A 119,622-nucleotide genomic window follows, 5' to 3' on the forward strand; every position below is an offset into this window, starting at 1 on the left:
GAAAAGGTTAAGCTCTAAAGGATGGAGGATGTAAATGCAGGGCAGGCCATTCATCAGTTCATCATGATGTGTCTGATTGCCTTTAATATGGGGAAGTAGAAAAAAACAACTGGCAGCTGAATTCTATCACTGCTAGCTAGCACTGAGCCCAATACTGAACTCCAAATAGTGTATACTGGAAAATAGCGTACACTGGAATACCATGGCATTTATCCTGTGCAGCAGAATAAATGAGGTCAAAATTGTAACAATTCTAGCCACATGATCACCAGGGAGAGAGTTCATATTCTGAAATTCCAGTTGCTTTAAAAAGGGAAAGTGGGGGGAGGGATTGAGTTTCTTCTGTCTAATAAGGACAGTAGAACTTGAGGGTGAAATTTAAAGTTCTTTCAAGCTTCATCAAGCAGATGGAAATCTTTTCAGCATGTATATGAGAAATTAAGGATCACTTTTGATTTTTGCTGTAAAGAAAGATGGGATGCGTTGGTTTTAGTAATACAAATGGTATCATTGTATCCTGGTTTGAATTAAAACTCTTATAGAGGAAAGAGCAGGATGTAATTTTTTTGTAAAGGCTACTCTTCAAAGAACCCCTGTGATTTATGCCATCTGCCGAAGGCATCATGTGTATGATACAGTGAATGCACAAAAGTTTGGTGAGTGTCAACAATCACATCTAAATGTTCTAGCCATTTTTGTGTATGTGCCTTAAAAAAAAACTTCAGTTATGTACCAATGATTTTAACAGTTAGCTGTTGTCAGCATTCACAGATGTGTTTCTGAAAAGTAGAGGAAATCTTTTTCTTTTCAGCCATTAAAAACAAAAATGGTCTGCATTTTTTGGGGGGGGAGGGGACAGGCATTATATAAAAGCAATTAACTGAAATTCTGTCAATTCATTTCAGTGGGATAAAACTTTAGTCTGGCTAACATTTCCTCGATTTTGCCTGATATGTGATATGCACAAAAAAATATTATGTGGCCATGGCCACTAATGCTACCAAAAGACATTATAGGTGAATTGCCAGAGTTTTCTTCCTGTGTAGGATTGTTTTAATGTTTTCTCCTTAATTTTCATCTGACAGAAATTCAGACTGACTTTGTTCCCTAGACAAGTCTATTTGTCTTACAAAGCCGCAACAGCATCTACAAAAATCCAAAAGGACAGAATTGTTAACACAATATATTAACTACTTTCTGTGATCACTGAATAATGACTGGACATTTGGTTCAAAACATATAATAAAAATAACTTGGATAGGTTTCCCCCCCGCCCCCACTTCAGTCTAGTATATCCAAATGCATATCTTTGCAAAGTTATTTAACCGGTTTCTTCCCACCAAGGCTACCAAGACAGATCTGAAAAGTGGTATATGGTGTATGAGAACTCCACTGTAGTATTGGGGCACCTTTCCAAAATGAAGTGAGTAGCCCAGTTCTTCCAGATGCTACAGGTGATCTGTACTTACGGCTATGATCGCATGGGACTGAAAACATAGTGTCATGGTTGTGCTGCTGAGATGTTACTGAAGGTTTTGAAAGTAAGTTCGCCAAACTAAATATTCAGTATTTACCACCTCTCAGCTGTTCTCTTATGCCAACACAATGTGAGCATAGCAAAAGATAGCAAGCAATTCTCTGTTAAAAGGACTGAAAACACTTTTTAAAAATAATATTTGGGTCAATTGACCAATGTTTGCTCTGAAATATGTACAAATGTTGCAGATTGTTACTTTTTAAAAAATATGATCTATAATTCAAATAACTGATTTTATTCATTGGTACTAATAATGCCAAGGGGATCGAAAAACAATTCTCTTAAAAGTGCTATATCATACCTACCATAGGCCGTAATACTATAGAAAAACTAATGAAGTTTCGTATCAGTTAATTTAAATACTGCATAAGTCAATGACCTTATATTCTCCCCATATAAAGTTGTTCTTCTTTCCATTAAAATGCAGGGTTTATCTTGATTATTACAGAAGTACAAACCCTCAATAGAAAATGGGGATGTTAATGATGCAAATGTTCAGTATATTTTAAATGCATATAAAGGCAATGCCAAAGGCAAATGTATTATCCTACATCTATTCAATAAATGCTTCAGAGTTGCATTAACTGTGTGTGTCTCTTTGACTGTGTCTTCAGACCAAAGCTAAGGTGGAATTGGTCTTTAGAAGCTGGCAAAGTGGTGGAATAGCAGGGGTACAACTTGGCGCTGAAACATTTGTGCACAGACATCTGTGAATGGAAGTGGGGTTCCACACATGCATTGGCGCCCCATTTCCTTTTCTGTATTGATGATCACAGGTGCAGATTAGACACACATTTGAATACATCCCCATTGGCAATACCCAGTGAGGAGGTGGATTCACATCCTCATCTGTTATCTCATCTCATGACACACCTGAAGGGCCCTGTTCTAAAATCCTGGTAAAAAGGTAAAGGTAGTCCCCTGTGCAAGCACCAGTCGTTTCCAACTCTGGGGTAACATCGCATCACAACATTTTCGCGGCAGTCTTTTTATGGGCGGTTTGCCATTGCCTTCCCCAGTCATCTACACTTTCCCCCCAGCAAGCTGGGTACTCATTTTACCGACCTCAGGAGGATGGAAGGCTGAGTCAACCCTGCTACCTGAACCCAGCTTCTGCCGGGATTGAACTCAGGTCGTGAGTAGAGAGCTCACACTGCAGTACTGCAGCTTTACCACTCTGCGTCATGGGGCTGCTTCTAAAATCCTGGTACCAGTAAGCAAATAGTATCTATGCTTCTAGTGGTGGTACTGGAGCCTCATGAATGTAACAATCTTCTTTTATAAGTGTATGTCGTATGGGCCTGGAGGAGGAAGATGGGTTTGTTCCAGTTTTTGGAATGTTGAAGGTGGTACTCTAGACCCAGTGTTGCCTGTGAGGGGCATTTGTCTCACTGTTGTGGTCCCTGGTAAATATGATATAGGTTGTTGTTTTGTAGGACTTCGAAACCTATTTGATCCAAGTAGATCGTTTTGTTAAAAGATTTTGTGTTTATAATGACTTCAAAATTGTGAGTCTATATTGGCTTGATCCTCCCTAACTCCCCCCTCCCAAATAAACCTGTTCTTTGGCCTGCTGACCACTAAGCAATGTTAACATCAAGGGTCTGTTCCATCCCATGAAATATGTGTGGAAGGCATGGTTTGTTTTTCTCCCTAGAAGGAATGCAAGATGTACTCTGAAAGGAGGCTATAAGTGAGTTATGTTTAAGGACAGAATTGGTGAACTTTCTTTTGGAATCCTAGACCCTGACCTTTTGTCTGTTTTATTGTATAAAAGAAGATCTTTGAATCTTGTTCAATATGCCTGCTTGATTTTTTTTTCTTGCTTGCATCAGGATAATCATCTTATTAAAAATGCATGCTCTGGAAGCCTAAAGCCTTGGATGAATCTTTTCCTCTCCTAGATAGGACTCAGGAAAAGGGGGAGTTATATTAGGATTTTGAAAACTCCCCTAACATTTGTGTGTGTGTGTGTATGTGTGCGTGTGTTGTGGGAAACAAAGCCTCTTATTCCACTTTCAGCTCTGTGGAAATGTTATCTCCAGTCAAGTATTAGAGATATTTTTCAAAAATGAATGATCCTTTATGCAGAACTTAAATCTGTTGAAATTGGTTTTCCCTTAAACACCAGGCAAAAATGCTACCGTGCTGTAGATTTCTGAAATAAACCATTTAAATGCATGGTTTGAGGGGGAAACAACACATTGCTATTATGACAGTATTAGGCTATGTACTGAGATGGTTATTCCTTAGAAAATTTAGGACTGGACAGTCTATGTTCACTGCAGGAATGTGCCTCGGAGGCAGTTGAAGATTGACAACAACCCAGTGAGGAAGTTCATGCACAGCTGGGTGAATTATCGTGTGCCCTAACACAACCAAAGTAAATGTGCCTGTGTCAATCTAATTTTAACACCCCACATTAAGTGGATGGCTTTGTGTTGATGAGTGTCAACAATTCAGGAATCTCAGCTAGGAAAGCCAAAGGGTGAACTGCACTGAGCCAAAAGATATCAGAGGTGTTGGAACAGGCAGTGTCTCATATACAAAGAAGAGAAGAGGACCCTGCAGGGGTCAGCAAGAAGACAATTAGATAGGATAGTGAGGTCAGCACCTTCACTCCTGGTAAATGTCATTGCTACTCTTAGGGCAATGCCCTGTTTCTTCTTGGAAGTTCCACTCAGTATTTCTCTCCCCACCACCTCTCTCTTTTGCAAATAGTGATGTAGCTAGGACCTATCTCTATCACTACTCTTCACTATCAAGTACGTTAATTCCCAGATAAAGCTGTATCTACCCTGTAATCAGGTTGTGCACCTTTGCTGTGTTAATTACTCTGCAAATGAGAGTTATACCAACGAATGCAATCTGCAGTCTGCATATCTGAACCTTTGGCTGTATCATGGCTGTGACAATATTTATGAAATCCAACACCATGTGCAAAACAAATTGAGACTTTCATTCAGAACTTATCTGTGACCGATTCCACACGAGCAGTTGCTCCACCCCTGGACTTCTGCTTTCTTTGCATCAAGCGATCAGTTCCCTGCTGCGAGGGAACTTGGAAGGAGCCATAAATCAAAATGTGCCCGTGCAGCAACTGGTGGGGAATTGATCGCTTGATCTGAAGAAAGCAGAAGCCTGGGGGGCAGAGTGACTGCTAGTGAAGAATCGATGTCAGTCTTTATTCTATTTTATGGCCACTCCTCCATGCCAAATTTAACAGCAACTTCTTGTTGTCAAGTCACAGCTGACCATGTGGGGTTTCGAAGGAAAGAGATGTTCAGAGGTTGTTTGCCATTGCCTGTCTCTGCCAAGGGGCTCTGGTGTTTGATGGTGGTCGCCCATTCACATACTAACCAGGGCTGCCCTCGCTTAGCTTCTGAGATTTGGTGAGATCAGGCTAGCCTGAGCTACCCAACTATAGCTGGATGTTATTTCCAGAACATCTGCTAATGTGGCAGAGGCAGAACCACCCACACAGAGAAAAATGGTGGGCATGGCACCCATTCCATTATCCCCGCTTCAGCAGATGGCCCAGAAACACAGCCACCCAGTGTTATTTTTGCCATCTTCGCTGCCACCCTAGAAGCTGTAAGAGCACACCACAAGTCACGTAGCAATGAGGGTCTCTATTTGTTCTCCTGTGATGCCTCCTGACCAAACTGAGTCCTCCACAAAGGCTCAGAATTCACTGCACATGGGGGCAGCAGTGTCCCAGATTGGTAGGAGATCATCCCTAATTGAAATACAGAAATCAATTAAACAATCAAATGCTGACAAGTATGCCATATGAAGACAAGGGTGCATTTACATTTATTGTTATAAACAGCTTTGGCATTGTGCTAAGGTCGTATTTCAAAACTCCAGTGGTATGATCTAGATTTACATGATTTTATTCCTTGTATAGTGTACCATGTTAACCCAAAAGGAGGATAACCTTGAATGTAAAACAGCTGCAGGGCGCTTCATTTGTAAAGGCAACTCTGTCCAATTTGATTTACAATATATGTTTGTAACTTCTTGACTTCCGTAAGGTGTGGCATGATCAAGCCAGGGCCAGCCTGGCTGCTAGGCAAACTAGGTGATTGCCTAGGGTGCAGGCCTTCTGGGGGTGCCAAATTCGGTGCCCCATCTGACTCGGTGACATTATCAGTGCAGGGGGGCAATGGAAGTTAGCCTCGCCTAGGGTGCCAGACGGCCTAGGGCCAGCCCTGGATCCAGCCAAAGTTAAACACTTTTGAAAACCGCTGATATCAAAAAGAAACATTTAGGTATGAGTTGTACTCTCCGTCATGTTTAGTGGGAAGCAAAATTACTTATTGTCGATTAGATTGTGCTCATTAAAAAAAACAAAAACATGGCTTTCCGTTATCCAGCCACTTTTGGGGAATGTGATTTGAAAGCTTCTGACCTGTTTGTGTGCTTATCTCTTTAGATATTTGCCAATGGTGCACTATGACATTATGCCAATTGCTGCTATATCTAAAGCCATCTGCTACAGAATAATGGAAAACTAATATTAACAATGGCCAAATGACAGAAAATGTTTTCAGAATACCATTTACACCTGTTGACTTACATATATTCGCTATATTGCAGGCTCTGTTTCTGTATTGTATAAAACGATTGCCCTGAACCAGAGCTATATAAAAAAGCAGATTTCTGTGCCCAGATCTTCTTCACCATCAGTCCAAAAGGCTTCTGCAGTGCAATGTTAGACAGAGTTACCATTCACTTCAGTGGACATTAAAAGGGTATAAATAACTCTGTTTAGGACTGTACTGTAAGTATGCCAGCAGGGTAGAAGAGGAACACTCTGTGAGCGCCTCTCAGAACTTACATCTTCCTTCTGTGCTCCTGGATTAGGTTCTGTGGCTTCTGTTCCAAACTGTAAATGATTGGGGTGCCTGTTCCTGACAGATGGAACATGGTAAGAATCTCTCTGCCATGAGTGAGAAACGTGGGGAGTTTCTCTTGCAAAACTGAAACATATCTTTGTGCTGCGTTCTTTTTGCAGAAGGTTCAATGGTAAATGAACATCATTTTACCCACAGATTTTATTATTAGTTTTGTTGTTTCTAGGTTCCAGAGTAACCTTCTGAAGCTTGTACACATTATAATATTACCCCCTTATTTATGCTTGCATATGGCCTAGCAATCTGTTAGAAATGAGATGTTCTGCAGTCCTGTTTCAGTGAAATGCACGTCACTGAAGGTGTTTTTCCCCATACATTTAAATAACCTATGGTTACCTGTCAGCCTATTTGTCCACACATTTTGGATGCCTCCACAAATAATATTTGATTGATGAAGTCATCTGTTGCCTTAAAACTGATGTCCCATTGTTTTAAGTACTATGCAATGCATACACCTAAGAAGGCAGGTCCTCTGTCACATGATCTCCTAGAACTAACCTGTGTCAATTAGAACTGGATGCGATCAAGTCTGATTAGAAGGATTTATGTCTGTGACTCTGATGTGCATCTGTATGTTTTTTTAGTGCAGGGCTATAGCAGCCCTAGGGGAGGTGATCCTGGGGAAGATTAAGCCCCCCGATATCCATGCCTGTGCCAGTCCGAATATGTGCTCCCAGCAGCCACTATTAATGACTGGGAGATCCACTCATAGATCTCCTGTCTAGTTTGGCCGTCCCTCTAGGGAAAAACACTCTGACTTAAGTTCTTATGAAGAACACTCATAAAAGTATACTGCAGTAGGTGATACTCTGCAACCGAGTCTTGACCAGAAAACAAATCTGCCTTAGCATTTGCCTCTTTCATTTTATTTTCTACCTTCTTACCTTAATTTCAGGACAGGATTTGGAAAATATTCTATACATTGTCAGGCAGAATATAAGCACCCACAACCCACTAGCAAATGTCTGATTTCTGCCAGCCAGCTACTGAGTCTGACAAAGACATATTTCAGGAGCCAAGAAACAATCACAAATTATCTGTGGCCTCTTTTCTTTGCTTCTGGTTCAACATCATTGTATATTTGGATTGTACGTTATATGAACAAAAAAAATCTCAGAATGAAATAAGTTAAATGACTGTTTCTTGTGAGGAATATGAGGAAGCAAATGGCCATAGGGAATAAAATTAGTGTTTTACTAAGAAATGTTTTTGTGTTAACATTTATTATCCCAGCAGCCACACTACAACAGCATCTTTCATTCCCACTATAGGATACCGATTATTGTTTTAAAAATAACATTTTGTATAAGAAAAACAATTTATTCATAGTTTACAAATGTCTTATAGCTTCAAGGAAACAGAAGAAAAGTAAAACAAAAATCAAAACAAAAAACCCTGCTACAATCTGTAAATAATAAAGATTAGCTCTTGATATTCATGCAATTATTTTATCATTTACATCACAAAGAAATCTGCTTTTACACTCAACATTGATAATATATATACATTCCATATACACTATTTGAAAGTAGCTCTATTCCGAGCATACACCAGAGTAACTGTAAATTGTAGACAAGTAAACCTATATAGTTGGGTCTGGAAGAACCCGTTACAGCAAACTTACAAAGTTTAAGAAAGTTACTTCTTTGAGGACTAAAGAGTACATTTCTGTTTTCTATTTTATGATACAGAATTAATCAGAAATTAAAAAAAAGTGTCCTCAAAGGCAGGATCGATAAAGAAATGGGATTATAGTTATCCCTCTTACATTAACTTCAGTGAATTAGCAGCCTATATACAAATTTGGCTTCTTAGATGAGAGTTTCTTTGACACATCGTGGTAAAAACATACAGTGCAATGAGTGAGTCATGAAAATTCTAAAAAAAAATAATCCAGCATTTCAGAAAACAATACAAAATATGTCATGCACATTTTATAGGTAATGATGATCTGTGACAAGACATAGGCATTTGGCAAAATGTTCAAGATCAACTTATTCTAAAGAGTATCATCATATCATATTACAGGCAGAGAACAAGAATAACAACCGGATTACCTTAAGCAGCTTGCTTAGTTCGTGTTTCCAGGTTTTTAAACAGAATGATCACTCTGTCCTCCTGCCAAGGTCACAAGGATCTCAGGAGCCTGCTGTTTAGTAGCTGTCAGGCTGGAAGCCGAAAAGTCTCTGCGCGTACGGGTCAGCTTCCGCAGCCATCTTCTGCCCCGTGTAAGCATGGCAATTTTCCTGGTGGAAGTGCTCACAGTGGAAGTTAATCCAGTCTTTCTCAGCGTTGTACCTCTCTGCTTCAGCGAGGATCCTGGTCAGGGCCATGATGTAACTCAGGGCCATCTGCAGGGTCTCGTACTTGGAGAGCTTCTTGTCCTGTCCCCACTGGGGGACCACTTTGCGCAGGCGGTCGAAGGCGGTGTTGAGCCCTTGCATCCTCTTCCGTTCCCTGGCATTAGCTGCCAGTCTCCTCTTGGCAGCGTTCTCCAGACGTTCAGAGCCACACTTGGCTGTGCAGGTTGTCCCACTTCTGCACTGCGAGCCAGCTTCCAAGCCAGACTCCATATTATTATTCAGTTTGCAGGGCTTCATGCAGGAAATTGCAGGCAGGGGAGAGTTGTAGACAAGGGATGTATGTGAGAAGCCAGAGAGCTCTTTGCTAACCCCAATTCAGCTTTTTTAAAGAGCAAAAACCTGCTTTCCCCAGGGTTCAAGGCGATGCACTTCTTTTCAAAAACAGCATCTCCCTGGAACTTCAGAACAGCACTGAGGTGTGAGGTTTGTCCCTTGTTCTCAGATCATAGCCTAAATACAAAACAGCAATTCACAGTTTGACATTTTTTTGGTCTTCTTAAAATTCTCTATTTGGCAAAAGGAAAAACAAACAGCCCTGGCTATTCTCAAAAATTCAGGTTATCAATTGATGGGGGTAAAAACATGGCAAATCTATATAATCCTAAAGGGATTCTGTGAATAGCAAAGGAAAAAATCCTAAATCTATTCCCCACCGATAGCTCTTTCAACCAGAAAAAGGGGGAAATCCTATAGTTTTATGCTGTGTTAACCTGATGCAAAGAGCAGGAAAAGTCTCGCTGCTTCCTAAGCCGCTACTGCTGGTCAGTGAGCCGAAGTTTCAAGGCAGGGAAGTCTTTATAAGAGCAATGGCGAAGGCAGAACAGGTGGCAGCAGGTGGGTGGGCGGCCCTGTGTCTCCGTCCCAGCACCTTCCCACCCTGGGAACGAGTGGAAAAAAACGCTTCCAACAAAATCCTGACATTGCAGACTTTGTCTGTTGAAAAGTCTCCCAAAGCCATGTCTGTCCAGCACTAACAACTTGCCATCTGGAGCAGTGTCTGGCTGGCCCCACAAGAATCGCGACAGCTAAGCAAAGGTCTTTGCTCTGAATACCCTTCCACAGATCAGCAAAAACCTTTCCTGACACATGGGCAGTCTGCATATGCTTGCTCGGAATGGCTTGGCTGGAGGGGGCATCGAAACCTAAGAGGAAGGGGATTTGCTAGGCCAATGTTGGTCTAAGTGCAGAAAGAGACTTTGGGACTATATTTGGCAGAGATGTTCTCGCAATGGCCACAATAGGAGAACATATTGCTGACATATATTTGAATATTAGCAAAACACAGCTTTGCAATATTCCAGATGTCAAAATGGATGGTAACCAAAGAATGTCTGATGTAAATGCTTTTGCAACATATGTACGTCGTTACCTTCTCCGGCAAAATTCTAAATCGTGAGAATAGCACCAAACATTTACATCAAGAAAATTTTATATTAGTAGATATATTTTAAAATGCAAGGCAAATTCGAATGAAGAAGAAAACAGAGAAACCTTTAATTATTTTCTATTAATGTTTGTTAAAGATTGGTAAAAACATTTCTCCTTTATGTTGTATCTATGAGACCTATTTCAATTTTCTTGCACAGAAGTTTCGAGCATTTTCAGTGCTTTCATTCCTCTCAAAAACTTGTCATAGGTCACAAAGCAAAATGAGAAGGTTTTATTTGATTTCATCCCTAATTAAATTGTTACCAAGTATTTATGAACAAGTCATGTTTTACTTCAGACCCATAGCATGGCATTTTGGTATAAAACTGTAGAACAATTGTTCCCGTCCTGACTTGGAAACATAATGGGATTGCAAACAGTCAATTAGCCCTTCACAGAGGCAGTGACAATGAAGGAGGCTGAATAATCTGGAAACAATAGGACACAATTGAACATTAGCAGACTCCAGCATGACAGATGTTAAATGCAAGCTGGTCAGCTTCGTTGCTTTGCTTTTAATATTCTGCGTCATGAATGGCCTTGTTAATGGGGGGTATGCATTAGTTGATTAGCAAACAGTCTACTAGGTTCTCATTGCTTTATTGACTAGATTACATTTTGGTTGCCCTATTTGTTCTTTTTATTAAGGGATGCCTCCTCCTGCTCCATCCACTATTTAGAAACGATCATCTGTCCTTGATACGTTTCAGCATTATTTTCCTAACAAACTTTGGAGATTAATGCCATTTGATAATGTTGGTAACACGTAATAACAGCAGCTTCAGGACAGACATAAAACTATTTGTATTCTCTCAGCATCCATACCCGCTTTAAATTCCAGTGAACTTTCTCCTTCCATATCTGTGTTTCGACATGAACTGCACATGCAGTTTTAACAGAGATTTATGCATACAGCCTAAGCAATCCCCCTATTATCACGATTCGCACCTGAAGTATAAACCTCCTTTGGATGGTGCTATTACAGCTAAGCAAACTGCAGTTGGGTCTTATTAACCCCTTTGTGGCTTGCTTTGTCGGCATCAGCTTCCAAAGGGCTTTTGTCCATGCTGGGCTGTGAGATCAGGTGAGCATTTATTGAACGAAAGAAGTCTTGAAAAGATGGGCTGCAAATCAGTCTGCACATTAAGATGAATGATGGGCTAGAACTAGGGTTGCCAGGTCTGGGCTGGGAAACTCCAGGGTGTGATTTGGGGAGGGGAGGGACCTCAGCAGACTATAATGCCATATAACCCACTTCCCCAAGTAGCCATTTTTGCCAGGGGAACTGATTTCTGTTGTCTGGAGACCAATTGTAATTCTGGGAGGTCTCCAGGCACTACCTGGAGGTTGGCACCCCTAGATGGAGCTTACCCCTTTATTACACCCCCCTCCCCCTGGTCCGATGACATGCTGGCTTTCTACAAGCAAGAGCATATTAAAACCCAAAATCCAGCAGTCCGAAGCATTCTTCCTACACATTCCCATCCTATAGGAGAAAATGCTCTGTTTTATTTAAGGAATAGCATAAATAATCCATATAATAATAATGGCTGTGTAAATTAGGCTGAAGAGCCCCACAGCACAGAGTAGTAAAGCTGCAGTCCAGGCTCTCTGCTCATGACCTGAGTTTGATCTCGGCGGAAGCTGGGTTCAGCTAGCTGGCTCAAGGTTGATTCAGCCTTCCATCTTTCCGAGGTCAGTAAAATTAGTACTCAGCTTGCTGGGGGTAAAGCATAGATGACTGGGGAAGGCAATGGCAAACCACCCCATTAAAAGTCTGCCGTGAAAACGTGATGCGACATCACCCCAGAGTTGGAAACAACCAGTGCTTGCACATGGGACTACCTTTACCTTTTTAAAAATTAGCCTGGGGCCCCGTCTGAATCCCAGTAAAGTATACCTTTTACCCTTTGTTTCTGAAGAAATACACTCCAAGAATTCTACCACATTAGTTTGTTGAACATGTAGATAAGTTTTGACTTTCCTGGGTGTCAGCCTGAGAACCTGGGTCATTTGGTTCACTAACCAGAAACTTGGTGGACAATCAAGAATCAGGGCTATCTGCAGATGTCTAGACACTTCATAAGAATATTTCCTGTCAACCCTTGACCCAACAAGCACTGCCCTTTCACAGAGTTCAGCTAGGAGGCATTGATGGATTTTACTTGCCTATATTATATCTCAAAAGATTAGGATGCTCATAGATAAAATGGAAATGAGTCAGGAGGAGTAAGAAATGCTGAAGCCAAATGCATAATAATACTGTGAAGTGTGGATATGTGTTTAGGTTAAAGAAAATCACTACTGGAACAACTAGTGATTTATAAATTGTCAATTAATGATTTTTAAAAAATATTAGAAATCTCATCCCATTGTACCCTATGGTCCATAATGCCCACCGTATTATACTATGTAAAATGCTTTTGACAGAATTTCTGCGCTACTGTTCTAATTCATCTAATCTATCTAATCTAATAATCATTTACTTCTGTAGTTCTGTTGTTATCTATTTGTAAATTTTTCTAATAAAGTTATTGGGGGGGGGGAATATTAGAAATCTCAGATTCAGGAATGGTATCCCTAGAATTTACATGTGAAAAATGTAAGAGTAATTATTTGATTTCAAAACCGGTGGGGTAGATTTAGGATTCAACTGTAGCATTACTTGAGTAAAGGGATGTAATCTGGAGGTACACTTGCTGCCTTTTGTTCAAAGTAATCATTTAATCTCCAAGGATAAACTCAGGGAAAAAAACTGGTTCAGCATGTTTGAAGTAGAAGCACACAATGCTGATTGACTGGCATGTGACATCATAGATCCTCCCCCTAATAGCTGGCAGGTGACATCATGGATTATCCCTCCCACCAACCTCTGGAGCAGTTCTGCAATTCTTTATAAACTGTTTATGCCAATAAAGGACTGAACTGATAAACTGACTGAGTTTGCTAAAAAGAAAACAACATGGCACTTTACAAAAATTAAAAAGTCAGATGGCCTGCCTGAAACATGACGGGGATGGGTGAATATAAATGGTGTGTACATTAACATTTCTTTAGCAAAGATGGGCAAAAGTTGAATTTATTGGGAGAGAAGAAAATGTGCCATAAGTTCTGTCTCGGTGTATGTTTGCACAATGCCTATAAAAGAAATATATGGAAAATATCCATTAGTAATGTGTTGCACAAATTGTGATCCTCTAGGATCAACCCAGGTTGTTTATTCTTCCTCTAGGGTCTGACAACTGGATATGCTTAGAAGGTCAAAGAACTCCTTTGGGTCTGAAATGATCACAATAATAAGTGAAGCCAAAAAGGACTGTTATCCCAGCTCAAAGTTAGGATGTAGAAGCATGCAAAATGAAACCCTTGACTCCGGTACTCCTGTTAATCCAAGATCCAATTTGTTATAAGGAACAATAAATATGAACTCCTTGAGACTGAAACAACAAGCCTATCCAATTTCTGATAAGTAATAAGAACAGACTCAGCTATATTAATCTCACATAGCCAATGGTACTTGAGGGAGAAGCTTCTTCATTAGTAGAAAGGAACAGAGAAGACAAGTGCTGAGCCTAACTCAGAATTCAGTTCTTGTAGTAACAGGATATTTCATACCGTTGTGCAGTGTTTTGATTTTTTGAACCATGTCCCTTTTGCATAGTGCTTGTCTTCCAGCCCTTCTGATTCAAGGACCAGGGATCTGCATAGTGACCCTGGAATTGCTTGCTAATCTCCCATCCAAATGCTAACCAGGGCTGTGGACATGAAATCCAGGGGTCTATGATACCCTGTCTTACATTTGAGGGGGCTGTTACCCTTTCTGTGTCCCTTAATTTTTGCAGATGCATGCTCCAATTATTCTTACCAGTTGGAGATTAGTACAGGACATCTTACCAAGTGGTTACATGCTCACTGCAACAGATCACCCTTTGGGAAACGGTACTCAACTAAGGTTTAGCATCATAAACAACGGTGTGGTGTGCATCGCTTGGGCTGTCAACTGATCGACCAGCAACAATGCATTTACCATGACAGCACTGTGGCACCAGACAACGCAGACTTATTATTTTTTAATTCAAAGTGATTTTCTCGTGCAAATAGGCATAAAATTACAACCTATAGTCCATCGTTTCTCATTGATTTCCACTAGGCACAGTTTGCCAGATGCTGTTTGGTCTAAGAGCTACTTTGGCTTCCACTAATGACAGTTCTATGTTGTTTTCCCAGTAGGGAGGCCCCCTGTACCTTGTGCTGAAGGCTTAGAGGTTACCCATATGTTCTACTGGAGTGGCTGGTCTGATTTAGAATTAACTCACAAGCGGCGTCCGACATTATGGCTGGAGCTGGCCCACAAGAGATTATAAATGCCCCCAAACCTAATTAAATATTTTGCCCCCTGCTGAGAAAACAACTAAGAACGAAGGCAAAAATATATATTCAGTGCCCAATTTCCCTAGGATGTTTAAGTAGCCAGACGAAAGCAACCCAGAAATCAGTAATGCATGCATTAAAAGTCTCTAATGGGTCGAACCAGTTACATACATTATTTTTTTGGTAGACTCACAATCAACAGAGAACTCCAGTGAGTTGCTGGGCAATGGGATTTAAGCTGTTTCCATGTGCTTTAAAAATCACTTTCTGAGAAAGGAGCCAAGAAAGAGAAAAAAGAACAGCATCTTGAAAGGAAGCCACTGCAGCCAATGGTATGTTTCTGGCTGCTGCAAGAAACATAATCTTCAACATCATTTTCAGTGTCTTTCTTTGAGTTTAAAAATTCTGGGAATAATCCAAAATTCAGCAGGTTTATGTCACAGACTTAACTCTCACTTAAATCAGCAGAACTCTCAAAAAAATGAACTGCCTAGTTTTTAATGTACAGGAACAGCCTGGCAAGGGGAACTAATGTATGTACAGAGAAACTATTTAATTTAAATTTATTATGTGTTTGCCTGCCTCTTACTGAGGCTTTTCCTTGTTGTTCTTTATGTCTGTTTAGCAAATAAAAGAGAAATAATATATATCATTTAATTATTTCTTTAAGGAAATCAGACCAAAGCAACTTAAAAAAATGCCTGCAGTGGGTTCAATGTAAAAATATTTGGTGAATGGAAGGGGGGAGGTACAACCCTGAGCCTTTTTTCTGGCAAAAGAGGTGCCTGCCGAAACTTTCAAGAGGGAAATGAAGGAGAAATACATGGATGCCCCTTGTGAATGTTTAAACATCCTAGAATATTGTTTCCACAAAGGGGTTCCAGAATTCCATTCCGCCATGTTCCCCCGGAAAAAAAATCCCTGGTACGATCTAAAAACCATTTATTTTGAAGTCAGGCAATCTAAAATCATTGTAATTTAAAAAGATGCTTCACAATACTCCGCGATAAAAATACAATATTAAAATTCTATCTAAGGCTGCAATTCTAAGGACTTACTGGCGAGTCAGATATCAGATGGTAAGTAAGGTCAGCCCTGGGTAGTACTTGAATGGGAGGTCCAGAATCACTGTGCAGGGGCAGGCAGAAGCAAATCACCCCAGTTCGTCTCTTGCTTTGAAAACCCTATGGGGGAAGTCACTGTAAGTCTGCTGTGACTTGATTACACCTTCCACCACCACTAAGCCAGAAAACATTGACCAATTCGGAATCGGCAATTCCCCACTAGGCAATTCCCCCCCCCCCCCCGCTTCCATTAGATTTTGCACAAACTGCCCGCAGCTGCAACTTGGCCTGCCTCTTTCCCACAGTAAGCAGAAACTGGTTTTCAGAGGATCTTGCTTGCTGCGGGAAAGAGGTGAGCCAAATCGCTGCAGCGCAGCAGCTTGTGCAAAATCAGATGGAGGCCGGAACAAGCCTAGTGGGGAATTGGTCATTTATTATTTTATCTTTTAAAAAACAGATCTTTCTATGCTGCCTTTACACCCAGTTCAAGGTTCCCAAGGCAGCAAATATGCATTAACCTTATGCGATTAAAGGGAAAAACATGCTGTCCCATTATGCATGGTTAGTGAGTCAAATGTGGAATGCCTGAAAAGGGGGTACTGCAAATCATGATGTTCCCTTGGCATTTCAGACATGCAAGTGCTAGAATGAAACTAGTGGGAACTACTGATGGTCTTTTCCAGAGCAAGCTTATGACTACTGAATTAAACACTGGGCACTTTCTGCACTCCAGTGCAGCTGTACTCCTCATCTGTAGTAGGTTTGGGCATGATGGTCTGCAGTAGGTGGTAGTTGGAGATCTCCGGGGATTACAACTGATTTCCAGGCAACAAAGACCAGTTCCCCTGGAGAAAATGGCTGCTTGGGCAGGTGGACTCTATGGAGTTATGCCCCTGTTAAGTCCCTCTCTTCCCAAACCTTGCCCTCCCCAAGCTCCCTCCCCACCCCCAAATCTCCAGGTATTTCCCAACCCACAGCATAAGAACATAAGAGAAGTCATCTTAGATCAGGCCAATGCCCCATCAAGTCCAACACCCTGTGTCACACAGTGGCCAAAAAAATGTGGTGCCATCAGGCGGTCCATCGGTGAGGCCAGGACACCAGAAATCCTCCCACTGTGCCCCACCTCCACAAGCACCAAGAATACAAAGCATCACTGCCCCAGAGGTGGAGCCCATAGTTTGCAGGGAAAATGCGAAATACTCCCACTCCCAGTTACAATTAGGTGCAAGTGATTGTCATTTATATGTTTTAACGTTTATTTAGAGAATTTATATGCTGCCTCTCCAGAGTCCTGCCTAAGGTGGCTTACAAGTGAAAAACAAAACAAAATCATGACATCAAGGAAAGCATACACAGACACCCCCCCCCCCAAGTAATGTGTAGGAAATGATGCTAGCTGCCTGAACTTCTCATGCACTAGAACCAATTACCCGTCGATCAAGCCTATTCCTGAATGGTACCTTTTGAACATTTTATAAGAGCTAAAAATAGACAAAATGTTTAAAAAAAAGGAAAAGTCCCCAATTAATTAGTCATGTAGTTAGCCGCCATGCCAAGCCTTCAAGCACCCTGGAATATCATGTGCAATGCTTCCTGGAGCATCACTTGGCTGGAGATTGATGAAGGGCTGCTGAGGTCAGGCTTGTAAAGACGAAACCATCTGCAAACCCTCCTGGGCTGGGACCTGCCGCAGAGCGATTGTGCCGGAGCAGGTGCTCTTTTTGGAATGTCCTTTTTTTTTCTGCTGAAATGGTTACTTTATCAAGGAAGTTCCTAGCTAATTATCAAAAGTACTGCTTGTCTGCTCTCGTTAGTATTTTAATTGTCACTTTTATCTCAAAAGTGCTAACTGTGCGGAGTCTTGTAAATGTTTTTTAAACCATAGATAGGGTCTTAGGAGTGGGGAGCTAGCATGGGAGGGAGGATGAGACTCTCATTGCAGCCCTGGGTGCTCTTAATGGGGAGGAAGTCTAGTTGAATTTAGTGAGGCCTGCGCAGTAAAGGTATGGTTGCAAGCCTCCAGTTGGGACCTGGGGATCTCCCGGCATTACAACTGATCTGCAGACAGCAGAGATCCGTTCCCCTGCAGAAAACAGACCCTTGGGTGGGTAGGATCTATGGCACCATACAGCACTCTCTTCAGGCTCTACCCCAAATCTCCAGGAATTTCCCAACCTGGAGTTGGCAACCCTAAGTGAAGATCAGGCTTGCAGTATTCCCCAGTAGCCCTTTTGAACCAGGAGAATACAGAAAAGAGGAGAGGAGTTCCTCCAAGTCACCCCCCCCCCACCTCCAAATATAGAGTTGCAACTCCACTGTGGGAATAGTTGCTTGTAGAGGATTTGAAGCAAGCAAACAATGGAGGGAAGGGGGACACATCACTCTGGTTCTCTGATTCACTTTCCTTAACTACCAGGGCTGCTCCCACGCAGTAAGGATTCTCTGCATTGCTTCCAACACTGCTACAAGCCTCCCTTCCTCTACTGGTAGCCCCTGGAAATACAAAGCCTGGAGGGAATGTCTAGTGCAGGGGTGACCAAACTGTGGCTCAAGAGCCACATATGGCTCTTCCACACATATGGTGTGGCTCTTGAAACCCCCACTGCCCCCATCAGCCATCTTGAAGAACGCATTTCTCTCTTTAAATCACTCATCCAAGCCAAGCTAACCATGGCTTGGAGAATGCATTTAAAGTTGCTTTCTTTCTGCTTCTCCCTCCCCCCATCTATTCACCTGCCTTCCTTGCAGCTCTCAGACATCTAAGGTTCATGTCTTGTGGTTCTCAAACATCTGACATTTGTTCTATGTGGCTCTTAGGCTAAGCAAGTTTGGCCACCCCTGGTCTAGTGCATTTTTATCCCACACTTCGTCCAAGGAGCTCAGTGCATTCTCCAGGTCCTTCTTTTTGCCCTGCATGGTAGTTTAAGCAGAAACACCGTCCTCATGTCAGACTAGTGATTTGAACCCAGGTCCCCTAGTTCCTTGCCTACACTACACTGTATTGGGTCTCCACTGCCAACATTTCCTCTAACAGAAAGGTACCATTCTTTAGTTTTAATATATTTGAGCAATTAGGAAACTTGACCAGTAGGGCTTGATTCACACATACAGGAAAATGGAATGGATTGTACCACTCCAGAGGCTCCAGGTGCTGAATTCCATTTTCTTCACATAAAAAAACCTTCCATGCCAAGAGAAACAAGCACAGTAGGAAGAAAAGTTCTACTCCTCTTTTTTGATTGCAGTTCTGATTTTCTATTTGCATGGAGTTTTTAACTCAAGGGAAGATTGAAAAATTGAATCCTCTGAGACCTCCCCCCCCTCAAATTTTGGGGCTGAAGTGGATCGGTCCATTATCCCACCTCCATTCTCCTGCAGGTGAGAACAAGGCTTTAGTTTAGCCTGATAAAATTATTTACTTTATTCCTATCCTTTCTCCCCAGTGGGGACCCACAATAGCTGACATCATTCACTTCTCCTTTGTTTTAGCCTCACTTCTCCTCTGTTTTAGGTAGGCTAGGCTGAGAGTGTGTGACTGGACCAAGGTCACCCAGCAAGCTTTCATGGCAGGGGAGTGATTTGAACTGGGATCTCCCTGGTTCCAGTTTTGACACGTTAACTGCTATGCTCATGCTGGCTCTTATTTTGCTTTCCTCACCACATAATCTGCAAGGCCAGGGTTTCCACATGACTGCTTTCATATTTAAACTTAAACAACAACAAAAAATCCTTGGCAACCTGTCCATATCAGCAAGTGGTAAGACTTAGCATCTGTCATGGCAAAGTGTTTCCAGGTTTGGTCATGGACCTTTCTAAGAGCTAAATGTAATTGCTTCCATTTTGCTTCCATTCTAATACCAAAATAACTTAAGTAGGACAACTATTGAGGGAATGTGTGGATTATTTTTATGAGGAAAAAAGATGGATTTGTTATTTGGAATGTCTTCTGTGTTCCTGATTTTCTCACTTGTGTTCCTGTCAGGAGATCCTGGGAAAATGCTGTTTGTGGTGTAAGTTTCTCTGTCACTCCACAGTGAACGCTGAGAGAATGAAATCAGATTGTTTCTCAACAATATTTGCCCAGGCTGTCGCTAAGCGTTCCCCTTTGTCCTGTCTGAAGACTAAGGCCAGCAGTGACCTCTTGCTGTGCAGAGATCAGTCGTTTCTTCTACTTTTTTCCCTCTCCATCACTGACAATTACAGTTACTAATTTAGATGTGACTTTTCTTCCATTCATTTTTCTCCCCTCCTAATTTTGCTTAAGTAGGAATATTTCCACAGGCATATAAATAAGTATACAGTGCTATATGCAAAATAGATCTCTCTCATGAGTTTGTTTTATTACTTCTCCTGTATTTGATGTCCTTCTAACTAAGGGAGAGCTCCGTTGTTTCCAAGGCAAAAAGGGCTCCCAGCCCTGGATTTTCCCATGTAAAATACCCCATGGGCTGCTTGTGCTTAGTTTTCCCAGCTGAGGGGAAGTGGGCAATGTGGGGGGGGGGGGAGCAATTGGAAGGCAAAACTGTGAGCACTGAAGGGTTAAAAACCTTAAGGGTTAAAGGAGCCTCTTCTTATCTACCAAGGGGACTTCAACCCAGCAAGAATTCTCAGCATTGCTTCCATCAATACTACAAAATCAGAAACATGCATGTTGGTAATGGAGCTTCCGCACATCGTTTTCTGGGTACTTTTCTCCAGGGCTTTTATTGTAGCAGGAACTCCTTTGCATATTTGGCCACCCACCCCTGATGTAGCCAATCCTTCAAGAGCTTACAGGGCTCTTAGTACAGGGCCTATTGTAAACTCCAGGAGGCTACCTCAGGGGTGTGTGGCCTAATATGCAAAGGAGTTCCTGCTACAAAAAAAGCCCTTTCTCTCACTTTTTTCCTTCCACATCTACTCCATCAGAGTAATCACAAAGGCCATGGTGACCTATTGACCCTTTTTTTGTTCTTTTCTTCACACGTGATATAATGGTTCCATAAAAATTTTATGTGAGTGGCACTAGATTGTTATAGGGCTACAGAGCACTATCAGTCTACAAATGGCACCCCCCACACACACCTTCTAGCAGCATCTTTCCTTTCCTATACACACACACGCTCTCCATGTTTATTTTGTTTTGGCAAACACAGGCTTGGAAGGACTCGCTCGCCAAGCTCACCTGCACGTTTTGCCTCAGACTCTTTGTTTTGCATCTTCTTTAGCACTGTATATACTTTCTTGTGCCAGCTGTTTTGTCTGCAGCTCTGAACTGTACATTATGGAATGGAACAATATTGCACTGGAAAGTTAATCCTCTTTTTTCGGTGTAATTTGCTCCACAGATACAAGGATTACCACAGGGTTTGTACTGGGCCAAGACTCACCGCTTCCAAATCTATTTCCAATATACTCTGTGAAGAGGAATGTTAACATATTTGAAGAGGTATCCTCTCCAACTAGCCTGTTTGCAGTAACTTTGTTAGTATTCAAAGCTTGAGGGCTAACTTTTGTGATGATCTGTCTTTTTGCATATTATGTAGCGTTCGGTTGGCTGGACTTCACAAAACTTTAAATGTTGAACATATGAAATTATCTCTGAATTTTCTACACATATATTAAGCATTCTATTGTTTTTTCTCTCTCTAGAATCCCCAGCTTTGGAACTTTGTTGTTGCTCTTGTTTCAAAGCGGTTTTCATGAGATGTGACATTGTGAACTGCCCTGTCACCAGTACACCTAATTGCAGATCCACTGGCATCATTCACACGTTGAACAAACCACAAACACAGTTAATTTTTCATGTTTAGGGTCACCAGCTCTGGGTAGGAAAAATACCTGGAGGTTTTGAGGGTGGAGCCTGAAGAAAGCAGGGTTTGGAGAGGGGAGGAACCTCAGCAGACCTAATGCCACAGAGTGTCCCCCCTCCAAAGCAGCCATTTTCTTCAGGGGAACTAATATGGGTTGTCTGGGGATCAACTAATAGCGGGAGATCTCCAGGGGCTACCTGGTGGTTGGCAGCCCTGAATCACGTTAGGGATTGTGACTGCCACATCTTGGCTTCCACGCCACCAAAATTAAACAGTACACATGCACCACCTGGGCCTGTGATTGAATTTATTAAAGGATATTATTTTGCTGACAAAAACACCCAGTAATGTATTGAAACAGCACATGGCAACTAATTAGCACAGTGGGGTCAACACTGTAATATTTCATAGGGAATAAAGCTTTGTGGCTCAGGAAATGAGGGCTTCTATTTCTTGCCACTCTCAGCAGCCAAGGCCTGGTTCTGCACACGGTTGCAAGTTTAATTAGCAGTCCTTCTGTAAGTGTCTGCAATTAGCACCATGATGATTAATAAAATAACCCTCTTTAAAGCGCCATTTAGCCAGCAGAAATGCAAAATCAGGGATAATTAATTCATCATTAATAAATCATGGCTGATTAACTAATCTGTAGATTACAAACACGTTCAGACCGCAGGCTCCCCACCTGAGCTCTACCTCGTTTTTTTCTGCACTAAACAGAAATGGAGACAAGGGAGGGGGGGGAGGGGATAAACTAGACAAAAACTGTTTTAAGCAAGGCAGAAAGAAATCTGCCTCAAGCAGCAAGTATATTGGTTTAGTCAGGAAGTTTTAGATAGGAGGTGCTTTAAGAAGTTATTAGGCGAGGTTGATTTTTTTTTTTTTTATTCCCCTGAGAGAGAAAACCACATTGTCTATTTGTTAACTCTGGACTGGAGAGCTGTAATTGCTTCCTGAATGCCATTACAGGTTTAAGGAGCCCTACAAGCATTTCACACAGGTCAATTATTGCTGGTATTCAACCCCACAGGCCAAGCCTCCCTAGCGGGAAGCACGCAGTCCAGATCTGTGCATGGTAACTAATGTTCTGCCAGGGATCTGAAACTAGAAATGGTCTCCTGGGCCAGCTGACCAGCATTAACCAAAAGATCCTGAAGATGGCTGCTACCCCTTTGGGTGCTGCTTAGGGTTGCCCATCCCCAGTTGGGTGCACAAATTCCAGAAATGAATTTCCTTATTAAAAATACTTATTTACTCAGAGAATGATTAAAATTTGGAATTCATTACCAGCGATGTAGTGAGGGCCACAGGAATAAACAGCTTTAAAAGGGGATTAGATAGGTTCATGGAGCAGAGGTCTATCAAAGGCTACTAGCCATGGTGACTACGGGGAACCTCCACATTCAGAGGCAGTCAACCTCTGAATCCCAGAGCTAGGAGGTAACATCGGGAGAAGCTCTTGGCCTCTATACCCTGTTGTTGGCCAGTCAGAGGAAACAGGATGCTGGACTAGATGGACGAGTGGTCTGATCCAGGAGGGCTCTTCTTATGTTGTTACTGCAAGACTTTATGTAGCTTGGCTTTGGGGGAGGTAAAATAATATGAGAAGAGGGTCCAGTGGATCTGCCTTGTTATGTATTTAGCAGTATGAATTTAGAACTCCCAGCCCCGCAAATTCCAAACACATACAGTGTAAAACTTTCCTGTTTGTGCTAGAATTGAGCAGCACTTAATTGGCTACTTTTTTTATTAGGTGTGGTTGCTTTTATTTTTTAAACTGTTCTGAGTAGTACCAAGAATAAAAACTGCGCTTAAAGAAATGTGCTTCTTAATCGGTGCTCTGAATCTGCTTGAAGCAATCAGCCAGACTGATGCAGGGGTTAGATTAGGATCTAGGAGACTCAGGTTTAGATTCCCATTCTGCCATAAACTTTGTGAAGTGAACCTGGGGTGGTCACTCTCTCCCTCTCAGCTTAATCTACCTCACAAGATTGTTGTTAGGGTACAATGGAGGAGAGGAAAAACTACCGTACTTATTTATTTATTTTATTTACTTAGATTTATATCCCGCCCTCTCCATGAGTGGACTCAGGGTGGCTAACAGTCATGTTAAAAGTAACAATTTCCAATTACAATTTAAAACAACAAAACTTAAACAATTAAACAATTTAAAACTACATATTTGATGCTATTCAAGCATTTTGTTATAGGCAAGTCAGATTATGATGGTGACATAGTTCTTGTATACTACGCTGAGCTCCTTGGAGGACGGGCACTATAAAACTATAGTGCATGAAAACAGGATGGGATTGGCTATAAACATAAGTAAATGCATATATAACAGGGAAGTTGCCATATTCTTTGTGTTTTCCGTTAAAAATTAAGTAGGTTGCATTCTTCTCAGTGAAATACCCTTCAACCTCTGTGCGATCAGAGGACCAACAGAAAGTTGTACAGGTGGAGAGCCTGGATTCATTTTATTCAAATAGTCAGAGAACCTTCCAACACCAAAACTGCTTGCCCGCCAATGTCTACTCTTCCATCATCCCGAAGCAAAATCTTCAGCTCTCCTCCACGAGTAGAACATTGAAAGGCTGAAGAAGAAAAAGAAAGAGGAAGAGGAAGGAAGAGCCACTGGGGTTGGATCCAGCGGAAGGAATTTCCACCAGCAGAGTGGGACTCTCCCACCTCCTCCCTCATGCTGCAGCCCAAAGATGTCTCTGCAATGCTGCTCCTAAGGGACAGCAGACACCCAGGAACAGCTTGAGGGGTGAATCTGCAGTGGAAGGAGGACATTCAGTGAAACCCCCTCTGGTTCTATTAGTGGAAATCTGCCAGTGGATTGAACCCTGGATCTGTATTTCCTAACTGTGTTTCCTACCAACACTGTAAAATGGCCAATTCATAGCATGGTAATTGACTGCCATATTGGACTGTCCTTGCTGAGAAGCAGATGAGAGAAGGAGAAAGACTGTTTTGGGCCTCCATGACAGTCAACTAGCAGTGCAGTCCTAGGCAGAGTTCTACCCTTCCATTGGCTTTGCTTTGTCACAGTGCTTAGGATGGCACTGTCAATGCCTTCCAAAGAAACAAGACCCTTCAGTACAGAAGACGAGTCTGCTCAAAAAATACAACCCGCACAAGCTTGCCAGAGAAGAATTTCCTACCCTCTTCCCATTCTGGCCCCTATCTTTCCCTCGCCAGCTCCACACCTCCACTACCCTTCCTTTCCTCCACTGGGGCTTGCTCCCCACTATGACTTAGGGTGTTTTTAAATTCAGTTTGATCCAGAGTTTTAGAGTCTTCAAATTGCCTGCCACTGTTACGCTTTAATTATTTTCCTTTTACATTTAAGCGTTTCAATTGGGGGGGTCTCTGATCAGAGGGCAGCCAGAATACCAGTGCTTAGTTAAATGTATACAATTGCTTAGAAATCGTGTCAACACTGCAAAAACAATACAAATTTAAATTACTAGATGAGGCAAGCAATGATATGTAAAGATTTCAAGTGCTGTCAAGTGCTCATGCAAATTACTGCACCTTGTGGTGGCTTTTGGAGGAGTCTTTTAAAATGCATGAAAACTTCTACAATACAAATTTGAAACGCCTGTAGAGAAAAGACCTGATCAAAACTAGTGTCGAGAAAAACGTTGCAGGAGCAGCTCCAAAACGCATCTCACTGAAATAAATGTAGATGCTTCGGGCAGCAACGATGCAAAACAGTTGTGAGAACATTAGGTAATGTAAAAGGTGAGTTTCCAATGCGGTGATAGAGAGTCACAAACTGTCAGTGTAAAAACACCCTTACTCTTTGCTCTGTGGCCCATCTGTGCCCTCTCACACCTGCTGGCTCCAGCTGCTGATTTTCTCCACCACCCAATTTGGCTCATACTTCTCATGGTCCCTGTTCTCTTCCCCTTCCCTGCTGCACCTGCAGTTGCTCCATTCAGCCACTCCTCACCCACTCCTGCTTCCCCCTCACCACTTTCCATACTTCATTGTCATTTGAGGTTATTTCACCCAGTGTTCTTTCTTTTATTTGCACAATAACTGTACATACACAGAGATCACTGTTCCGGTTTGGGGGACTTTTTTTTTTTTAAGTCCCCCAAGTTTATTTTTCCCCCTGTAAAACCTGTGGGCTTCCCTAAGTTTGCAGAGATCTCTTCCATATCCCAACATGGACTCATCTTGCAAGTTTTTAATCTACTCGGAGGTGTTACTCAGGGCCATTAGATGTATGATATTGGCATTGATTTTAAGTAGTCACAGAATTTGTAATCTACTTGTAATACTTATTTTCAAGGGGGGAAAGAGGTAGTAATTGAACCCCAGGTACAACCTGTGTCAGTCATGTTTAAATTGATTTTTCACCACATCTGCGAGAAAGAGGAGAAAGCCAGTAAACCGAAAAAACTTGTCCAGCATGGTGGCTACGAAGACGGCAGCAAAGATATACATCTACCTAACTTTCTCATGATTCTATTTTCTCATTTGTTGTATTAGGTATGGCTGGGATTGGAGGGCCGGGTGATGCGGAACCACCAGAATCACACCAAGGAGCTGGGGAGATGGGCAGTAAATGCAGAGGATCTTGCACAATAATTTAGGCATGCCAATTAAAAAAAAAAAAAGTCCTGTATCCTTGCTCGATCTCAGCCCTTTGATTAATCAAGAAGAAATTCTCAGTCATTAAAATTTGCAGCCCCAAAAAGGTGCTCTTACCACACATTTCTTTCTTCCCCAGTTGCTGTGACCAGTAGCTACTTAAAACAGCATGAGCAGATCCTTTAAAAAAAAAAAAGGGAAGGAGGTTGTAATACTAACTACTGCTACAACTAACTTAATTCATTTTCTCAGTGTCCAGGGCATTTTGCAAACTGTATTTCAGTAACCTTTTCAACAACACTGCAAGACAAGTCGGTATTATTTTCTCTCCCTAGGGAACGACCCATCATTATAGTAGGCAGAGCATGTGCAGAGTTTACTCCAGTGCTGGGATGGGCTGCAGAGCATTCCCACACATGCTATTATGCCCCTCATTATGGGATCCTCATCAGTGATGAGCACTAAACCACCCAGTTCTATCAGCAGAGATCAGGTCTTCCCCACCCCAGCGCTGCATCCTTCCTCTGGTGCTCAATGTAAGGCTAAACTACACAGAGTGCTTTTCACAAGTTGCCAACAGGGAATGGCAGCTCTACTACACCTGTGAGTTCCTTGTGGGAATTCCTCTGTGCAAGTGCACCAGGGTTCCCCCCACCACCACCAAATGCTGGTTTTGGGACCCGGAACAGCCTCTGGGTTGTAGGGGGAATTGTTCTTTGCCCCAGCAAAAGGCTGCATGTGCAAGATGTACAATTGTTATAGTCTCTGAAAGGCATTTACTGACCATTTCATTAAGTCTTTTAGAAGTCATTAGCATCCACCCTCTGCAGCACACAAAAGCTCTGCAGAGTGTTAAAAAACCAGAGTTTGCTCTGGGTGTTTTTGCGGGGCAGGCATGCATAGGAGTGGAGCTAAGCCTGGGCTGGCCAGGGCTCCGGCTGGCACGTTGGGGAAGGTGTGGGGAGGCAACTTTAAATGCCTCCCCAATGGCTTTAGCCTCCCCCAGTGTGCCCACTGTGACAGGCATGCTGGGGAAGGCACAAGGGAGCTCCTGCTGGGCCTTTTCTACAAAAAAAGCCCTGTTTAAAACTAAGGCGCACATTGAACACCAGAGAGCCCTGTGGCATCTAAAATGGCATGTGTGACATGAGCTTTTATTCATCATCAATAGATGCCAATAAATGCTTGCGTGGCAATAAAGGGGTTAGATTTTAAGGCACCATAAGATCCTCGGTAGAGGATGCCCATTGGAGATGAACCCGGCTATTCAGCTATGTAGTAAAGCATCGTGCTGGAGTGATTCATTCACACTGAATAAAAATGAAACCAAATCCCTTCATGCATGTGCAAACAAACCTGTGACAGGATCTTCTGAAACTCCATTCCAGGGTGAGAAGTAGCGGGAATAAAAGTCGTAGCGTTCTCTCCCAGCTTTTCCCTTAAGTGTGATTATTAATCCTTCCACTTTTCTAGCCGTTTCGATCTGCAAAAGCTCTTGGGCGTTCAGGTTTAGTTTCTCCAAATCAGACCTTCAGTGTTAAAGAATAAGACACATATTTTCAATCTGAAAGCTACTGCAGAGTAGTGTGAGGAAGGGCTGGGAGCCTGGAATGTTGATGGGTCACAGTAAAAAAAAACACCACGGAGAGAGGGTCTCAGGAAAGCAGGTGGAATGTCAAGGGAAAGGAGGGACTGGCCTTTTCATTGCAGAGATATAAGAGGAAAGGCAAAAGTGGCTTTAAAAAAAAGGACACTGGTAATTCATAGAACCTATAGTGCTAGTCTACTACTGAATAAAAAACAAAAACAATAAAGCCTGCTGATATGGGGAAGGGGGCGTAATGACTGCCATAGGAGGACTGGGGTAGGGATACTGAACCAATGTGGGTGAGAGTGGGAAGACGAACACACATGAAACTGCCTTAGATTGGATCAGACCTTTTGGTCCATCAAGGTCAGTATCATCCTCTCAGAGGGTCTCAGGTGGAGGTTTTTCATGTCACCTGCTTCCTGATCCCTTTAATCGGGGATGCTGGGGATGGAACATGGGGCCTTCTGCATACCAAGCAGATGCTCTGCCACTGAGCCATGGCCCCTCCCCAAGGTGAGGACTTTCCCACTCACATGAATGCCCCTCCAGGCTTAGTTGAGTTCTTCCCCAAAATATTACAGCAAAGCAGAGTCAGGAAAGATCTCAGAAAAGACAGGAAAAGCCCTCTTATACAGAAGCCCCACAATGGTGTGGGGAAATGGTGGGGGGGGGGGGGGAACTACCCTGTTTCCCAACAGCATCCTAACAATGGCAGACAACCTGTGTGTAAGTGACCAAAATGTGGGATATCATTTTTGATTCCTCTCTCATATATATATTTTAAAAACCCTCCCTGCAATATAGAAAACTAGCACATCACTGAGAAAGCTTTATTTTTATCTTCTAACAAGGAGATAGTGACTCTTACAAAGAGATCTTTTTAAACTTTAAAGTTACAACAAGCAACAAATGAAAGGAAAAGGACTATTCTCACACTCTATATTCAGGAAACATGAAAAAGCTAAATGAAGCGAGAAGCAGAATCCAGTGGCAGAAACATTTATGCATACTGTGGATTCTTCAATGACACAAACAGAAGACCACACAAAAGCAGAGGAGATGGGGTGCCACAACCATATGAAGAAATTAGAATTTAAGGTACATGGGGCCATTTGCAGGTTCTGGGAGCCTCTGGGCAGATGTTGCCCAGGGGTTCCCACCTCCTCACCTCCAGGGCCTCGCTTGTGCCCTCCTGCCAACTCCACACCTCCCCGCCTTCCACCTACTTGTGTATCCTTCTCCCACTTGCAAGCTCTTCCCATCACCATGCGTGGTGGCCTGCACCACCTGCACACCTTTGGCATTGCCATCACCTGCACACCTTTGGCATTACCATCACCTGCACACCTTTGCAGGCATTGCCACCAGGAATAACACCACTGTGTACCATCCATGTGCCCTTCCTTAATGATGCTGGGCAGTAGGAAGCCTGGGTACAGACAGACAACAGGGAGGTGTATGGGTGGCAGGGTCAGTGGGCCCCAAGAGATGTCCTGAGCCCTGGCTGCTGCTCCACCACACAGTGTGCTTGCTGACTCCAGCCTTGTAAGGATGCGTACCTTTCATAAGCATCACTGAGACGAACGAGGAGCTTCTTCGTGTCAGGAGAATAGCGAACATCTTGAACATTCATATTACCGACAGCTGCCTGGTGGAAAAAAAAAATAAACCCAAAAGACCATTCGTTCATAACACTTCTGTACACCGTATCATCATCGGTTTTAGTCAACATGACACTTTGAATTAAGGGGCATGTACTGCAAGACAGTATGCGGCCACAGGGGAAAGCGCTGCAGACTCAGTAGGCAAAGACAGGTTCTTCTGCACAGGCAGGGTTAAAAAGGCCATGTGTTTAAAAGCGGGCTGCTGCTCATCGCAATCAAGATAAAGAGAGAATCAAATAAAAATTGCATGCATTTAACTTCCACTGAAATTAATGGGGCTCAAGGATGGCTCCAGGAATTCAAAGACAGGAGAAGGGGAGCTGGTAGCCCCAGAGCAGAGCATCAAGATGTACTCTGGTTAAACCTGGGATGTAATGTTGACCTTTCCTTCATGGATTTTTTGTTGATATTTCATTTGATTGTGTAATTGTTTTATGGGTTTTATAGTTAAAATTTACCATATTCCAGAATTTTTTTAAAAATCCTTCTTTTGTATGTATGGAGTGATACGTATATGAATTTGCTCTGACCCTTTTCTTTCCCCCCTGAGTTTGTATGTGAACCTGGAGCTTTCCCCCCTTTGTTGGCAGATCTCAGGTACCTCAGGGAAAGAGGGAGTAGTACAGTCCTTCCCCTGTGGTACGGGGTAGACTCCAAAACATTCCGTAGCCGGAGGGGAAATCTTTTGATCAAACTTGAGATGTAATGTTGACCTTCCCTACCAATACTCCCTCTAAGCTGTGGACTCTTGTGAGCAAAAATTCTACCTCATGAGCTGCTGGCATTAAAGCTGTTAACTACTGCATAAATTAGTTTGCTCTGGGGCCATTTTTCCTGAGCGAAGACAAAAATGTATGAGTTGGTGGCTAAAGAACTGTGAGCTAGCTCAAATTAACTCAGCTTAAAGAGAACACTGCTCCCTACCTTGATTCTTTGTTGTCAACGGCAAGTTTTTGTTTTTAAGAATTTTACTGTTAAAATTTACTTCACAAAATACTTTGACTTTTCCCTCTTCCTCCCCTTTTTGTGGAGCAATATATATGTGATACATTCTAAATAAACTTTATAATAATAATAATAACATAGACCATGCTGTAGGCTCAGCAAACAGTTGGCTGCATACTGGGAATGCAGTCCTTCCTGACCCCTTGGAGGGGGAAAAAGAAGCACGGAGGAGAGGAAATGCCAGCGGCTTGTTCTGTTGAGATAATGCATCTCCTTCTGTAGGAAGATGTGTGTGCTCCAGAGTCACAAAAAGCTCATACATGAAGGCAAAGATTGGGCACTTTCTCCAGGTGGTCCCAACAAAACATGGGAAGAGGAAATGGAATCCAGTGGGGTGTCCTGTCTCCTTCCTGGGACTCCCCTTGGTTTGTCTAGAAAACATGAAGCAACTGAATTGCATGGATCATTGCTCAGGTCAATCTGAGAGAGGCTTTCAGTGGCCAAGGGAGGGCCTTCTTCACTGGCCATTTTCTTTTGGCCTCCTCCTCCTCACCCTAGCCTGGCCCTACTCATGGACCTCAGTTTCCACTCCCCTGTCCCCAATCCCTGTAAAACCTCCATTTTCTATGAAATGTTCTTAGAACTGGATATCACATTTGTATCCAACTTTTTGTTTAAAGCACTGAGGGTGGTGAGGCAGAGAACAATTCTATCAAGTCACAGTTGACTTACCCTGGACTTCTTGGGTGGTCTCCCACCCATGCACAAACCAGAGCTGATCCTGCTTAGCTTCCGAGACCTGATGGGATTGGGCTAGCCGGGACCATCGCGGTCAAGCCCAGGGCAGCATATATGGAGACTATTACATTTCCTCTTTACAACAACTCTGGGACGTAAGTCAGGTGGAGAGAGTGTGATTGGCCCACAGTCACTTGGTGAGCTTCATCCTCAAGTGAAGTTTCAGTCTAGTTTCAGCACTCTACCTATCAAACCACGCTGGCAGTTCCTACTCTGGTATTTAGACAAATATGCTATTAAGAAAGAGTAGCTGTGGTCCTGATCTGGATATCCCTGGCAAGCCCAATCTTGTCAGCTCTTGGAAGCTAAGCAGGGCCAACTCTGGCAAGTACTTGGATGGGAAACCTCCTTGGAATACCAGGAGCAGGAGGCAAAGGAAGGCTGCATCAAGGCACTTCTCTGAATGTCCTCCATGCCCCAGTAGTGGTCACCAGAAGTTGACATGACTTCCAAGCACACACACACACACACAAATACAAATAATTTTCTTTCTTAAAAAAAAAAGAAAGAGTAGCTATGTGACCGTTGGCAGGGGAGGCATCGCCTTAAATGAAAATGTTTATACCCATTTCATTCATTTAGCAAATCCAGAATTGTGTTTTTAAATATTAAGCAGACAGAGCATGGTAGCATACTTGTTATATACAGGCTGATATGACAAATGGAAAGTTAACTTTGCATGCATGAAGCAAGTATTCTGTCCAGAATTTATATCTAACTTGGTAGTATGCACAGTTATAAGGACAATGTAATGTTAGGAATGCAAAATTACCTTTACTAATTTTTCCACTTCCCGCAAATCCTAGTAGGGGGAAAAATATGTAAATGATGGTTTTGTTTTTCTTATTTGGAAGAAACACTGACAATTGAGTAATGTCCCATTTAAATCTAACCTGTGGGTAGGCCGAGTAAAGGGGTAAGTCCAGGACAATTTGACCCCCTGCTTGTCTGGCATTTAATTCTCCACTCAGAGTTATGAAAGTGAGGGATGAATTCACATTTTCTGTTGTGAAAAATCAAAAACATATATCTAAAATTTAAGACAAAAGAAGCTTATAATATCAAATTTATAGCTAAAATTTCATTACTCTTGTTATGAAATAACACTGCAGCTGATGCCAGGGTAGCGTGACCACAGAGACGGACCTCATTGGTTGGGGTGAACCATCTTAATCCAAAACGAGAACCTAAAGAGGAAGGGTGGGGGAGGGGAGAGATGTTAGTCTTGCATGAAATCAGTGGCTCAGCTGAATTGTTTAATCAAACTGACTATAGTTAGTGCAGTAGCTTGACTGCAGGGCACTCCACTTAGTATGATTAATTAGGACACATCAAGCCAGGATCTTATGCAAGGAACTGAAGTTGCCTTATTAACCACGGTTAGTCTTAACGAGGGTCGCCAGGTCCCTCCCAGCAACTGGCGGTGGATGGAGGGGGGGAAAGGGGTGCGTCACTTCCAGCATGTGATAATGTGGTGATACGCTAGCACTTTGACAAAAACTCTATGGTAAAAATGGCTTTTACCATACTGGTTTTGCCCAACTACCAGAGGGTCGCCATGATGGTGCCGACATGATGACATCACTTCCAGAAGTGAAGCTGCCACATCACTGGCAACATAGCCCTCCCTTTCCTGGTAAGTTTCCTCATCAGCTAGCTGGTGAGTGACAGGAGGTGGCATCTGGCAGTGGGGGAGCCACTGCCTGTACTGGGGGGCTAATAACTCTAGTCAATCATGGTATTAAATGATTTGTGATTGAGAAGGAACTGGTTGGTCATTGTGTGAGACAGGATGCTGGCCTAGAGGGACCAATAGTCTGATCCCAAAAAGTTCCTGTTTAGTTCTTATGCTCTATTTTAACTATGCTTAGTTTGTGAAAACTGTGATTCAGTTTACAGACCACCACCCATACTAGTTAACTTCCTTCACTCTGTTGCTTGGGAAGGCATTGGCAGAGAAAACGTCAGGATTAAACAAGGCTCTGCACAGGATGTCTGCATTCACAGAAATCACAGTTTAATTAAATAATGCTGTCATGTTACATCTGAACTGTGCTTCTGTAAGATGAATCATAGCTTCACAAACTAACAATAGTTTACCCTAACAGAATATATTTCACTGGCATGTTCTTGTTGGGAAAAGTCTCAGCCGGTTATCCAAACAAGGCACATCCATGGGCACTCTAGCACCTACCAACAACCCTGTGAAGTAGGTTTGGCTGAGAGCATGTGACAGGCCCAAGGTTACTCAAGAAGCCTCCATGGCAGAGTGGGAATTCGAACCCAAGTCTCCCAGATCCTTGTCTGACACTTATGCCCTAAGAAGTTATTGCTTCATCTAGTCTGCTAACGTATCATTGTTCCTCAATATCAATAAACAGAAAATATGATCTACTTTCCACGAAATCCATTAGCAAAACTGTCACTTTACTCAATAGAGTTAAAAGGGTCTTACTTTTGGTAAAGTTGTCAGTTGGATGCAATTTTCGGATGAATGCTGTTTCCGAAAGTTTCATTTCCATTGCGATTTTTTGATGCCAACATTCTTCCAGTTCCTAAAAGAAAAATGAAGTAGAAACAGCAAAGATGGAATGGTTCATATGTCTAGAAATGTTTCCTGACAAATATGTCTGACAAACAAAAAGCCCATCATGAGTCACAAGGCTAAAAGTGGTTTCTGGTTCCCAGTTCCTTAAGAATAAGAATCAGAAACGTGCACAGTTCTGTTCAGCAAAGTAATATTTGTGCCATCCCAAATCATATCCAGTGTATCCCCTTAAGGATACCCTAGTATGGTGCCCAATCCACAACCACATTTTTCAAAACAAGGCACTCAAAACATGACAAAATGGTGTTAATTGTTATCCCAAAATTAGACTTGGGCTACCAAAATCAAAATCTCTGTCACCAGGAAGCTATTGTGACTAGACCAAAGTTGTTGGGGGTTTTTTTGTCAACAGAGCTAACATAGTGTGGTGGGAAATGTTGGACTAGGATCTGGGAAGACCCAGGTTTGAATCCAAAGTCTGCAATGGAAGCTCACTGGGCCAGTCATTCTCTCAGTCAACCTACTTCACAGGGTTCCTGAAAGGATAAAATGGGAAAAGAAGAACTACACATAGTCCCTTGGGTGTCTTGGAAAACGGACAGGACAAAAATGTACTAGAGAAATACCTGACTAGTCTTAACATATCCCAATAATGCAATATTTGTTTTGTAAATTGAAAAGACAGTCATGGATCATAGGAGAAAGAAAGAAAGAAAGAAAGAAAGAAAGAAAGAAAGAAAGAAAGAAAGAAAGAAAGAAAGAAAGAAAGAAAGAAAGAAAGAAAGAAAGAAAGAAAGAAAGAAAGAAAGAAAGAAAGAAAGAAAGAAAGAAAGAAAGAAAGAAAGAAAGAAAGAAAGAAAGAAAGAAAGAAAGAAAGAAAGAAAGAACCAGTCAACTTATTCAAGGCCAAGCTAAGCAAAACAGAAACACAAAAACTACCAGCAATTGGATGGTATGCATTTAAATACTGCCACCATGTGGTAGGTTTTAAACAGCACGATCTCGGATTTCTCATTTTTGGCATAAATGATCAATCATTTATGGATGAAGGAACTACTTGACCCTGGTTTTCTCTAATGTTCTTATATGCATGGGATTCCGTGGAAACATCAGGTGTTTCTCCATAAGATGATATGTATAAAAGCTTTCCAGAAAGACAGCTTGTCTTAAGCTATGGGTCTGCTGTCACAATGCAAAGCTATAGGAGACTACTGAATGGCCACCTTCTCAAAGGAAAGCCCTCCAGTCTCGTCTAACACCACTAATAATAAACTGAGGGCTTCCCTTAGAATGCAACTCATAATCCTCTGCAACAAACAGACAGACAAACAAATGTGGAAAGAGTCCCTTGGAGCTGAATATTTGTAAACAGCCCAGTTCTATGTAGCCTCAGAAAAGTTCATCCTGTATCTGCAGAAGTGAGCAGTGACTCATAAAACCTCACGTAGAAATAAATGCTCTTAGTTAGGGTTTCCAGCCTCCAGGCAGGACCTAGGGATCACCTGCTTTTACAACTGATCTCCAGCTGGTAGAGAACAGCTCGACTGGAGAAAATGGCTGCTTTGCAGGGTGGACTCTATGGCATTGTACCATGTTGAGGCCCCTCCCCTCACCCCTCCCCCAAAGTCTCCAGGTGTTTTCCAACACAGACTTGGCAACCCCTGAACTTTTCTTTCCCAATGATCAAGAAATCTCACTGAAATGAATAGAAATGTCACCAGTCTCACACAACAAAAGTTAAGATAAAGACAAAATACAAAAACTTACATCTTCAAGAAGACAAACAGCTGCAGGATTGCCACAGAATGGTTCATTTGTAAATGCATCAACAGTGAAAAGAGGAATCTGCATTCTTCTTAATTTCTTTTGACCAAGGCTGATTGTTAAAGCGGCCTACTGCGAAGAGCGGATTCTCTGTCCCAACTGTTTCACAAAGTCCTAGTTAATATTAAACCAAATGTGAAGAAAGTCCAGTTACTCTTAGCTACAGCCACTTAATAGTTTTCTTATAACTTTATCGTAATACCACATAGAATTTCATCTCATGTTTAAATGGAAGTTCTTACCTTTAAATGTTAATAAGCAGTAACACCTAATGCATGGTGTCCATTATATTAATTAACTGCAAGAATTTAAAAGAGCTTTTTCCATCTACTGCTCAGTGTAGAAATATAAGAGTTATGTAACATCTAGGCCAAGGATCTCCAACCATGTCTTTCATGAGTACAGCTGAGATCAGGGCCCCAGGGGTCATTTTGTAGGGGGGAAAGGTGCAGGAGCTCAGTAGCATATCTCATTTGCATATGCCCCAGGATCTTTGTGCAGCGGGGAGAGAACTCCCCACTGCATGCAGACTCGGGCTGGAGGTTCAAGAGCTGTGCTCCTGCTGAATTCGAGCCCTGGCTGAGGTACTCCCCAACCCCAGTAAACTACCATGTTTTGTTGTGTCCTTCTAGAAACAGACCATGGGACAACAACAACACCAGAAGTGAGGCTATCAGCTGTGCAGCACAGAGAAAATTCCAGTGAAGCGAAAGCTTATCGGGATCTTTTGTGATGTTTTCCTGGTTCTTCCAGCAGATGCATGAATTGGTCTGATGAGCTGGCAAGCTATTGGTAGCTCACAGTCTATTTGCTGATGACAGATCAAGGTCATGGATGTTTTAAAGATTACACATTAGAGGGAAATTGTTTCATAATGCAAAAACAACATGGTTGCATTTAAATTTGTCTTTTGAAAGCAGCATAGCTGCTTATAAAGTAGGTTTGCCAGCTCTGGATTGGGGAATTCCTGGAGATTTGAGGGTGGAGTAGGATTGCCAGCCTCCAGGTAGGGCCTAGGGATCTCCCAGAATTACACCTGATCTCCTTGGACTTTACCTTAGAATTTTAAGTGCATGGCAGAGTAGAAGAATTGCAGATTTATACCCCGCCCTTCTCTCTGAATCAGAGACTCAGAGCAGCTTACAATCTCCCTTATCTTCTCCCCCTACAACAGACACCCTGTGTGGTGGGTGGGGCTGAGAGGGCTCTCACAGCAGCTGCCCTTTCAAGGACAACCTCTGTGAGAGCTATGGCTGACCCAAGGCCATCCCAGCAGGTGCAAGTGGAGGAGTGGGGAATCAAACCCAGTTCTCCCAGATAAGAGTCCGCACACTTAACCACTACACCAAACTGGCTCTCTGTATTGCCATAACACAATGAAATCACTTTCTGTTTGTGCCAGAAGTGATGCTATGACATTAAATGGGTAGCTCTCTGCCCCCACAACCAGCAACCCGAGGGAAGAGTGGGGTTTGGAACAGGTGGGACCTCATCAGGGTCTAATGGAGGGTTGTCAGGTCCTCCCAGGTCACTGGTGGGGAATGGGAAGTTAGGGCTGCCAGATCCAGGCTGGGAGACTCCTGGAGATTTGGGGGTGGAGCCTGGGGAGGGCAGGGATTCCCTAGAGTCCACCCTGCAAAGCATCCATTTTCTCCAGGGGAACTGATCTCTGTAGTCTGAAGATGACCTGGAATTCCAGGGGATCCCCATATCCCACCAGGAGGCTGGCATCCCTAGCATAGAGTCTACCCTCCAAAGTAGCCGTTTTCCTCAGAGGAACTGATCTCTGCTGTCTGAAGCTCACTTGTAACACCAGATCTCCAGCTCCCACCTGCAGGCTGAAACCCCTAAATCCCTTTGGTATCAAATAGAATTTCCATACAAAGTATGTACATTTGGGTTTAGTACCTGAGCAATCCAAACTTTGTTTTAATATTCCTAGGCTATCTAAAACACTTGACTGTCCTTTCTTTCTCTGAGTGGCATTTTTCAAAGTGGAGCCCAAGCATGCGTTGTAAGATTTCACAATAAATGTTCAACCGTTTGTCCACTCCTTGGCAAAATAATGCGTCAATTCAAGCATTATGGTGTAGCACCTGACAACAAGATGTGTTCTCAGTTTTGCAAACAGAAGCGCTATTTACTTTCTTCTTACTATTATTTAAGCTCCTACACAGGACCTCCCCTTTTTTTAAAACTTATGCATTACAGTTTGTTAACTTTTATGTGAGACAGTGTCGTTTCTTATCAGGGTAGAGAGCAAGTGCTTCATTTTGTTTGGGTGACTAACACATAGTGCTAAAGAATTTTTAAAACCTGGATACCAAAAATATGTTTTTGCAGTATCCTGGATTGACCTGGCTCCTACAGGTTACAGATCAAACTTTTAAAAACTCTATTATACAATTTGGCACCAAACCTGGTGTTCTTCCAGGCAAATAAGTATATTTGCTAGACCTAAACTAATATTGGGTACACTGCCAATGGACAGTTGGTACAGCACAGTGCCTAAGCGCTGTGAAAACCCAGGTTCAAATCAGTGCAGCCACACAGAAATTTCATTTATGGCCTCAGGGCGGCACCAGGGTTTCTGGCACCTTAGGCCCCTGCTCCCCACCACCCTATGGAAGCAAGGGCAAGCATAGCGGTAGGCAGTGCAGCACTAAGTATACCTGCTCCATTTAGCCTTCCCGGGTCTGTGCTTCTGCTATAAGTTTGATGTAGTGGTTAAGAGCCAGTTTGGTGTAGTGGTTAAGTGTGCGGACTCTTATCTGGGAGAACCGGGTTTGATTCCCCACTCCTCCACTTGCACCTGCTAGCATGGCCTTGGGTCAGCCATAGCTTTGGCAGAGGTGGTCCTTGAAAGGGCAGCTGTTGTGAGAGCCCTCTCAGCTCCGCCCATCTCACAGGTTGTCTGTTGTGGGGGAGGAAGGTAAAGGAGATTGTGAGCCGCTCTGAGACTCTTCAGAGTGGAGGGTGGGATATAAATCCAATATCTTCTTCTTCTATAAGCACAGACTCAGGAAGGCTAAGTGGGATCGGCAAGGCAGCACGTGCGCTTGGACCCTGGCTCTGAGCGCCTCTGAGCACCCACCGCCACATCACCCCACATGCCCCTCCCCTGTCCCCACCCACAGGTAGACAGCAAGGCAGAGGGGCAAGGCCATCTGTATACCTATTTAAGATTAAGTAGCAGAGATAAACTTTACAAAGGACACAGACAAGCACAATTTTTTTAAAAAAAACTTAAAACATGCTTAAAACATTAGCACTCATTGGTCTTTCTTTATATTTCTCCCATGGGATCCAGGAAACCGGGCAAGGGAAGTTGTGGGGGAGGAGCCTCAGCCAATAGAAGGAACTTGGCTCAGCTCTGCAATTGAGAGAGGATGGAAAAACAAGCTCTGCCTTTCCCCCTTCCTACCCCAGGGAGGAGCCTCAGCCAATGGAGAAAATAGAGGTTTTTCTCTGTAGCTCCTGTGTGATTGAAGAAGCCTTGCAAAGCAAGCTGTTATGCAGAAGGAAGCAAGAGATAGGCAGAAGGAAGCAGATGACAGCCAGTCGCACGGGGCCTGATTCAGCCCTGGGCCACATTTGACATCCGTGTTAAAACATTGCCATTGTGTTGTGTGCTGATTTGCTGTTCACTCTCTACATACACTAATGAACTGTTACCTTCAGTTTCAATGTATCTGAGGAAGTGTGCACACACATAAAATCTCATACCTTGAATAAAACTCTGTCAGGCTGAGGTCAGACACACATAAACTGACGAGATGGGCATGGATGAAAGCCAGATGCATGTCGGATTTTATGCAGTTGTCCAAACATCAGCATCTGGCAATGGTCGTTGGCTCGTTCGTGTCCCGAACTGCCACAACTGAGACGCGGACTTTTTTGATAGTACATTAAATCCGGAATAAGAATGCTTCTGACAACTTCCACGCGTACTTTCTATGTTTGAACGCTCCATTGTAGCCGACTCGTCGCAAGCGCACATCACTTCCCTGCGAGAGCCCACTCCAAATGATATCATTGCGCCAGCAATTGTTGACTCAGCCTTCCAACCTTCCAAGGTCGGTAAAATATGTACCCAGCTTGCTGGGGGGGAAATTATAGATGACTGGGGAAGGCAATGGCAAACCACCCTGTAAAAGATCTGCCATGAAAACTTTGTGAAAGCAGCATCACCCCAGAGTCGAAAACGACTGGTGCTTGCACAGGGGACCTTTCCTAAATGGGGGGGGAGAGGCAGATCGCCCACCTTTGCCGTCTCCCCGCCAGGCGGAAAGACAGCAAAGAGAGTTGCTGTGAAAGCAGCGTCACCCCAGAGTCGAAAACGACTGGTGCTTGCACAGGGGACCTTTCCTAAATGGGAGAAGCGAGGCAGATTGCCCACCTTTGCTGTCTCCCTGCCAGGGGAGGAAGATCACCCACCTTTGCTTTCTCCCCGCCAGGCGGAGAGACAGCAAAAATTGCTCCTGGGGCTTCCCCTTCCTTTCTGGGTATTTAAATGGGGGGGGGGGGGCAGATCGCCCACCTTTAAAAAAAAAAAGCCAAGCACAATACCCACGTACTGTGCTTGCACAAGTGGAATGCCATCTCAAAAAACGAGGTCCGGTTGAGACCTATGATCAACCAGCAACAAGACCAACGCTGCTTAGAACCAAAAAATGGAGGGATGTCTGATCAGGAAATTCATTGTAAAAAAGCTGCGGGGTATAATAGCGACCGGTTAGGGATGGATTTAATGGTGAGTGTGACCGCGGCCTCAGTCTTAAAGCTACCACTGGACTCAAACTTTATTCCACTACTCCATGTTCATATGAGCTGGGGCATATTATACATCCAGTCAGCATCCATTTCTATAGTCCTAATGGCTAAGGGACAAAAATGTACAGTGAATGAGCTTATGCTTTGCATGCAGAAAATCCCATATTCAGCTCCTAGTCCAGAGGTGGCCAAACTTGCTTAACATAATAGCCTCATAGGACAAACATTAGATGTTTGAAAACCACAAGACACAAATATCAGGTGTATGAGAGCTGCAAGACAAGGAAGGAAGGAAGGAAATAGATGGAGAAGGGAAGAAGAGGTGGGAATAAATTAACTTTAACTTTAAATGCCTTCTCTAAGCCTCTGGCTGGCTTGGTTTGGCGAAAGAATTTAAAGAGACAAATGCCTTCTCCAAGCTGGCCAACAAGGTGGTGGAGGCTTTGAGAGCCACATAATATGTGTGGAAGAGCCACATGTGGCTCCCAAGCCAGTTTGGCCACCCCTGACCTAGCCTCTCACAGCTGGTGTGGTGTAATGCTTAAGAGTGTCAGACTAGAATTAGCAGAAAATGGCTCCGTTTCAAAGCTGCCCTCCTCTGGGGCCACCAAGGCTGGTGAATGCCCATAGCACCGTGCAACCATGAAGCTTGCTGGGAGGCCCAGACTCAAATCCCTGCTTCTTCATGGAAGCTCACCTGGGGCCCCGAGTGGGGCCAATCACACAGGCTCAGCCAAATTCTTTGCTTGACACTAGTGAAGCAGATGGAGCAGCAGTCTGTTTTCACAAGCTGGCATCTCACCCACTCCACGGATGACGCCGCAGGAACATTAGCACCCTGGGCTAACATTTCATTTTTTAATTATTATTTTTAAAAGTCAAAGGGCCCTCTCAGCGTGTACTCTCATTAATTCCTTCCCTTCACAGCGAGAGACAGAAGCTTTCCAATAACCTTTTTCCTCTTTATTATCAACAACAGATGCCAGAGATTTCACCTTTTACAAATTTTCCTTCCGGAAACCAGGGCTGTTCTGTGCCTTTCAAACTAAACTGGCCTAGCAGCACAGCACCCAATCGCGCGCCTCTCGAAATCTCTCCAGTAACGCGTCTTCATTGGGATTGGTTTGACTTCAAGGCGCCAACGCTCGCTCGCGTCACCTAAGCTTTCTGCCACCTACGCATGCGCTCCGCCATCTTAAACCCTTGACTTAAACCCGCGTTTCCGTGACGAGTCACGTTTTTCCTATTCCGCATGCGCCCTCCCTGCACCTGGACTACGTGAACGAGATTCCCGTCAAAAAACCCAGCAGTGTTCTCGCGATACGTGAGCCTCCGACGCCATCCTGTCTGCTTCAGCTGCGTAGCTTGTTAGTTCGTCGCCCGTTAAGCGCTTCCTTGTTCTTTGTGAGGGGAGTTCAGCGCTGTCGTTTGCGCCGATCGGCTGGGGAAGTGGGTGAGGTGTTGCCGGTGAGTGGGGAGGGGGGAAGCGGCTGGGCAAACCTGGTCGCTGAGGTGCTGGGGAAGCGTGAGGTGAGGTGGGCGGACCCGCCTTTTCGCTGCCAGAGAGATTAGCGGGCGCTGAGGGGGGGGGAAGGAAAGGGTTAAGCGGTGGCTTCGCGCGCGCGAGAGGGAGACAGGCTTTTAGTCTCTCCGCCGCCATTTTGAATGTGGCCGTGAGGTGAGGAAGTGGGGAGGCGGCTTCGGAACAAAGTGGCTCTCTTCAGGGCAACTAACAGTGGCGCATTCTCCAACGGACCGCTAAGGGAAGGGCTTCCCGGGAGCGAATTTTATTTTGAAAACCACAGGCGTTGGACGACAGGAAGAGGCAGCGCGTGCGCCTCTGCCATTGTATTCCGGCCTAACTTGGCTCGCTGACGTAGATCTCCCCCTCAGTTCCCCTCCCCTCTCGCAGAGAGCACGATAACGTTTTGAATTGTACCACACCCCCTCAGATGGAGGACTTTTGCGCCTGCGTTGTGGGGTTTGTGTTGTGTTTGAGCATCGACGCCTGGCTCCTAGTTGCTATTTACACTGCTATAAGCTTGGTTTGAAGAAGGGGGGGGGGGATTGGACTCCGCGGGCTGGGGCTCTTTAAGAAACAAGAACCCTTGGTCATAATCGGAATTATTTACTACAACAGTCTCCAAGAGCCTTGTGGCAACTTTAAAGCCGAACGGGGTTTTTTTTGGGGGGGGGGTGGTATAAGTAGACAAAAGTGAGGTCTGTTCCTTTAGAACTGTAATGAATTGACCATGCATCTTTTCGTTCAGAAGGTTACAGTGGATTTCTCCTTTGTAGCAGCAAGCTCTGGGATTTTTAAATGACCCTGCGTAGTATCGTCCTGCTAAATCCTGTTGTTCATGCAAATTACAGAAGCAGAACCTTTGTGAAATTTACACCGTATTTCCACTTACTGCAGTATTCTGTAAATTGTATAATTGTACAATTTATAAATTGTAGAATACTACAATAAGTGGAAATATGGCTCATAGGTAGTAGGTGGGAATAAGAGATTCCAAATGTGGAGGAATTTTATGCATGCTCATCAACAAGAGACTAGCCTAGTAAAAGATCTTACCTACTTTGTAGAATTGGCTAGAAAGTATCCTTGCTGGTTGTAAATGGATCACTTGACAGAGTGAGCAAAAATAAGAAAATAAAATTATAGTACTTTCCTTGAAACACATAGCTGCTAAAGCTAGACAAACTTTGATCATGTTCCAAAAATGGCAGTACTAAATCTGTTTCTACCTGGAAATTATAATGCCATTGTATTGATGGATCTACAAGACTGTATAGTTTAAGCAAACATGAGCCCAGCAGCATTTTAGAATTCACTCAATTAAATATAACAATTTTTTACCAGTAATATATCTGTACAGTACAATTGTATTTCCCAAGAGATTTCTATTTCTTATACTATTAATATTATTATAATAAAGATTTGTTAAATACAGTACTAATATATACTCTGTTCTTAGATTACTATAATTGTTCAAGGAAAACAAGGCTATTTATCCTGTTGTTTTACTTGGAAGTCGACAAACAGAAAGTTTAGCTTTTTCTTTTGAAGTTGAAAATTTTTCAATATCTGACCTGCAACCCTTATATTCTGTATGAGATATGTTGCATACCATTCTTTGTGTCTCATTGTCTGGGATATCTGACAGTATATCAGTATATGCTCTGCTGTACTTGTGATCACGTTTCTGTGGTGGTGTGATATATTTTTTGTCTGGGACACCTTCACCAAAATGTGTTCCCAGAAATGACCAGGGAGAAGAAATGGAAATTATTTTCTATAGACAATCCAGTTTTTGTTTTTAATAGTAGTTGTAACCCATCTGAGATTAATAATCTTCAAATTCAGTTTGTCAGTAAGATTTATTACATTACATATGACTGGTTTTTGTTTAGCGACTTTAGGCTGGATGTAAATTTTTGTTCCGGAGACCTTGTCCTTATGGTAGCAGATAAAAATGGAAAAGAGAAGTGGTGGGGGAGGAATAAAGCACATACTCATTGTTTCTGTTCTTTCTTTATTCTGTATGTAAAATCTAGCATAGTTAACCTGTTACATCCAGGCACGAAATTATCTTATGATGAGCCTTTCCCTTTTCAGTCCCTGAGATAATAATTGCAGTAAGCTTTCTTCGAGCAGTGGAAGCTTCAGATTAGATTGGCATTGCCTTTCATGCAATGATTAGCATGCAGCAGTTGAAGTGATGTTTGAGATTAGGCTATTAGACACTTTTCTTTTTTTTAAAAAAAGTTGAACATAACTGAAGTTTTGTATTTTGTAGAGGTGAGATAACAGTTTATTTTGGGATGAAGCTCCTAGTGCTGCAGGCAGAACTGGAATATTTTTCACACAAGCGGAGCAATGATTGCTTTTTCTTTCCAGAATAGGTAAAATTGCTTCCTGGTGAACTGAGCAATCACCAACAAAAAAGGATATAAAAGCACAACTATTAGTAAAAATTAGTAAAACAGGTGGGGGGACTCCTTTGTTGTATATGCCTTTCACAATGTTCGCTGAAGTATATTAGGACACCTTTTCTCCCATGAAAGAATATTCAAATGAAATAATAGGGGCATGCAAGTAATATGCCAATACAGGATGCTTAATTTGAGGTACTTTTTCTGTCTGGGATATGGTGGTTTTGAACATACAAGGTTGGACGGTGCCTTGAAAATTGAGTTGACTTTAGGAATAATGTGAATGTCCTAATTGCTAATTTGTTCTAAGGATTCAAATATTTTTGATATTCTGTGATCTAAGGACACTGCCACTAAAAATACAATCTTAAGCAAAAGTTTCCCTAGGAGAACCTTCGTCATTGGTTTGAATGGAAGTCCCACAATAACTTGTATTAATGGGTTGTATTCAGTGGCTCAGTATGTTTGCTGCATTCCTTGACAGTCTCTTCTGACCCTGGGAAAGTTTATTCCTGGGTTTATGGGACTCTGGTTGACAGATCAATGCAGTAAGGAGGGTAGAGTGCTGATAGAAGGAGGAGTCTGTATCACTCACTCTCTCTGTGCAGTCCTCTTGGTTGAGGATGGATCCATGAGGATCCTGCAGCATTGGCAGTCAACTTTCCTGTGGTGGAAGAGAGCGCTGGACGGAAGCATTGCAGAGATTTGCAACTGCTAGTGTTTACAGATTGTTGGGTACAATCCAATATACTTAGCTTTCACATTGAGAAGCTAAACTGGAAAGACTGATTGGTATAGTCCATCTAATAGGAAGCAAAAGACTATAAGCACTGCCAAGTAAGTTCACCAGTGTGATACGGGTATTTTCAAGGTTCTGATTCTAAGGCCTTTTTCTAGACTTGGCTGAAATGAAGCCATCTTGGAACAGCCGCATGTAGTCCTATAAATTCCCTGGGTGGATTGTGTGTCTGAGTATATGAGATAAGTGCCTTGTTAGGCTAGTGAGAATATTCCATTTATCTTCTGCGCTGTCATGAGGAGCTATGGTGACGTATGGTGGAATGTTGCCCTAAGATAAAAGTCTTTGGCCAAAGCTGTCATGATTTTATGATTGATTTACCAAGATAATTTTGTGTATTATGGCTAGTATGGAACTATGAGAGTAGATCTGTACAATCTTTCTTTAGCTCTCTGTTTGGATGTGAAATTAAAAAAAAATTTAAAAAGAAAAGGGGAAAAAAAGCCGTTTCATTGGCCACCTTACAATGAGAGCACTAGTATAATCTTCTGTAGAGGGAAACCTGGTGAAAATTGGCTTTGTGGTTCAGTTGAGATGTGGTTCAGAATCATTTGATCCTTTGTGTCTGTAATCTGTCAGAATTTACTTCTACTTTGCTTGGTCCATCTGCCTGACTTGTTTGGTCCATTTCTGTGTTTGGAGTGCCTTGATAATGCTCTGCTTTCAGGAAGAGAGAATAAGACTTTCCACTGGAGTTGCTGTGTTGTCTTTTGGGGAAAGTTTGAAATACAGTTTAACCTTGATTTACTAATATGTTCACTATGATGATGTCTGTCATTACTGCTACTTAATAACCTGGTTTTTCTGGAAGAAATGTCTAGAAAACAAGATGTGAAGTGAATTCCTGCTAGTCCACTGAATTTCTCCTTCAGTCCAGTGACCCTAAGCAATTTTCTGAACACATTGGGCTCCCAAGCCTGTGACTGTGATGTCAGTTTTGTAGCTTCAATATCAGCTGGCCCTTAGATACATTGAAAACATTGTATGCTTGGATGGAAAAGATTTACATTGTTTAGAGGAGTGTGGCAGTGTGGTCCTGATAGTCCAGTAGGAATCACTGCATAGTTATTACATAATTTCTGACTTCCTTCAGTAACTGAAGTCCATTAGTGGTGCCTATCAATGACAGTATTTCTACATCATCTGGCTTCATAGTGCTGGAAATACTACTTTGTCCTTTATCAAGATGGAAATAACTTAATTTAGGATATGCTGTGACAGGTAGCAGAGGAGCTGAGGTGTATTCAGAGCTCAATTTCCAGTTCTCTAGGAACACATAGGATGCTAGACAAGATAACTGTTGCTTGGATATCCTAAAGGACTCTGCTGTAGAAGAATACAGATATTGTTTCTACATATAGGTTATGGAGATAAAGATTAGGTACTCAGGATAACTGGGTCTTGATAAAGATTCTGGGTGCTGATGCAAGACTGAATTTCAAGTAGAACTTTGTGCTGGTACTCCTTAATCCTATATAAAAATTATAGAACTCTGTAGTGTTATGTTTGGGTTAATATGCATGCTTCTTGCAAATTACCTACCATAGTGGTATTATGGCAAGATTGGGGAATGAATTTGAGGTCCATGTTTCATTAATGTAGCCTTATGACTCTTGCACAGGGGGAAGGCATAGAGTCTGAGCAGATAACCACAGTGAGAGTAGCTATAAAGAGTAATTTGTGAATGCTGATCCTAAGGGTCTTATTACCCAAGAGAGGGTACCAGATCTGCCAAGTCTCTTGTTCATAAGATGACTGCATTTGAGAACACCAGAGTTGTGGTGGAAGCTCAGATTGCCAAGACATATCTTGTGGGTCTTGTATGTAGTGCCTAAGTATCTCTTCTGTCTGCTGACTTCTTTGGTAAGTCTGGATTTGACCTCCTATGGAATGACTCCATTTATCTCTCATTATTACTTTAAATGTTTGGAGAAAAGGATTGCAGCCTGACTTCTTTGCCCAGAGGAACTCACATGCAGCTTTTAGTGGTCTACGGTTTGAGGTTTCTCCTGACTCCTGTCTAAATTGGAGAGTTTTAGCTTGTGTTAGACTTTTGAGGAAAACATCTTGTTTAAAATTTTTTACCTGGACTCAACCACATTATTCCCTTCTTCTGTCTTTCAAATGCTCCTGGTGCCTTAGACTGGCTTATGGCTGGGTGGGGGGGAGTTTTCCCCCTGCTGCCCTGTAGTTCTGGAGTCTGGGAGGGATACAGGGTTTAAGGTAAGGAAAAACAGGAAGTAACTTGCTTAGCTGCAGCATCTGCTCCCTTTGCTCTTCAGAGGAAGTAGTAAGAATCAGGGGGACAAAACATTGTTACAGTTGTATGTACAGTATTCTTGTTTGCCTTTGGTTGTTCCCCTGTGGGGGGATCTCAGACAATGAGGCTCTGACTTGCCATTGATGGCAAACTCCTTGGCCTGTTATGCCTTAATTTTGAAGAAGGGGCTTCTCATATATAATCCATAGCCATCCATATGGAAGAGGTAGAAATCTGAGCTGAGGTTTCTCTCTTTGCTTTTTCTGAGGTGAGCTTCCCAGAACTGTTAGTGGGAATGGCATCATTTATTTTAGATTTCTTTTATCTCACTGTACATAACATCTGGTAGGAAGGGAAAACTAGTTTCTAATTATTATATTGATGAGATTGCATTCTAGGGTTCTGAAGCCCTGCTGCTATTATGGGAAGAATATGGAGATTTCTCCTTCTTGACCCGTTTTGGCAAAACAAATTCTTGCTTTACTAGTCCAGTAGGAGGAGCTTAATCCCAAAGTAAACTACTCTCCCCCACCAAATTAGCTAATCAGTAGTATAGAAGAAAAACATTAGAACAGTGTCTTAGTGAATTTAACTCTTTCTCTTTTGAGGTTTTATCTAAAAGGGGGGAATCTCATAAAGCACATCTCCAAGTCAAGTCTAAATAGATTTCAGTCTTCTCGGAGAATAACTAGAGTAAGGTAAAATAAAATTGAAGGATTCCACTGTGTGCTGCAGTTGACAGGTATGTGTGCAGGTGTGTGGCCCTCACTACAGAAATGCTTCCTTTCATAGACTTTCTCTAAACAATTGCATGTGATTTCCCTTCTTAATATATAGCGTGTCTTGACATTTGGCTTGCCTCTCTCCATTTGGCTGGTGAAGCACAGTAGACTCTGTGCTCGCTAATTTGCTGAATTTTGTCTCATGCCCATCAGTCCCTGTGCCTGTACTCTGGACCCTTGCTTCTTAACCACTGCTTTACTCTCTTGTTAGAGCTCCAGTTCTGTGGGCCTTTTCAGGAATATTGCCTTGGCTCTCCTAGCTGGCAGTGGAGAGAAGCATGCACGTGGCTTGTGTACCGAGCGGTGGAGGGAAGCGTGCATGTGGGTTGTTCGTGTTTTAGAAAATAGTTCAGGATGTCTTCACTGGCCCATAGCAATAGGAAATCAAAAGTAGTACCCATTGCGGTGATTGGATATATGTAGTGAATGGGTCAGAGCATGGCTTGGCTAATGTTAAGAGGAGTTGGGGAGGCATTCTCTCTTCCTGGAGTAGTAGAATTTGGTTTTGTGGATGGATGTATCTTAATTAGAGGACCAGACATCTTGAGGGAAGCTGTGTGGCAGGCAGCATGAGCAGGTCATGCTAGTTGTTCCATATGTTATGAGTTAAAGACAGTGTCAGTTGTCACTATCAAAGCGTTATGCTTCAAGCGACAACTAATAGCTTTTTCTTTTAATATTTCAAGGTATTGCTAATGTATACAGTCCTACTTAGGAAGGGGTGGGGGTGAATCTTGATTCTTAAATGCTAAATTTGCTGTTTATGTTTTTTATGGTGTTTGATTTTAAACAGCAAAATGGACTGGGCTGGGAAACATAATGGTCCAAATGATTCATCTAGTGATGGAACAGTACGATTGCGTGGTCTGCCATTTGGCTGCAGCAAGGAGGAGATCGTTCAGTTCTTTCAAGGTAGCTCTAGTGTTACTGTCAAGTGACTTTCAGTGTTTCTATGTCTGCAAGATTGATAACTGAAATAGTTTAATTTTTATTAGCAATTTGTGGGGGGAGGGAGGGGGTGGGATTGGTGTGTTTAAAATTTAGATTGCTAAATTTGGTATTTGTTAAAATACTACTAAACAGTTAAGAGATTGCATTGGCAGTGTAGGATATCAGTTTTACACAGCTAGACTTTTTTGCTATGAAATCAGAATTTGGAGTATTTAGTTATTACATCATGTAATATAGGTGGGCCTTTGTGATGTAGCTGTTGCTTTGTAGTTTGAACAAGACAGTTTTAGAATGTCTAAACCCATACAGTTTAATGCAAGTTCTTTAGTGTGTGTATTTGGGTTAGGTTGGGGGTGGGGGAAGCTAAGCTATTTTTTTTTGCATTGTGTAGATTTGCTTTAAGTATTTTCTACAGATGGGAATGTTTCAGCCTTTAACACTCTTCCCCTTGATGGGGTTATTTGTCCTTGGGTTAAAGGGTTGGAAATCGTGCCAAATGGGATAACATTGACGCTGGACTACCAGGGGAGAAGCACAGGGGAGGCCTTCGTGCAGTTTGCTTCAAAGGAGATAGCAGAAAAAGCTCTGGGGAAACACAAGGAAAGAATAGGGCACAGGTGGGGATGGAGAGTTTGGGATGGCATTAAATATTTTTTCGGGGGGTTGGGGGTCAGTAATGGTTTTTGGGGGGTTGGGGAGCATAAATGGACTGGCTATTCTTAAAAAAAAATTATATCACCCTAAATTTAATTTGGGGAGTACAGTAGATCTGGTGGGAGGGGGAAATGGTTATACTATGTAGCTTGCTAAAATTGGGCTGTTGCAGTTTTATGGAGGGTGTTCTACAATAGCCAGACATTTTTCAAAAAAATTCTTCTTGGGGTAGGGGGGAGTGTGGTTTAGAGATTTGTTGTATTTAATGTGCAGTTAGAATTCTAGACAGTAAAATAAATTGCAGAAATGCTTGCTTTTGCATTTTAAAATTTCTAAAGATTAAGTGACACTTGAAAAAATAGTGTACACTTCTATTGAACACTGTGTCTAGATATAGAATTTGAAACATTTGTGCAACATGTTGCTGTAATTCATCCATCATGTATATGTATTCTTACATTTGTACATTGAAAATCTTTTTTTACTCAGATATATTGAGATCTTCAAAAGTAGTAAAAGTGAAATCCGAGGATTCTATGACCCACCACGAAGAATGATGGGACAGCGACCTGGACCATATGATAGACCAATGGGAGGAAGAGGGGGTTATTATGGAGCTGGGCGTGGAAGTATGTATGACAGAATGCGTCGAGGAGGTGGTGGATATGACGGTGGTATGTGTATCTAATGACCGCAGGCTCTTGTCATTTTCACGTTCCTGACGTTTTTGTCAAGAAATACAGAAATGACAGTAATTATAATACATACCGAGTCTGAAATCTGGATACCTGTCAGTTTTTTTTACCAGCCGTGTGACTAAAGATTGAAAAGGTATGGTGAGGCATCTGAAAGTAGTTTTTGAATTATAGTCTTTGAATGTGGATTAAACTTGGCCTGCATGTTTTTGAGCCTGATTACTTTGATAAAGAAAAATCTGTGTTTTATACATGATAATAAAGAAATGCTGTATATGCATAGTGTTAACAAACTGCCATTTTCTTTAAGACCATTTCATAGTATGTTCACCTTAAATCTCACAGGGTATGGTGGCTTTGATGACTATGGTGGCTATAACAATTACGGATATGGAAATGACGGCTATGATGACAGAATGAGAGATGGAAGAGGTAAGTATTCTTATCTGACCATCAAGCTGCTTCACGTGAGTTTTGAGGCACAAAGACCACCATGTTTGGGTTTCAGAGATTCTTTTTAGGGGTGTTTATCTCTGATTTCTGCAGATCCCTTGTTGGCATCTCATGTGCTGCTTCCCCATATCTTTTGAGAAAGTTCCCCAACCCTCAGAAGTTGTGGACAGGGACCTGTACTGTGTAGGAAGAGACATGGAAGTCCTTTTGTGATTTTGTGGAGTTAGCCTTTGTTTTATTTTTGCATTGCTTGAAGAAATAACAATTCCCAACAAGGGAAGCAATTAGTAGGCTGTAAGGGGTTTGTTTAATTTCTTAATTGTCCTGGTGGTATTCAAGTAAGTTACAGGAAGTGTTATGTACTGGTTTTAGTTGGCAGCTCCACCATGTAAATGGATCCAAAACCATCACTTTATAATAATTTTAAAACCTTTTGGAATGAGAGACTTATTCAGTGTAGAATAAACCAAATGCAAGAGAAAGTTAATCTGGGTGGACTGTTTTGCAAGTGGGCTGAATTTTAAGGAAAAATTTCAAGTGGAATTTGGTGGTGTGTACTTAAGTTTTTCTTTTTTAAGGAATGGGAGGCCATGGCTATGGTGGAGCAGGAGATGCAAGCTCAGGTTTTCATGGTGGTCACTTCGTTCACATGAGAGGACTGCCATTTCGAGCAACAGAAAATGATATTGCTAATGTAAGTGTTGCGAGCAAATGTTTCTAGTTGAAACCAAAATCATATGTAGCTTTTCTGTTAGCAGGTTGTCTGTTTCCCCTTTCGAAGTCATGCATGTAACTAGTTTGAAATAAGATGTAATTCAGCAGCTGTAGTGTTCTAAATACTTCCTTGAATTTTTTTTTTGAAAATTTTGCTTATGCAGAACATTACAAACCCCGAGTTTTTTAACCATCTTTCATATGCACACTGAGCCCCGTGGCACAGAGTGGTAAAGCTGCAGAACTGCAGTCTGAACTCTGCTCACAACCTGAGTTCGATCCCATTGGAAGCTGGTTTCAGGTAGCCGGCTCAGGTTGACTCAGCCTTTCATCCTTCAGAGGTTGGTAAAATGAGTACCCAGTGGGGTGAAAGTGTAGATGACTGGGGAAGGCTGTGGCAGACCACCCCATAAAAAAGTCTACCGTGAAAGCGACGTCTCCCCAGAGTCGGAAACGACTGGTGCTTGCACAGGGGGACTACCTTTACCTTTTTTTGTTTTCATATGCACACATTGACGATTAACTGGCTATTAGTATTTAAAGGCTATGAATTGGTTTATTTCCCATTTGAACAGCCAGTGGCAGTTCTTATTTTAGCTGTTGTCATTCTTGTTAAAAGGTTGTCATATTTTAGTCATAAATGAGATTTCTAGCAACTAAGCTAAAACTAGAAAGCGGCTTTCTGTACTTCAAATTATGATAGTAAGTCTAGCAGATGCAACTGTATTATTTCTGTAACAGGTAACATTATTGTATTTTAAATTTTTCTCTCTTTTAGCTCTTGGGTGTTGTTTTTTTCTTTGCTAAGCTTTGCTACTAATATTCTTGCCCCTGGTATTTGGATCTTGAAATTCCCAAACAGGAAAACTAAAGTGCTTATCTTTATATGTTATTTTCTGTGTTAAAGAGGAAAAAAACCCACAAGTTTTAAAAGGCTGCTGCAGTGTTTATGTGGAGTAAAAAAAAAAAACTAGACATCAAAATTGGCATGCAGAGACCAGTTTAACCAGGCCATTTATTTTAATATATTCGAGAATCGAGGTGATGTTCTCTGTCTAGCAAGTAAAGTGCACCATTAATTTTATTAGCTTTGAAACACTGTGTTGAAATATGAGTGGGTTCTCACCAATTATTGTTTGTGTCTTTTTTTAGTTTTTCTCACCCTTAACTCCTATAAGAGTACACATTGATATCGGAGCAGATGGAAGAGCAACAGGAGAAGCGGATGTGGAATTTGTGACACATGAAGATGCAGTGGCTGCCATGTCTAAAGATAAAAATCATATGCGTAAGTCTCAACAAATACTGGCATCATCAGGTATTTCAGTAGCTATCCAAAGTGTGTGTGTGGTTATACTATACCTCAGATCTGCACATTTAGTCATACCATTTACAAGTTATTTAAAATTTGCTGCTGGGAAGTAAAACTTGTGCATGCTATGATTAAGATTTATTGATTGGTTTATAAGCACAATAACACAACAACTAAACCTCAATAATTAAGCAGAAGCATGTATCTCAAGTTGAATTGCCACCTCCTCTCCATCTTGATTGTTTGTAGTGAGTAGTTTTTCTTTGATCAGTTCAGTACTTACAGGTGTTCTTTCCCCACTTCCCCATAGAGCTCTAGTGAGAGAGACAGACCTTGATACTGCTAATGTGGTGTGTCTTGGCTAATTAAAACCACAAATAGTGTATCTTACCTCCACCTCTAAGGTAGTATGCCAGGCATAGCATATGGGCTACTGTGCACCTGGAAGCTCTTCTAAAGTTTTCAGGTGTAAGTTTTGAACTCTTAGTTTTCTAGCCAAGTTCTAACTGAATGTAAGGGGTGTGATGAAATGTTCTCGGGTTCATGGGCAGTGTGTATATATAAATAACTTTAGGAAAAACTGTTAATAGTCTCATATCCATTTGAGATCTGGTTTTCAGAATACCTTGTAGGACTTTATTCTATGTTAACCCAGCTGCAACAACCATAACTTTATCAGGGTTAAAATCTATGAATACTTGGAGCTTTACATCTTTTTAGAGTGGTTGGATGGGAGACCTGTTGGGAACCTTTTGCACACCACTTGAAATTCCATGATGGAAGAAGGGCAGAATACAACAAGAAAGAAGTAGTTGTGCAGTTGATTTCCTGATCTGTCAACCCCACACGAAGCAGCCATTTTATAAGGGGGAAAAGGCTATAAATCTGTTTGGAAACGGACTGTTGAATAGCTGGTTGCAGTGGGTATGACTGAATGATTATAAATGTTTCCCTGGCTTCACATAAGATGATAATTACAGAACTACCTGAGTTGACTTGTCACTTAAGTGTGTGTCCTTTTTCTATTCTTTTAAAAGAACATCGATACATTGAACTGTTCCTGAATTCTACTGCTGGAGGCGGTTCTGGAATGGGAGGCTATGGCCGAGAGGGAATGGGTATGCTTGGTTCCAGATTCTTAATTCAGAATTAAATATACACAGATTCTTCAGTTACTAATGGTATACATTACTTTCCAGATCAAGGCGGTTATGGGTCTGTTGGAAGAATGGGGATGGGTAGCAGTTACAGTGGAGGATATGGCGCTCCTGATGGCTTGGGTGGATATGGTGAGTTTACTGAAGTAGGTAGCCACACACCTATACACATCAAAACTTTTTATCCCAGATCATTAGCATTAAATAGTCTGTGTTGCTTCACATGAGGGAGTTTGAGAATTCTGTGAGAAGCAGTGATACTAGCTTATGTTCAAGAGGATTAATCATAGGACTATAACTTGTTATTTTATAGGCCGTGGCAGTGGAAATAGTGGTGGATACTATGGACAAGGCAACATGGGCGGAGGTGGATGGCGTGGAATGTATTGAAGAGTGACGTTGGGTCTACAAAGCATATTGGAAGGAAACAGTACCTGGTCTACTAGGCTTTCTTACAAAACTTAATTTCTTTTGTATTGAAAACTTTATAATGACTGAAGGAATGTGTTTTCCCATTATTTGGTAAGCAGCAGATTGCAATGGGGAAATCTGTTTTCTGTAGGTTTTATTTGTTGCATACTCTGACTTTAAATAAATTTTTTATATTCAAACCACTGATGTTGATACTTTTTATACTAGCTGTTCCTAAAGATATGTTGCATATTCCAGGATTCTTGTTTGTTTGAGAGATTCGGTTCATTAAAGCAGTTGTATGGTAGGGTCTCATTATCAATGCAACATTATGTAAAATGAAACAGCCATTACGTTCATAGTACACCTGATGAGATTTCGAGGGTAGTTTCTTTTGGGTAACCTAATATAAACTGCTCATCAGTGAAGACAAATTCCCATAGCAGAATGTTGAAAAACTGTGCTGGGCATGAAGGCCGTGAGTTAAAGTTCTGGAATGACCTAATGCACAACTGCTATATTAAAAAAAACCTGGTTGATGTCTGAACTGTATGCATGCTAGAAATCTCCTAACCTTTGAAATGTATGTTAAGTATTGGTACAAATCTGCGTATCAATCTTCATACTCGTATCCTTGGCAATCAGATTTTCAGATAAGTTGTGAATATTATTGTATGAGCAATATCAGGGAGGGGAAGAGTCAAGATTATTATTGTAGTGGGACTATTGCAACATCCATAAAGAAGTCAGTCATTGTTTAGATTCCTAGAAATAAAATTTAATTTAGGAACACTGCTCTTATTCCTGAATTCAGCTGTGTGTTGGGAAAGCTACTTGACAGGTGTTTCCAGCAGAGAGCTAGGCTTGTGGCAAATAATTTAAATAACACAATTTATGTGGTCCTCTTGCTGTGCATTTAACATGTAAGATGTTTGGGTGAAATATTGTTTAGACACTTAAGCATTCACTGTATATTGAAGAAAGGGTACTGAATATTCTACAGTTTTCTTCATTTCAGTTGCTTGTCCTCTAAATTCTTCCCAATTAACTTGTCAAATGTGATCAACTATTGAAAGTTTGTTGCCTGTTTTTTTGCTAGTAATGTTATGTATGTAATAAACGTCTTATTGTGGGAGATAGCAAAATAGACTTGATTCTAGGAAGTGTGTGTTGTGTCAATTTATCTACAGGATCTATACATTTCAAAGATTGTTTGATTTCTGGTGTGCTTTGGAAAGGAAAGGGCCCAGGAAGTCACTATTTGGAATAGGTGAATCATCAGGGTAAGGATGAAGAACTTAATGAGTGAATTGGCCCCAGTACTGCAAGATTCAAACTGGTTTTATTTGATGGGTGCTGGGATTAGGGCAGACTCTGTTCCTACATGTATTCCTAAGGAAGCTGAGTAGAGAGACCCTGAAGTGGGTAAGGGTGTTGAAAGGAAGGAGCTATGGGGGAGCTTCAGATCAAATACATATGGCAAGATAAGCAGCCATTTAAATAAGATGCCATGGTCTTAAGGTAGCAGTGACTATTTGCATCCAAAATTTGGATTTAGAACGCATCAGAAGAGTTAATATAGGCTGTATCTGGAGTTGTAGGAGCAGGCATTCATCCCAGGGTAGCCCACTGAACCATTAAATATGCATGCACTGCAACAGCTGGAGCCTTTCTGCATTAGTGCTTTGATTATGTGCTTAGAACCAGAGAGCAATTCCTTTCTTCCAAACATAGGGAGTAACTAGTGTTTTTAAAAATAGAAGCCAGATTGGAAGAGTACATCCTTGCTTTGCCAAACATCTAGAGACTGGATTGCAATACGTTACACTATTACCTTTGTATTTCCATGCATTGAGCATACCATTGAACTTTTACCCTTCCTTTCAGGACAGGCATAAGTTGCAATCCCCCTGATCCTCTCCCCCTAGGAATCACTCAGGGTTGGTACAGGCCTAGGACTTCCAGGCAGGCTTTACAACACTGCATTAAGGGAGCGGACAGGGTAGAGACAACAATATACTGAACAATTTTGCTTCCTAAGCCAGGGTTGTTTCCTCCATGACCATTAAATTCATGGCCAGGGAAGATGCATTTTCATTGATTTTGTTGCATCTGTAAAACAAAGGCTACATATAGGCAGATCTTCCTACAGAGCTTCAGTTTCAAGTCTGTTTCCTTACGATTCAGCTGAAACTCTGAATACTGCACTCTTAACTGCAGCAGTGGGATATTAAGCAGTAAAAGTGGTAAGTAGGAGAGTGAATCGAATTGCTTCTACAGTAAGACCTGACCATGACTCTCTTCTAATTTATCAGCAGAGGGTTGTTTTTCCCCTGACTATACTACCTAGATAGTCATCTACTACACTAGCAATGTTGGAAATTACTTCCAGCAAGGTGTGGGACTGGCCTGGCATCTGCTGTGGGGATGTGCTCGGTAAATAGATCCAAGTGGGTAGCCGTGTTGGTCTGAAGTAATAGAATAAAGTTGGAGTCCAGTAGACCAACAAAGTTTTAGGATTGCTAATTCCATTCCATACTATTGTCTGAGGAAGTGTGCTTCTAGTGCACAAAAGCTTATATTCTTAGTAAAACTTCGTTGGTCTTAAAGGTGTTATTGGACTTCAACATTGCTCTGTTGCTTGGTAAATATTACTGATGTGTAAGCTGCTTCCACTCCGAAGACACAAACATAAAATAAGTTACCTAAGAATGAACCATAATTTGTTGAAATAAGAATCTTATGAAGAGAGTGCAGTGCAAATATACATTACTATAATGATGGCTATAGTTGGTGTTTTGTATAACAACTGCTTGAAGTAAGGCTAAAAACAAGTTTAACCGGACTGGAAAAAAACAGCATTACCAAGATGAATTGAAAGTTGTCAGATTTATTTTTTCAAACCACAAGATTACAAATGTCTGTATTTAAAATTACAAAAATCTATGTTAAAACATTACAAAAAGCTGAATTAGCAGTTAATTTAAAATTTTGGCATTCTCTGAAGTAGTATAGTACACTTCTTGATACATGGTGTGGCTGTCTTGAAAGATACAGTTCCAAACCCCTTTTACCTCTTGAGTAAGTTAAGTGCCTGAGATTGGAGTATGACTTCAGAGAAACTCAGTCAGCTCTCCAGCTGAGTTTCCTTTCCACATTTCATTTTTTTTGTAGGTTGTAGAGAAGAGTATGCTTCATTGTGATGTGTGAGAAATTCTTGGAATGTTAATCACAATGGAGGTGGAATAATGAGATGGTTCATGTCCTAATTATAGCGCAAAAAGTGCCAAATACTGATAGAAGTTGATAGTAACAATTGAAGTGTTTAAAACTTGATGTTATGAAGGACTTATAGTCCCACAAATCTTAGGGCTGGTAGAACCAAAGCTCTTCCTTCTCCACTACGAACTCTGGAATCACTGTACCTTAGAAGTCAAGCAGTGATGGGCACATTCCGCTCAAACAGCAGCTACTGTGGACTATTTTAGGTTTTATACATAGTTTTCCAGACACTTTCTAGTAGCAAAAGGACCGTATTTTTTGGACCATGCTCTGGGTTTGCGGTGGGGGCCGCATGGAGCGATCCCAGCGCTTGCTGGAAGCAGAACTGGAGCCAGGCAGGCGCAGCGGAAGCGCCAGGATCGGAGGCGGAGGCAGCGGATCGCCCCCCCAGGAGGAAGGTGCGTCCTATGGTCCGGAGTGTCTTATGGACCGAAAAATACGGTACATGGGTATGCCACTGCCGCTCAACCCCCTTGCTCCTCATATGGTCAGGACACAATAAGTGAGAATGAACACACTTCATTTCTTAAATATATGAGCAAAAGGCCACAACAATTATCAGGCTTTTCTTCAAAAGAAATTAGGATTATTGTATAGAATATCTCAGAATAAACAACCAGAAGTTTCTGTGTCTGCAACAATATGGCATAAGGTTGTTGGCTGGCGGAGTATCCCTTTTGAATTTTTATCTGTTGATGGCCAAAACAAACGGTCCACAACGATGTGGAGCTTGAAGTTTAGGCACTCCTCCATAGGAGTAGGTCTGCTTTGAAAAATGCTGTCAATGTAAGGAGCAATTTAGGGCGCAAGAAAAAATACTGTCCATATACCTTCTATGTGACAATCAGAAATTCAGCTGGTGAAGCTTTGGGCCATGCTGAGAAAAAAACTTCAGTTACTTGAACTTTTTTCTGATTGTGTTCTTGAAAGTGCAGGAGCCTATTGGGAGAAATATGCAACACTCATCCCCTGTATTTCTCCTGAGCTGCAGTGCTTCCTGTGTTAAACAAAGGGTCTTCCTGTCATACCCACCCACACTGCTGACCCATGAGAAATATTAGAAAACTGTCCTGAGGCTGGTCTCGCCATTTATTCTAGTCTCCCTTTTCAGGCAACGCCTACAGTAATCTCACGAAGCACTGTAGGGTTGTTGCTTTTTGGTAGGAACTTGGAAGTTAAATCAAAATAATGTAAATTGGATTAAATTAAATCTTTTTTATCAAGGATAATTGTTTCCACAATGAAATACTACAAGATAGCTCGTCGTTCCATTTGATAAGCTTCACATTCTGACAAACAACTCCTGTTTTAGTAATGAGACAAAAATCTGAAATATTCATACCAGTATGAAAATGGGTGGATTGCTTATAAACTGCTATTAATAAAGGCATTAGCACAACATGGACATACTGGTCTTGTGGATAATGATACTTTCACATATCCCAGTCTTTTAAAAATTACTTCCATAAAAACAGAGAATGTTACACTGCCTCTGTAAAGTGTTGAAGTACCTTCATTTTCAAATTAGAATTTTTTTCCCTTGTGCTAGACATCTTAAGAATTCGTATGCTTTAGAAATTTTGCTGTACACATAAATAATTGAAACAATTATCTAATCTTTCCTGTGTCTTGATTACCCGCATTTTCCTATATGCCTCCCTTTTGCTGTTCAACCTGATAGCAATGGGTGCAGAACTCTTAACTGACAGTACAAGCTACTTCCCAGTTACATATCTGCTAGCAATAGTCTAAGTCAATCAACCTCAATAAATTCATCTAGTGTCCTTTAGCTAACCTTCCGCAGTATATAACTGATTCATTATTGGGGGAAGATACTAGGGACTAGATCCCAACTAGGTACAAAAAGTTCCCAACATTCTTACCCCTTAGCTTCAAAGCTGAGGGGAAATTGTTAAATAATTATGGATCTTTCTGTGTTCCCTTAGCTGAGCTCCTAGTCAGTGCAGGGATTTCAGTCCAGGCCTTCTCCAAACTTTGTTCCCTTTTTCCCCTTTACACTCAGTGCATTGTGCAGGCTGGGGAGTTATCTTCCCCCACACAAATTGTCACCCAGGGATGTTGGCAGGCCTCTTTTTAAGGTGGGCCCCCCAGGTACCTGGAGCCTCCATGTCAAGCACAGTTCCCATCCTATGTCAGATATGTCTCCCCTTTATCTGTACAGAAATAGATGCAATCAAAAACTGCAATCCTGAGAGTCAAAATTTGCTAGATTATTAATTGAAGGTCTACATGCCAAATTCTACACCACAGAAAACCAAGTACTGCCAACAAATATTAGGTCAGCTAGATTCATTTGCTTATATTTAATTTGCAAAATTACTTGTGTCCACAGTGAAGCATTTCAGATAATCTTAGATAGAAAGCTGTACACCGGATACTGAATCTCAGTGCAAAATACTTGAACCCTTATCGAGCTCCTCTGGTTTCTGAGCTCCAGCCACTGCCAGCTTACTCTCAAGCTAGGAATTTTTTAAAAGCAAAGGCCAAGGAAGCACAGTTCTGCACTAAATGGTCCGCTTGAACAGCAAAAACAGCAGCTGTATGGAATATATAAAGTCATGCCTATATCCTTGAGGACCAACCATAAAATGTGTTGCACTGGCCAATACATTCTTAAGATGAGTCATGCCAATTACTCTGTTGGCACAGCATTACAAACTGACCTCATGCTGGCACTGCAGGACTATCACAATGGTTTCAGACTGGGTGGTTAGATGATTTGGAATATGCAAGAGCGTTAGCCAGTGTTGCACAACTCTACAGCCACACTTGTGGTATCTACCATTGTAGTGGAAGTACAATGTTTTGTAAATCTGCAAATGACACTCATGGCACATTAGAAGAGCACCTCTGTATGAGCAACGCATGACAGGAATCACAGACCCGTACAGGCTTTGGCGAAGATGGTAAAGGCAGTTCGTTGTCTGAGCAGGCATTACAAAAAATTTCACCACAGTTCCTACAATGATGCTAAAAGGAAGATGGGAAAAAGTGTTGAAATCAATGCAGCGTTGTGAGTTAAACAATGGAGAATCCTTTATAACAATGCAGATAAGATTTCATATGTACTGCCAACTCCTTGGACATCTATATCTTATGTTCTATGAGAAGGAAAGTGTCAATGCTAACTGAAAGCCACTTTGGAGGTTTATTCTATACATGGTGACCTTATCTCACATAAGACAACATGAGAAGCCACACTGGATCAGGCCATTGGCCCATCCAGTCCAGCACTCCTTGTCACAGTGGCCAAAATCCAGGTGCCATCAGCAGGGCCAGAAGTCCACCTACTGTTGCCCCCCTGAACACCAACAATACAGAGCATCACTACCCCAGACTTGCTATGGATGAAAGATGCAAACATTGGGTTATATCCCATGATTCATCAGCAGAACATGCTAATGGATGCAGGTCTTCCCAGTTCTCCCCAGCAACCATTTTTGATTCCAGGGAAATTTATTCCCAGTGTCATGGAACAGCCATTTGAGCTAGGAAACTGAAGTGGGACCCAAGAAGGCAGCAAAATTGTTCCTTCCTGCCTCGAGTGAGCTATGCTGAAAGAAGAAGGGAGCATTTTGGCCTGTTCTGTTTCCCTGCTGCTAGCCTTTTGACCTGTGTGGCTGTTACTCCACATGGGTCTTGTGACCTAAGAACTAAACTCCTGGGGTCAGAAATGGCAGCTGGAGGGAGGGAGAGCCAGTAAGATGGGGTCCTTGAGGGACCTCACAAAGTACTTGTGCTGGCTGGATCTAATCCAGTATTGGAATACTCTTCAGTAATCAAATTAGTTTTTGTTCCTGGGAATAACGCAGCATAATTTACACTGATTTGTCAATACACTTGCATAAAAGGTGACCTGGCTTGAGCAAAATCATTTTGTAAAACTTCTGATTTATGGGGCTGCCAGTATGAAAGTAAGAACAGTGTTTGAACTGGTAGCAGCTGATGATTCACTGCATGTGCTTAAACAAAAATGTAGATCAGGGGTGTCAAACATGCGGCCCAGGGGCTGAATCAGGCCCCCAGAGGGCTCCTATCGGGCCCCCAAGCAACTGGCTGTCATCTGTTTCCTTTTCTCTCTTCCTTCATCACAGCTTGCTTTGCCAGGCTTGCTCAATCACACTGCAGCTACAGAGCAAAACCTCTATTTTCTCCATTGGCTGAGGCTCTTTTTCCTTGGTGAGGGATAGCTTGCTTTGCGAGGCTCTCTCAACTGCACAGCAGAGATACTGAGCCAAGCTTCCTTCTATTGGCTGAGGCTCCTCCCGCTCCTGGTCCCCTGAGAAAGGATGGAAAGAGCCAGAGCTTCCTTTGCCCAGTTCCCTGGATCCCATGGGAAAGATACAAAGAAAGCACTTTTAAGACCAATGAGTGCTAATGTTTTTGTCATGTTTTATTTTATGTTTTCTAAAAATCCTGAATTGTGTTTTTCAGTGTCCTTTATAAAGTTTATATCTCTGCTATCTGGCATTACATTTTATGACCGATAGGCTCTCATTTATGTCAGATCTGGCCCTCATAACATATGAGTTTTGACACCCCTTAGTAGATAATCATCATATGCACAGCAAATGTTATTTTTTGTACTGGCTTTTATCCATGCTCACCTTTCTTTTGGATAGAGAAAACTCCGTTTCACATAATTTGCAGTGAGTAGCTTCTTTGTCCTTTAGCCAGACCTGCCCCTAGTAGGAAAAAAACATGTTCTCTGAACAGACCAATTACAGGAGCATATTTATCTAAACAAATGCTAATCACCTTTCATGCAATGGCAACATGATGGATTCTGTGCTACAGGCCTTCTGTACAAGAGACAACTCAGGCTCTAGATTAAAGTTAAATTTCCAAGTCTCAACCGGTCTTCCCCAAATTTGTCTGCTGCCCAGTCCTTGTGCATTGCAAAGCACTGCCATAATAACTGGCATGTTTGATGCCAATATTCCATGGCAGCATATACAGCACAACTAGTAATGGCAGATAACCTATCATACAATTTATCTGTCCTCAGAGATTTGCCATAGAATCCTTATTTTTATTAGTGTTATTTTAACGGTACCAATTACCAAAATAGCACAAGTAAATGCAAGTATATGCTAATTAAACCATGCAAATCAATAAATCATAAGCTTCATGCCTCTACTTGTACTTCATTTGGTGTGCTGAATCACAGGTTTCCTTAAGTTTTCTTTGCACTGATTTCTGAAAAGCCATCAGCCTAATTAATTTTTCAAGCCATTCACACAAGTACCTTTATTTCTGAAATTCTGCAAATATTAATATCCCAGCCATTAAAATATCTAAAGCCATTTCCTGTTTGGCATCTTTACAAGGTACGTGAACCATAACAGTTCTAGAGACCTCTGTCAAACCCTGCACTTGAATCCATTCTCCAGCACCTTTGTGCACAAGTGTATATCCCTGACATTTTTAAAAAAGTTTTATCAGAATTAGTGTTCCCATTTAAATTTTTATAAACTCTAGCCAGTCTGCAAGAAGGATTCCATTAAAGTGAAAAGCCTCATAACATCTGGATAGACATAACCAAGATCTTGCCACCCTTAAAGAACATTTTAAGCTGAAGCCAGAGGGGCTGTGTGCGGGGAAAGGATACCGTACTCTCCTGTGTTCCCCAAATTTCTCACATATGATTAATAAGGTACTTATCCTGAACATAACTATCCCATTCGGATCTCTTTACTCACAACCATACTCCCAATGGAAGTTCACCTAAAAACTGTTCAACCAAAGTTAATAATAAAACCCTCATCCATTTCACAATTCCAAAGAAATCTGGCAGCTGGATAATATACCTTCAGATTTGGTATTACAAAGTATTTACTATTCCACTTAATTTTGACCTATACCCCAGGAAGCTTGGGATTTTGCTCCTTTTCCCAAAATCCTTTAAAAAGATTCAGTCATTCAATAGTATAATCTGGTATAAGTACAAGAATATTACAAAACAAGTGATTCAACTTCAGCGAAATCATTATTTTAAAAGCATTTACTCTGCCAGTTCATAAAGTTTCAAGGCTAACCATGTAGATAATCTGGTTTTAATGTCTGTTATCCCCAGTTTAAAATTGGACTTCAAGTGATTACGTCTATCTTCAGAGATGAAAATCCCAAGATACGTCGTCATCTTGTAACAACTTTATTTTTGTTAACCAACAGGCATTTCTTATGTCCTTAATTTCCATATTAAACAGTAAAGCTTTTTGTTTTCCAGTGCTAACTTGCCATGCGGCTATCTGATTCAGCTGATTCTAACTCCCTTCTAGGTTTTGCAGCATTACAAAAATAGCCACAGCATTTGCATAAATGGAGGCCTAGGATCCCAAGATGCCCTTGCACAAGCATGAAGCACCTCCTCCCAAGAAGTAGAAGAGCAAGATTCAAGTCCAGTAGCACCTGAGAGGGCAACAAGATTTGCAGAGGATAGGTTTTCAACAGTCAGACCTTAGATCCTGGGAATCGTGTTGGTCTTTCAGGTGCTTGTGTATTCTCAAAGGAGGATCCTCTATATCTATGCATTTCCAATTGAAGCTGCAGCCCACACTGTTTCCTAAGCACTTTTCTTATTCCTCCTCTGGTTTGCCCCCCCCCCCCCCGCGGAAGAGCTTTACACTCTGCAGAGGGCAACCTAGCCCAAAAGATGTTCAGCTGTCCTCGCCAGAGCCAGGGCCTTTTCAGCCCTGGCTCCCACCTGCTGGAAGTCTCTGCTCAATAACACCCATGCCCTGCAGGATCCAATGCAGTTCCACAGGGCTTGCAAGGCAGAGATGTTCCGCCAGGCTTTTGGCCGTGGACAGCAATGGGTACCATCCTATCTGCCGCTCCCTTCCCCATCCTCCTTTTTTCTCCATCTGAAAGACAGTAATACAATTTGCAAATTGATTTTAGTGCCATGTCAAAATGGTTTCTAGCCATTATATTTTTTTTTAATATAATTTTTTCTGTTGTTAACTGCCCTGAGCTCTGTGAACTCAGAGAATGGCAGTTTATAAACTGAAAAATAAATAAAGGTTCCCCTCATATGCAGGAGCAGTTTTTGGGGGTGGTGCAAGGCTGGAGAGCTGCATAAAATGGGACACACAGAAAGGATCCATTTCACAAGTGCAGCTTTTCAGCACTTTGAATCTATCGCTTTGGAGCTGACTGAGTCTGCTGTTTGTCTTGTACTGATGATTCCACTTATTCCTGCTGCCTGTCTTTTCTATTTACCACTGTGGTCTGTATCAATTGCTTTATTGATTCTGGGTTTTTTAAGTTTATATTGCAGTAACTCTTCCTTTGATATATTATTTATATATATATTTTTCAAACCTGGAGGTTGGCTGGGTCTGAAGCTAACTAAATAGACCCCACCCACCTGAAGGAAGGGAAGCCTTATGGACAACTCTAGGAATCCCGGAGGTTGGCTGCGTCTGAATCCTGAGCGACCTAATAGGTTTCAAAGAGTTGTCAGAAGGGAGTTCCCTTTCCTTCCTTGGGGTGGGCCGGAGGGTTTGGTTGGCTGTGTCGGAATCAGGAGCGGCTAAAAAGCCAGGAGTTCCTGTTTCAAAGAGTTGTCAGAAAGGAGATCCAACCAAAGGTTCCCCCTCCCACCCCAGGAAAGGGAACTCCCTTCTAACGACTTTGTGAAACCGAGAGGTTGGCTGCATCTGAATCCAGAGTGGCTGAATATCTCCCCCCACTCCCCACCCTAAGGAAGCAAAGGGAACTCCCTTCTGACAACTTTGGGAAACTTTGGGTTGGTTGGCTGTGTCTGAATCCGGAGCAGCTTTTCAGCCGCTCAGGATTCAGACGCAGCCAACCTCCTGGTTCCCAAAGTTCTCAGAAGGGAGTTCCCTTTCCTTCCTTGGGATGGGGGGGGGGGATTCAGACGCAGCCAACTAACCCCCACCCCAAGGAAGGAAAAGGATCTCCCTTTTGACAACTTTGGGAACAGGGACGTTGGCTGCGTCTGAATCCGGAGTGGCTGAATGAATATGAATATTCCCCTTGGTTGTCAGAAGGGAGTTCCCGTTCCTTCCTTTGGTGGGGGGCGGGGGGAGATTTTGGTTGGCTGCGTCTGAATCCGGAGCGGCTGAATAAAAAGGTAGGTAAAGGTAGTCCCCTGTGCAAGCACCAGTCATTTTTCACAATGTTTTCATGGCAGACTTTTTACGGGGTGGTTTGCCATTGCCTTCCCCAGTCATCTACACTTCTCCCCCAGCAAGCTGGGTGCTCATTTTACCGACCTTGGAAGGATGGAAGGCTGAGTCAACCTGGAGCTGGCTATCTGAACCAGCTTTTGCTGGATCGAACTCTGGTCATGAGCAAAGGGTTCTGGACTGCAGTACTGCAGCTTTCCTACTCTGCACCACGGGGCTATTCAACTGCTCTGAATTCATACGCAGCCAACCAAATCCCCCACCACAAGGAAGGAAAGGGATTTCCCTTCTGACAACTTTGGGAAACCACAGGGCCGGGGAAGAGGGCGCTAGTTTGGGTCCACCCTCCATAGTCTGGCGATGTAGTTTTGTGAGCCCTCTGGTGGCAGCATGGCTCTCTCGATGGGCCCCCTTTCCTCTGGCAGGCAGCACCAGGGGCCACGTTGTGGCTGAGCTGTCCCGGACTGAGGGCGAGTGTGGGGAGAGGAGGAGTGCTGCATTCTAATGGTGTCCTTTATTATCCTTTGAAAAGCAGCTGTGTTTGGGGGCATTTCCTTTCCCACTCTGGAGGGTGGTTGTCATTTCAGCACTGGCTGCCACAGTTGCAGAAGTGGCAGGTGGCACAGAGGAAGTCTTCACCACCATTCAACCCACACCTTTCACCTGGGACTTGATAGGCACCTCTGTTCAGAAATGGTTGCTGGAAGCTGCTTTGGGGACAGTGGGAAAAGGATCCCAGACCTCATATACACTGGGCTTAGTGGGAGGAATTCATTGACGATTAAGCTGTAAAAGTAATGGAGAGAAGGCAAAGCCTTCAGGAGGGGCAAGAGAGCAAAAGGTGAATTAGGAAAGCTGGTTTCTGAACGCCAATTATAAAAACAAGAGAATAGCAGCAAAGGTTCTTGGTTAAGACATTTTGAGTGGAAGGTATTTTACAAGTATGCCTGTGTGTGCCTTCAGTCTTATAAACCGCTGGGGAGTAACAGAATTTGGCATGGAGAAACAGCTGCATAGCAAAGTGCAGGAGGGCTTTACAATTTAAGCAGTCCTTGAGCTGAACGTGTCCGAGAGGGGAATGCAATACATATTTCAAGTCAATCTACCCATTTGGAAGCGCTTCCTCTACCTTGCCTTCTGCTCCCCCCCCAATACTACCTTTCGAAGGTAATACGACACATATTTCAAGTCAACAGAACTACCCATTTGGAAGCACTTCCTCTACCTTGCCCTCCGCCCCCCACCCCCACCCCCAATACTAACCTGTAGCGTTTTGTTTGCTTCCTTAATATCTTCTATTTTAAGCTTGGACCTAAAGAGAAGAGATGATATGTAAATAAGCGGTGACTAATTATAGACAAGGGATAACAGTTCACTTCTTTCTGAGACTGGCAACCACATTTAAAACTCACTTCTCCTCCAACCCATCACAACCCAGTGGGTAAGACTCATTCCCTCCAACCCATCACAACCCAGTGGGTAAGACTCATTCCCTCTTAACCACCAGATTTATATAGATATTATCACTGACCCCACCCAGTACAAGTTCTTCCACTCCATCTTTTGCACCTTCATGCATCTCAGTGAAGGGAAGCCTGGGGGGGGGGGGGAGGCTGAGAGGTTGGGGAAAGCTACCAAAGGCACCAGTGCATTATCCATGACTAGGTACGTTAGTTTATTTTTCCACAAATGATCCCCCTGTACAGCTGCTCACAGCAAGGTTACTAAAGCCGGACTCCTCCATTGTTAGAAGGCAAACAAAGTCACAAGCCCTTTGCATGTTATTATCCAAATACAGAATTCACTCGTGGGAGCAATTGCTGAACTGGACAATGTTAACATGGATTCCCATATGTACTTTATAAGTAGGCCTGTTCCACGCAGGCCTTCATGATCGGACAGGAGGGCCAAGTGCAGTGGAGCAGTGCCTTCACAGGCCTTCCTGAGGAGACCCAGAGCGAGTGCTCTTGCGACCTTTTGAAGATAGCTCTTGTGGAAGCTCTTGGGAGACTGCTCTGAATCTGGTTTCGTGTTCAGCTGATGTTGCTGTTTATACGTTTTTACATAAATGTGTGTCCAAACGTTTATCCCAATCTCTAAATGTTTAAAAGTCAAGAATACTTCTGATAGGGCTAAAGGCTATGAAAACCAAATTTCTAGGGGAACGGATGAGTTGCTACATTCACATTACTTGCCAAACAAATGATATTGAAAACCCATTCAGAATTTTAAAAAATGACAACTGCTTATGAGGAAGTTCTCATACTAAGATTGGAAATACTTTTATCCTGCAGTAAAAGTATACACAAGTTCACAGTTTAATGGAATTTGTCCGACCAGTTCTGACTAAATTCAGAGGAAGACTCAGCATCTTCCTCAGGACTGAAAGAACCTTCACTTAGATTCCCTTTGCACATTCTCTTAAAAGTGTGGTTACTCTGTGCCTGCTGCCAGAGGTTTCCTGTAAAGCAGGGGATGAAACATACAGCCTGGGGCTGCATGTCGACCACCAGCACCTGATGCAGCCTGCAAAATCCCCAACTATTATGATTTATTTTCTTTATTTACTTACAAATTGTACACCCAGCCACTCTGCCCTCATTAGGGCCATCAAGGTAGCTAACAGGTTAAATATGTAATAAATCACATAAACCATTTAAAAAAAAACAACAACAACCATCACTTTGTTAAAACAATTTAAACCAAAAACTAAAATACACACCCTGAAACATAAAAATACCAAATAAAGCACTGGTCAGGGAGAAGGAATCACTGAGGGAATGCCAAATGAAACAAAAAACTCTTCACCTGCTAGTGGAAGATGGCAACAGAAGGGGACAGCCAACTCTTCCTGGGGAGGGAGTTGGTGCCAGAGCCTTGGTGCCACAACTGAGAAGGCCCTCTCCCAGGTTGCTACCCACCTAATCTCAGAAGATGGGGGCATCCAAAGCAAGGTCTTGGGAGCAATGTTCCCTCTAAACTGCAGAGACTTGTGAGCAAAAATTCTACTTTGTGAGCTACTGGCATTACAGTTGTGAGCTACTGCATAAATTATTGTGCTTTGGGGCCATTTTGCTAGGGCAAAAATGTGTGAGCAGAAGGCTAAAAATCTGTGAGCTAGCTCACACTAACTCAGCTTAGAGGGATCACTGCATGAGAGATGACCAGATGTAGACAGTTGTTCAGGTAAGCTGGTCCCAAGCCATGCAGGGCTTCAAAGTCAACACTAGCCCCTTGAATTGCTCCCAGAAACAAACTGGGAGCCACTATAGAAAGGCAAAGACTGGAGTGATAAGGTCCCTATGACCCATTCCAGTGAACATGCCTTTCAAATGCTAACAACAAAGCAGAGACACAAATTTCAGACAGTGAAACTGAGTAGAAGGTGAAGGCTTATACCCCGTCATCTCCCTGTATTCCCCTGAAGCAAACTGAGGCTGCATGAATTTGCAATTCAAAATTTATCTACAAAATGAGATGGCTGATGATGTCATAGAACAGGGCCTAGTGATGTCATACTTTTACAACTTGGCCCACTTAACTCCACATGAGGTCAATTCTGGCCAATGTAACTGAGTTGTGCACCCCGGTATAAAATTTTCTGCTCAGGTGTTTCCCCTGTAGATGTATTATGTACACAATTGCAGCATGGAAAGAAACATCAGGGAAATCAAGTAAGTGGCTGGTGGGGGAGGGAAATAAGTGGCTGGAAGTCTCGCAATCACGGATTTTATAATTCTGAGGCTGAATGGTACCAATTTATACTACAAGTGTCCTGTTTAAGAAACTTTAGGTTACAAGGATAATCACATCTCTGTTCTCACACTACCAACAAAAAGAAAGAAAAGCAAAATTACTCGCTCAGTTTGCCGGCTAGTTCTTGGAGAGCTTCTTCTTGGTCATGGCACAGACTTTTCAACTGCTTGTTTTTTTCCTGTAACTTTAGGAACTCCTTCAAAATAGAAAGAAAAACAGAATGAGAAATATCATTTACAACTGAATATTATCAACAACTGGACAAGTCAAAGGGGAGAAGAAAGGGAATACATCATAAAACTATGCTACCAATTCATGGCCCTCTCCTGGTTATCAGTTACTGAAAGTCACTACTGACTCATGATCAAGCATGTGGAAAAATAAACATCACAGCAACTTCTGACTACATCTCACCTTATTTTTTTAGACCTACACAAGTCTCTCTTCTGAATGAGTAAACATACTCTTCCTGATATCCTCAAAGCACTCTGAATTGTGATTAATTCAAAGAAGAAAAGTTAACATGAAATGTAGAGAACCAGACATTTTTTCAAAATATTATCCTTCATGCTAGATAATCAGCAAGTTTGCACAAGGAAATATGGAGAGGATAATCAGAACAAGCCAGACAGGAAAGGAAATTGATGTCACACTGGTAAACACCCTCCCCCAGTAGCTAAAGTATGCCTTCACATTATAACAGCACACTGGAATTAGGAGCAATCTGCATGTATAAAATAAACCACCAGATTACTGCTACCAAAAGAACAGTCCAGCTCAGTACACAGCTACTTCAGCAGATGCATTGCACCTTTAGATCAGGGCTTTATCAAATTACTCCAGTGAATGTCAGACATCTGACAAATGTTGACATTAACAATGGAAATTTACAATTGTGAGTGTACTTGTGAGATAGAGGCAAGTAGAGAAATGTGTATTTATTTTTGGCGGGGGTTGTCATTCCATTCCCACCAGTATGATTCCTGACTCCATCAACTAACTTTTTTCCTGGTTTTTATCAAGAGTCACTCCATCTTTGTTCCTCTTGCCGGGAGGGAAGGTGGCTCAGTGGTAGAGCATCTGCTTGGGAAGCAGAAGGTCCCAGGTTCAATCCCTGGCATCTCTAAAAAAAAGGGTCCAGGCAAATAGGCGTGAAAAACCTCAGCTTGAGACCCTGGAGAGCTGCTGCCAGACTGAGAAGACAATACTGACTTTGATGGACCAAAGGTCTGATTCAGTATAAGGCAGCTTCATATGTTCATATATTCAATGTATAACCTCTTGCCACATATGCTCAGTGTGCAACTATATACTGCAATGCTTGTGCTGTGCTATGCTGGCTTTGAAGCATCCCCGCTGCTTACCAGAAGGGAGGGTAGTATGGCTGGGAACTGGCTAGTTACTACGCAGCCAAGGTCAAAACCTGGAGGAGATTTGTAAGTAAGGGGTGATAACGGACACCTGGGATGATGAGTGAATAATAGAGAACCCGTGCAAATTCCCCGCTTTGGGTTGGCTTGGACTGTAACGGTCAGGGCGAGGGGTTATAAGTGCCAGGAACTGGCGGGAGAGCCAGTTCCGACAACACCTGTATCTGGCTATGATGCTGGAATAAAGATCTTGGGCTCTACTTGTCTTATTCTTGCCTTTGACATTTTTGCCTTACCAAGTTCAAAAATGTTTTGGGCATTACATATTTTAGACACTGCCTTCTCCTCTGCCCAGAAGCTATTTCTTTATCCATGGTCACTCCAGGAGGGGGTGTATATGTAGACAAAGAAAGAAAAGTCCATAGCAAATGCCCCACAGTTGTTAGACTTCAGTACCTAGAGATCTGCTTAATTCCAAGCCTGTCAATTTTCCGAGAAAACAGTAGATCATTTCTATTTAAACTGACTTTAAAACTTGGACTAACTATGCATCACATAATCTTAATCCAGCACTACATTTTAAGTTAAAATAACCATGTATTTGTGAAAGCATATCCACCACGTTGTGTATATAGATGTATAATTTCCTGTCCAGGAATGAACTCCATGGAAATCAGTTCTCCCAGTCTGCAGTACAAACTTGCTGTGTATAGCAATGGCTGGCTAATGTTTATGACATCACAATCCTCCCTTTCCCTCCCATCCCCAGAACAACTTTGCACTATTCTATATAAAAGCCCCCCTCTCCCCAAAGTAAGCAATGAGCACATATTTAAATTAATAAACATTCATGCTGGGCTTGAAAACATTAAAAAGGCAGATACTGAATACTGGAGGCGAAGCAACTGAGAATAGCATTTGAGGTGCAGATAAATAAATCTATTGAATGCGAAGTGAAGACTGAGTGGTGAGTTATTCTTGTTTTGTGGGAGAAAACAAATTACAATAAATTCAATTTAAAGGTTCGTCTATGTATGCCATGTATTTAAATGATTGGTTTTACTGAGTTTTGGTTTGCTTTAGTTCATGGGATGGGGTAGACCAGTAAGTGAAATAAATACAATAAATTTAAGTTGTAAATATTGACCTCAGCAGCCTTAAACAGCTTCACTCCATTGGTTTGTTTCCCCCACAGTGGCTTTAGAAATCACACAATGTAGAACAGAAACTGCGACTCCTGCTTCCTGTTGCTTCTCTGTGCTCGCTTCGGCAGCACATATACTACGCAATTGCTTCTCTGTAATGTTTGATGGTGTTTCCTGCTATGGTTGCCAGGTTCCCCCTGGCCATCAGTGGGGGGTGGAGGGGTAGGGTGGGAAATTCCTGGAGATCTAGGGGTGGAGCCTGGGGAGGACAGAGACCTCAGGGAGGTACAATGCCCTAGAGTTCACCCTCCATTTTCTCCAGAACTAATCTCTGTAGTCTGGAGATCAGCTGCAATTACAGAAGACCCCCAGGTTTTACCTGGAGGCTGGCATCCTTATCCCCCCTCCCCCAATGGTTAGGTACAGAAACTCTTAAGTGCAGGGGAAGCTTCTATGTTGGATGGGGGGGGGGGGCAGGAGAAGAATGCTTTGGATCCTAAATGGGGATCAGAAAACACACGCCTCACACTCTTTTCCTCCCCAGCCTTATGAAACATCAAAAGCTACTATCAAGAGACTACTTCCTCCTGTAAGTCCTGCCATAACCTCTTCAATGCAGGCCTTGCGGGACTTATCAAGGTTTCGCAGGGACTGTAAAATTGAGCTCTTCTGTCAGGCTTTTAATTAATCCAACGGGTGTCCTTTGAAAGTCATCACTTCCCCCAGTATTTCACCATTATGGTGTTATGTTATGCTGTCAGCCATCAGTCGCATGCTGTTTACCACCTATTGTCTGTAAGATTGTTTACTGTGCTGCTCCTCTTTCGTAAAGTCTGTTTTTATGATATTTTAACTCTTTTGTTTTATTCTTGTAAGCTGCTCTGAGCCTGCTTGCGGAAAATAAATCTTTAAATTAAATTAAAATTAAATTAAACCCACATAAAAGTACCTTCACTTGGAGCTGCAAAGAAAACTTTCAGATAAATACCTCTTTCACATTCGCCTATACATACAGCTTAATTGTATCACCATCTGATGTTTTAAATAACCACTAATAATCTTGTGAAATTTTGCCGCAGAATTTACTTTTTTAAGTGGAATGATTTGCTGGGTCTCCGTCTTCAAGGAAGATGACATTTCTTTTTCCTTTTTAATGTCTTCTTCCATGGTTTGTCGCCATTCTCTTTCTATTTTCAGATCTGTCTCTAGCTGACCCCTAGAAATGCAGAATGCAGAATCACTCCAATCACTCCAATCAATAATTTTAAACAAATTCATTGCACTTTTTTTGCGATCACATCATCAGAACACAAAACGATTCTCATTACAAAGTGAGTAATGCGATGCTTATAATGCAATACTGTAAACCTTTTATGAGTCATAAACTTACTTAGATGTTTGAGAGTATTATATTATATTGTTATAAATTATAGGTTTTTGCAAAAGTTAAGACAGAGAAAGTTACTAAAAAGTACTGACAAGAGAAGCATGTAGAGAGTCATCTTCCCATGTGAGTCAAATAGAATCAAGAATAATGGCCCCAAAGGAGATTTATTTGTCTGGCCCAAATGCTCCTCTCCTTTAATACAGGCTAAAACTAGGAGTTTTTTGTTTTGTTTCTCAGAGAGAGGTTTTGGAGAGAATGGACTAAGCTGGCTATTCTGGTCCTTGTGTTTCATATGTTCTTAGTTTTAGTATTTTAAGATGGCTACAGATTTTTATTATTTGCTAGCCCAGGCTAGACTGAGCTTGTCAGATCTTGGAAGCTTAGCAGAATTGGCCTTGGATTGGAGACACTGAGGAAGTGCTGGGTGGCTCTGCAGAGGCAGGCAATGGCAAACCACCCCTGACCATCTCTTGCCTTGGAAACCCTATGGGGTCACTGCACATTGGCTGTGATTTGATGACACTTTCTACCACCAGCTTCTTTGAGTGCCTTCTGCGTAGCGATGGAAGGATAGCAATAGTTCAACAAGCCAGCCAACCCAGGTAGACCAACCACCCTAATGGCATTTGCAGTGATTTGCCTCACAAATGATCACTCTTCTCTGGAGAAGATGGCTGTGGGTGCTGAACTCAAGGGGCTCGGTTTCTTGCTTGCAGCAATCTATCAGCAAAAAATAATGCTTACATAATTTTTATGTTTCCCAAGGCTTTTTTTTTGTAGCAGAAACTCCTTTGCATATTAGGCTGCACCCCCCTGGTGTAGCCAATCCTCCAAGAGCTTACAGGGCCAACTGTAAGCTCTTGGGGGAATTGGCTACATCAAGGGTGTGTGGCCTAATATGCAAAGCAGTTCCTGCTACAAAAAAAGCTCTGCTGTTTCCACACAAAAAAATGGAGTAGCTCTTGTGGGAAGAAAACAGTTGATCAAACATGAAATTAGTACCTTGAGCCCAAAGGTGTTTAGATTTGTTTTTTCTAGAACAGCACATTTTTGTGTAGCAAAACTGGGAGAGTTTCAAAAGCAAGATTATAACATGCAGGTGTCGTTTTGTAGAAAAATAGGTGGTGGAGCTCATCCAGGGATTGTTATGCAGCTGCACCTACTATTCAATGGACAAGGTGAGAAGGAGGGGGGGAACCCCTCAGAAAGGTTCAGGAGCTGTGCTCCTGTGAGCTCCTACTGAATCCGAGGCCTGATAAAATGGCATGGAGTTCAAGTGTTCAAACAAATGTTGTCCCCATCAAGCCCCTTAGAGTAAACCTATGCAACTCTGTGAATCCCAGTGCAGAGTTCCTTATGGATGAAGCAGCTAGGCTGGGCAGAGGAGTTTAGAATCAAATGGCTGGTCTGCTTTTCCCACTGGGTGATCTGTTTATTCCATGGGGGCATGTAATCTACAGACTACCTCTCCAAGTTAACTGAACAAAACAAAGATAGGAAAGTCATTCACCACTGGGGCAGATCCTGCCTCTTGGGATCTGTAAGGCAGGGTTCAGTAGCATATCCAGAAAGATAGGTCCTTGTTCCAACTGGCCAGATGGCCAATTTAATGGCAGAATACTAATAAAGAACTTAACAAGGCTCATCTGCCACGAAGTATGGGAAGAACTGGGGACACTTAGTATTTACTCATTGAGGCAAAACCCAAAGTTACATTCAGACTTCATAGCCACGGACCAAATGGCCTCCTGTTTGTGAGAAGAACTGAACTCAGTGGATAAGAAATTCACTCCCTAGCAGACAGGAAGTGTCTGAAAGGCAGAACATTCTAGGGAGAAGAAGAGGAGACTGGATTTATACCCCACCCTTCACTACCTGAAGAAATCTCAGAGTGGCTCACAATCTCCTTTCCCTCACCTCCCCACAACAGACACCCTGTGAGGTCGGTGGGGCTGAGGGAGCTCTGACACAAACTGCTCTTGAGCAGAACAGTTCTGAGAGTTGTGACTGGTCCAATGTCACACCAGCAGGTGAACAGGGAGAAGGGGGAATCAAGCCGGGTTCTCCCAGATAAGAATCCCCACACTTAATCACTACACCAAACTGGCTCTCTGGAGGGAACGCATTCCCTCCCTCCTGTCCAAATGCCCCGTCAATTGCCAAGGCTTAAGGTTTTAAGATCCTGACCAGGATAGCCCAGGCTAGTCCAGTTTTCTCAGACCTTGGAAGCGAAGCATGGCTGGCCCTGATTAACACCTCCAAGGTCACTTCACAGGGGCAGGCAATGGCAAATACCTCTGTTCGCTTCTTGCCTTGAAAACTAAGTTGGTTGCAACTTGATGGCACTTTCCACCACCAAAGTTTTAAGATCCTATTAAGGACCCTTTGCCCAAAAGCAGCTTCCACAATGATCAAGGTGTATTTTTGTAGGTTGTGAAGATGTAAACAGAGGCCTGAGGGGCAGGCTTACAAGTTTTCTCCAAGAGGAATTCCCCTAACCACCCCCAACAGGTACTGCTGCTCCTTCACCAAATAAACCAGAATACTTTTGGATAATAAAAGATGGGAATGCACCTTATTTTCTGAGGAGGCAAGAGTAAAGGAAACAACAGACTCCTACACTATGTGGCTTAGGATGCCATCCCCAGCAGAGTTATACCCTTCTAAATCTATCAAATTAAGTGGGCTTAGAATGACATTGGCTAGTATAGCCAATAGAGAATTTGAGAGCTTGGCATACATCCAAGCAGTGCCCATCTCTACTCCTTATGTGTGGCCAAGTGAGGACGGAAGGGACCAGTTCTCATGCCCTGTGAAAATTTACATTTATCTTCAGAATGAAGGGAGGAGCTGGCTAGAGAATACCTCTTTGGAAAATGAACAGCTTCCCCCCCTCCCAAAAGTCCTCGGAGCTTTAAAAAAAAACAACCCACCTTTTAATTTGAGGCAATAGCTAACGAGCAGAGCCTTAAGAGTAAGGATCATCAGAAAGGTTCAAAGGATTGTGGGGCATTCACAATAGTATAAAGGTAAACGTTGTCCCCTGTGCAAGCACCAGTTGTTTCTGACTCTGGGGTGATGTCGCATCACAATGTTTTCATGGCAGACTTTTTTACAAGTTTGCCATTGCCTTCCCCAGTCATCTACACTTCCCCCCCAGCAAGCTGGGTACTCATTTTACCGACCTCGGAAGGATGGAAGGCTGAGTCAACCCTGAGCCAACTACCTAAACCCAGCTTCCCCCGGGATCAAACTTGGGTCGTGAGCAGAGAGCTCGGACTGAAGTACTGTAGCTTTACCACTCTGCACCATGGGGCAGCTTCATAGTAGTATCTCTAGACTCTATCCAGGAATACAGGAAACTGGTCGAGGAAAAACAGAGAGGCAGATGTGAGGAATGTTTTTATGGAGAAGATGTAAGGAGAGGGCAAGGTCCCCAGTTCTTTTCATTATGCCTGTGAGAGAAGGCACTGGCTTCCTTAAGAGATCAGGTCAAAGACTTGCTCGTCGGTCAGAAACAGTAAAATCCCACATGCTGACATTGCAAGAGTGGGCTTGCCTGATTTAACACATGATTCAAGGAAGACCCATGGACCTGCTGGAGGGCTTTCCTTTTGCCAGAAGAAAGGAAATCATCCAAAACATATATAATATGATAGCACTGTCTATCTCTCACCTTCCAGGCAATCAACTGGAATATTCTTGTTATTAAGGGGAAAGAGTCCAATATCTATGGGGAATGAGGGGAACCTCCACATTTAGAGGCAAGAAACCTCTGAATTCCAGAGCCAGAAGCAACAATGGGGAAGGCCTCTATGCCCTGTTGCTGGCCCTCCAGAGGAACTGGTTGGCCACTGTGTGAGACAGGATGCTGAAGTAGATGGACCCTCACTGGTCTGATCCAGCAAGGCTCTTCTTGTGAGGCCAAGGGTCCTTAACTGAAAGGGATACTTGGTCGGAGAACAAAGTTCTCTGGTGATGCTAAAATGCTTAGATTATGTCCCAGTTCTTGTTTTCTGAAGGAGAGGAAAAGAGGCATGCAGAACATCCCTCACAGCCTGCATCACTGCAGAGCATCAACCAGAGACATTCAGAGTTCTTTCAGTCTACTTTCAAATCTTTCTGGTCATTTGCTCATATTTGCAGTGAATAGCTCCAGTATCAGCAGTGCAGACCCAAGCACTGTCTGAATGAATAACGCCCATTAAGGCTTCTGAGCCATCCCGCTCTCAAAATTAACTCCAGGCATACCACTGATATGGATTTGAGCCACTTCTCTGCCATGTACTTTGCCTAGCTCAGATGTCAGAGGCTAAGGATATGGCCTCCATCTGTGTGGCCACAACCTGTAGTCACATTAATCAGGAATGCAGCAGTGAAAGAGCTCCCTTTAAGGCCATCTTTTGAGTGGTCTGATGAACTCCAACATGGCAGGAAGCTTATTGGTCCAGGCTGTTGACAGATATGAACCAACATCCATCTATTTTTATCCATATTCAGATTATGAGTTGCCAACACCATCTCCATCCTTAAATAACGCCTTCCTCGGGCAGGATGGCTACTTTGTATTCCCCAATACCCAGTCCTAGTCATGGGAATAGGAAAACTGGAGGGCCTTGTCTCGGCTACAGCTTTCCAAAAAAAAGCAATATCAGTAGGATGAAGCAGACAGGCTTTTGAGCACACTCCCCTTCTTCTGTGGAAGAAATTCATCTTCAGGGAAATGCCGCTTAGCCCCGCCTTCTGGGTTGATGAGCCAGACCCTAACTCAGTGGTGCATAACTTGCTATCTACAAGGAGAGAAGGCATTTCAGTGGCATTTAGCAGAAACCCAACAGATGTTTATTTAGTTTAGCTTCTCCCAAACTTATTTTACTTACAATCGTTTCTCCTTTTGGGCGATTTCTTTCTGCAGACTCTCAGATTTACTCATATAGTCTTGCTTAAATCTCTTGTCCTCATTCTCTGCCTCCGTTTGAGCCTTCTCAGCTTGCTGCAATCTGGTGTAATTCAAATCAACTTTGGGTAAAACTGAAGCTAGAATTTGGGTGTAAAGGGTGAAGAAGACAAATAAAAGAAAAAAATGGGGAAATAGAAACATTTTTCTAAATGAAAACAAAGTTTGGGGTAAAACTCACAAACTCAAATGAGACCCAGACAATGCCTAGAAATCCAAATTCTTTCTCTCACTACAGCAACAAAAACAGAGACAACTGTCCAATTTCTCCAATTTTATTTGGTGTTCACAACTAACAGATGCCATCTGTGCAGAGCCATATATGATTCAAGTGTGCAGAACTTTGAATGTGCATTCTTGTGTTACTATGAGACTGGTTTCTTTTTTATATATAAAAAACAGCAACTGAAAAAAACTGTAACTAACCAGTCCTTAACTGCACCAATCCACCAGCATCACAAAGTGGAATACAAAAGTGTATCGAGTGGCATGATAAAATTCAGAACACAAAGTGGAGCAGTGCAGCTAAAGCAGCAGAAACAGTGTTGTGCAAAGCCATGTGTGAAGTTATGTCTGAATCCAACACAGTGCCTTTGAGAGAAATGAACGCATGAACTTAATTGGTATACTCAGGATTGTGGAGGGGGGAGCAGGGGGCACCAACCCCATGATTGATGCACTGACCACACCTCCAGGAGGATGGTGATGCATAGGAATAGTGGTTTTCTCCACTTCCAGTCCTACCAGCCCTCTTCCCTCGGTTACATCAACAGGCAGGCTGGGGAAGGGGCTGAAAGCAGTTGGGCTGTCAACTGTACTCGCCGTCCCAAGCCCATGCTATGCCAAGACCTGAGGAACCTGTAATCAATAAAGTTGCAGCCTGATCCTCCCCAGCACCTATGCCATCTCTCCCCCTCCATGGGCTGGTCCCCACTCCTGGCACAGGAAGGCACCCCCCCACACATGCATTTATTTGCATAAGGTATGAAGAGCTCCCTGCAGGAGCTCAATGCACACATCAGAGCCAACCCAGGCAGTTCGATTATCTTCATTCTATGTTACAGTGCTATTAAGATGTGAACAACAAAAGTTTGTTTTTTGTTAGACCCCCTTTTCTTTCCTGCTCCAAGTAGTGATGCCTCCCACTTTAACAAAGACCCTTTCTGTCACTTACACCAATTAGCCTCTGGTTCATCACTTTTCCAGCCCAAAGAAAGGTGGATTTCAAATTTCATTCTGAATTCTATTTAAAGTAGAAAACCCATCTATGGATACAATCCACCAAGCTCTGTTAACGATGTATCTGTTCATTTTAGAAGGTCTTATGAAGTTCTAAGTATACTAACAGAAGTCATTCATAATGGACATTTTTAGGCCTTAAAAAGTATTGTTTGATTCCAAGCACTATTTGTTGTTTGACTACTACATCACATCCAATACAAAGTACCATGTAAATGTTATCTACAGTTTTCAGCAAGCACATAATAAAAAAAATTATGCCAGCGGAATATTAAAATTTGTTTGACTTTTCAAAAGTAGTAAAACCTTTTTTAAAGGATGTTAATTCTAATTGCTAAAGAATAAAATATTAATATTTGGGGGATATAATGTCATTTCTGAAAAACAAACTCGTATCTGCATCAGAAACGCTGATTAATTAGAACGCCGGATTTGTCAAAATGATTCCACTACATGTATAGCTTTGACCCACAACCCAATATAGCCAAAATACATGAACAACGAACTTAAATCCAAGCATTATGGTTTTTTAAAACCAGGTTGCAATTTGAAACTGCAGGCATTTTAAAAATGCCTACAAATGTTACTCTTTCATTATCAATTTAAAGAGTCAGAAGCCGTTTTTAAAATGATATATCTTTAACAAGCTTGTATTGCGGCTGCCCTTCATTGCTAGCACATTTCACTAGGGACATAGCAATAGTTCTTGTCTGTGTTAATAATTCCTTGTCACTTCAGATGTGCAATGGACAAAAGAATAATAAAAAAGGCAATAAAAACATTTAACGATGTAAAAGTTGGGATAAAGGAGAAAAGAAAAAGAAAAAGAGGAAAAAGGATGTCAATAAAAGAATACTCATGCCACTAACGCTTTAATACAGAATTATGTTTTTTTTTGTCAAGTAGATTGAAAAGAAAAACAATGGCGAGACATGTCAACAGCCACATGATGGGCCTACGTACATTAACATTTTTTATTTTACAATTCAGAAAATGAATGCAGCATGTAAACCACCACTATGGCATAACCTCTGTGAAGTTCCGGTATCGTGCACTGTACACAGTGTTACATCTTTATACACCACATTTCATTTGTTAATACAAACTGCAGAATTCAGAGAGGAACTTTATTTGCGTCAAGGTCTTGTACACACATTAAGACCTCCTGCCCTGGAACAGATGAAAGCAATGCCGCAAATCGTTTTGGGGACTCTCCCCTGTTTCGAATGCACATTCTGTTTTGTGGGGGAGGGGAAGCTTCCTTTTCAAGGAACGTGAGCCTAAACACTGCTGAGCTCGTGAAGCTCTATGCGTAGTTCACTGCACTGGTTCACCAAAGAGCCCTTCCAAGATGGAAATGACTCCCCACTCACAGAAGGGGGTAGGGTTGGGGCTCGTGATTCCCCTGACTGAGATGTAGGCCCTCCAGTGCTACATCCCATGCTTTTCCCAAGGGTTTTCTGACCATCCTTTTCTAAAGGGTTCTGAGAGCTATGGAAGACCAGGGGAGGCTGGAGGATCCATTCTACAAGTAGAGCTCCTGCCTGCCTGCAGTTCTTATGGTCCAGCCCATGTCTCTACTACTTAAAGTAAATAATATTTACAAGTTATTTTTACACCAGATGAAATTCTGGGGCTCCCCCAAATTTTTAATCATTTGTGCTTAGCTCCAAGTATATTAGACCCACCAGATCAGAACAGTAGTGTTCCATCTAGTCCAGTATCCCGTTGCACACAGTGGCCAACCGATTGCCCTGGAGGTCCAACAAACAGGGCAAAGAGTTCAAGACCTTCCACTGATGTTGCCTCCTGGAATTGCTATTCAGAGGTTTACTGCTTCTGAATGTGGAGGTTCACCATGGCTAGTACCCATTGATGGACCTCTCCTCCACAAATCTAACCCCTTTTTAGCCATCATCATGTTCACTGGCAGTGAATACCGCAATTTAAATACTTGTTGAGTAAAGAATTATTTCCTTTTGTTTGTGTCCTGTACCTAATGCCAACAACATCACTGGGTGCCCTTGAATACTAGTATATTATGGGAGAGGGAGAAAAAACTCCCTCTATTCACTTTTGCAATCCCAAGCATAATTTTATAAATCTCTATCATGCCCCCTCCTCAGCTGTTGTTTTTTTAGACTGAAAAGTCACAGACTCTTCAGCCTTTCCTCATAGAAAAGGTGCACATTTTCCTACCTGCCAAAGTCTGGCTCATACTGGCACCATTTTCTCACCATGTTTTGCCTACTGCAACATAGAAGGGCTTTTTGTAGTCCTTTTTGTTTAATCAGTAACTGCTATTGCACTATAGCTCTATTATATATTCCCATTTCCAATTTCAGTTCCTCTGAATTTCCAGTTCTCATTTTCTAAATGAAATCTCCTGCTCTTTTTATTGAGGAGATATAATGGTAAAGGTGGAGACCATTTTAGTCCAGATTGCCTGGAAAACAATGGAGATGGGAAGCTACAAGATGGCTGGAACACAGTGGCGCTTTCCATCATGCAGTAATTCATCCATATACTACATTTAAAAAATGAAAAGGGCAGAGCTGTGCTTCACATGGAGGGATAGTATTTGTATGTCCATGGTAGCTGTGAAAAGTACCGTTAAGTTGCAGCTGAGCTGACTTATGCCAACCCCATAGAGTTTTCAAGGGAAAAGATGTTAGAAGTGGATTGCTATTGCCTGCCTCTGTGTCATGAACGTGGTCATCCGTGGTGGTCTCCCATCCAAATACTAATTAGGGCTGATCCTGCTGAGCTTCTGGGATCTGACAATAACTGGCTAGCCTGGGCCATCCAGGTCAGGGCTATAAGTCCATACTGCACTATAATATTAGCGAATGGGTGAAGGGGGAAAGGGGGGGCAAGTCACCATGGCATACATGATAACCATGCCCCCCAAAATCAATGTGGAGTTGCAGCAAAGCATGCACGGAAGAGGAACACTGGAAAAAGTTTACTAGAAACTCCCCATCTAGAAGTCCTGTTGGCAACATGCACATGGCTGCACTTGCAGCAACAATGAAAGAGAAGTGGAGAATCCTCGCCATGTGAAAGCAGCCTCAAAGATAAATTAATAGGAACAGGAAATAAAGCCATGAGATGAAAGTTGAAGAGCCTGAATTGTGATTGTATTTGGCCTCCTCTTGCACGCATCATACTTAAGCATTGTTTAAAAGTCAGCAGAAACACATATTTTGGTCCTTCTTCAAAATTACATTATGGTTGATGTTAATGTGGTAAGTGAAAGAAAAGAGAAAAAATGAATGAGAAGAAGCAAAATAAAACAAGATGCTGTACCTTTGCTCCAGTTGCTTCATAGTTGCAGCGATCTGACTAGTTTTATCCTCCAGACGACCCATTATTTCATTCTTCTCTTTCAGGGCATCATCAGATCCCTGTTATCAGAGGTATTAATGAATATTCATTAGGAGAATATTATATCTCTCCACAATCTTAAGTACATCAGCCTGCAGAATAAAGTGTTTGTATTAACCCCTATCACACTACTGGTACTATATCAGTGTTCGGTAAATAAACCAGCAGCTAGTAGTCCACATGCATCCTACAACCCAAATTACCAACTGGAGAGACGGCAGGAATGAACTTCTCTATGGGCAGGGAGAAAAAAATCAGCATTCAGTTGGCTTACTGAGTCCAGCCCATGCACTGTTCAAAACCTACAGCCATGTTTAACCTTCCCAGTTGTAAACAAAAATGTTACCTGCAACTTTTGGTACATCTCTACATTTATTGCTTTGACTTCCTCCAATTGTCGCCGCAGACTTATAAGGGTATCTTGTTTCTCATGGATGTCTTTCTCCAGCAGCTTCATGGCAAGTTCTATCTCGTGCTTCATGCCAACTTGGACCATCAGCTCGTTCTCTATATCCTACAAGATGCAAAATAAATTAATTTAATCTGCATAAAGACGGGGTGCTGGAAAAAAAGGGAAAATCTTCACAGCCTATATGTACAGAAGGCTCTGCCTCATTCCCCCTTTCCTCACATTAAGTCCTGCAGACCCATACACATTCTTGCTTTTTATTTAGAATGTAAGCTTTCGTGTGCTCTTAAGCACACTTCATCAGACGAGGAATCCAGCACAGTGAGCAAAGCCATACATAGCTGAGCAGAGCCATACAGAATGCAACATGGTACAGATTTAAGAACCAATGACAGTGAAGTAAAATTATCTGGTAGGCAGTGGTTTAGAATGTAAAATGGTACAATGACAGAATAGTAAAATTAACAAATTGAGTAAACCTTTGATCTGAGTAGCATGAGCATGCGAAAGCAACAAAACAGCAGTATGCGGTAAAATTAACAAATTGAGCAAACCTTTGACCTGAGTAGCATGAGCATGTGAAAGCAACAAAACAGTAGTATGTCAAAATGTGAGATTGTCTGTCAATGACAATGGGAGATGGGTTCAATATATGTAATGGGATAAGCAACCAAAGTCCCTGTTTCAGTGTGTCAATACAGCTAAGAGAGAAATACATTGGATAGTGATGTTCTTGTCCACCTAATTTACTTTTTAACATGTAAACATCATTCTAGTTTGCCATAGGAAAAAGGAACACAATATAATATAATGAAAATGGATAAAGCATATGTAATTAGATATACAGCCAATATCCCTATTTGGAGTATGTCAATACAAATAATTATACTGATACACAATTCTAAAAGAGAAACACATTGGAATACTGTGGATGTATAGCTATACTCACTGAGAGTGGGTTTAGCATCTGTATTGAGATAAAAAACCAATATCCCTGTTCAGTCCTGGGAAGGTGTTTGTTCCAAGTTTCATAATAATTTGTAATTCAGCAATTTCAGTAACATATATTGAAACCCATCTCCCATTGTCGGTGACAGACAATCTCACATTTTGACATACTACTGTTTTGTTGCTTTTGCATGCTCATGCTACTCAGATCAAAGGTTTGCTCAATTTGTTAATTTTATTATTCTGTCATTGTACCATTTTACATTCTAAACCACTGCCTACCAGATAATTTTACTTCACTGTCATTGGTTCTTAAATCTGTACCATGTTGCATTCTGGGCCACTGCCTACCAGCTATGTATGGCTCTGCTCAGTTATGTATGGCATTGCTCACTATGCTGGATTCCTTGTCTGATGAAGTGCGCTTAAGAGCACAAGAAAACTTACATTCTAAATAAAAATTGGTTGGTTTTAAAGGTGCAACTTGACTCCTGCTTTGTTCAACTGCTTCAGCCCAAAACAGCTGCCCACTTGGAAAATTCTTGCTTATTATGGGAAATAAAAGTAGCCCTGACATTACAAATTTTTATAATTGGTATATTTCATAGCAAATTAATGAAACCTGAAATGTATTTATTTATTTTTATTTATTTACTTTATATTCCACTCTCTCCGCAAATGGACTCAGGACAGCTAACAACAACCAAACAGATTACATGTTAAAATCACTAAAACAATGCAGAACTAAAATCTGTAAAATATAGCATCATAGTGCTATTTACAACTTCTTATGGCGGTTCACAGTGCACCAAGGTATATATTTTCATATATACACATCATGAAACATGCCATATTCTTTACTAGTGGAAAGAGACCACATTTAAGTTGTTTTTGCATTGCAAGCCCTCTTTTCTAAACTGCTAAGAAGACTTCCTCAAACAGAAGTCTGGCGTTATGTATTTTCTAGTTCTGAGAATGGTTCCCTACCAATGAATGTTTCTGTCCACTTCAGTTTTCTGAATAATACATTTTTTATTTGAAAAAATTAACCACTGGAATTTCATACTGTTAGAGTAAAATTATATTGCACTTTTATTATTATTTTTAATAAAGATGGTCAAAGAGTGACTGTGATGCTCAGTCAGGCTGATTCCGCACTAACCTTGCTCTGCACCAGGCTTCCGTTTCACTCCGGAGCAAGCTAGCAATTTCGCACCAGCTGCTCTGCACCACCATTTTGCACTGGGGCAACCCATGATTTGCCGTGCTGCAGCGTAAACCTGTTTTTTCAGGTTTACACTGTGGCGTGGCAAGTCACGGGTTGTCCCGCGCAAAATGGCGGCACAAAATCAGCCTCAGTCTGGGTGTGTTCAGATGTACCATTTCACAGCTGAGACGCTATGTAGGATTCTCTGAACTGCCTGCAGGTTCCTCTCAGACAACAGTGAGCAGATACACTTATGTAACAAGTAATGTTATTTTCTCACCCAGACCTGTTTGTGCTGTCATTCAATGCAAGTAGTTCAAAAGAAGTTTGTCATGGAAATATGGTGGTAACGCCATACCAACACGACTTACCTGCCCTGCCCACTTTTCTAGGCTCAACATCCCATTGCTTAGGTACCACAATTATTGGCTGCAGCCCTCCTCATTTCCCAATGGCTTTGAAATGTTCTCCCTATCCTTGCTCCTGCATCCAAGTCTCATGCTCTCAGTCTGTGACTACCATGGTCCTGAAGCCGGGGGTTTGAAGTCTCTTTTGCAAGGAAAGATGGTTAGTTCACGCACAGCACTCAGCCAGCTCCACAGATCACTTGGAAAAGAAACCCCCATCAGTAGATGCATCTCCCCAACAACTAATGCCACCTGAGCCATTTCCATTTGGGAATTCAGCAAAGAAAAAGGCTAAAGACGCTCCCCCCCCCTCTCTCTCTCACACACACACACAAGTTCTGAGCTGAATCAGGGCCCTGTGTATGTGGGAAATGAGATCCCTTGCAGTTGATGTGTGATTGTTAGAGTCAGGTTGGGAGAATGCAGACACAACACATAAAACACTTAATTTGTAGCTTGGGTCAAAGTCCCCCTGCATGCATAACATGCATATCATGTGAGGTATATACTCACAGGAGTAAATATATACCTAGGTGCACTGTGACTGTTTGCAGACTTGGCTGGAAATCTAAGTGGCACCACAGCTGTGTAGGAGTGGTGAGAAGCATGTGGGTAATTTGTTTTTCACTACTGTTGACTTAAGGCAGGAGTGCTGATATTTATGCCTCCTTCTTTAATTGGTGTAACATGATGCCAGTATTGAGATGTGGGAAGAGGGGTGGGTGTGATTAGGATGCTGATAAAAGTTCTGTTCCTCCCACAAATCACCTCCAGAGTCACTGATTTCTGGCATCTTATACTGCCAGCTCTGGCAGACACTATACCAGTATATATCCACATTAAACTGAGGCAGGGTCTGTAATTGCCATCCTAAGCGGTGCCAAAAAAGCTTTAAGATTACATCCTAAGAACACAAGTTTCGAATACACACTCAATATATCTGGAATATACTCACTTGTCGCAATTGTGATTCTTCCCGAAGTTGTCTGTGTGCTTCATTGTACATCTCATCCAGGCTCTGTCTGGAGTGTTTGTATGTCTGGAGTTCTGCTTCAGCATCCACTTTGTTCACCTGTGAAGAAAGCAATGTGCCCCCACTTAAATCTTGCACTTTAACCCAGTGGTCTTTGGCCCATGGGTTGGAACCCCCTGGTGAGCTGCAACTCCTGGGTCATGAGATCCTAAAGCGCTGCCACATTTTAGCAGCTTTTTGGAAGGATTTGCTGCTACTGCATCTGCATCAAGGACAAGGGGGAAAGTACCATTAAGTCACAGCTGACTTATGGTGATCCAACTTTTCAAGGCAAGAGATGCTAAGAGGTGGTTTGCCATTGCCTGCCTCTGTGTAGCAACCCTGGACTTCCTTGGTGGTCTCCCATCTAAAAAGTAACCAGGGGTCACCCATTTATAGTAGTCAAACCATAGTAATTGGACTTTAATACCTCTAGATGCCGCTGTGTTTTCATTAAAATGAGGGTATTCTCGCTTCTTAAGTGATGGTTTTCTTCTTGAAGTTTGATTATATTATTTTTGGCTATTGCTAACTAAGAAAGAGGCAGAACAAACCAAAAAGAAAAACATTTAGATGAATGCAAAAATAGAGTTATTCTGAAATATAAGACAACGCAGAGAACTTGTCTCCTAGAAAAGGTATTGGTGCTCCATGTATGAACATGTTTAACAACAAAAACTTAATTCTTACATTTGTCAGTAGTATGCTATGGAAAGTGGTTTAAGCAAAAAGGAAACAATTTTAGATGTCTGTGTTTGTAAATGAGGTTCAGCATAGAGCACTCTCAGCAGACGTAGTTCTAAGAAAGCATTCCAAGTACTGCTGCTGGATAATAGCCATGTATAAAATTTTTGGGTAAATGAAGACTGCCAGAATGGAGAATTGTTTGAAGGAACTTAATATGAACAGCAATTAAAAACATCTTACATAGCAATTTCTGAGCCCCTTGTTCTAGAACTAGGATCATGTGATTGCAGAGCAAGTCCACAAACTACCAATTCCTTAGCAGTGTAAAATATAACGGAATGCATCTAAACTGTAAATTCTATTACTGTACTAACACAAGGAAAATGTTTTGCAACTCCCCCCCCCCCAATTAAATTTAAAGATGTTCAGAGAGGAAGCAGCTGGTGGCCTACACACATTATCTTCTCCATTTCATTTTGTAGCTATGTCCAGGGCTTTTTTTGTAGCAGGAACTCCTTTGCATATTAGGCCACACCCCTCTTATGTAGCCAATCTTCCAAGAGCTTACAGAGCTCTTATTACAGAGCCTACTGGACCACCAACAGTGTGTAGGATTGCGAAATGAGCTGCAAAACAATATGGCAGAGTGCAGTTGGCTACAGTGTTGGCTCTGACAAATTTGGCTTTTAAAGACATTTCAAGATATTCTTAGCAGACGTTGTGGCTTTTATCTGTAAGTTTTAAGACCTTAGTTGCCTGGTATTTGTTTTATTTATATTTTTTTATCAGAACAGTGCCAATTGCCATCCAACAGAACCCTCCTAATGGCCTCAGGCAAGCGGCCAAGAGAAGTGGAGGAGGATTCTGCTTCTTTGCCAGTTTGCAAACAGGTTAGGATAGAGGACTTTTTTACCTTAAACAAGAAGTCCAAATCTGTTCTGCTGTCATTTGCTATTAAAACATCAAATCGCTTCTTCCCTCTAGAAGACGAGTTAGAGCCAGCAGAAAAGGAGGAACTGACTAATCAGTCTGACCACGAAGATGTCGTAGACTCTCAACGCCAGTCTGGGGTGGGGGCTTTAAAGATGCAGCAGAGACAGCATGAGTTACAAATATGCTGTGATAATGAAGAAAGATCCATGTCTTCTGACGAGCTCGGCCCAATTACCCTGATTGCAAGCACAGTGGAATGTATCTTTTAAAAGTTAAAGGGATTAGAAGAGCAAATTCTTGACCTTTCTTTGGAAATAAAGAGACTATCAGTGTCAATGGATAAAGTTCACTTAGGCCAGCTGGATGATACCTCTGTTGGAGCTTTAGCCCCTTTAAAGCGGTGTCCGTCTGCAACCCTGGAGCTCCTTTATGGAGTCTAAGGTCAGTGTGGGCCATGAAAGGAACGGGCAACAATTGGTTCTAAAGCCCAATAAGGTATGCATCACAGTTTGTCCTTATGCTGGGAAGACCCCATGCTGGAGAAGGAATCTTTTAGATAAATCTCATCTCTGTGAACTTCTTCATCTGAACTATCACAAAATTGACTTGATTACCATCAAATCTCGTAATGATCGGTCTCAAATGCAAAGGATTCTGCTTACCTTTCAATCCCCCATCATTCCTTCACTAATTTTGAGGTGAAAGAATTACTTGTGGTCGAAGGGGGTTTTACCTGTGTGGTCCTTTATTAACTCTAAAACTAATGCTCTGCTGCCTAACCTGTCCTCAAGGGACAGTACATGAAGTAATCTTTAGCTTTTGAAGAAGGCATCAACTTCAGCGGTAAAACATCAGGCTTCGATGTGTTTTAAGATATCCAGAGCATGCTCTGGTCAATCCCAATCAAACCCTGAGTTGGATAATGAGTCATCAGTGCAGCCCTCTATCGATGTGATGCATAGTCCCCTTAATGTTTCAATAGAAGATGACCTTCTGCAGTCATTTGGGAGCCTTCCAGCAAAAGAACAACAGGCGATCCTCGTAAGACTTGAATGTACTAAGCGGCAGCTGCAAAGGTCTTCAGAGCCGGGGAAATCAGTTCCTTCAATCAACCTGGATCCTGCAGGCAACCCGTCCCCTTGTCCCCCATCGGCTGACTTAATTTATCTGACTACGGAAGCCTCTCTAACTAGCTCAAAGGCACCCCAACATAACGGCTGTATTTTCACTGATGACTCCAGGGTACTAGAAAGGATATCCATTATCGATTGACTACCAGCTAGGGAAGCCACAAGTAATATCCACATTGTCTCCTGGAACATAGCTGGGTGGAAGAGTAAAGTGAATTACTCAGATTTTTTGGACTTTTTGAAATCCTTTGACTGTGTCTTCCTTCAGGAAACAAGTGCAGAAGACAGTTTTAGACTGACAGATTTTAAAGTTTTTAAACTCCCTGCTTATAGAACTCATTCTAAAGGTCACAGTAAAGCAGGCTTGGCTGCTTTGATGAAATCCAGCTTACCATTTAAGGTGATCCTCTTGGATCCTTGCCTGCCATTTGCCCAGATTTTATTGCTGTCCTCTCCAGCACTGACTCTAATCATGATTAATGTTTATTTAGCCCCTTCTAATGGAGAGCTGGAGTTTGATGCTGTCTGGGAGAAATTTTCTGATTATGTGTTGTTTTTGTCTAGGAAATTTCATACTGTTCAGCTCATGATTTTTGATGATTTTAATGTTCGGATAGGCAGTAATAATCAGAAATGGATCTCTCATTTTGGCTTTGAAGCGGCTGAATCTCTTCCACTACAATTATGTTTGCCCCGTTGTTCTAAAGATACTTTAACCAATAAGGCGGATCTTAGATTAATTGAATTCTGCATAGCACACAATGCTATAATATTTAATGGTCTCTCCAAATTTCCGGCTGCAACTGATTTTACTTTTTTTTCCACACGAGGTTGCAGTGTGATAGATTTTTGTTTGGGTTCACCCAACCTTCTATCATCTATTGATAACTTTTACACTGATTCGTGCACAGAAAGTGACCACTTGCCCCTAACTCTGTCTTTAAGATTGGATCTGGAGGTTAATATGGTATCATCTTCCCAATCTGTAAAGGCCTCTGAAAATGTTTTTTTAAAAAAATCAAGTGGTCCCCAGCCCTAGAAAGGGAGTTTTCTTCCCTCTTTGGCTCTGAAGCACTGTGCAGATTAAGGGATTCAATCATAAATTCCAATTAAGACGATACAATCCTTTCAGGAATCTCATTATTAATTGATTACTGTGGTGCTAAAGCTAAACCTGTGATTTTGTCTAGGTCCAGTTTCTCTAGCTGGTTTGATACAGACTGTTTAGCTCGGAAACAATTTAAAGAGGCCTGTCACTCCAAAGACCCAACAAGAATTAAGGACTATATTGCTTGTAAGACAGCCTACCTGGAGTTTATTACATCCAAAAAGAAAGTTTTCTTTCAGAATAAATGGGACCAACTTTACCACTCATTAAAATCTAATGATAATAAGGCTTTCTGGAGAATCATTTAGGATAATCTAAAAAACAATTTTGTTACTGACTCAAATATTTCTGCGCAAATATGGGTTGATTACTTCTTTAACATTTTTGCTGCTCCATGTATATCCCCTCCTATCTTAGCAAACCCCACAGTTACTGATATACCGGTCTGGCCTCCAGTTACTTTAGAGGAAATCAGTGATTTATTGAAGGATTTAAAAGCAGGTAAAGCACTAGGCCCTGATGGCCTTCCCACTGAGGTATTCACAAAGTTTGCCGATTGATGGCTCTTGCACCTCGCAAAATTGTTTTCTTTCATTGATCTGCATGGCTCCATTCCAGACTCTTGGCTTGATTCTATAACTATCCCAATTTACAAAAAAGGGGGGTTGGAGTTACCAGAAAATTTCCGCCCCATTAGTTTATTATCTATAGTGGGCAAATTGTATGCCAAACATTTAGAATTCCAATTAACTGACTGGATGCGCCTATGCAACATCATAGGTCCTGAACAAATTGAGGCAAATCTGATATGGATCATTGCTGCACTCTGGCCTTTCTTGCTGAAAAATATATGTATTCCGGGACAAAAAAAATTATATGCTGCCTTCATCGACTTGAAAAGCACATTTGATTCAATAGATAGAGCCCAACTACGAATTAAACTAGGTTACCTGGGAATGGACCCTCGTTTGCTGTTTCTCTTATGAAAACTTCATTCTAATACCTTTTGCCAAGTGAAATTTTCTTCTAGTGGACCTGACTAGCAAAATCCCAGTGTTAAAGGGGGTTAAACAAGGTTGCATGCTGGTTCCGCATCTTTTAAATTTATTTTTAACTGACCTGGTACTATTTTTGAACCCTATTAATGGTCATCCGCCTAAACTAGCAGGTCGAGCAGTCCCCTTATTACTATGCCGATGATACTACCATCCTCTCTTGCACAAGAGTGGGCCTGCAAAGGTATTTGAATGCCTTCTATGACTACTGTCACTCTCTATCAATTACGCCAAATCTAAAGTAGTTGTCTTTTCAAATTGCTGGCGCCACAGAGATAGTTTATTGGCAACTCAACAATTGAGCAAACAAAATTTTTTAAATACTTGGGGATCACTTTTAACCACAAGTTGAGCTGGGTTTGATATTGTAACAACACCTTCAACTTGATTAAATGTTCAGTTGTCCAAATTAAACAATTTTTCTTTGCAAGGGGCAACCAGTTCTGGCAGCAATTAAGGTGTTCAAAGTTAAAACGCTAGCCCAAATTCTCTATGGTATCCCTATATGGATCTCAGCATTTACCAGGAAAGTGGAGGGCATTCAAGCCTCATTTTTTGACAAATTCTTGGTATGCCAAAATGTGTGTCCTACTTTGCTCTCTGCTCTAAAGTGGGTCAGTCTTTGGTGGAGACAAAAGCCTGGATTGCAGTGTTTAAATTCTGGCTCAAAATTCACTTTAGAACAGATCCTAACAGTCTTCTTGATTGTATGAAAAGAGACCCATATATTTCATCCTGGTCAGCAGTTCTTATGTCCAAACTTAATCAGTTGGGGATAGAGGTTGATGATTTTTTTACTTCTGATGAGTCATATATCTTCAGATGTATTAAATTGAGATTGTTGGAGGAAATGAAACTACATCCAACAGACCCTTATATTTGCTCCCCAGCTTCCTTAGGTCTTTATGCTTTCTGTGGCAAAATGCCCCATTATCTATCAGACTTAACCATTCCAAGTCATTGCAGGCATTTATATTGGCTAGACTAAATACGTTTCCCTCCAAAGTTTTATAAGGGAGATATCATCGAGTCCCTTTAGGTGACAGACTCTGTTCCTGTGGAGAGAATATTCCCGACTCAATTCAGCATATATTGCTTGATTGTTCCTTTTATCATAATCTCCGTAAAGATTTATTTTGCAAGCTTTCTTTTTCCCCAGATTTGTCTATTCTGCCTCCCTGTTATTATTTATTGAACGATACTGAGGGGGAGATTAGTGAGGCTGTGGCAAAATTTTTGGCTGAAATCCTTAAATTTAAATGTGACCATGTATGAATGTATCTGTAAGCTCGGTTTTGTTTTGATTTTATCTCCAATGTTTAAATTTTTATATTCTGTGTATTTTTTATTTGCAATGTTATGCCATTAAAGGTTTGGTATGGTAAAGAGCCTACTGTAAGCTCCAGGAGGACTGGCTACATCAGGGGTGTTTGTGGCCTAATATGCAAGGAGTTCCTGCAACAAAAAAAGTCCTGGTTATATCTAACTTAAACAACTATCTGATAAAATCAATACACAAAGCTAACAAGATCATCAGAGTTCTACTGAGTTTGTTACAGTTGACTGGAGATTTGAAAACGTGGGGGACCTGACACAGATTTTATCCTCACCAATTGTTCAATAATCCACAAGACACCACAGGGAAAGGGTTACAGACAAATTGGCTTTTCTGAAATTAAAACCACTCATTTCAGAATAAAATTACACATTGCTAAAAGGCTGTTACCTCTTCAATTAGCTTAGTGTTTGACTTCTCTAATGAGTCGACACGTGTGTGGAGGCTGCTGACTGTGCTACTGAAAACAACAAAAAGAAACCCTCATTTAGAATTATGTCCCATATTGAAGCACTATGACACTTTTAGAACTTACTGGCAGCTGCCCAGGTGTCCACTGCTAAACAGTTGGGAACTCCCTCTTCAAAACTTTCCCCTCTCTAGTTCTTTATCATCGCTAAGGCAAGTAACAGCTCTGTCACTTTTCACTCCTCCCTTCCTGATGATCTAATGACTAATCCCAGCTGTTGTTCATTCGTGCAGTTAATGAAACAAATCTGTTCTCTCCTTTAGATTCAGTCAAACTTTAAAAAAAAAATGCACTCTCAGCGCCATACCAGCTTCACTGCTGTAGCTGCATCTTTTCACAGATTGGGGAATAAGCCCAGACCTTTTTAGTAAGAAATGAATAGAGAAAGTCTTAATAGGATAGCTGGGCCAATACTGACTTTCAGGTCAGTCTTAAAAATGTCTGAAAGTAAGTTCCACTGAGTTCATTAGGGCTAGGACAGTGTCTGGAAAACCTGGGCTAATCAGGTTTCCCAGATGCATACATGTATTTTGAGATGTGAGTATATCTTATGTCTATAGTTTACGTATTTGATGCAGAAAAACGCCATCTTGTATGACAGCATTAAGCTTCAGGCAATGCAAACAAGGGATTTTTCTTCAACATGTTGATTGGAACCTAATTAGAGAGTCTTAACCAGACCAATTGTATGCCAAATTCCTATTAGTAATAAGGTAGGATAAAGTGTTTCTTTGAGTTGCAAGCAATTCACAGTGACCTCTTATGGGTTTGAAGGCAAGAGATGAAGAGAGGAGGGTTGACATTGCCTTCCCCTGCACAGCAATCCAGATCTTCCTTGGTGGTCTCCCATCCAAGTACTGGCCCTGTTTCGCTTCCCAGCTGGGATGAAATCAGGCTAGTCTAGACTCCTGAAGCTGCCACCCCTCCTTGTATCCTCAGGTTTAAAAGAGAGGAAGGTGCTTTCCATGGTGAAATCCCTTACAGCAGCAGCCCTTCCGAGAGCCACAGCAGATGATCCAGCCATTAAAAGGAGCCAAACCAAGGATGAACATTTCAGGGTCTGGTTCTGCAGTGAAAAAGGCATAATTTTCAACTCACTATGTATATTGCTCTCAGAGATTTTGAAGTATTCGTCTCTAACATATTGTATATAGATTCTGATTTGATGTCACCTCTTCGCAAGTTTTCTAATAAAGTTGTTTGAAAGTTTAAAAAAGGGCATCATTTTACAAGGAGAATTATGTCTCAAAGTGAGGATACTGTAGACTTTAACACACGGCTGTATATATACTTACTTCAGCTGTCGGTTTAATTCTTCAACATAATTCTTTTGATCCAATATAGCAGCAATATGGTCATTTCTATTGCAAAAAAAAACAGTTGAAAGCCTCTTTAATAAGCCATTTATTCAAGCCCTTGAAATTGCAGCATAGGAGTGTTTGTTTAAGACTGTAATTTAATAATTCTACTATCAAATAGTCATAATCCAAATCACTGCATAGTTTAAAAAATTTGGGGTACAGGTTAAGGCACAGAATAGCCTTGTCTTACAAAAGCAGCATGAAATGTTTTATCTCCAGAATTCTCAATGTTCAGAAACCTCTACAACCCGATTTTTTTATTTTAAACTTGTGGTCTCTATAATAATAATAATAATAATAATTTTTAATTTATATCCTGCCCTCCCCTCCAAAGTAGGCTCGGGGCGGCTTACATGACATAAATACATCATTACAGTAATACAGCAATAAAATTCATAGCAATTAAAAGTATAATTACATTTAAAACAGCATTTAAACTAATAATTTAAAACCATGGTATGATATGGTGCTACAGTCTTGGTATGCATATAAACATAGTTTTCATGGCGATGACACAATGGTTCCACCTTAAAACGCCAGCTGGAAGAGGACGGTCTTGCAGGCCCGGGGGAACTGCTTAAGGCTCCGCAGGGCTCACACCTCTTCTGGTAGCTGGTTCCACCAGTGGGGTGCTATAATCAAGAAGGCCCACTCCCTTGTCGCTTTTAGTTTGGCCTCCTTTGGCCCAGGGATTTTCAGATTTTGTGAGCTAGATCTCAGTACTCTCTGGGGAACATATGGGGAGAGACGGTCCCTAAGGTAGGCAGGTCCTCGGCCATATAAGGCTTTAATAACCAGCACCCTGTAACGAACTCAGTACACAATTGGCAGCCAGTGCAGTTCCCGCAGCCTAGGCTGTATATGTTCCCACCTAGGGAGTCCCATTAACAGCCTGGCTGCTGCGTTTTGCACTAGCTGCAGTTTCCGGGTTCGGCACAGGGGCAGCCCCATGTAGAGGGCATTACAGTCGTCTAACCTCGAGGTGACCGTTGCATGGATCACTGTTGCCAGATCATCTATGCCCTCTCAAATTTACTAATCTACACCTTTTAGAATATATATCCACAGCAGCTAGACTACTCATTGCCAGTTCTTGGAAGTCACTCAAACCACTCACTATAGCCAGCTGGCTGCTCATACTTCAAGAAATATACATCCTCGACAAATTATCAGACTGTGCCCCAAACTCAAGTCCTATTTCACCCCAAGCTCATTCTGTCTGGTCTCCTTTCCCAGAACTTTTGGCACAACATAAAGAATATTCTACTTTTCTTAAAGCTGTTAATATACCGTAATTTATTAATTTTAACATATTTTTTATTCTGCTGTATCCATCTGACCAACTTTTCTTTAAATAATTTTCTCAGTTGTATTACTTTATCCTATATTTTTATTGTTTTCTATCCTGATGTTGTATAGATTGCAATTCTCAGTAAAGCTACAGTTTGAAAAAAGAAACAAAAAAGCAGAATGAAACGGCTGACCGACTGGTCCTTTCCACCAGGCACCCCAAAAGAACTGGGGGGGAGGTGGAGTGGGTGAGAATGGGGTGGTTCCACTAAAAATGGTTAACAGATTCCTAATTTGCAGTCCAGTTCAACATCAAAAGTGCTAGACTGAGTCAGATATTTCATCTCTGCTGCTACTCAGGAGTGGGCTCAGGGCAATGGGACTGCAGAATCACTCCCCTCCACTACCTTGCTGTTGTCACTGGGATGCAAGCAAGAGGTCGTCCTCATTTGAGGCAGGTGGAAGCTACCCCCAGAAGTTGGCTTCCTGAGCCATAAATGGGTTAGGATCCAGCAACCACCGCTGCTGAACTGGATGGTCAGGGTAGCAAGGCTCCCCCCACCCAGCATGGAGCCCAGGGTTGCTTCCTCTGTTGCTGACCGTCCACGCTAACACAAGCTTATTTTGTTATCTGAGCTATTCTTTTTACTCCCAGTCCCTCTGACTTTTCCCCTGCAAAGCCTAGAGGAAACAACCATTCTCCTTTGCTAAGCATTCAATAGATTCATTTGTTAAAATGTTAAAATCGTTTCAACAAACAATTCATTTCAGCATACTAAAAATTCCAATGTAACACACCTTTCTTTGCTTTCAGTATCATCTTCACTCTTCAAATACATAGAGAAATCAATAACGCCAACCTGAGAAGAAATAGGTTTATTCACTTTTCAGAAAGAAAGAAAGAAAGGATGTGATCTTCATTCTCCCAACAGTACTGGAAATGTAATCAGTGGTGTGAAAAAATCCACATTATGAATAACAACTGTGTTATTGCAGAAAGCAGCTTCGGAGGATGGAAGAAGACAGGAAGGCCTGGCGTGACTTTGTCCATGGGGTCGCAAAGAGTCGGACTCGACTGCGACTGAACAACAACAACAATATTAATAATGCAATGCATAGGTCACTATATCAATTTCTTCTATTTAAAACGTTCAAGCAACCATGTTTAGATTATGATGCTGATCCAGATATGTGCACAAAGGACTTGTGCGAGTGCAGTGAAGCATATTCTGATTTTCCCCAAATCAGACTCCTCCCATGTTACCCCCATAAGGATTTCAAAACATCCCCAATTGCACAAGAGCATCAATGTCATGCTGTGATTAGACTAGGACCTGGGAGACCCGGATTCAAATCCCCACTCTGCCATGGAAGATTGCTGGGTGAACTTGGGCCTGTCACATACTCTCAGTCTTATCTCCCTCACAAGGCAGTAGTAAGGATAAAATGGAGGAGAGAAAAATGATGTAAGCTGCTTTGTTTCCCACTGGGGAGAGAGGCAGGGTATAAATGAAGTAAACAAATAAATAATGAGGTTTTCTGGCTCATATGAACAAGCAAGTTATTTTGAGATGTTCTTCATTTTAATTAAAGTTCAACATCATTTTTTTTTCTTGCCATCAAGTCACAGTAGACTTATGGTGGTCCCGTAGACATTTGCCATTGCCTGCCTCCAGTTTGATGTAGTTGTTAAGTGTGCGGACTCTTATCTGGGAGAGCTGGGTTTGATTCCCCACTCCTCCACTTGCATCTGCTGGAATGGCCTGGAGTCAGCCATAGTTCTGGCAGAGGTTGTCCTTGAAAGGGCAGCTGCTGTGAGAGCCGTCTCAGCCCCACCTACCCCACAGGGTGTCTGTTGTGGGGGGGGGGGGAGGTAAAAGAGATTGTGAGTCGCTCTGAGATTTGGAGTGGAGAGCGGGATATAAATCCAATATCTTCTTCTTCTCCATGTCATAACCCTGGTAATTCCATAGAGGTGACCCATCCAAACACTAGCCAGGGCCAACCCTGCTTAGCTTCTGAAATCTAATGAGATCGGGCTAGCCTGGGCTAGCCAGGTCAGAGCCCGACATCACTACATACTTGTATTTTTTATATGCACATAGGGGCAATTTTGGACATGTTTCCTCCGTAAAGGAGTATATGTTAACAAATTATGTCAGAATGCAAAATTCCCACAGATTTTGCCAGAAATCACCCTGACCTGGAGCAAACAACAATACAAGGCTTTTCCACACATCCCATTTGCAGAGAGCAGCTCTTTCTCATCTATATTCCAAGATGCTGCATCTGATATAGTACTTTCCCAGCACCCACACCTTTTTAATTCATGGGTCCCCTTCTGAAAGCAGAAATTATTTTCCAAAACTGACTGGGATATAAGTATAGCCACCTTCAAGAGGGGTTTAGATAAAAATATGGAGCAGAGGTCCATCAGTGGCTATTAGCCACAGTGTGTGTGTATATATAAAATTTTTTGCCACTGTGTGACACAGAGTGTTGGACTGGATGGGCCGTTGGCCTGATCCAACATGGCTTCTCTTATGTTCTTATGCCAATCATGTAATTCGTTGGTGCATCCATTTCTCTCCCACAGATATTACAAGCCACATTCAAATATTAATAAGATGTAACCCCTCGCTCCAGCACAGACTTTTAAGGGTGTGTGTGTGTGTGCATGCATAGCAACTAACACAGCTTTACACTGTAACCTCTACAGCAAGGAACACCCCCTCCCACAAAGCCATCCTCCTGCACATCTTGAAGGCCAAATAATGAGCACAGCTTTCATTCTTGGAGAACACATACAGGGAAATCCTCCAAATGGCATGCCTCTTTGCATGATTTCATGAAAAAGCCATACATTTCCTGAACAAGGAACTTCCTCATGTGCCCTCCCAACCAGTGTTGTCCTATAGAAGCAAAAATGTTATGAATCAGCAGTTCCTACACATTTTCATTGTATTTCAAGGGAAATGAGTCTGGTTTTTTTTTTCAGGGAAGAGCAGCTCCTATATATACTAAACTGAGCAAAGAAGTTATGCTTGTATTTTAAATAAGTCCATTAAAAGTTTTGCTGCTCCCACCTGCCAACACACCCAAAGGTTGCCAACTCCAAGCTGTAAAATCCCAAGAGTTTCAAAGCAGAGCTTGGGGGGGAGGGTATAATGCCAAAGCGGCATCTAAAGCAGACATCTTTGTAGTCTGGAGATCAGTTGCAATACTTGGAGATCTCCAGGCCCCACCTGGAGGTTGCAACCTTACCTGAGCATCATGTTCTAGCAACAACGTATTCCATATCTATAAAATGAAGCTGAAAATCTTACTGCAAAATACTTGCTTACAGCTTTGTATTCACTCACTTGTGAATCCAAGTCTTCTCCCTTCACACACAGGTTGGCATCTATTACGTTTAAGCCAACAAGCAATCCAACAATGACGACTCCTTCTTCTTCCATCATCAGGGCATGATATTCGTAAAATTCACTGTAAAAAGTACATTGCTTCTTTAAAACTACTTTTACAGCATGAGACACATTTTAATACACTTTAAAACAGGTTTTTTAAAAAGAACAGAAAGAAACGCCTCCCACCTTGACCTGGATAGTCCAGGCAATCTTGACCTCATCAGATCTCAGAAGCTAAGCAGGTCTGACTCTGGCCAAGTACTTGGATGTAGGGTTGCCAAGTCCAATTCAAGAAATATCTGGGGACTTTGGGGGTGGTGCCAGGAGACTTTGGGGGTGGAGCCAGGAGACATTAGGGGTGGAGCCAAGATCAAGGCTGTGACAAGCATAATTGAACTCCAAAGGGAGTTCTGGCCATCACATTTAAAGGGATGGCACACTTTTTCAATTCCTTCCTTCCATAGGAAATAATGAAGGATAGGGGCACTTTCTTTTGTGGCTCATAGAATTGGACCCCCTGGTCCAATCTTTTTGAAACATGGGGGGTATTTTTGGGAGAGGCACTAGATGCTATACTGAAAATTTGGTGCCTCTACCCCAAAAAAACAGTCCCCCCAGAGCCCCAGATACCCGCGGATCAATTCTCCATGATTTTCTATGGGAATAAATCTCCATAGGGAATAATAGAGTTCCCAGCAGACATTTCCCTCCCCTCCCCCCGCTTTCTGATGACCCTGAAGCGGGAGGGAGGGTCTCCAAACTGGGGGATCCCCTGCCCCCACCTGGGGACTGGCAACCCTACTTGGATGGGAGACCTCCAAGGAATACCAGGGTCAGGATGCAGAGGCAGGTGATACATGCCACCTATCTGAAAAATGTCCTAGCCCCATTAGGAGTGACTTCCAAGTGTGCAAGCACACACACACACATACACATTTTAAAAGATTTTTTTTTAAAGAAATGCCTTTCAATCAGGCCTCTAATTGACTTCATTACTGATATCCAAAGTGATTCTGAAAACCACAAATCACATTGGATTTTAGAATATGGCAACTCCATAGAAGCTGAAACTACTCCCAAGAAATATAAATAGAATTAGATTTTTCTTCAATTAAAAAAGGGTGCAAACTGATCAACAAAATTAAGAATTCCTACGTCTCTTTTATATCAACAGAGTCACAGTGCAATCTGAAGCAGAGTTACATCGATTCTAAGCATATTGACTTCCAGGGATTTAGAAGGGTATAACTCTACTTAGGATGCCACGCTTGAACACATTACATTTGTCTGGAATGCAACCAAAGTTCTGAACTCACATAGCTATGGAGAAAGGTCAAAAGACATCTGGGTTCAATGTTTAAAAATATCAAAATGGGGAAGGGGGAGTGGCTACTCAGGAGATAGCACTTGACTCAAACACAAATCCCATTTGTGCACAGCCTTTACAAGTCTGCCACCCCACGCTTCAGTGCAGACAAATGCATCCCCATCCATAAGGGAACACAGAAACAAAATTCTGGGTTCTGGAAAAAGCTGTACAGTTTTGCATTCCATAAGGATTCAGTGCTACCTACTCTTGTTTATGCTATGAGCTTGGAGCATTTTCAATAACTCAGTTTAAGTAACAAAAGCAACTGACATTTTCAAATCTCCTGTGATATAAAGCAACTTAAATTCTAAGTCTTTTTGGTTAACCAAAATGAGTCTCTCTCTCTCACCTTCAGCCGAATCTTGAATTACTGTCCATATTCTAACTATACCGAAATACAACACAAGTATACTGTTATGGCAGCAGATACAGAAACGACTTTAATTTTTCTCACAGACTTCTAGGCTGGCCCTCACCTGAGAAGGTCTCTCCGAATGAGGAGACATCGCAGATAGTCTGCCATCTTTTTTTGCATCAGTGCCAATCGTAACCAAGCCCGAGCACGTCCCAATGGAGTCCTGATAAAGGAAAGGAATAGCTTAGAAAATAGCCAAACATGAACCAGACACTGGGTTGATCTCCTTCTGTAAGCAGACTATACCTGTTTGCACAAGAGAGGAGAGTGATTTTTGCAATGACTCCTTCCCACCTGAAGACTCCCAGTGTCACATCCCATACCATTCCTAAGGATCCCTATCCACAGGAGTGGCCTCTCAATGGGTAAAAGAGGCTGTAAGAGCAAGATGGAAAAGCAGGAAAGCACAAGGGGAACTCCTCTTGAAATTCCTTAGATCTAACCCATAAATCTTGATGGCAATCAACAGCTTTCTGATAAGGAAATCTCAAGCTCTTACCCAAGACCAGGACTTTTTTTGTAGTAGGAGCTGCTTTGTATATTAAGCTACACCCCCAATGTAGCCAATCTTCCAAGAGCTTACAGGGCTCTTCTTACAGGGCCTACTGTAAGCTCTTGGGAGGACTGGCTACATTAGGTGTGTGTGGCCTAATATGCAAAGGGGTTCCTGCTACAAAAAAAGACCTGCCCAAGACCCTCTTTGTAGCTATCCAAGACAATAAAATCTCAATTATAACCGATCTTTTCTAACATAACAGATACAAAATTATAGTACACCATTACTTTTTCTGCGGCAACTCTTTAAAAGTAAAGAGCCTTATTTAAGTAAGAATCCAACTGCTTAGATTCAGGCTTTGGAAGAGTTTTCAGGATACTGTTCTTCCACAAGAAGGGGGAAGCAACCAAAAACTTTCCAGAGCAAGCTCCATCCATGCAAGAGTGGAAAGGAAAGGTCCCCTGTGCAAGCACCAGTCGTTTCCGACTTTGGGGTGACGTTGCTTTCACAACATTTTCACAGCAGACTTTTTTACGGGGTGGTTTGCTATTGCCTTCCCAGTCATCTACGCTTTCCCCCCAGCAAGCTGGGTACTCATTTTACCGACATCGGAAGGATGGAAGGCTGAGTCAACCTGGAGTCAGCTACCTGAAAACCCAGCTACCGTTGGGGATTGAACTCAGGTCATGAGAAGAGCTTAGGACTGCAGTACTGCAGCTTTAACACTCTGCGCCACGGGGCTCTTAATGCAAGAGTGAGGGAAGGACAATTATAGCTGATATCCACCCTGTCCCGCATGGCATACTCCTCCAGAGGGTTCTCAGCTGTCATCAGTGGCTTTTCATGAGTTGTGGGAAAGTAAAATTGCTGGGGGGAACCCACTCTGTTTACTTTGGTTCCATCATATTGTAATTCACTGCAAAATACTGGGTAGTGGAATCAAGAGAGGAGGAGTTCAAAAGTCAGGAGACATTATATCTGTTGTCATTGCTTGATTCTGACAGTGCTACTGAAATACTGGTCAAACTCTGGATCTCTAGTCATCCCAGGCAAGCCTCGCTCGCCAAGAGCTCTCCTTTCTTGCATTGGGTTGCTTTTGACTCGTAGTGGGGGGAGGGGCTAATGAGTTATGCTAATGAGCTCCACCACCTATTTTTCTACAAAGTGACCCCTGGATACATGCAACTGATTATAACAACATGTTAAGCAGTTTTTAAAAATGAAGTTTTCTGATGTTTATTCAACTTCTGAAATATGGATCTCTGTTCCAGTAGGTCTCATAATGCAAGCAAGAAAAGCAGAGGTGAAGGGAGCAGGCAAGGCATAAAATTAATTCAAAGCGTATAAGGAGATCTTTGTTAGCGATGCAACTTACTTGAGACCAGGTAAGTCTCTCACACTGGCAGCTATCTCCTCAGCTTCTGGGTACAGCTTCTCGACAAGCTCCAAAGGGCCCCAGATCGTTTTATTGTAACTTAGAAAAGATTTTCTTACTAGAAGAGAAATATAAATATTATGGCTTTTCATACATTTCATGTATTGTCAATATAAGCAGGGGTGAAATTCTAGCAGGAGCTCCTTTGCATATTAGGCCTCACCTCTCTGATGTAGCCAGTGCTCCAAGAGCTTACAAAAAAGAGCCTTGTAAGCTCTTGGAGGATTGGCTACATCAGGGGTGTGTGGCCTAATATGCAAAGGAGCTCCTGCTAGAATTCTACCCCTGAATATAAGTATACTCAATATGCTATGCCAATAAGATATCAGACTGTCTAGAGAGGAAAAAAATGTGCTGTCATTTTAATAGAGGTTAAATGGATTGTTATTTATCACGTGGTGTTATTTCCATGTCATGAAACATTTCAGCTGTTCATTTCCACACATTAAGCCTCTATTAAAGGTGTATTTTTCTCCAGGCCCGTTGGCAACCAAGTATGCTAGAGATTCTACACAATTATTGAAACAAATTACTATGGTCCAGTCACTAAATATCTGTTTTGCATGGAGAAAGCCGCTTCAGGTACAGTAGCAGATAATGTGAAAGACCTCTACTTGAAACCCTGTAGAACAGCTAGCTGCCAGTCTGAGTAGACAACACTGATCCTGAATGGCTACAAGTATAAAGCAGCTTAATGTGTTCATGTAATAAGAAGTCAAAAGAAAGATAAATCACAGCTGGTCAGGATCACACTTATTCCAGTACATCAATAGAAACAACAAGGACAGATAAGCCAACGGCTATATTTACACATCAAAAACTAGCCACGATTTAGATAAAGATGCGTAGCTGTGTACAGTGTCTGTCTGAAGCAGTAGTAAAGAGCAAGAGTCCAGTAGCACCTTAAAGACTAACAAAATTTGTGACAGGATATGAGTTTTCATGCGTCACTGCTCACTTCTTCAGATATTTATTTATTTATTTATATTTGAACTTATATCCCGCCCTTCTCACCGAAGTGTCTCAGGGCGGCTTACAACATAACAATTCACATAATTCAATTTAAAACATTTACAAGTACAATTAAAACCATAGTAAAACAGATAAAATAAAACCAGCGGTCTGTAAGAGCATTTTATTCCATCCAGAGGATGTTCTCATTGTCAGTTAGATGTTATAGGCCTGCCGGAAGAGGGCTGTCTTGCAGGCCCTGCGGAACTGCCCTAGGTCCCGCAGGGCCCGCACCTCCTCCAGCAGCTGGTTCCACCAATAAGGTGCTGCTACTGAGAAGGCCCGATCCCTGGTGGATTTTAGACGGGCCTCCTTTGGCCCGGGGACTACCAGCAGGTTTTGTGAACCCGAGCGTAGTACTCTCTGGGGAACGTGTGGGGAGAGACGGTCCCTAAGGTAGGCAGGTCCTAGGCCATATAGGGCTTTAAAGGTAATGACCAACACCTTGTACTGGACTCGGAATATTACTGGCAGCCAGTGCAGATCCCGGAGCCCCGGCCGAATGTGCTCCCATCTTGGGAGCCCTAATAGCAGCCGGGCAGCAGCGTTCTGCACTAACTGCAGTTTCCGGGTCCGGCACAAGGGTAGCCCCATGTAGAGGGCGTTACAGTAGTCCAACCTCGAGGTGACCGTAGCATGAATCTGTATCTGAAGCTGCAGCTGAAGAGGTAAGTGGTGATGCATGAAAGCTCCTACCCTGCCACAAATTTCGTAAATCTTTAACGTGCTACTGGACTCTTGCTCTAATCATGATTTGTTTGGAGGTGTGAATGAGACTGGATTTCTTGCATTTGCTCCTCTTGCCACCCAGATACATACTGCCAAGACTGAAAATTTTGATCTAACCAAAGTTTGTTGTGGCATCCAAGTATGGGCATTTTAGAATCCCAGTTTGTGGGCAAAGACACAAACTTGTTAAGTTTTCCTCCCAGAGCCAAACACTGTAGCATTCTCATACTACAGACCAGGGCTTTTTTTGAGCAGGAACGCAGTTCCGGCTGGCTTGGTGTCAGGATGTGTGGCCTAATATTTAAATAAGTTCCTGCTGGGCCTTCTCTACAAAAAGCCATGTGTGAAACAATGGTAACATCAGAGAGTGTGGCCTAATATGCAAATGAGTTCCTGCTTGGCGTTTTCTACCCAAAAAGCCCTGCTACAGACCAAAACAAAATACTAAGATGCTTTCACAAGACTAATAAAAAATTAAAACATGCTAAGTTTACCTTTAAGGCCATGTTTCAGACAATGCTCCATAACAACAAAGAACTGTTGCAAAGGTGGATAATCAGAATCAAGAGTTCGTCCAAAGCTCAGAGCAGATTCAATGAGCCCCTTGATACTCAGTTTAGCCATATTCAATAAATTTGCTCGTTCCACTGCTGTGGGGTCTTTCACAGCTAAAAAAAGAGAAAAACATAATTAAATAGTACTGAAAAATCAATTATATGAAAAACAATGAAAGCACCACACTATGAAACATGGTTTCACAGATATAACTAGCATGAAAGAGAAAATGTTGCTCATTCTGACCAAAAAAGAAACTCATGCAGAACACTTCTACAGGCCAGAACTGGTACTCGCCTTGTCTCTCAGCTAAGCAATGAGATATGTCAAATGAGGAGTCCAGAGACCCAGAACAAAACAGCCTTGGAGAGGGGTAAAAAACAAAGGAATAATAAAACATGGCTTTTAGTAATTACAAATAATATAATTAATATTGGTAGATATATGTCTGGGTTCAGGGACAAGAATTGTCTGAGAATAGCAAGGATATCTTCAAAGACTTGCGTACTGGTTGAAGTCCAAGACACAGTCATATGTATGAGAAACCTGTAATTCCTATTTCTATATTCTTTGTCATAATGAAAAGAAACAAGAATGAACAGATTTTATACATTTTGCAAAATACATGAATCTAGATAAACTATGTATGGCACTTGAAGTTGTAAGATAATTAATTAGCCAAGAATGTGATTACCCAACAGCTGGGATAACTAGTTATTGCTGGAAGATGACTTTAAAAACCTACAAACATAGGAAATTGAACTGTAACTTGCTTACTTTTGGCAATAAATCATTAATGGGGTCAAATAATAGTTCTCCTTTAATGGTTTTTGTGAAATCAGTGAAGGGTATTATCATATCTTTTAAAGTGAATCTATGTTGAAAGTGTAATTTTTACATTTTAAGAGATAGATTAAAATGGAGGCAAAATTTCCTCACAATAACAACTGTACTATATCCAAAACATTGCTGTGGTCTGCTTCTTACCACGAGATGAATTATCTGACATAGGAAAGCTCAGGGGTTCTTAAATGCACTTGTATATCTGATTCAAGTCTAATGAGCTACCCAGAACAATGGAGTGTATCAGCACAGACCTTTTACTTCCAGTATCCCTGCAGCATTGTGTTCTGCTTTACATCAGTAAAGCACTGGCTGGCATTCACCCTGGTTGACATGCACTTGGAAATTTCCCCATGGCTGCCCAGACCAAAAGTTCATAATCATTCCCCATATAGGCACCCTAATTTATTTTATCTTTGTATTCAGTTATTTGTTGCATCCTCTTTATCAAACAGATCCAGGTAGGTAGCCATGCCGGTCTGAAGCAACAGAATGAAGTTAGATAACCTTCAATTCCATTCACCTATGTAGAGGCATCTGCCTATATATACATGAAATGTTAACTTGCATTTCTATGTATCTGATGAAGTGTGCTTGCACATGAAAGCTCATACCTTGAATACACTGATGGTGCCACTGGACTCTAACTTTGTTCTTTATCAAGCAGTTGTTAATATGATGATCCACAATATTCTCAAGGGGTGGTTACCATGAAACAGCATTTTCAGATCAATGCCTAAAGCGGACTAATGTTCCCCTTGCATTTTTTAGCATGGCAGTATACCAAAGGATCCAGTGAACTAACCACAATTTCTTTGCAATCCACTATTTGTGGATGTAAAGCTTTCAGCATCAAATTGCCTGAGCAATTTACTATTATTTGCTTTTGCAAGATCATTCAGTCTTAAATATTTTGCATTACTCTGCAATGTTCAGGGCTTTTTTTTGAACAGGAACACATACGAATGCAGTTCCAGCTGGCTTGGTGTCGGGGTGTGTGGCCTAATATGCAAATAAGTTCCTGCTGGCCTTTTTCTACCAAAAAAGCCTTGTGTGAAGCAATGGTGATGTCAGGGGTGTGCCCTAATATGTAAATGAGTTCCTGCTGGGCCTTTTCTACAAAAAAAAGCCCTGGCAATATCTACAATATTCTATCATCCTGTTGTTCATTTTTTTATGCTTTAGCGCTCAGATCCAGGTGGGATCCTGGACCACTCAACACTCCATCAAGGCAGATGATCCTATTTATCTCTCCTTAGCGCTAATGTAGTCACCAGCTACAGCATACCATCAAGGATGGCAGGAAACAAGCCTATCCCGATAACCCTCAAGGTCCTTCCAACAGACATGGCTGGAACTCTTGTCAAAGCCCTGACTGACCTCTGGAATGCAGAAATGACTCAGAAAGTTGACACAGTTGCTCTCCTAATATCATCTTCCTGCTCACAGAACCCAGTTGGCTCCATGATGTAGCAAGGAGCTTAGAGTGATGACGCTACTTGAGCACAGGTGGAGAAACACCAGGGATCTCCAGCCAAAAACATGACCATGCCTACTCTATGGCAGTGATGGCAGCAAAGCATTCCTACTTTCCTGCTACCACACCATCTGCAGATGGTACTGCTTTTCTAGGAGGTGAGAGAACTCAATAAAATGTCCCCTGTTGAGTTAGAAAACTCTATGGGGCTTGCTATTTTTCATGTCATTTCGCAGTTAAAAATATCTCACATCTGCACTAGCTTAATTCTTACAGTTCATTCTCAGGAAGATATTGCTATGGCACTGTCTGGTCATGATTTAATGGAAGCTTTTTCAGCTGCAGTTTGAGAACACTGATAGAGTGCTTAGGAAGGTGTAGCATACTATGTCTTTACTCATCCCTTGCCTCTCTCGGCTGTTAAAAACAGTATGGAGGGGAACACTGAATGTGTCAAGGAAGTGATGAATACTTCCCTAAAGAGGGAAAAGATCCAGCTGCTTTAACCGAGTCAGCAACGCGTTATGTGTGTTAAGTGCTGTCAAGTTACTTCTGACAATGGCTATCCTATGAATTAATGACCTACCAATGTGCCTTATTGGTAACAGCCTTGCTCAGGCTTTGCAAACTATAATAAAGTGGATTCAACGCAAGGAAGAGGAGAGGTGGTAGTGATCATAGCTCTTTATTCCAGCACAGCATAGTATAGGACTGCACACTAAGACTGGAGAACTGGGCCAACGGGGCCAACTATATACACTACAGGGTTCCCGGGCAATCATTCAAACCAGTAGGGGGTCTGGGATTGGAGAAGGGCAGCAGGGATTTGAATCTTACTGCCCATTGTTCCCAAGATCAGTCCTACAGGCTCCAATGAACCAGGCAGGAACACCATTGAATATACATATTACAGTTCACATACACAACACAAACTAAGGGCTGTAGCCTCCTTCATTGAGTTGGATCATCTCATGTTGGGCCTTCCTCTTTTTCTGATGACTTCCATTTTTTCCTAGCAGTATTCTCTTATCCTGTGACTCTTGTCTTCTCATAATGTTTCCAAAGTATGATAGCCTCCGTTTAGACATTTTAGCTTCTAGGGAGAGTTCAGGCTTGATTTAATCTAGAACCTAATTATTTGTCTTTTTGTTGGTCCACAGTATCCATAAAATGGCATACATAAAATGGTATCCCTTAAAAAAAATTAGCAATAAGGCCATCTTTAAAAAGGCTTTCTTTCACCAAAAGATATAAATAACAGTTTGCCATCTGCTATCATCCCCTTGTGGGACAAGGTTGTCAAGTGGCTAGCGGCAGCTCACCCCTCAGGTTTTACAATTACCTACATGAGTGCAATTATTATTTCAGGAACAGTTTGTGGATGGAAACTGCGTTGATTGCTCTAATGGATGACCACAGGGACGGTCGAGAGCTTCAATCAGGCTATCCAGAGAAGGGGTCGTTTTGTAGAAAAAAAGGTGGTGGAGCTCATCCTGGGATTGTTATGCAGCTGCTCCTACTATTCAATGGACAAGGAGGGAAGGAGGAGGGGGAACTGTCAGAAAGGTTCAGGAGCTGTACTCCTGTGAGCTCCCGCTGAATCCGAGGCCTGATCCAGAGCATCTGATGAAATGAGTTTTGACTCATGAAAAATAATGCTGGAATAAGTTTTGTTGGTCTACTGTACTCCTGTTTTATTTTGTTGCTAGAGACTAACATGGTCATATATCTGTACTGAACAGGATCAATCGGGTACTACTGATGGGATTCTATATTCAGTGCCCAGTGATAATGTTCTATAAATGGAATAGGTAGATCATGTGATCCACAGATGCAAGGAACATGGATTGTTCACCCATTCCTCCCCCAGCAGTCTGCTTCAGGTGCCCTGTCATCTCAGGCTAGGTGGCAACTCAAGAAAGGGCTTTCCTGGCCATGGAGCTGAAACTTTGGAACTCCCTCCCCCGGGGAGATTCAACTGTCTCTTTCAATTGTTGCTTTCCACCAGTAGATGAAAACTTTTCTGTTTCCATTTGGTGTACCCCCTGTAAACCTCTACTGTCCCTCCGCTCTGGTTGCTTGTAGGTTTACTTCTACTGTCCCTCCACTCTGGTTGTTTGTAGGTTTATAATGTTTTTATGGTATTGTTAAATATTTTATATATATATATATATATATATATATACATACATACATACATACACACACACATACATATATATACACACACACACAGAGTATGTCACAGAAGTGAGTACACCCCCTCACATTTTGTAAACACTTAAGTATATCTTTTCATGTGACAACACTGAAAAATGACACTTGGCTGTAATGTAAAGTAGTGAGTCTACAGCTTGTATAACAGTGTAAATGTGCTGTCCCCTCAAAATTACGCAACACACAGCCATTAATGTCTAAACTGCTGGCAACAAAAGTGAGTACACCTCCAAATGGGGCCCAAGTAGCCATTTTCCCTCCCTGGTGTCATGTGACTCGTTAGTGGTACAAGGTATCAGGTGTGAAGGGGGAGCAAGTTATCGCTCTCACTCCCTCATACTGGTCACTGGAAGTTCCACATGGCACCTCATGGCAATGAACCCTCTGAGGATCCGAAAAAATGAATTGCTGCTCCACATAAAGATGGCCTAGGCTATAAAAAGATTGCCAAGGCCCTGAAACTGAGCTACAGCACAGTGCCAAGACCATACAGTGGTTTAACAGGACAGGTTCTACTCAGAACAGGCCTTGCCGTGGTCGACGAAAAGAAGCTGAGTGCCCGTGCTCAGCGCTTTGGAAATAGACGTATGAGTGCTGCCAGCATTACTACAGAGGTTGAAGGGGTGGGGTCAGTGCTCAGACCATACGCCACACACTGCATCAAATTGGTCTTCTGTTGTCCCAGAAGGAAGCCTCTTCTAAAGATGACGCACAAGAAAGCCCACAAACGGTTTGCTGCAGACAAGCAAACTAAGGACATGGATTTCTGGAACCATGTCCTGTGGTCCGATGAGACCAAGATAAACTTATTTGGTTCAGATGGTGTCAAGCGTGTGTGGCAGCAACCAGGTGAGAGTACAAAGACAAGTGTGTCTTGCCTACAGTCAAGCATGGCGGTGGGAATGTCATGGTCTGGGGCTGCATGAGTGCTGCTGGCACTGGGGAGCTACAGCTCATTGAGGGAATCATGAATGCCAACATGTACTGTGACATACTGAAGCAGAGCATGATCCCCTCCCTTCGGAGACTGGGCCGCAGGGCAGTATTCCAACATGATAACGACCCCAAACACACCTCCAAAATGACCATTGCCTTGCTAAAGAAGCTGAGGGTAAAGGTGATGGACTGGCCAAGCATGTCTCCAGACCTAAATCCTATTGAGTATCTGTGGGGCATCCTGAAACGGAAGGTGGAGGTGTGCAAGGTCTCTAACATCCACCAGCTATGTGACGTCGTCATGAAGGAGTTGAAGAGGACTCCAGTGGCAACCTGTGAAGCTCTGGTGAACTCTATACCCAAGAGGGCTGAGGCAGTGCTGGAAAATAATGGTGACCACACAAAATATTGACACTTTGAGCCCCATTTGGACATTATCACTTAGGGTTGTACTCACTTCTCCTGCCAGCAGTTTAGACATGAATGGTTGTGTGTTGTATAATTTTGAGGGGGGCAGCACTTTTACACTGTTATACAAGCTGCAGACTCACTACTTTACATTGAAGCCAAGTGTAATTTCTTCAGTGTTGTCACATAAGAAGATATACTTAAATATTTACAAAATGAGAAGGGGTGTACTCACTTCGGTGACATACTGTATACATATATATATATGTATTAAAATGCTGCTTCAGACAACTTTACTAGAGCTGGTTATATAAAGATTATATGGGATGTATGCCATACAAACATGTTAGCTTTACATGGTTAAATATTTACAAAAGACAAACTCATCCTAGGAAGCATTAGTATATAAAACAACATAGGATACAGTAAAACTTTAGTGGCTATTTATGGTACAATTTCCCCAAAACTGAATTGGCCTGGCTAGACTTCCCACTGGAATACCATCCAGCCCAACTTTAGTAATTCTGCTACCTTCATGAAAGAAGACACATAGGACAATTGTTTATTAACCAACTTATATCTTAAATGCTGGATGAAAGCTTTCAAGTAATACAGAATTCTTATCCTGGCTAATGAACAATAAATCAAGATGTGGGCAGATTAGGTAGCTGTTTACCTAGCTCAGAACCATGCATTTCAGAACAAAGCAGCAAAGTGGCTGGAGTCGCATTATCTGAATCACAAAGCCTTTTTGAAACCAGAAATACCAGTCATAACTAATATCAAAAGACATGGCTCACTTTTTCTTCTTAGGAAGAGATGAACAAATGGATCTGAAATAAAGTTGTTCAAGCAGGCCTTTGATGCTTGACGAAGATGGCTGCCACCGGACATCACACAGAACGCCGGTGATCACTGTTTGGAATTCCAATGCCGCTATAATGTAGGGATTCAGCACTTTAAAATGGTTTTAATAATTTTTAACTGTAATATGTTTTTTAAACTGAAAATGTTAAATTATGGTTTTATATACTGTACTGGTTTAATTGTGTAGATACTGTGAGCCGCCCTGAGTCCGCTTGCGGAGAGGGCGGGATATAAATCAAATGTAATAAATAATAATAAATAAATAAATAAATAAACAGAGAACCTGAAAATGCCTAGCAAGCTTCCCTTGACTTTCTTCCTTCTAATTAAACCCTTCAAAGGAGAATATATATGCCTTTAGCAGTAAAAGGCAGTGCCAGGTTGTGTGAAATGGCTATAGTAGTGCCCTGATCATAAGCATTTTGAACCATTTAAATCAGGGTTGTCAAACTCACTTGTTATGAGGGCCAGATCTGACATAAATGAGACCTTGTCAGGCCGGGCCATGAGTGTCATAAAATGTAATGCCAGGTAGTGGAGATATAAACTTTATAAAGGACACAGAAAACACAAATATATTTTTAAAAAACTTAAAACATGCTTAAAACATTAGCAAACTTGCCATATTTTGTTTATTTCTCTGATAACTGACACCTCCTGCTCTGAATTACTGCATCAAAATCTGGAGCTGATGTCTGTGCTGTAGCAATCTTGAGTATGCTGTTCATGTGTGTGTGTGTAAGTTGCAAACCTACTTCTGATTTACTGACATTCCTTACAGAAATCTCACAGTCAATGCTTTGAGCCTAAGACCCAGAGGAAATCATGAAATGGCTGGCATTGTGAGCTTTTGTACATAAATTGCTTCATATGCTGGTCAAGAACATGTGAAGGCACTATGACACACACTGAGGGCTATGTGCTTGTGTACAAAACTATAGTCTTCCCCAGAGAGATAACTACAACTTCTGTGCCAGTGCAAGAATAGAGAAATGGCAATGAATAGTGGTCAGTATCAGCTACTATTTGGGAATTCTAAGTTCAAAATCCCTAGTCTACAAAGGAAATGTTCTGGGTGAACGTGGTCTGGACACACACTCATAGTCTAATCCACCTCATTGGCTTGTTGTTATTACTCATCTACAGGGGGGTTTTTTTGTAGCAGGAACTCCTTTGCATATTAGGTCATGCACCCCTGATGTAGCCAATCCTCCTGGAGCTTACAGTAGGCCCTGTAAGTGCTTGGAGGATTGGCTACATCAGGGTTGTATGGCCTAATGTGCAAAGGAGTTCCTGCTACAAAAAAGCCCTGCTCATCTAAATAGTTCACATTACTTTCCTACTGAGAAAGATTGGATCATGAGGGCATGAATACAGTGAAAAAGATGAGGGGAACCCAGTTGCACCCAGGAAAGCCCTGGCATAATGTGCCCAATAAAACTCTCTCTCTCTTCTTACCAAGCAAAAAGCTCATACCTTGAATAAAACTTTGTAGGTCTTAAAGGGTCTTTGTATCCCTCTCGTGTGATTGAGGGAACTGGGCAAAGCAAGCTCTTGCTCTTTCCTGTCAGAGGATGAGAAGGAGGAGCCTCAGCCAATGGATGGAAGAGAGGCTTGGCTCAGTAGCTCTGCTGTGTGACTGGAAGAGCCTGGCAAAGCAAGCTTTTGTTCTTTCCCTCCCTCCTTCCCCAAGAGAGGAGCATCAGCCAATGGAGGGGAAAGAGGCTTTGCTCTGTAACTCCCGTGCAATTGAGAGAACTTGGCAAAGCAAGCTGTGACAGAGAAGGAAGCAAGAGAGGAAGAAGGAAGCAGATGTCAGCCAGTTGCATGTGGGATGCATACAAGCCACGTGGACCAGATTTGGTCCATAGGCTGCATGTTTGACACCCCTGATTTAAACAGCCAGTTGCCTGTGGGCCAGGGCAAGCAAAAAAAAAAAATCACATCCAGACAGTGATGTGGGAAAGAAAATTTTCTAATGCTATTTTTTTCCTGTTGAAAATTTTTCTGACCCACATATGTAAATATAGCCTTGTTTATAGTTGCCAGGGTTGTTGTGCCGCAAATCAATCCTGTATATATGATTTGCATATAAATCCTGTTATACGGGTCAAATGTGGGACATGAAGCTTGAACAAACCCCAGTGCTTCTATATGGTGTATTTACCTTCTTTTTGACAATATTTAAATATTTTATTTATTTAAATTTCAACTGGAACATTTTCCAATCCAAATTTTCTTAGAAAAACCACACCACAACCTCCAAAGGACCAGGCAGTTAAATATTATAACACTTCTTTCTCTCCCCTTCCTCCTTCTTCTATTAGGCTGCAAGTAATTAAGGAAAGTACATTGGAACAGGCAGCATAGGGAGGATGTGGACTAGTAGCTTTGATGGACTTCTTTGCAAAATTAACTTTTTACATTTTTGAAGGTATGTTGTTTCAACAACCATGCTCATCTGAAGTGTTTTTATGATGGCAAAGCAAATTTCAGAACTGACCCAAATACGTATCTGTGATTTTAAACTGTGACACAGAAGTTTCCATTGGGTACATAAGCAACATATTTCAGGCATGGCATGGGTGTGTGAATTGAATCTGTAGCAAGATGAGCTAGTGAAAACTACAGAATTCCTTAGGAGTCCCAGTGTCCATGCTTCCTACTGATTATCTCTAAAATCATCTCTATTTTCTGTACATTTTTCCAACCCTGTTTTGAAACTACGAGAAATGTAGGATCTTGGTACAGTAAGAATGAAGAGCAACAAATAGTACGACAAACTCTCTGTTTAAGTATGAAGTGTGCAGTGCTCAAAAATTCCTCACTGATCCCATTTCTTTCCTCTACCCTATTTTACAGCAGCTATACACAATATGGAGTGAAATCCAATAAAGACATGACTCAGCTCAGCAAACCTATACCACTAAGTAGAAACATCATTGCCAGTAAATGAAGTCTTTACTAGCAGTTTTATACTGCTGTTATGTATAATTCAATAAGAAATCTGGTCCATGGTCTATATAGCTAAAACAATTTCTCCTGCAGCCTACAAGTCTGCTTTAGCATTCAGTCCCAATATGAACAGCCTAACTTCACGACCATGGCTAGATTCCTATTTTTGCTTTGAATTTAAGTGTCAAGGTATTAACAGTCTAGAGATCACACAAGCAACATGATACCTCCAGAGCCCATTTTCATTACAAAACAGGCATGTAGCACACTGTGACCCCCCAATTTTGTCCTAGCCATGAAGTCACAAGGTAGGCAGCTCATGGTTGACTCAGCCTTCTACCCTTCCAAGGTCGGTAAAATTAGTACCCAGCTTGCTGGGGGGAAACTGTAAATGACTGGGGAAGGCAATGGCAAACCACTCCATTAAAAAGTCTGCCATTAAAACGTTGTGAAAGCAGCGTCACCCCAGAGTCGAAAAAAAAATTGTAATTGCACAGGGGATTACCTTTATCTTTTTACACATCACACAAAGATACATCAGTTTTGTTGTCCATTTAGAACATCAAAAACTGCTTCCACTTAGGAAGTGGAAAGCAGAAAAAATCTCTTACCTGGTGTTAGTTGCCATCCCAAATATCCAAGAAGCATTTAAAATCCCATGGTGGAGCCATTTAGAGATATGTGATAATTTGGGAACAAGAAAAGAGGAGGCAAGATGGGGTTTTGCTCACAGTCACACCAATCGAAGTGTCTTTCCTTAATTTGAAGGGGCTAACATTTTTATTTGTGTGTGTATGTGAGGGTCCGAGTTTCATATCTGTAACATGGGGATAATACTACCTCCTTTGCAGACCTCTCATAAACCACATAATCAATGGGACATTCTCCCGGGCACTCATGATACATACGTTAATGTACCAGCAATGATCTCCTGCCATTTATATTGGCCAAACTGGAAATTTCTACAATAATAGAATGTGTGGATAAATGGATATGCTCCAAAATCAGCAAAGGAACATTTCAACCTCCTTGTCCATTCCACTGCAATATTTCAGCAGAAGAGTACCAAAGAAAGGCTCCTGTAAGAAGCTGCTGAATTGGAATTCATACACAACTTTGATACTATCAGACTTGGATGCAAAGAGGAACTGAGGGTGGTTAGCTCACTACAGAACTTACAGGTTCACCACACTATTCAGATTCATCTTACATTGTTATTAATCAGCAATTGTGAATGGTCCACACCCATTCTGACTGCACTGTTTACTCTGTTGACTAGACTTCGTTACATCTGTGCTGTATAACGTGACAAGCCTTGTCCTAGGAAAACTGGCCTTCTCTCTATAATAACTCACCTCCACACTATCAGTCTTTTGCTGTTGATAGCCTTGGGTAGCTATATATTTAAACTCATATGTGCACTGTTTCCCCATTCCACGAGTCCTTCCCCTCTGCTATGTGTGTGTGTGTGGCAACGGAATGTAACACTTTGGACTCTAGAGACCAAGCCCTATGAGGAAAGCCTGAGGAACTTAGGAATGTTCAGTCTGGAGTAGAGGGAGCTTGGGGGGGGGGGGGGGGACATGACTGGTCTCTTTAAGTATCTGAAAGGCTGTCACTTAGAGGAGGGCAGGGAGCTGTTCCTGTTGCCGCAGAGAGGACTCACAATAATGGGTTTCAATTAAGGGTGGGAATGTACCAGGTGGATATTAGAAAAAGTTTTTTACAGTAAGAGTTGTTCAACAATGTAATCAGCTTCCTAGGAAGGTGGTGAGCTCCCCCTCACTGGCAGTATTTAAACAGCGGCTGGACAGGGATACTCAAGGCTGATCCTGCATTGAACAGTGAGTTGGACTAAGAAGAACTGCAGATTTATACCCCACCCTTCTCTCTGAATCAGACTCAGAGTGGCTTACAATCTCCTTTATCTTCTCCCCCCACAACAGACACCCTGTGAGGTAGGTGGGGCTGAGGGCTCTCACAGCAGCTGCCCTTTCAAGGACAACCTCTGCCAGAGCTATGGCTGACCCAAGGCCATTCCAGCAGGTGCAAGTGGAGGAGTGAGGGAATCAAACCCGGTTCTCCCAGATAAGAGTCCGCACACTTAACCACTACACCAAACTGGCTCTTAATGGCCTGTATGGCCCCTTCCAACTCTGTGATTCACTTCTATTTCATGCATCTGAGGAAGTAGGCACTCGTTCACAAAAGCTCATGTAATAATACATTTGTCCCACCTTTAAAGTACCACTACTTTATGTCTGTCTGCCTGCAGCAGTCTACCATGGCTATCCTTCTGGAATTCTGCTTTACAAAGCTGAGACACTGTTAATACAAAGCATGTGGAGTTCATTGAACATTATAAAGGCACTATTTTTACATTAAGAATCACCATGAAATATTGGTCAAAGGAGAGTACCAAGCCTGATATAAGCATAGCAAAGTTTGGAGAGAACCAAGGGACAGACAGTGCAGGAAAGAAGAGGGTAAAACACATGTTCCTAAGAATCCAGTGCCAGCTTGATGTGCCCAACCCCTGTAAGGCCTTTAGGATTCTTGTGCTGATAACTTCTAGTTGAAGTAACAGACTGTGGTCTCCCGAGAGCAGTCCCAGGGCACTCTCTGTCTCTCCACACACACGAACACACACACATTCTACAAGGGTACTGTGTTAGTCTGCTACAACCGAAATAAAGAATTGACAAACTTACTATTCCATAAGCTTTTGAGAGTCAGTGTGTATTTCATGCATCCAACAAAGTGCTGGTGACTCATGAAAACTTCTGGATAATCTACATGTCAATCTTTAAAGTTAATCTTCTAAGGCTTTTTGTTCTTTTCTAAGAGCACATGTGGCCTCTTTCTTGAAGAACCTCCCCCAGCTGAAAGCTATAGGGGCAAGTGCTGTTTTGACACAACATGACACATTACAAAGCATAAGCACACTCTCAGCAAAAAAAAAAAAGCCTTTCTGACGCGAAGCCATGACACAGTTGCTTCTTTTCCACACCCTGTTTTGCATCAGCTGCAGGAGTTCATTCTCCATCCCTTGACAGAATCAAGCATGTAAATCTCCACCTGGAAGGCTTCTGTCATTCAGCCAGTTGCCAAAACGTCATTCATTTGGAACAATCACCCCAGAGTGACAACATTCAGACACACATGTCATGTCAAAAATGACGCTGGGGGAGAAACAAGCCCCTAGGATGACTGAGGGAGAAATCCTGCAGGTGTTAACACCGCTTGAAGACCTTCCATTGCTAAACCCAGATTTCACTACTAGACAAATCCAGTCCCAGAGGAAGAGAGGGGCTTCCCACAGGCCTTAGGGAAGTGGGAAGAGGAAGAAAACCGTCTGTGGTGTGGGGGCACCCACAGTAACTAATGACACCCTTCCCCGCACACACACACACACGGAGGTGCAGAGGGTGGAGAGCTGCTCGGGAGCAGACCTGTCGTTTGCAGCCAGGGAGGCCTTAGCCTACACAGACACCCCCTCTCACACACACACAGCGGGGAGGGAGCGGGCAAAGGGAAATCCAAGGCAGGGAGAGGACCACGCACGGACCGACCGAGCCCTCCTCAGGGAAAACGGGTCCCGCTCCCTCCCCAGCAGATGTCCACTCGGACAGACAGAGGAGCGAGGCTCCCGCCGTGCCTTCGCCTTCCCCTCGCCGCCTCGCTCCGCTGGCCCCGCCGCCACCCCCTTCTTTCTTACCCATGGCCAGCGAGGAGCAGCAGCTGCCAGAACAGCTCAGCGCGGCCCCAGCCTTTGCTCCTTTCCCGGCCCTTCGCCAGCCCCCCTCGTCCTCCTTCTCCATCTCCGCCTCTTCCCACACAGCCTCGTCCGCGGCGCCCCTGGCGGCCGGAGGACTGTAGAGGCCTTGCCGCCCCCAACCGGGCGGTGCTGAGGGAGGGAGGGAGGGCGGGCGCGCTGGGAAACACGGCCTCTGCGCGGGAAGAGAGGGGGTTGCCAGCCTCCAGGTGGGGCCTGGAGACCTCCTGGAATGATAACTCATCTCCAGATTTGCTCCCGATGGTCCACCAGGCCCATGGCAGTGGCGGCAGGAAACCATCTACACTGGCCACCCTGCC

The 119,622-nt window shown here is 42.2% G+C and overlaps 4 protein-coding genes across 19 annotated transcripts; 1 reads left to right on the forward strand and 3 right to left on the reverse strand.

The window, feature by feature from the left end:
• Positions 1-7,755: 7,755 nt before the first annotated feature.
• On the reverse strand, positions 7,756-9,086 carry ATOH7 (atonal bHLH transcription factor 7). Its single transcript, XM_060241128.1, has one exon. It carries the CDS (start codon positions 9,054-9,056, stop codon positions 8,610-8,612), a length of 447 nt encoding a protein of 148 aa, XP_060097111.1. The 5' UTR covers positions 9,057-9,086; the 3' UTR covers positions 7,756-8,609.
• A 14,421-nt stretch (positions 9,087-23,507) lies between these two features.
• Positions 23,508-35,639, reverse strand: PBLD (phenazine biosynthesis like protein domain containing). 4 transcript variants are annotated; one of them, XM_060241131.1, is made up of 9 exons: positions 35,399-35,639; positions 33,539-33,638; positions 32,172-32,270; positions 31,977-32,086; positions 31,856-31,885; positions 29,236-29,324; positions 27,442-27,614; positions 26,203-26,265; positions 23,508-24,071 (listed from the first exon to the last, which is right to left on the reverse strand). In XM_060241131.1, the coding sequence occupies exons 1-9, from the start codon at positions 35,480-35,482 to the stop codon at positions 23,959-23,961; spliced, it is 861 nt and encodes a 286-aa protein (XP_060097114.1). In that variant the 5' UTR covers positions 35,483-35,639; the 3' UTR covers positions 23,508-23,958. The 4 variants fall into 4 exon arrangements, with proteins under 4 accessions (XP_060097114.1, XP_060097116.1, XP_060097113.1 ...); XM_060241133.1 differs by lacking the exon at positions 31,856-31,885 and having other exon boundaries at positions 35,399-35,577; XM_060241130.1 differs by lacking the exon at positions 23,508-24,071 and having other exon boundaries at positions 24,814-26,265; positions 35,399-35,584.
• Positions 35,640-41,457: 5,818 nt separating this feature from the next.
• On the forward strand, positions 41,458-54,555 carry HNRNPH3 (heterogeneous nuclear ribonucleoprotein H3). Of its 11 annotated transcripts, none has more exons than XM_060241136.1 (10): positions 41,458-41,595; positions 48,802-48,920; positions 49,438-49,576; positions 50,103-50,242; positions 50,654-50,740; positions 51,340-51,455; positions 52,628-52,763; positions 53,825-53,905; positions 53,987-54,076; positions 54,258-54,555. In XM_060241136.1, the coding sequence occupies exons 2-10, from the start codon at positions 48,806-48,808 to the stop codon at positions 54,332-54,334; spliced, it is 981 nt and encodes a 326-aa protein (XP_060097119.1). In that variant the 5' UTR covers positions 41,458-41,595; positions 48,802-48,805; the 3' UTR covers positions 54,335-54,555. The 11 variants fall into 11 exon arrangements, with proteins under 11 accessions (XP_060097119.1, XP_060097125.1, XP_060097120.1 ...); XM_060241134.1 differs by having other exon boundaries at positions 41,527-41,695; positions 50,103-50,287; XM_060241135.1 differs by having other exon boundaries at positions 41,527-41,695.
• Positions 54,556-59,001: 4,446 nt separating this feature from the next.
• On the reverse strand, positions 59,002-119,359 carry RUFY2 (RUN and FYVE domain containing 2). Of its 3 annotated transcripts, XM_060241164.1 has the most exons (18): positions 119,246-119,359; positions 105,764-105,937; positions 103,470-103,587; positions 101,660-101,761; positions 99,770-99,893; positions 97,206-97,267; positions 95,052-95,117; positions 93,678-93,747; positions 87,469-87,570; positions 86,982-87,098; positions 83,402-83,569; positions 82,978-83,075; positions 78,353-78,472; positions 73,172-73,301; positions 69,672-69,766; positions 67,078-67,126; positions 62,266-62,343; positions 59,933-60,628 (listed from the first exon to the last, which is right to left on the reverse strand). In XM_060241164.1, the coding sequence occupies exons 1-18, from the start codon at positions 119,346-119,348 to the stop codon at positions 60,485-60,487; spliced, it is 1,920 nt and encodes a 639-aa protein (XP_060097147.1). In that variant the 5' UTR covers positions 119,349-119,359; the 3' UTR covers positions 59,933-60,484. The 3 variants fall into 3 exon arrangements, with proteins under 3 accessions (XP_060097148.1, XP_060097147.1, XP_060097149.1); XM_060241165.1 differs by lacking the exon at positions 78,353-78,472 and having other exon boundaries at positions 59,002-60,628; XM_060241166.1 differs by lacking the exons at positions 59,933-60,628; positions 62,266-62,343; positions 67,078-67,126; ... (1 more) ...; positions 73,172-73,301; positions 78,353-78,472 and adding an exon at positions 79,984-80,400.
• Between the last annotated feature and the right edge of the window lie 263 nt (positions 119,360-119,622).

This window comes from Heteronotia binoei, chromosome 6 (assembly GCF_032191835.1).
Source record: "Heteronotia binoei isolate CCM8104 ecotype False Entrance Well chromosome 6, APGP_CSIRO_Hbin_v1, whole genome shotgun sequence".
Taxonomy (NCBI): Eukaryota; Metazoa; Chordata; class Lepidosauria; order Squamata; family Gekkonidae; genus Heteronotia; species Heteronotia binoei.

Coding starts and splice junctions, on each gene's coding strand:
- ATOH7 (XM_060241128.1), bottom strand. CDS start 9,056: ATGAAGCCCTGCAAACTGAATAATAATATGGAGTCTGGCTTGGAAGCT.
- PBLD (XM_060241130.1), bottom strand. CDS start 35,482: ATGCAGATTCCTCTTTTCACTGTTGATGCATTTACAAATGAACCATTC. Junction 32,087..32,171: donor AGTGTTATTTCATAACAAGA/GTAATGAAATTT, acceptor TTTTCACAACAG/AAAATGTGAATTCATCCCTC. Junction 29,325..31,855: donor AAGTGGAAAAATTAGTAAAG/GTAATTTTGCAT, acceptor TTTTTCCACCAG/GCAGCTGTCGGTAATATGAA.
- HNRNPH3 (XM_060241134.1), top strand. CDS start 48,806: ATGGACTGGGCTGGGAAACATAATGGTCCAAATGATTCATCTAGTGAT. Junction 48,921..49,437: donor GATCGTTCAGTTCTTTCAAG/GTAGCTCTAGTG, acceptor CTTGGGTTAAAG/GGTTGGAAATCGTGCCAAAT. Junction 54,077..54,257: donor TGATGGCTTGGGTGGATATG/GTGAGTTTACTG, acceptor GTTATTTTATAG/GCCGTGGCAGTGGAAATAGT.
- RUFY2 (XM_060241164.1), bottom strand. CDS start 119,348: ATGGAGAAGGAGGACGAGGGGGGCTGGCGAAGGGCCGGGAAAGGAGCA. Junction 87,099..87,468: donor AAACACAGCGGCATCTAGAG/GTATTAAAGTCC, acceptor CTTTCTTCACAG/GTGAACAAAGTGGATGCTGA. Junction 78,473..82,977: donor ATGAAGCAACTGGAGCAAAG/GTACAGCATCTT, acceptor GAATTACACCAG/ATTGCAGCAAGCTGAGAAGG.